At 34.9% G+C, this 144,179-nt stretch overlaps 5 protein-coding genes and 1 long non-coding RNA gene across 9 annotated transcripts; 1 reads left to right on the forward strand and 5 right to left on the reverse strand.

The window, feature by feature from the left end:
* Positions 1-1,231: 1,231 nt before the first annotated feature.
* On the reverse strand, positions 1,232-12,247 carry LOC123544724 (dynein regulatory complex subunit 5-like). The gene is made up of 5 exons (XM_045330790.2): positions 12,122-12,247; positions 7,741-8,077; positions 5,059-5,965; positions 3,110-3,227; positions 1,232-2,377 (listed from the first exon to the last, which is right to left on the reverse strand). The coding sequence occupies exons 2-5, from the start codon at positions 8,075-8,077 to the stop codon at positions 2,147-2,149; spliced, it is 1,593 nt and encodes a 530-aa protein (XP_045186725.1). The 5' UTR covers positions 12,122-12,247; the 3' UTR covers positions 1,232-2,146.
* Positions 12,109-62,537, forward strand: LOC123544708 (RNA polymerase II-associated protein 1-like). 3 transcript variants are annotated; one of them, XM_045330776.2, is made up of 32 exons: positions 12,109-12,210; positions 20,116-20,322; positions 20,863-20,994; positions 23,732-23,772; positions 25,282-25,374; positions 26,109-26,238; positions 26,415-26,570; positions 28,075-28,206; positions 28,895-29,013; positions 29,633-29,734; positions 31,755-31,856; positions 32,473-32,640; positions 33,899-34,054; positions 34,710-34,847; positions 35,502-35,571; positions 37,363-37,466; positions 37,923-37,978; positions 39,124-39,225; positions 39,950-40,108; positions 41,721-41,868; positions 43,032-43,103; positions 45,162-45,271; positions 45,937-46,141; positions 46,603-46,767; positions 47,433-47,569; positions 48,311-48,511; positions 49,373-49,498; positions 53,147-53,304; positions 55,916-56,048; positions 56,284-56,449; positions 60,521-60,745; positions 62,183-62,537. In XM_045330776.2, exons 2-32 carry the CDS (start codon positions 20,145-20,147, stop codon positions 62,303-62,305), a joined length of 4,107 nt encoding a protein of 1,368 aa, XP_045186711.2. In that variant the 5' UTR covers positions 12,109-12,210; positions 20,116-20,144; the 3' UTR covers positions 62,306-62,537. The 3 variants fall into 3 exon arrangements, with proteins under 3 accessions (XP_045186711.2, XP_045186716.2, XP_053397374.1); XM_045330781.2 differs by having other exon boundaries at positions 12,186-12,279; XM_053541399.1 differs by lacking the exon at positions 12,109-12,210 and adding an exon at positions 12,220-12,476.
* Positions 14,861-18,441, reverse strand: LOC123523833 (uncharacterized). Its single transcript, XR_006681177.2, has 3 exons — positions 16,581-18,441; positions 16,167-16,285; positions 14,861-15,575 (listed from the first exon to the last, which is right to left on the reverse strand). It is a non-coding gene; the product is annotated as an uncharacterized LOC123523833 (long non-coding RNA).
* A 9,571-nt stretch (positions 62,538-72,108) lies between the features above and the next one.
* Positions 72,109-81,394, reverse strand: LOC123544700 (cysteine-rich PDZ-binding protein-like). Its single transcript, XM_053541418.1, has 5 exons — positions 81,295-81,394; positions 78,627-78,692; positions 78,179-78,233; positions 75,652-75,734; positions 72,109-73,582 (listed from the first exon to the last, which is right to left on the reverse strand). Exons 1-5 carry the CDS (start codon positions 81,308-81,310, stop codon positions 73,500-73,502), a joined length of 303 nt encoding a protein of 100 aa, XP_053397393.1. The 5' UTR covers positions 81,311-81,394; the 3' UTR covers positions 72,109-73,499.
* A 1,999-nt stretch (positions 81,395-83,393) lies between these two features.
* On the reverse strand, positions 83,394-89,787 carry LOC123545754 (solute carrier family 46 member 3-like). The gene is made up of 5 exons (XM_045332062.2): positions 89,619-89,787; positions 87,933-89,243; positions 86,894-86,977; positions 85,064-85,220; positions 83,394-84,111 (listed from the first exon to the last, which is right to left on the reverse strand). Exons 2-5 carry the CDS (start codon positions 89,218-89,220, stop codon positions 84,057-84,059), a joined length of 1,584 nt encoding a protein of 527 aa, XP_045187997.2. The 5' UTR covers positions 89,221-89,243; positions 89,619-89,787; the 3' UTR covers positions 83,394-84,056.
* Positions 89,788-93,868: 4,081 nt separating this feature from the next.
* On the reverse strand, positions 93,869-100,113 carry LOC123544639 (solute carrier family 46 member 3-like). 2 transcript variants are annotated; one of them, XM_045330711.2, is made up of 5 exons: positions 99,979-100,113; positions 97,985-99,324; positions 97,597-97,680; positions 96,951-97,107; positions 93,869-94,413 (listed from the first exon to the last, which is right to left on the reverse strand). In XM_045330711.2, exons 2-5 carry the CDS (start codon positions 99,300-99,302, stop codon positions 94,356-94,358), a joined length of 1,617 nt encoding a protein of 538 aa, XP_045186646.2. In that variant the 5' UTR covers positions 99,303-99,324; positions 99,979-100,113; the 3' UTR covers positions 93,869-94,355. The 2 variants fall into 2 exon arrangements, with proteins under 2 accessions (XP_045186646.2, XP_045186641.2); XM_045330706.2 differs by lacking the exon at positions 99,979-100,113 and adding an exon at positions 99,830-99,968.
* Between the last annotated feature and the right edge of the window lie 44,066 nt (positions 100,114-144,179).

Genomic DNA, 144,179 nt, shown 5'->3' on the forward strand with positions numbered 1-144,179 from the left:
GTAGGTCTTGCTACAAGGGTTGTTGAGTGTATGAATTAAATCGGGCCATTTATGTGGGCTGTAGGACCAAAAATGTAGTTTATTAAAGTTTTAAGTTTGATGTAAGTATGAATTAAATCACATCATTTATGTAGGCTACAGGACCAAAAAAGTAGTTTATTAAGGTTTGAAGGTGAAGATCATATGAGAGTCAATGTCATTTACATATAAGTCAGTTTGTAGGTCTTACCACAAGGATTGTTGAGTATGAATATGAACTGCAGGCAACCTGGTTCATATGGACGGACAGACTAAAGGACAAACAGTTCAATCGCTATATGCCTTGGAGAGCATCATTTATGAAAAAGCAACTTGTAGGTGAGATTATCACAGTGAACAAGTGTGTGAAGTTTCAGACAATTTGAGCCGTGCCATGAGAAAAACAACATAGTGGGATTGCGACCAGCACGGATCCAGACCAGCCTGTGCATCCGCGCAGTCTGGTCAGGATCTATGCTGTTCGCTTTTAAAGCTTACTGCAATTAGAGAAACCGTTAGCAAACAGCATGGATCCTGACCAGACTGTGCGGATGCGCAGGCTGGTCTGGATCCATGCTGGTCGCAAAGCCACTATGTTGGTTTTCCCATGGCACAGCTCATTTCTACTCATTTTTTCTGAGACATGAGCATGCATAACAAACAGACACGGATGCCAACATAGACAGAAGGGCAAACACAATTTTTGAAAAGTTGAGCTAAAATGAAACAGTCAGTTGATGGTTGTTTGTTATCATTGCTTTCCACTGATTTTGATGGTCTTCTGGCATTTTTTGTTCACATAAGTAATCCTTTTTAAGATTCTATATCCTTTAGTAAGCAAATGTTTTTACTGAATTTCTTTATTAACCTTTAGCCTGCTGGTGGCGAGTTATTCTGCCTTTGCGACCAGTGCAGACCAAGATTAGCCTGCACATCCATGCAGGCTAATCATAGTCTGCACTGTTCGCTATTCAGTCAGTAAATTTTCAGTGAACACCCCTTCAAATAATAAATAGTATTGTCCGAATTGAGTAATGGACCAATCCATTTTAGAAATTTAGCAGAGTAAGGGTTAAAACTTAATGTAGTGAAGGTCTATGTTTGAAAATAAGCTATACATTTAACATGTATTACTTTGAATAATTTCTGCAGGGACTATTAATCAATGTTAATCCCTTACTACATTAAGGATATATGAAATATCAAGTAAATATTACAATGAAACATGCTTTATTTGGTAACAGTGTTTTTGTAAATAAAGACACATCACATCTGCATATATGCAAGGACAAAATTTAGCTTCTCCTTACATAATAAAGTTATAAATATTTCTTCAAAGCATTGATATATGTAACTCTTGCATTACTTTGCACAGTAAATCTCTATTATTGCAAGTGTCATGAAATGTTTCATTTGGGACATACACAATGTCAAGAATCCTTAGATTTTACACATATTAATCAGTTTTTCCACAACTAGATTCCTATGAAATTAGTTTTTATTCATGCCACAGTGAGAATGCCTAAGAGAAATGTTGTTTCCACAATGATTTAAAAGATTTTATTTTTTTTGTCCACAATTTTACCTGTAAATCCCTATAAGACACACAATTCAGAACACATGATATTTTCTAACTGAATGAAAATCTTAAAAATTCTACATAGTTTCTATCAACAAAGAAAAACATAATGTTGTTGGTGGCCTGTTCTTGCACAACACTAGAAATCCGAATATCAAGCAACTGGACAAAGTTTGAAAGCAAAAAGCCACTGGTCAGAGAGCATAATGTTCTTGTAAATGATAGTTTATATGATATTACATCTTCTGAGTAGTTGAAAAAACAAATGTGCAGCAGGAATCAATCACAGTCTTTGCAGATTCCAAGAATCAAGCACAGTTTAACATGATTTTATCACAAAATGCTTAACAAACACTTAACAATTGAACAAACTAATGGGTCTATAAGTTTATAAGACAATTGTTTACTTTGGCTTTGAACATCAGAATAATGCCATAGTAAGCACAATATTATCTATAATGCATAAAATTGTTCATGTTTATAAAATTATTTCAAATAAAAATCAATATTTCAATTTTCTTCAGGAATCAGTCAGTGTGAAATGCAAGTCTATGCCTTCTGTGACGGTTTAGGCTTAAATCTGTGTGCAGCTTGTGGCTGAATCTTCTTTGATACAATGGGTTGATCTTTCATCTGGCTCTCACGTTCCTTTTCCTGGTTGGAGTGTAAGCGCTGGTTGATACAGTACTCAGATTCCTGACCGCACTCTGTGAGGCGAAGGTCCATGGTGGTGATGGTCGAGTTCTCCTCCATGCCTTCCTGTAACTGTTTACCTCCATCCTAAAATATAAGTTCAAACGTTAATAATTTATCAGCAGAGAAAAAGCAATAAAAATAAAATACAATAAAGCAGTATTTATGATATTTCTAAAGCATGAACGGTCTCAATTTAATCGTTAATGTTCATTCATAACAGATTTAAAAACTGATAGATAAAATCTACATGCAACAAGATAGACAGTTCTAAAATCATTTATAAATAATATATTACAACCTTTATCTTTTAAAATAATACCATGGCATAAACAAAATGTGCATTTTCACATGCAACTCTGCGGTGGATTTATTATGCAGCACATAAGATATGGCAAAAGGTGTATATTAAAAACAAGTCAGTTACCCGATTACAGTGAAACAATACTCTGTCAAGTAATCAATGGTTTGAGCACCAAGGTTACCTTGCACAATTAATATGATCTCTCGCCAGTTTCCTTATATATATGTTTAGCTGCTTGGAATTGGATGACTCAAGCATTTTGCCTATCCCCACACCACCTTGAGTGATATAATTATGTGTTTAAATACTGTACTTTTAGTGTTGCCCCTAGGGTTCTGTGCTTTACTGAATTTCAGATACTTAGTTAATCACCATAGTTCAATCCAGGCATCAGTGCGAGTGGTTCTCACCATAGTTCAACCGGCAGTGTGCATTTGTCATAGGCCATATTAAAATCCCATGTGGAAGTTTCAATGTCTCAAATCATGTACCAAATACTGAGTAGTAATACTTACAGGTCCAAGTCTGTTACAGCATAGATCTATAGACTTTATAGTCATGTTCTGAATCACCACCTGGGACAGTATGGCTGCGGTGGGTTCTGCCAGCTCGTTACTGCCAAGATTGATCTCTCTGAAAACAAAAAGTAAAATTGTTAAAACGCTTCAATATTTCTAGTTTTAAAATATGAAATAGTCAAGAAGACTTCAAGACTTTACTAAAGATAATAATCACTGATTACTTTTAAATTCAGAAGGTGAAAGTCACAATTTCTAAACCACCAGATATATTTTCCAACCAATATCAAAAATCCAGTGTGGCCAAGTTATTTGAAGTGTTGGTCTATATATGTAGTAACATACTTATTATCTACGAATACTGAATGCTGGCAGATGGGTAGTTGTTCAAATCCGGGTTAAGACTTTATTGCCTTTTAGCATTTGAGATGACATGATTGTGGATCAATGGGGCGTTGCAGTTATTAAAACAAAAAAGCAAATTTATATATAAGGAATTAGTTTGGGATCACATCAGAGGCAACTACTGTCAGTGTCAGTGTCAGGGTCACTTTGACTTATAATAAAACAATGATTTTCACTCAGTAACTCTCGTTAGAAATGAAATATTGTGATGAAACTTTGTATAGAGGTAGGTTACCTATAGAAAAGGTTAGGGTGGCATTTGGAGCCACTAGGGTCATGGTCAGTGTTAATAAAGCCAGAAAAGCAGTTTCCTGCTATAAACTTAAGTTTCAATTAAAATACTGTCACAAAACATGATGTATAGCAAAATTATATGAAACCTAGCCTGGAATTAAATTTGGGGATGCTGGGTGAAGGTTATTAAAAATAGACTAAGAATTATTTTGACAGTAACAGTCACTGTGACATTGACCTTTGACTCACTGACCTCAAAATCAATACTAGAGATGCTTTTGAGGAAAGCGCATGTCTCCCACAACTGCAACATTGAAAAATGTCTAGTTTCTCTCGATGGCTGTGATGAATGGATCCAATCAGTAATTCAAGGGCCGTAATTCGAAAGTGCCTGGGCGGATTTGGCAAGTTATCGAACTTGGCCGAGGTCTCATGGTCAAAAACATTTTGTTCAAGTTGGTGAATATCAGATGAGAAATGTTCAACTTAGAGTGCGGACAAGCTTTGTGACAGACAGACAGACACACACACACACACACACACACACAGACTGGAGTAAATCAATATGTCTCCCACACCACTGTGTGGTGGGAGACATAACAGTTCATTTACTGCCAACTGGCGATGTTTCTGCTAAGTTTGAAGGTTGTAGGTCAAATCACTCAAAATAGAAAAGAAACAGGTTTGTACTAACAGTGTGACCTTGGCCTTAAACACTATGCCCTCAAAATTAATCTAGGCATTATAGGCAATGTGCCTGATAAGTAAGAGGATTGTAGGTCAAGGGGTGATTCAAGAGATGCTGAGTCAAAAATGTTTTTGTAATGTACAAATGTACAGTAACTTTGACCTTGACCTCTAACTCACAGATCTTAAAATGTATAGGTGCCATGCTTTACCCATCAATAATGTGCCTTCCGATTTTGAATACTATAGGTTAAGACACTCTCAAGATATTGGGCGGAAATTGTTTTTATAGTAACTTGAACTTTGACTAACTAATCTCAAATCAATGTTTGTCATGCAATGCCCATGAGCAATGTCAATATCATGTTTGAGGCTCATACCTCAAAGCATTCGTAAGTGATTGAGTAGAAACAAATTTTATAACAGTGAGATCTTGACCTTTGACCACTAACCTAAAAGTTCATAAGGGTCATGCACTGCCCATAAGCAAAGTGCATTTAAAGTCTGAGGGTCATAGGTCAAAATATTCTTAAGTTACTGAAGGTAAAGACAGACAACCTTTCCGACTTTTATATATCATTTTAAGATGCATGATAAATCATTTTGCTGAAATTTGTTACCTCAATGTAGAGTTCTTCAACAAGGCTCTGCCGATAGCCTGACCACCTTCATCACCAAGCCGGTTCAATCTCAGATTCAAATGAAGAAGCGTGGTATTCTTTGTCAGGGCATGAGCAATAGCTTGTGCACCTGTTGACCTGATCTGGTTGTCACACAAGTTCAGTTTCACAAGCTGGCTGTGGTTATTGAGGAACTTGCCCACTGCACGAGCTCCACGGTCGGCTATACAATTGTGGGACAGGTCGAGCTCTATTAGACCTGGATGGTCTAGTATGTGACTTATTAATACTCTAACTTTATCATCATCTACCTTACTTCTGTGAAGTCTAAACACTTTGAGAGTTTTGCATGCAGCCACACACTGGGCTAGTTGTAAACAGTCCCTGGCTGTGAATTGAAAAAGTGTCCACTCAAAATTCATACCACAGTCTTTCACACCATAGGTTAGATGCAATTCTTCCAGATTAGGAAGCTGTTTCAAAACAGGGCCAAAGTTGAAATGATCACATTCTGGTTCATCCCCAGCATCACTGCCAGCATCTGAGGCATCATCAAAGTCTGGGCCCTTAGGGGCTTCCCTTACTGGAGGCAGTAACTGACGGATGTCTATTTTCTTAACATAATTAGCTGAAAGTGGTAAGGTCTCATTGAGACATGTTGGATCTGTTGTTTCTGGTACAAACTGTTCAATAATTTCTTGAAGATTTCTCTCAAAGTACATTCGCTTCCAACTAGCACCAAATGCAGCAACATCACAGATATCCCAGCGTGCCTTGCAGCAACGTTTCCAGTATCCCTCATCCTCCACCAAGTTGGCAGTGATTTTCAGTGGGATGTTTGTAGATATTTTCTCTAGCACTCTGGTTTTATGTTTTGCAAGCAGGCTGTTCAAGATTGAAGAATTATCTAAAATGAAAATATAAAACACAAAGTAAAACAAGAGCACCGCCTTGCGGGTGCTGACGCTCATCTGATTTTTTTTGTATAATAGAAATATTGTCCTACCCATGATTTTCTAAGTCTAAAAAGGGCCATCATTCTTGCAAAAAGCAGGATAGAGTTATGTTTCTTGATGTACAGTGTCCACTTATGATGGTGAAAAACTGTTGCAAGTATTAAAGCAATAGCTTTGATAGTTTATGAGAAAAGTTGACTTAAACATAATATTCAACCAAGAAAATGATTTTTCTAAGTCCAAAAGGGGCAATAATTATTGCAAAAAGCAGGATGGAGTTATGTTGCTTGCTTTACAGGGTCAGCTTATGATGGTGAACAACAGTTGCAAGTTTTAAAGCAATAGCTTTGATGGTTCAAGAGAAAAAGTTGACCTAAACATAAAACTTAACCAAGAAATCTGATATTTTCTAAGTCCAAAAGGGGCCATCATTCTTGCAAAAAGCAGGATGGAGTTATGTTTCTTGCTGTACAGGGTCCACTTATGATGGTGAAAAACTGTTGCAAGTTTTAAAGCAATAGCTTTGATAGTTTAGGATAAAAGTTGACCTAAACATAAAATTTAACCAAGAAAACTGATTTTCTAAGTCCAAAAGGGGCAATAATTCTTGCAAAAAGCAAGATGGAGTTATGTTTCTTGATGTACAGGGTCTGCTTATGATGGTGAACAAGTATTCCAAGTTTCAAAGCAATAGCTTTGATAGTTTAGGAGAAAAGTTGACCTAAACATAAAACTTAACCAAGAAATCTGATATTTTTCTAAGTACAAAAGGGGCCATAAATCTTGCAAAATGCAGATGGAGTTATGTTTCTTGCTATACAGGGTCAGCTTATGATGGTGAACAAGTATTCCAAGTTTCAAAGCAATAGCTTTGATAGTTTAGGAGAAAAGCTGACCTAAACATAAAACTTAACCAAGCAACGCCGACGCAGACGCCGACGCCGACGCCGACGCCGACGCCGACGCCGACAACCGCTCAAGTGATGACAATAACTCATCATTTTTTTTCAAAAAATCAGATGAGCTAATAAAAATGCAAAGAACTCAGGTGAGCTATACAATATTCCTGAGAAAGATTGCTTTTGTGAGTATTGTTTTTTTCCTACACACCATTGGGTTGCTGATACTAGCTATTGATAACTTTTTGACATTAACTGTATGATACCTTAGACTACTTCTAAAGTTGGCAAAATAACATATACATTGTATAGCAAAATCATTTCTAAGTAACTGAATTTCTGTGTGGTCAAGTACACCAATTCATAGTAACATCATAATGAAAATGTTTTGTTATATTTTCCAGCTATAGAAAATTTTATCTGCAAGTAGCCTTTACACAGTAAAATTTAATCAAAATGAATATGTAAAAAAGAAGAAAATACAGATGATATCTACCGCTTGATCCACTTATAATGTTGTTGGTTTTTTTTGCGAATGGCTAAAATTTACAACAGAAATTGGCAGGACTACAATAAAAATTGGTTTCTGACAATAACTTCAAAAAGATATTTTTGAAATATGAAAATTCTATAACAATCCTTGGTCTTATTTAGAATGACATATATAAACATGAATGGTAATGTATTACATTTAAAGAGGAACAGGGATTATGCTTGTTTTGGAAAAGGTGGATCAAACAGCAGCAGTATATCTTGTACAATTAACTGATGTATTTAATAAATTATCATGTCATATGTATTATAAATAAATTGTTCTATTTACTCACTTTCAAAATCTTCAATGATATTTTTTAGTGTAATTTCTACGAGTAGTGGAACTGTAGCCAATGACCATTCTGGATCTTCAGCTATGATCCGACGCATGTTTCTCCAATCTGCTGCTGGATTGTCTTTAGCAGAGCCAGTCGGTGATGGCGGACCACTCGCCTTCTTATCTCCACCAACACTTTTGCCACTCTTCTTTGACTGGGCAGACCCTGCTCTAGAGACTGGTTTAGACCCTGTCTGACTTTTTGGTCCACTTTTCTGACTTTTAGCATCGTCAGCTGAACCATCATCTCCCTCTCTTGGAGTATCCTCAGAAACTGTTGTTGGCTCTGCCATCTGAAAAAATTTATTGAAAACAAGATTTGATTTATAAAAATGTACAGGTTTTTGAAATCTGAGGCCTTATTATAAATGCCAGGTGAACAAACTTCTTCTAAACATTTAAGAATAATATACTGAGTTAAGCAAATTTTCTGCCATATTCTAGCATGACCTTTTTTCATAAAAATAACAGCTGAAAGATTATGAAGGTATTAAACAAAATTCTAACATGGCTCGATTTGATTTCCAGTTAAACAAAGAAGGAAATCAAGTTCTGAATATTCTGCGATGAACGGTTGACACGCGGACCAGTATGAGAGCATTATGACATCAAATTGCCGCATGACGTCCAATACATTATACTCCTCAGTTAAATGAAGTCCAGCATAATATTTATTAAAATATGTCAATGAGCTTGTCAGAATGAAAACAATCAAAGCCTTCTTGTGATTTATAGTTTAGAATACCACGGTTCACCGTTCAGATGCTTCAGTATTTAATCACTCGAGCTGGCACCCTAATGGTTTAATTGATTAATTCCTATGCATCTGAACTCTAAGCCATATGGTATATTAGACGATAAACCACTCGAAGGCCTTAGTTATTTGTTAAATCAACAACTTCAAGTAAACGTAACAAATGTCAAGCTTAAAAATGTTTTGGTACTCAGAAGTTATAAATACCACTTCAGACCTTGAGATCCACTCATAACAGCTTTTATCTAGTATCTTTCAATTTTTTAAAGTTTAAATTAAAGCAGATTTAGAATTTATTTTTCTCCTGTAACTTTTGGTATGAAGTGTTGCCTCTATATGATGTCATCATAAAAAGTTTCAAATGAATAAATTCATTTAATATACATGAAATGGGCATTGTAATGGATTCTATTATGTTCAAAAGATTTATAAAACAACAACAACAAAGTGACACGATTTCAACAGCATTGTGGCAATATTTTACTATAAACCATTTTGTTCTACTTAAATTGGTCATTAATTGTTTCTAAATATTTTTAATTGCGGAAGTAAGACATTGCTTTTTGATTTGATTCATTCATGTATTATATATGCCACACAATAAGTTACAAATAAAAAATTATCATTAAGTTTCATTTTTACACAAAAAAAACATAGTATCCAGTTTACATTAATTTGATATCACAGTTCATTGCAATCTCTATGATTTAATATTATAACAGACTACATCACAGACTACAAACAATACTGCTATAAATATTATGATATTGATAACAAAAATTTGCAAATTATGTGATATATGTATAACAAGATGACAAATAAAGTTTTACAACTTATTTCCAATGGTGTACTTTTGACACAGTGTCAAGGATCTAAAATAGGTGTTATTGGTAAGCAAATTACTAGTTGTATTCCACTAATCAATTGTCATCAGTTAAGATTAAACTTAAACGTATCACAGAACTATGATCATATTAACTGACATCAAAAATATCACGGAACGAATCATATTAACCAAACAAATATATTGTTTAAAACTATTATTCTAACATGGCTCGATTTGATTTCCAGTTAAACAAAGAAGGAAATCAAGCTCTGTATATTCTGCGATAAACAACGGTTGACTAGCGGACCGGTAAGAGACATTCATGACATCAAATTGCCGCATGATATCCGATAAATTACACCTCGGTTAAATGAAGTCCAGCGTAATATTTATCAAAATATGTCAGTGAGCATGTCAGAATGAAAACAATCAAGGCCTTCTTGTGATTTATGGTCTAAGTTACAATGGTTCATCATTCAGATGCTTCTGTATTTAACCACTCGGGCTGATGCCCTCATGATTCAATTCCTACGCATCTTAACTCTGAACTGCGGTAAATTAGACTCAAAGGCCTTGGTTATTTGCTAAGTAAAATATAAAATCGGATACTGGTACTTCTTTCTGTTTCATAGAATTTATCAGATAAGATTGTTTCCTTTCTAAAAGCATACCTTTTACCATTGTTTCTAATCTTATGTGGCAAACTGTTCCAGTCTGAAATTGCATTATAAAAAGTAGAAGAGACACAACCATCAACTGGAGGTACATAAAATTTAGCACTACTCCAAGTTCTGTGAGTTTCTGTTGAACTCAAAATGATCTCAAAAAATATTAAATAGTAACTTAAGGTGGTCATTTATTGTTAAACTTTTTGTACACATGATTAAGCCTGAACTGTTTAACTCTATACTGAGAGATCGTGTTTGTTTACAAATCTGTTGTATTATCTATTTTTAAAACCAATAAGACAGTGATCGGGTGGGCAGACGCTGAAACGTCCATGTTTTTTTGTAAACAGTGATGTTTTTCTAACGACCTAAACTTTCTTAAAACACAAATTATATCAATATTTTTTTATCAATGGAAAGGTCATAAAACAAGCAATTTATTAATTGCTTTTAATCATTATTTCGAAATAAAATGGATTAATTATGAATGCTTAACTTACAGTGTTTTTCTAAAAGTTTTGAACATCACTATGACGCTTTTAAAATCATATCCATTTAAAATGGTTACTCATTTAAAAAAGATATCTGAATGTGAAAATATGAAAATCGTAAGTATTTCAAAACTTCTTGATTTTTGAAAATCCATTAATGAGTGAAAAAGTTATTAAAAATTAAATATTCTGATGCCATACACAAACAATCTCTCCTATTTTCCATATTAAACCAACAAATGTTATTTTAGTCATCTGAATGACTCTAGAGAGGTTCTAAATTGTAGGCATGAACTAGAGTCAGTGTACCCGGTTTCGCACTGTACGCGGTTTCGCACACCATTTAAATTCATATACTTTGTGAGAATAAAGCAGAAAATTCAACAATTCTTTGTTATTATTTCACGAAACTGAGTTATTCCCTACATAATTTGACACAAAGGGTCCTTCCCCACTGGAGCCTCGTTCTGGTAAGTGCAGACGAAAACAATAACAATATCAATGGAGACCAGTAGGTCAGCTGAAAAATATTAAGTTTCATGAAAATAATGACTATGCAAACAACAACAAGGTGCAAAATAAATTGAAAAATCACTATTCCATCATACAGGTAAGTATTTACCTACTACTTTACCTAAATGAAAAATATTTCAACAGTTATTGAAGTTCTCCCAACCTGCAAAATGCCTTCAACTTGATTGTTTGCTTTACGTTTTTATTAAAACAGAGAACTTAATCGAATAATTTGAACTGTGGGGGTCTTTTGTGATTCAACAGCTTCTATTGTTTTATGTTTGTTTCATGTATTCAGTTGTTTTAGCCTTTTCTGCTTTTAGAAGTAAAAACAGGGTTTGGTACCTAGCTTTCACTTTCATAACTGCTTTTAAATTTCACTTTCAGATGTTTTATTGGAAAATACATGTCTAAATTGAAATATATAAATGGTTAAAAAGTTAATTAATATTTTCCTGTTGAGTAATTGCATTGTTATCACTGAGATCTATAAATAGTAGGGTGTGCGAAACCGGGTACACTTAAATGCAACAACTGGTCAAAATATGTTATCCGAATCAAGTACACTAAGAGGTATGACGTCATTGTAGTGAGAAGTGAAAGTAGCGTGTTTCAAACCGAAATAAGTGTGTTTATTAAAACATATAGAGGTAAATTCAAATTTAATCATTTTTAGCTTGATAGGAAGGTATTCTTAGGTAATGTGTGCGAAACCGGATACACTGACTCTAGTCTCACATTCACAATTTTGTGCTGTGCTTCTTGCAATCTGTTTATATGCCTGTCAAAAATTCTTAGTGTTCTTCTTTATATCAGACTTTTACTCCTCGCTCTTCCCACTAGCAGTCTGATATGCAATCCCATATGTAACACTTGTAAGAGTGGTTGGCAGATAATAGAGAGAGAGTGAAAGCTGCCAGTGCCAGCTCTGTGCAAAACCTGTACTGTATTCTTAAATTACGGTGAAAATTAGAATAAGCTGATAAAATGCATAAATACTATCATAACAGTAAAATCATAAATGGAAAAAACTAAACAAAAAGGGGATAATGACACTGAATAAAATGTAAGAAAAACAAATTCACCTTTCCCCACTGCTGTGTGTAAACGTTGCTATGGCAAACCGGAACCGGAAATCTCGTCTTTAAATATGGCTGCGCCCATGTCTCAAAAAGTACTCGGGTTTTCACACAATTTTTATATCATTTTCAAGGAGTTGGTTGGATTGTATTTTTTATTTTATGTAAACAAAAGTTAAATTTCGATAAAATACGTTTGATTTTCGTTAATAATATTTTTAGATTAAACGCCAGGGTGTTTGTAATTAGTTTTCGCGAGGCGTGAACGGTAGTTGACTTGATTGTATTTGTAATTTGTATAATGTATACCCGATTTTGCAAGGTACACCGATTAGGCTCGATCTGCTCTCGTTTGAATAGGGCAAGTTTATGTTTTTCGCTACCTTAAATAAATAGTTCTTTCTATATTTTAGTAAGCATGACATTTTTGGTCTTGTTTCGTTGTGATCTAAAAATTCACAGTGACTTTGTACATGTCAGCCGTGCAAATAATTTCATAGGGACATGGCAGCCATGCAAATAATTTCTTAGGGAGACGGCAATCGTAGTTCCTTATCGCCTTGCCATAGATCGTACTGTAGAATTATCTGTTGTATACGGAGAATGGCAGGCCTCGATCTTGACGGTAGCCCGAGGCTACCAGTTTTTCAGACGGACTACCGAATTTCCCAAGCTGGGTAGTCCATCGGGTTACTAAGTTTTCAAACATGTTAATAATAAAAGCGTGAAATTTCACCGATTTATCTGATGTTTCCTTTTAAATGACAATGATATTTTCGGTCCGCATATAACACCGGTCGGCCATTTTTCCGAAATTTAAATCCCTTAATTTTCACAATAATTACAAAAAGAACTTCATTAATCTGAAATGTACATCCTAAATACTAGGTTTCGTATATTTATGCATGAATTGATGACTTCAGATTTGCAATATATAAAGTAAGTTTACAAAATTCCGAAATTACATCCCTAAAAATTACCTGGATTGACTGGAATTTACCCGCGAATCGTAAAGATATCAAAACGTCATGCCAGTAATTTTCCATTCCACGAGCACGTGCGACCTATCGTATAGCCGTTTCTTAAATGTTTATCGACACGTCCACAAAAAACGCTTGTAGTGCATTCATTTTTTAATATAATCGCTTCAAATTTTCAGCACCGCTTTAGAAATAATACAGTTTGAATTCTATAATGATTTTAATAAATGTCGACAGAAATGTAGGCAAAATTCTATAAAAACGATCAAAGTTTCATACAATTATTTGTAAAATTTCAAACAGCACGATCTTAATTGTTTATTTATTTCTAAAAGTAAATAAATAATACATACTATGGTCATAAAATTCAGACTTTTGACAAGAAAGTACAAAAAACAGAATTAAAAAATCTTAAATAATGGAAAAGCGGCAGCAATTTAAATACATCGAGTAAAACGATTTTTGGCAAACAGATTTCTGCAAGTGCGGATGAATAGGTTACGGGACCTCGTGAACGTAAATAAAAACAACGATTGTTTTAAAATAAAGCAATATGATGTCGCTGTGGTTTTTAATAAGTTTAATAAGTAAATGAATCTTTGTACATGTCTTTTTTGACTCGACACTATGTCAGATATTCTTTTCAAACAATAATGTAAATTCCTTGAGGGCAAATAGGTCACAGAGGTAGGATATCTACTATTATCGTTTGACACATTTACCTGTCAGTTTATACGGGATATTGTGCATTCGCTTTTAAAAAAAATAAAGAAGATACTTTTTTACTGATTTCTTCTCAGCAATTTAAAGAACCGAGGCCGTACGATCAGACAGTGATGAGTCACATGGCGCGAAAAGATGACGTAATGCCATGACAATCACTTTAGATGCCATGATACCGACACACTTCTTTTAGCTCTTTGAGGGGGTTTTAATTGATGATGAAAACAAGGCCAATTACTTGTTTATCAACAGAATAATTACCGATAATTGTTAATGTTTTTCTTTTCGCTTTAAACATGGGTGGGCTGATGATGATTATTGTGTCCACGTCGCCCCAGACTGTGATAATAGGCTACATTTACTTGATCATAATGCAAATAAAAACAACAAATACCGACCTACCGACCCTACTTTTTTTTGGCCATGCCACCAGAAACACAACATTTTTTGGGGGTTGGGTGCAGGGGGTGGGGGGGGGGGGCTTACCAGGCTGATCCATTATTGCAGTTAAATTTGAACAGCTACACTATATTTTACAGGCCCTGGCTAAAAAATTAAGTTTTAGAAGGGTAGTGCAAATTTGAACCCCACGCCTGGCATATAACTAGATACTGGTATAGGTCTTACTTTTTTTCTACAGTTTTCTCCCATAATTTCTGTCTGCTAGTTACTTGAATATTGTAAAATGGTAATCCACTTACGTTGGCTTAGCCTGCCCATGGATAGTGTGGGTAGGTTTGTTGCCTACCATTTAAATAACTGAATGTTGAATCAAGCATAAACTAAAATACATCATATTTATAAACAAAATGATTTCGGGCAATTAAAAATGTTTTCTGGCAAATGGTTTTCTTAACTTACTTGCCCGAAAGGACAATTGCTGAAAAAAAATTAAGGTGAAGACTGTAATATATTTTTCTCTTTTCCAAAACGGGACTACCAGAAACCTGGTCGGGCTACTTGATTTCACAAGTTGGTAGCCCTGCTGGCTACCAGCAAAAGTAGGTTAAGATCGAGGCCTGAATAGTAGCCTTATCCCGTCCCTAGATTTGCCACTATAATGCCACCCTTTTCAATGGTGGAGTATTTAGACAATTTTCCACCAAAATGCCACCTAAAATGCCACCAAAATGTTGAAAAAATGAACAGGACAGTGGCAAACCTGTTTTCCACTAAATTCCACCTTTTTCCACTTGTGTACACCTTTAGGTGGCAATAAGTGGAGTATTTAGACAGTTTTACACCATTATGGTGGAAAATTTGTTTGCCACTTAATTCCACCAATAGCCACCTTCATGGTGGCAGTAAGTGGAGTATTTAGACAAAATACCACTAAAATGCCACCATTATGGTGTAAAATCTATTTTCCACCTAATGCCACTTATTTCCACCAATCCCCAATAGGTGGCAGTAAGTGGACAAAATTTCACCAAAACGCCACTATGGTGGCAGTCCTATTTTCCACTAAATGCCACCAAATAGCTGGCAATAGGTGGCAACTAGTGTAAATCGGCTGCACCTGCTGAATCTGAAAAAAAAATCAGTAGTAAGCAAAAATCAAATTATATTAATATATTTTTTATTTTTATGCAAAAATCAAAGACCCTTCACAAGAAATCACAAAAGATCTGAACACAGGATCAGGATGCTGTCAATGCAGTCTTATTTTTTCATATTCCAGGATGGCTTAAGTAGATGGTGAATGACTCTCCAAATTTCACTCCTTTGAATGTAAGGCCATTTTTCCAGCACACAATCTGTAACAGCAAACCATATATCTATTAATAAATATATTTTTCTAACATTCTGAATAATTTTGCAGAAAATTGTAAATTTCCTCTAGGAAATATGAAATCAAAAGACTGAACTAACTTACTGACATAACAACAAACTCTGCAAACTTAATCTATGTCAAATAATATGCCACATCTTTATTAAAACTGTGAGAAGTTTCATCAAAATCTACATTGTAGAAAAATTTCTATTCAATTAATACAGGAAAAATCCCTATTTTTTACCAAATCAAGGTAAATAATTGAGCAGTGTTAATAAGCTTATAATAATTACGTGAGGTTTAGTGATTCTATAGACAAAGCTGCTATAATATTTTTCCAATTACAAGCATTTTCAATTAATCCGATGGACAGATGAAACAGAATGGACAACGCCAAAAATAATATCCCTCTACCTTTGGCAATAGATAATAATGGCACCTGGGTTTTTCATCACATTTATAATTAATATTTATCATATAATATGCCAGGAAATTCTATTAATTGGTGTATTTCTTTAAAAATTAAGGATTATTTAAACATTACCGGCAGCTTTTGTAAAAACAAAATATTTACCTGATTCAGAATTATCTTGATATGTTTCTTTTATGCAGTAATAAGCTGTATGCTGCTCAGGTATATACAGCCAGGCAGGCAGATCATGTCACAAAGTTGCATTTTTTCACAGAAGGTTCCTGGTATGAAAAGTTTTAAGTGCATATTGTATCCTAAGTGCTAATCAACAATGTAAATAATTACAATGCTACAATTTTACCGGCAGTGTTATAAACATAATTGACCTATATTCCAGAAAATATATCTTGGATTAATAATCCATCTGCCAAACTTCCTAAAAGGAGATTGGTTGATTTTAATTTCAAGCAGTTTTGTAAATGTTGTTTCAAATTCAAGTATTTGTTAAGAGTAAGTAAATAAGACAATGTTAAAGACAGTAATAATTAAAAAAAATAAACAGTATAATATTGTTACCTCTCACAATGTGTTTCCATTTTCTCCCTGACTGACTCATCAAATGCCAGATTTCAAATTTTGGTATTACTACACAGATAAATTGATTCCACACATACACTTTTTTGGTCAGCTAAAGAAGGTGTCAAATACTTAAGTTGAAAACTATTGTAAAAACATCCTTTTTATATACACTTCTTTTTTTTTTTCAATCAATGAAGAGAAAAGGCAAGAACTATTTCTTTGCATCTGACCTGATGTTTGCCTGCATATATAAATCTTAACTGACCCAAATTCTACCTGGGGTTGTTTCTATACATTAGTGTGGGAGCTTGTAACTTGATCTATCATTAATCTTATCTCTAACCAACTTTCACTCATGCAGAAATAATACACAGCGACACATTCAAAAATGATCTTTTCAGATTCAGCCAGTACAGCCAATTTCCACTAGTTGCCACCTATTTTCCACCATTTTCTGTATTTCAGAATTGTTGATTGAAAAAGTGACTTATTTATATTTACATTGAATATAATACAATGATATAATAATAAATAAATATTCTGTCTCACAAAATAACCAAAATTCAAATTTTCAGAATACACCACTCTGAATATTATTTTTGTCCAGCTGGAGTCAGCGTACTTATTCTCATTTTAACAAAACCCTTTGAAGGAGCCTGAGTACGTGATACTGTTTTGCTGATGTCGGTCAATCTGTCTGTCAGTCTGTTGGTTGTTTGGTATGTAGAACAATCGGTTTCCGGATGGTAACTCAAGAACACTTGGGCCTAAGATCATGAAACTTTATATGGAGGTTGGTCATGACCAGCAGTGACCCCTATTGACTTGGAGGCCAGTAGGTCAAAGGTCAAGATCTCAGTGACCTGGAACAGTTAAACAGTTTTCAGATGATAATTCTAGTGCTCTTGGGCCTAGGATCATGAAAGTGAATGGGAAGGTTGGTCAAAACTAGCAGATAACCCCTATAGATTATGAGTTCAGTAGGTCAAAGCTCAAGGTCACAGTGAGCTGAAACAGTTAAGCTGTTTCCATATGTTTATTTGAGAACTCTTAGACCTATGATCATGAAACTAAATAGGGACGTTGATCATGACCAGCAGATGAGCCCTATTGATTTTGAGGTCAGTTGATCAAAGGTCTAGGTCACATTGACCCAGAACACTAGAACTGTTTTTGCCCAATAACTAGAGAATGCTTTGGTCTAAGATTACATTTGATACAGAAGTCACTTATGACTGGTAAATGACCCATAATTATTGATTTGAGGTCAGTACATCAGACGTCCAGTGCACAGTGACCAAATGATTTTTGTATCGTGTACAGTTACTGAATGCATCAAGGGGGGCATTTTTATATTCTACGAGCTGTTGTCAATGTGGAGTTTTAGCAAAGTCAGGGTCCATGTCAGTTAGGCCTGAAGTTTGACATTTAGTGTCCATTACACCTTGATTCCAACCCGAGTCCATGTGAAGATTTTTGTAAAGGGTAATCCAAAGTCCTACAGTTCGCTTCTAAATCAAAAAATTTCTAAGTTTTTTTTTTTTCCACCTATTCGCCACCAAAAAAATTTTCTAAGTCCCTATTTTCCACTAAACGCCACACAGTTTACACCATGAAAAAAAACTATGTTCTACTTTCCACCAGTTTCCACCTTTCTGCCACCATAAAGAAAAACTATGTTCAAATTTACACCTAATGCCACCTAAATGCCACCAAAATAAAGTGGCTTTTGGTGGCAAATTTACCACTTATTGGAAAAAAGAGTTGAATTACACCAAACGCCAGCTATTTCCACCAATTGCCACCCTTTTACCATGGAAATAAGTGGCAAATAGTGGCATTAGGCGGCAAATCTAGGGACGGGATTCATTCAGCTTATCGGGATGATTTATTCTATGCTCTGATATTTTATAGTCTTATCCATACCTGCATTTTACTGTTAGGAAAACATAAATGTTGAAAAATTACAAAAAAGTCATAAAATACTATTCTGACAGACCAAAATTGTATAAAATACACAGAATGGCAACAGGAGATTATCTTGTGTAAGCTCGTGTCACAATGTTATGTTATTGAAGCATATTACAGTTTTACACTGGCAATTTGGCCAGCACGTACTAAACCTAATCGGATCCGATTTTCAAATGACAGCTGTTGATTTCTCAGACTTCCATTCATATATGCAAACCTTCACCGTGTAGAAAATACTAATAAAATTTAAAAAACACCATTATCATTATAAACAAATGATCTGATAGAAAGTTCTTCACAACACAAATTTTTATCCATCAGCTGTTTGTTTCATACACAGGTAAAATGAGATCTCATTCAGTTCCCACGTGATGTTGGCGAGATTTGCTTTGCCTTTCAAGATGATCTATTTATTTTTATAGCTCTTTGGTCAGACTAACTTGCTCTGGACAATAAATTAAACATTAATATTCATGTAGAAACTTCAAATGGGTTGAATATAGCTCATAATTTTAAAAAAGAGACTTAAATCTTCGGAAATCTACCCAGACACCTGTTTAAATATACTGCGGACTGCCGGTGACACTAAATTGCAGAAACAAAACACAAAGTATACATTAAAAAATGTCAGCGAGACAATTTTACGATTGAATTTCATCATTAATTAATTATATGAGATGTAATCATTACAAATACATTTGGCATGTACCAGAAAATGTTCCCAATGGGTTTCATTGGGGATTTCCTAACAGAAATAATTATCCAGAATAAGTTTGGATGAGACGGAGACAGCGACAGTCAAAAGTTATCACGCTGTAACGAAACATCCTATTATTTTGACTAGGAGAATTGGGGAAAGTACGGATTTCGCAGTCTATTTTTAGATAAATTGTCGTTTGGCTGTTGAGAATCTTGTTATTGTTGTTTAACTTGTTGTTTCCACTAAATTAGTTTAAATATAAGTTTTTCTTTCGCACCATCAAAAGGTAATCAGGATTAATTCAAGTGAACAGATGGTGGCCGGAAATTAGTTTGTGTATATTAAGTTTGTGAAAGTAGTGTACTTTGAATAAAATGTATATTATGTAAATGTGTATTTTCATACACATCATTCTGTCTATCTATATAACACATTCCGGAAATAGTTCTGCAGTGCAAATAAGTTGAATAGATATGGTGATAAATAGAAATAAATAAATGACCAAGAATGTTCAGGGTATTCTGATTCATTAATAAAACATGGCCACCAGAGCTAAATAATAGAAAAATCTTCAAATACCGTCTCGTCCAAAACCACAAGTCAGATTTGAAATAATGTTTAAAAAAATAACTCTTCAGTGATCCTCTACTAAAATTGTTAAAAGCCATCTTGATCTGTAATAAAAAAAAACAACATTGCTGCCAGAAATGGATCTAGTTTTCCCTGTATGGACCTATGCAACATTTTTAAAATCTGCTCTGACACTGTAGGCCAGTTTTCGAAATGTTTCTTTTTATACCTGTTTGAGCTATAAAACTCTGGTGAGCAATATAGCATCATCATATCCTTCTTATTATTTAGGGATTTTAAAACAAAGTAAAACTGAGACAATGCAGAGACGTCCAAAGCCAGGTGAAACGGAGGAAGATTTACTGGAGTTTCAGAAACAGTTTCTTGCCCAGAAAACGACACCATCGGTTAGTGTGATTAGCAAGAAACCAGGGGAGAAGAGAACTATTGAGAAACAAGATGATCATACAGAACCAAGAGATGTTGTTCAGATGGATGGTAAGGATTTCATTTATCAAAAAAGAAAAGAAAACAACATTTTTTGCAGTTGTTGCATAGTATTTTCAACTTCAAAAGAAATTTCATTCGGTTTGTGCCCAAGCCTGTAATAAAAGAAAACAAATGAATATAATATGGTCCTCCAGCATCTTTTAATGTTCATAAAATGTGTGGGAATGTCAGTGTTGTTTGATCATATTTACATCATTTAGTTTTGAATTATAGATCCCTAATACTTTATGCTTTGTCATGGAATAAACATATGTAAAAAAGTGTGTTAACAGCATGTGAGCATGAGAATCTTTGCTAATACATGTTAACTCTCCTGTTAAAGCACTGTCAGAAAGTGACAAAAACAACAATTAATGCTAGAATTAAAGTACCAGACTTTTGTAATGCTAAGAAATTATATCTTATTGCATTTATAGTATTGAAAATGACATGAAAAGGCAGTGAAGCTAAATATGCAAAAAAATCTTTATTTACATTGAAATAATTGACTTTTCATTCATTGATTAAAGCTTACTGTTCATTTTTTAGCTCTGCCAACAACATTACCAGCATCTGACCATGTACCACCAACAAAGAAGTCAAGATTTAAAGCTGCACAGGAACAAAAAGCAAAACTAAAGCAGGCTCGTACACAGCCGCCTGCTAGTCATGATATTGATAGTAAAGTTGAATTTCTTTATCATAAAAACTGTGTTGACTTGATAGCTTATCTTGCCTCATTTATATACATGCAAGGAGTATTAAAGATACTAAATAATAAATTGCAATAAACTCTTATGAAGTGTGTATGCTATAATCTTACATTAAACTGTAGTTTATCTCTGCAAGTACCTGAGAATTGTTTTTATGCCCCCGAAGGGAGGCATATAGTTTTTGAACCGTCTGTCTGTCAGTCTGTCGGTCTGTCCGCAATTTTCGTGTCCGGTCCATATCTTTGTCATCCATGGATGAATTTTCAAATAACTTGGCATGAATGTGTACCACAGTTAGACGACATGTCGCGCGCAAGACCCAGGTCCGTAGCTCAAAGGTCAAGGTCACACTTAGACGTTAAAGGTCATATTTCATGATAGTGCATTGATGGGCGTGTCTGGTCCATATCTTTGTCATTCATGCATGGATTTTAAAATTATTGGGCATGAATGTGTACCACAGTTAGACGACATGTCGCGCGCAAGACCCAGGTCCGTAGCTCAAAGGTCAAGGTCACACTTAGACGTTAAAGGTCATTTTTCATGATAGTGCATTGACGGCGTGTCCAGTCCATAACTTTGTCATCCATGGATGGATTTTCAAATAACTTGACATGAATGTGTACCACAGTAAGACGACATGTCGCGCGCAAGACCCAGGTCCGTAGCTCAAAGGTCAAGGTCACACTCATTTTTCATGATAGTGCATTGATGGCCGTGTCCGGTCCATATCTTTGTCATTCATGCATGGATTTTAAAATAACTACGCATGAATGTGTGGCACAGTTAGATGACGTGTCGCGCGCAAGACCAAGGTCCGTAGGTCAGAGGTCCTAAACTCTTAACATCGGCCATAAGTATTCATTCGAAGTGCCATTGGGGGCATATGCCATCCTATGGAGACAGCTCTTGTTCACTGTTGTTAGCTCACCTGTCACGAAGTGACAAGGTGAGCTTTTGTGATCGCGCAGTGTCCGTGCGTCCGTCCGTGCATCCGTGCGTAAACTTTTCCTTGTGACATCTCTAGAGGTCACATTTTTCATGGGATCTTTATGAAAATGGGTCAGAATGTTCATCTTGGTAAATTCTAGGTCAAGTTCGAAACTGGGTCACGTGCCATCAAAAAGTAGGTCAGTAGGTCTAAAAATAGAAAAACCTTGTGACCTCTCTAGAGGCCATATATTTCAAAGATCTTCATGAAAGTTGGTCAGAACGTTCACCTTGATGATATCTAGGTCAAGTTCGAAACTGGGTCACATGCCGTCAAAAACTAGGTCAGTAGATCAAATAATAGAAAAACCTTGTGACCTCTCTAAAGGCCATATTTTTCATAGGATCTGTATGAAAGTTGGTCTGAATGTTCATCTTGATGATATCTAGGTCAAGTTCGGAACTGGGTCGCGTGCAGTCAAAAACTAGGTCAGTAGGTCTAAAAATAGAAAAACCTTGTGACCTTTCTAGAGGCCATATATTTCATAAGATCTTCATGAAAATTGGCCAGAACGTTCACCTTGATGATATCTAGGTCAAGTTCGAAACTGGGTCACGTGCCATCAAAAACTAGGTCAGTAGGTCAAATTATAGAAAAACCTTGTGGCCTCTCTAAAGGCCATATTTTTCATGGGATCTGTATGACAGTTGGTCTGAATGTTCATCTTGATGATATCTAGGTCAAGTTCGAAACTGGATCACGTGCAGTCAAAAACTAGGTCAGTAGGTCTAAAAATAGAAAATCGTTGTGACCTCTCTAGAGGCCATATATTTCATGAAATCTACATGAAAATTGGTCAGAGTATTCACCTTGATGATATCTAAGTCAAGTTCGAAAGTGGGTCACGTGCCATCAAAAACTAGGTCAGTAGGTCAAATAATAGAAAAACCTTGTGACCTCTCTAGAGGCCATATTTTCCATGGGATCTGTATGAAAGTTGGTCTGAATGTTCATCTTGATGATATCTAGGTCATGTTTGAAAGTGGGTCACGTGCCGTCAAATAATAGGTCAGTAGGTCAAATGATAGAAAAACCTTGTGACCTCTCTAAAGGCCATATTTTTCAATGGATCTGTATGAAAATTGGTCTGAATGTTTATCTTGATGATATCTAGGTCAAGTTTGAAACTGGGTCAACTGCGATCAAAAACTAGGCCAGTAGGTCTTGAAATAGAAAAACCTTGTGACCTCTCTAGAGGCCATACCCTTGAATGGATCTTCATGAAAATTGGTCAGAATGTTCACCTTGATGATATCTAGGTCAAGTTTGAAACTGGGTCACGTGCCTTAAAAAACTAGGTCAATAGGTCAAATAATAGAAAAACCTTGTGACCTCTCTAGAGACCATATTTTTCATACAGATCTTCATGAAAATTGGTCAGAATTTTTATCTTGATAATATCTAGGTCAAGTTCAAAACTGGGTCACATGAGCTCAAAAACTAGGTCACTATGTCAAATAATAGAAAAAACGACATCATACTCAAAACTGGATCATGTGGGAAGAGGTGAGTGATTCAGGACCATCATGGTCCTCTTGTTTTTTAAATAGGATCATGTACATTTCTGTTAAAAACTTCACTTCAGCTTTCATTTTAAAATTTGTTGCTTGTGGAATGTTTTATGGATATTGTGAACTTAAATAGAAAATTTTACCTATTTCTGAAAAGTGTGTAGAATTGCATATTGATGTGTACAATACTTTTTTTTATACAGAACATGATAGAAGCACAGGCACAGTACTGGCCAAAATAATTGTAAGTATGATATTACCTCAGCTTAAATAGAAAATGAAAAAGTTGAAATCTTGTAGGAGTGCAATAGATCTCGGGTGCAGTAGATGTGGCCATGTGTTAGAATATTGATTCTAACACGATCTGCAGCAATTGCTATATAAACATATAGCGAAATCGCCTATACTTGAATCTACGATAAAATATGGTTGGCTGTTACATTTCCCCCCCTATGATTGTGGCATAGGAGATTCTACTTCAGTTCCATTACATACGAATTATTTAAGGGCCAAACGGTTGAAAACAGCATTTCAGAAACACAAATATGATAAAAAGTCATACTGCCTTATGTGTAGGACCGTAAAACACGTTTTGATCTCTACTAGCGAATTCAATTAGCTTAATTAAGATTCAGCGGTGACGTCATAAATGTATGACATAAAGTATGACGTCATATAAAGTTAAACTCGTAACTTGTAACACAGGGTCAACTCGCCTAATTTGATGATTTTCTTCATAATTATCGATAGTTTGCGAGCTGTTAGATTACTAATTCATAATCAAAATTCTGATAAAAAGAAACAAATATCTGTACGTTCCATTGGCTATGCAACTCTTTCTAACCATAGGGGGTAAATTGTAACAGCATATGACCCAAATGACGTATTACCCTGAAAATGTAGTACTGTAAAATGCGAAGTATTTGCGTTGTTAGAATCGAAATAATAAATATGTTACAATAATTTTATCAATTAATAAAACATGGGCAATCGTTTGGATGCGAATAATTAAATCACTCGTGCTACGCACTCGTGATGTAATTATTACGCATCCAAACTCCTGCCCATATTTTATTAACTGATAAAATATAGGAACAGATTTATTATTTCATAAATCAAAAATCTTGGTTTGATAATATTCAGCAACTCTACTATTGATTTATGCTGCTTGCATCTGACTCTGGATATCCTGTTATGTGAGACAATCAAGTAAGTTCAGCTGATGTGTAACTATCAACAATGAGAAATAACTGTATCCTATATATGGTTAGCAAGTTAACCTTTAGCCTGCAGTGGCAAGTGATTTTGCCTTTGCGACCAGTGCAGAAGGTCCATGCAGGCTGATCATGGTCTGCACTACTCGCTATTCAGTCAGTAAAACAACCCTTTGAATAATATTGTAAGTGATACTGCCCAAATTGAATGATGGGCCAGTCCATTTTAAAAATTAGGTGACTTAGTGTTGCTAAATAATTCTTTTCTCAGGAGATAATGGAGGCAATTCAGGACTTAATGTATTGTAGGGTTCTTGTTAGGGAACATTTCCCCTCAGAAAATGTCTTTCAGATTATGCAGTTTTCCTCTGAAATTAATTTTGTTTCAGCATTTTTCCTCCATTTTGCATAGATCAATTTTAGAAATTACTTTGTGTTCTCTTAGAACCAGTGAACCTTCTTTATCTTAAAGAATCTTTCTGTAACTTTATACATACCGGTACAGATTTAGGGAAGTTATATGTGTCCCTGTGTTTCAGGAGAGAGATACCCACAATGCTCGGTACAGTTTGCCAGGCCATGTGACCTTACCATTCCCTGCACTTTCACAAGTTGACAATACAAGTGTACAAGTAAGTTAATGTTTCCAGGCATACATGTCTATGTCTAAAACTTGCAGCAGGATAGTTTCCTGTTCTGAGATTTATGTTAATATTTTAATTTTTTAATTTTGATTCATGCATTGCATCAAAAATTCTATTTTTTTTGCAAGTTTCATTTTAGATTTCATCAAGGTAATAATAGGCAAAAGAAATCTGTATGACCATTTCATGAAATAAAACATCACACTAATTAATTTATTAGTCTACTTCTACATTCCCCTGAGCATTTGATCAATCTTTTTAAATATATTTTTAGATTTTTATTATGTTAAGTCCTAAGAAAGCATATTCACTCATTAGTTGTCATGAGTTTTACTGAGGTTTTGCCCAGTGTTTTAATGAGGGTTTCAGATCTTATTTGAAATACATGTATATCTTTGATTTACTTCTGATTTGACAAAGGCCATTTCTTTTGTCAAGATGGTGCGTGTGGATGCAGTTTCACATTTAAACCTTTATTTCACAAAACAACACCAGCTGCTGAGTTGTTGAAAGAGGCGTTTACAGGGTGGAATGATATAAAATTTGAGTTCAGAGACCAGTCTCAAAACTCTAGCATGCGATTGGTTGATTCTGAGCTCAGTTTTGAAATTGACCAATGACAAGCTTGCATTAGTGAGACTGGACACTGCACACACAGTCTAGCACAGTATATATTTTTGTTACACATTCTAAACTGTGAATAACCAGATAGTGTATTGTAGGCTGATGCATCAACAAAGAAGAAAAAGAGTTTGTTTGCACAGCAGGTGGCTTCAGCACCAGAAAAGTTTGGCATTGTGTCAGATGAACCTCCCTCTGTCTTGCAAATGGATACTAAAGAGTCAAACACAGGTGCAGTACTAAACATATTTATATCAAGCTTTCAGTATTGATCAAAACTAACATATCAACACTATTGCCATATAAGTTTAATTGTTTAATTTAAATCTCATTTGAGATGAATGTATAGTTTTACAAGAGGCTCGTGGAGGGTGGTAGGAAGTATAAATGATGGTATTTTTTTGCAGATGAAGAAATGCCCAGTATCATAGATGGTAGTGGTCTTAGTGCTACATTTGGTAAAACTGAAGCACACAAGATACATGAAGAAAACCTAAATTGTCTTTCACAAATGTCTGAAGAGGAAGTTCTAGAAGAGCAGAGAAAACTGATGCAGACTCTTGGTATGTTATTTACTGTTTTGTTATCATTTTAATTTTATACTTTGCTCTGATTTAAATTGTTTCTTAAGCAGCTTAAGGACACTTGACCTTTGTATAAAGTTTTGATGTGGCATATAGCTAAAGCTCATCATATTTTTTGTGGAATGTGCAGTTGTCCAATCATATCAGCTTTCTGACAGAATTTTCCAGTTTCTGTGTGTTCAACTGTCATGCAAAAATTTGCCTGTTATATAGTAAGAAATTTCTGCTTTGTTTGGCAATGTTTGCAGAAGTTTCTAATAATTTAATCTTTTAAACAGTCCACATCTGTGCTACAGCTTTTTCACCAATACACTGTAGATATTATATTTGAGGTGCTTATGTACTGTGGTACAGGAAAATAAGGATAAAACTACACCCACTGGAGACAGGTTTATGAAGCTGTAGAAAAGAGGTCACCATGTCTGCGTTGTTTATAGTCAGTCAAATGGCTGCTAAAAGAAAATGTCATCTTGTTTACAAAAAGGGTGTGGATTATAAAAATTTAGTGGAATAAGATTTACCTTTGCTGCATCTGTATAATTCATAGAAAATAACAGCGACAGTGATAGTAGTAGAACATACTAAATAATATGGTCTGTAAATTCAGTATACATGTACTCTAGAGTTCAGGCTAAGGTTATGGTAGCTTTAAGTCAGGATATATTTGTAATTAATTTCAATAGGGGCCCATAGAAATTGAAAATCACCTATTGATTTTAGGGATCAAAGAGCATTTTGCCCGTTATGAAAATCCTTCCCAATCACTGCAGATTAAAGTTTCTACCTGGAATGGATTGAATAACTTATTTCCAACTGAGCACAGTGTCCTATATACCGGTACCTTCTCAGTATCCATTCTATGCTGATACTGCTTGAGACAGTATTCAACAAGCATTGAACTCCAGTTGGGATATTGGTTGCAACTGGGAATCAAAAATTGATTGCTAGCACTGAGGGCCAAGCTGCTAACTACTGTACCACTGACTTCTTTCTGTTGCATACACAAAACTAAACAATCAAGTTTTAAAGCCTTATAAGACACAAAACCATATTTTCCATTGAAGAGCTCCTGAATATGCATAACTATACCCTGCTACTTCATGTTTTTAGCAAGAGTAAATATCACTTCTCCCATTCCTCCCCCACTGCCCTCTCAGTTTTAGAGAGAAAAAACATTTTGATCCCGATAAGCAGAACAGCTTTCTTTCATGTCATTTGGAGTTGGAGGTCAAGGTCGTACAGTGCAAAATGCAAGTTACAGTCATATTTGTTCAAGGTCAAGGTTGAAAGGTTTAATCAAAGTATTTGTAGTTTTGTCTCATTTGAAAGGATTTTCAGATAACTATTGCTATTATGAGATGAAGGGTAGATCTTAAGTCAGTCATATTGGTTCAAGGTCAACAAATCATTTTGGGCTGTCAATTAATATTGCATATCGTTTCACCTTTCTGTATCTTTCAAATGCCAACTGCATCTTTTTCAGACCCTAAACTTGTTGCTTTCCTGAAGGCTAAAAAGGTAGCAAGTGATGGACAAACTGAACATAAACATGAGCCTGAAAGAGACAGTGTCTGGAAACCAGATAATAAACAAACTCCAGGCAAATCAAGTCAAGGTATGAGATGTAATACAGTATTTAAATGTGTTATCAATGTGCACAGTTATTAGTTAATTGTTTCCCTGAATTTCTTACAAGTAAAGAACTTTCTTATAACTCAAATGGAGGACACTGAAAGCACTCAACTCATTTTTTTGGAATTAAGCTTTGTAAAGTTACTTGTTCTTTAATATATTGTTTAATGTGAATATTAGCCTGCCTGACTAGCTCAGTAGGTAGACTGCAAGACTTACTGTAATGTTGTAAGTTTTATCCCCGAGCACAGTGCTTCTTTTCTATACCCCCATCGATAACATAGTGGCAGAGTATCTGCTTTGAGTATGGAAGGTTGTGGATAGATATTTCGAAAGTTGTAGAACTTACTTCACCATTAACCTAAAATAAATAAGTATAATCTTTTCTGTGACAAGCGGACTGAAGACATTGTGACTGGAGTCAAATGTCTTCAACAGTAACTGCAATACTGTTGAAAATGGTGTTAAACCAGTAACAATGGGAATCTCTTCTTTCATGTGATAGTGTAAATTGTACTTGATTGTTGTTGTTGTTTAGAAGGCCACATTTAAAATTAAGATATATCATTTGTACTTTGTACTGATCTATATCTTCACGTGCTACCTTCTATAAATTAAGATCTTATTATTATTATTACTATTATAATTATTATTATTATTCCTTTCTGTAGATACAGAAGTACCAGTGCCAGTTGAAGTTAAAAAGGATTGGGTTCATATGGATGATGTAGAATATGACAAACTAGAGTGGATGAAAGATTTACCTGCACCATCAGCTGATAGTACAAAGGTAAAAAGTGTGGTGGCCAATCTATGGGACAGGGATTTTAATCTAACCTTAAAGATGATTTGTATTTCATTAGGCTAAAAATCAGTTATCATTACAGTGTTATATTAAACAAGATGATTACTTTCTATATGACATGGAAATGTGTAATGCATTCAGTATTTATTCTTTGGAGATGTCTATTACTGTATTTCCTTGACTTAAAGGTGGATCACTTACAAAAATGGCTTTTTAAGAATCTAATATTCTGTTACACAGTTCTTTAAAATTTACACCAAAAATAGATAAGTGGTGGAAAGAGACTAAGAATGGTAATAGTAATAAGTGTGGTAGTAGTGGAAAAAAACCTGATGAATTACTCCAGATTTCTTAAATGGCACACATTTGGTCAAAGACTTATAATATTGGGATATAATTTGTAGGCTTTAAACTTCAATGAATGGGACTTGTATTAATGTGTTTATTGTGATATCATTTTATCTATTTTCACACTTAAAATCCTCAAACTTACTTTTCAGGAAATAATGATAATTTCATATTATTCTTACAAATGTTTTTTCAGCCATCATTGCCCTGGCTCATGACATTTACCAGTAAAGAGTATTGTATTATTGTGTTTCAGACAGGTCAGCAAGCCAGATTTGATTTCCATGGTAACCTGGTACATGATGATGCTGATATACCAGTCAATGTTGGTCTACATCACCATGGAGATGAACCAGAGGTCAGTTCCTAGTCTATATCTGCATTGAAAATAATACAATTATTGGACTTAAATGATGTCTTTTTAGCTTGTTTGATTTTTGAAAATCTTCAGAGCTAGAGCTTTGAAATTTTGTCTTTTAATATTATCATTAGATGAGCAAATATGCCAAGTACTGTATAAACTCTCACTTGCATTTTGTCAGAATTATAGACATTTTTATTCTTAGAAATTTGAATTTCTTGGTTAGAAGTTTTGTTAAGGTCAATTTTTCCCCAAAAATTACAAGAGCTAAAGCTTTGAAACTTTGCACACTTGTTTATCATCTTTAGTTGAGTAAGTGGATCAAGAAGGATAACTCTTGCTTGCATTTTGTCAGAATTATGGACCTTTATTTACTAAGAAAATTGGAATTTCTTGGTTGAAGTTTTTGTTTAGGTCCACTTTACTGGAAACAGAAAATTTGAATTTCTTGGTTTAAAATTTTGTTTTTGCCCACTTTACTTGAATACTGTAAAAGTAAAAGCTTTGAAACTTTAAAGACTTGTTTATCACTATTAGATGAATTAGTTGATTATAAGATGAATTAGTTGATTATAAGATGATTTAGTTGGCAAAGAACCATAACTCTGGTGCCCATTTTGTAAGAATTATGGCCCTTTGTGTACTAAGAAATTGGAAATTCTTGGTTAAACCGTTTAGATCCAATTAACTCAAATATTATGAGAACAACAGCTTTAATCTTTGCTGACTTGTTTATGATCATGAGTTAAGTACTTAAGCCAAGAACAATAACTCTGATATGCATTTAATTAGAAATATCACCTTTGGTGTACTTAGACAATTACAATTTTTAGCTTGACTATTCGAAGAATATGGAGAGCAGTAACACTACTAATCCCGGTGTCGGCATTGGTTTAAGTTTTTTATAATGTCGAATATCTTGAATACTTTCAAAGATACTCAATTGAGACTTGGAATACTTGCATATAGTGACAGTGTGAACATGTATGGCAAGGGGCATTACAGAGTATTGTCAAGAGTTATGCCCATTTTTAACTTAGAAATTTGATTTAAACTATTCATAATGATAACTATCTCTGCAATGCATTGATATATTGGATTCAAACTTTACACATGGTTAGTAAATATAGTCACAGGTCCTAGAAGTCTAACTTGTATTTTAACAAAATTGCCTTTTTATACTCAGAAATTTCATGTGTTAATTTTAAATTTTAAAATGTACAATTTTCTGCTGTTGTAAGTACTTAGGGACTATTGTATTGAAACTTCACACATGTCTTGGAGTCATTGTATACAGTCATTCTATTTCATAAACAAGCTTTTTTGAATAGTCGAGCGCACTGTCTTCAGACAGCTCTTGTTTGGTTAAAACTTGTGTTAGGCCCACTTTCCATGAATACTTTAAGACCAATAACTTTGAAACTTTGTACGCTTCTTTTGTATTACAAGATAAGAAAGCAGGTCAAGAGCCATAAGTCGCTTTTGCATTTTGTCAGAATTATGGCCTTTTTTAACCTAAAAACTGGTATTTCTGGCTTATTTTTTGTTTACGTTCACTTTTCTTCAATACTGTAGCTTTAAGACTCTGCATTTCTTTTAGTCGTCAAAAGATGAGTAAGAAATTCAAGAACCATAAATCTATTCCTTCATATTGCTTAATGACAAAGACTTACTGACGAGGGTTGGCACCCGCAAGCGGCGCTTTTCTTTAGATAAATTTGCTATTTGGGTCTAATAGTATTACAGTATTCTTTGACTGTTTTTACCAGTATTATTTTATCTAAATATCGCATGAACTTGAGGGTGATTTTAACACTGCTGTTATGTCTTGTATTGAAATGGAGACGAGATATGATGATACAGCTTAAACAAATCTTTTTTTTTTAAAAACATCAAAACACTTTTCAATAGATAGGATCAAACAATGGATGGTGGAAAGGTATAAACATAAAACATATTTTCTTCCTCTTGAGTGGTAGTATTTTAATGTTTGAAAATATATTTTTATTTATCCTAGAGAGCAGGCTATACACTGGAGGAACTATTTACACTAGCTAGAAGTACCAACAACCAGCAAAGAGTTCTTGCCTTGAACACTCTCAGTAAAGTCATCAAGCAGGTAATTTTCAGTTAAACACAAAATTTCTCTAACATGGCTATAAAAACAATACAGAGATCAAAGCATTAGGGACCTTGATACCTGTGGTATTCCTTCGCTTTTTTGCTGCTTATGACAAAAAGATCTTTTAGCATCCAAAATTACCACAACACTTTGATAAATTAATGTCTGTGTAACTATTATTGATTTATATGTTTTTCAATATTTTTGAATTGTGAGTACTTTTTTTAATGTGTTTAACCTGATAGTCTGGTGGTAGAGTGTCATCTTGGAGTGCGGGAGTTCGAGGGTTTGATCCCTGGCCGTGTCATACTAAAGACATGAAAAATGATACCAGTCACTCCTTTGTTTGATGCTCAGAATTAAATGGGAATTAGCTTCTCTTCTCTCATACCCTTATACGGATGGTTTCCATCAAGAATGTTGTGTAAAGAGTGATTAATTTAAGTTGTAGAATGTGCTTCACAATCGACCAAAAATAAATTAGTATAAACCAACCTGATTTTGCAGATGTTAATTTGCTGGAAAAAAAACTAAAAATAGGTTTTATTTTGAATAAAAGTACTTCAGGTATTTTGGAGAAGTGCAGTTTGAAAATCTGCTGACTATTTTTCAGGCAAAAGAAGGTAATCTGGAGAAAATGGTGCAGACGCCTATTTTACCTGGTATTATTGATGCCGGTGTAATATTTCTATTACGCTGGTCTCTAGATGATAGTGTAGAATCTGTTGTGGCAGCAGCAGTGGTAGCACTCAATTCTCTACTGGTCAACCATGCTGATGAGGTTTGTATTTAACTGCTAACTACTCACATAATGTACAGAAATGAGAATGTATAAGTTAAAGCAGATATTTAAAAATACTTGAAGACAAAATGTTGGAATGATGTAGGAGCAGAAATCAGAAGGTGGTGATTGAACACTAACTACCAAGGATATATGCATACTGGATCAAGCTTGTAAACATGGACAGTAATAATGCAAAAAAACAAAAATGATTGGTTTTGTTTCGTAGACAAATACGTTAAACCTTATTTAAAAAAAATCTAGGTTGTAAATATTTATATTCTGAATGTCTGGTCATAAAGTTGGTTTGCTTGAACATGATACAAACCCAAGCCTTCCAGTGGTGTGACTTAACTGACAAGTTCTATTGAAAAATCGTATACTCTCCTGCATACACCAGTTGATGCAGGAATCAATCAAGATTATATCCCACCATAAATTTTCTAAATTAAGAAAACAATTACATACAGGCTTAATTTTTAGCTCACCTGAGCACAAAGTGCTCATGGTGAGCTATTGTGATCACGCTGTGACTGGCGTCTGTCGTGCGTGCGTGCGTTCGTCCATCACGTCATCCTTCCGTCGTCAACAATTGTGTTTAAATGACATCTCTAAAACCACTGAATGGATTTTGATGAAACTTCGCCTGGATGTTCCTTGGGTGGTCCTCTACCAAAGTTGTTCAAATAGTTCTGCTTGGTTGCACATAGGGGCCACCAGAGCTATAAATAGAAAAATCTTCAAACGACATCTCCTCCTAAACCACTTGTCCGATTTGATCATTTTGAAGTAATTTCACACAAATGGTCCTTATGTCACCCTCTACATATATAGTGGAAACGTTAAAAATCTTCTTGTGTGAAACTGCTGCCCTGATTTTAAAATAATTTATCACAAATGGTCCTTGTGATACCCTCTACCAAGATTGTTCAAATTATTTTGATTCGTCAAAAAACATGGCCGCCAGAGGGCATGGTCACTTTTCTCTATATATATATATGGTGGAAATTTAAAAAATCTTCTTTTGTAAAACTGCTGCCTTGATTTTAAAATAATTTATCACAAAATTTAATGGTCCTTCTGTGACCCCCTAATTATTTTGATTTGTCAAAAAGCATGGCCGCCAGAGAGCGTGGTTACTTTTCCCTATATGTATATAGTGGAAACTTTAAAAATTGTGAGACATGTATATAATATAGGCTAACATAGAAGAAAAGGTTTACTTGTAAAACCAGTACTTCTATTTCCTTAAAAACAGCTTGCACAGGGAAAAGTGTTTCACTGGTATCAAGGTCACAGAGTGGCTTGCCAAGCTCCTGCTAAACCAGAAGATGTTGGAATCAAGCTGCCAGGAGAATCAGAGGAAAAACCTGAGGAGACAGATGCTGACCTTGCCAAACAGGATCTCATCCTGGTAAATAACATATATTATCTATCTAAAAGGGTTATTATAACAGTACAATCATCTATTCAGCTTGATTAGATTTTGCTAGGCCTAGATCCCATAAAGCACTTGCACAGAGTATGTTACACCCTGGCAAAATCCATGAGTGTGGAATACATCATTGCATATAAAGGTACAGCTTTATCAACCCTTTTAATTTATACAAACATACCTATTACTTGTGTCATATTAGCCGAAATTGACTATAATTTTAGGCACAAAAAACTGAAAACTAGTTTGAAACTTTTTGACGCATCATTACCTCATTTCTGTCTTCATATTTGATGTCACAACTGATGCAAGCAGTCCCACTATTGAATATTTTTCCATATCCGATGGGAGTTGAATACAGGTTTTTGAATTCATTTGTTGTGCTTTCAATCTTACTCATAAACTAGGAACTTATATGAAAATGATTTAAAATTTCTGATAATTTATAGACAATGCTGTCTAATTTACAAGGTTTTATACTTAATGCAAAACTAGAGACCGTTTTTAAAGAATGGTATGTTTATAGCTCTGAATAAATTTGACTTCTATGTAGTAGAGGTAATTGAATAGCTAATACAAAAGAGTTGTGGGCCATGTATTAACAGTTTTACTATAAAAATTTGACTGTTTTCAGGCATTAGGAAGTAGGATGAATCTGATACAGCGACTCACTTACATTCTGAGGAGTGTAAGACCACAGGCTCCTGTAGTGATTGCAGTCCTGCAGCTTCTCGCAAGGCTTTGTAGACACTCTAAACAACTTGCATACCAGGTGAACAACTGAACATTTATATTTTACTGCAGTTGCTTGTATATTGAAATCCAAACTGAAATTAATATTATGTGTGTCATTGTAATGAGTTAACTAAAAAGGAATATAAAACAAAATTAAGGATAAATGTTAACTGGTCTCATTCTTAGGTCTCTATATTTAGTTGCAGGAAAAGTTAACCTTTATCCTGCTAAATTTCTAAAATGGACAGATCTATCATTCAATTTGGGCAGTACCATTTATTATTCAAAGGAATATTCACTAAAAATTTACTGACTGAATAGTGAACACTGCAGACCATGATCAGCCTAAGCATCTGTTCAGACTGATCTTGGTCTGCATTGGTCTGATTGCAAAGACAAAATCAATTGCTGCTAGCAGGCTAAAGGTTAAGTAGAAGAAAATTCAGCTTCTTGTTACGCAGTTGGGACAAGAAAATTTGTGTTTACATGTTACTAGGATTTCATGCTCAGATGTCTCTGTCTGTTGAGACTAGTTTGTAATTCAATCTGTCTTGTTGGAAAGACGCACTATGTGCACACAAAATGGGATTCCTCTTAATGTTTTTGATGACCGTATTTTATAAAATTCTGCATAATATTATGAAAGAGCAGTGATTTTAAATAGAGTAAAGGATTTCTGTTTTAATTCCAGGTTTTCAATTACAAAGGACTGTTAGAACTAGTTATTAAAGAGTTTCTGCCAATCACATGGGACATGAAAGGTACATTTGCCCTTGGTTCCTGCTGATTAATTTAGTTAAATGCTTAGCTTGATATTAAATACTTAAACTTCTTTTTCCAATTTCTTTTTATGCCCCCGAAGGGAGGCATATTAGTTTTCAACTATCTGTCCGTTAGTTTGTTCGTTAGTTCGTTTGTTCGTCACAGCGTTAACTTTTTGCATGAAGGCACTTTACTCGCGAACCACTGCACTCAGGACCTTCAAACTTTACCTGCTGATAGTACTTATTGAGTAAACGATCCCTACTGACTTTGGGGTCACCACGTCAAAGGTCAAGGTCACGGGGGCCAGTGTTAACTTTTTGCATGAAGGCACTTTACTTGCGAACCACTGCACCCAGGACCTTCAAACTTCACATGCTGATAGTACTTATTGAGTACACGACCCTTACTGACTTTTGGATCACCACGTCAAAGGTCAAGGTCACAGGGGCCAATGTTAACTTTTTGCATGAAGGCACTTTACTCACGAACCACTGCACCCAGGACCTTCAAACTTCACATGCTGATATAGTACTTATTGAGTACACGACCCCTATTGACTTTGGGGTCACCAGGTCAAGGTCACCAGGTCAAAGGTCAAGGCGCTGCGGGGGCATTTGTCACCATTAGTGACAGCTCTTGTTGAACATAAGACAATACTATTTATATTGTGCATAACTATATAGACCTCCAAGGGGATTATAGGAACTTTTGAATATTTGATTAGTTTTTAATCCATCTTCAAAACAAGATTTTGAAAAGAGTAATGTCCATATCCTTAGGACGGCCAACACATATTTATGCAATCTCGCAAGGCATATATATGTTTTTGACAACAGAGAAAATGACGTCACTCGTCCTTCAGCTATTCCCAGAAGTAAATAAAATGAAAGTAGAAATGCTAAAGTTGAAAACAAAAGCCGCATTTCGATTCGTAGATAGTCAGGGGTCACCCCGTCTAAATGTATGTGCGTGGACTTCTTTTTTTTTTTTTTTTTTTTTTTTTTTTTTTTGCTATTGGGGAGCCAATTTTCAGCACTTTATTACGAATCGAAATTACCTGGGCTTTAGTACAGCATGTCAGCTTTTAATCTATGAAAAAATATTTGAGCTCTGGATAAACAGAAATCCCACAGGGGTCCGTAACGGACCAAGGGTACATTGATAATTTTGGAACTTCATCAAATCGCTCAAAATGTCATTTTTGATGTTGTCTGAGAGTGTCAGTATATGCCTCAGATGTAAGATATAACCGTATTTGAGAGCTGCAGACCTAGACATTTCAGAAATATTTTCAAAATAAGTTTCGTGTAATAAATGTTGTTTCTACGGAAGCGTGAAAGGGCCATCAGACGCTAATACGTTTTAGTGCGTTAAGGCTGCGGAAAGGATATTAAAGTTTGGAACCATAAATTAGTTAGGATTAAAACAGCATACATATGTAAAATCGTTACCAAATTCAGTAAAGAAGTTTTTGAAGTTTACTTTTCCAAACTTTATTTTGATTGTGAAATTTACAGTTTTTCCCATATAATTAAAATGGTTCAAGCTATAGCTCAACATTGCTTGCATGAGCAATGATGATGCAAGTAAGTTCCTATTACCTCCCCTGAAGTGTGGAGGATATACTTTTACATATAATAAAAACATTGTCCTCGAAAAAAGTAGTGCACAAAGATTTCAGCAATGATACCTATAATAGGTTGTAGGCTTATTCATGCTAATAGTGCATATAATTACAATAAATGAAAAACCAACACTTCAACAACAATTGTGTGTATTTTACACAGGTGTACAAGAACCAGTGAGCAATGTGTATGGGGTACCACTGAAGGAGGCAATGAGGCTGATCTGTACACTGTGTCAGGCAGGGAAAAATATGGCAACTGTGCTGGTAACACCTGCTTTTACATTGTCCTCATCACCATTTGGATATTGAGTCTTAGCTTTGCTGCAATATAACTCTGTCATTATGTCTTTTGCGTTTAGCAAAAACTGCATCTCATACAAGCTTATTTAACGTTGGTAGGCGGCAAAAATCCCTGTCTCGAATGAATGGAACGAGTCATTTCCAGTCTAGCCTGGGGAAAGTGTCATATTTAAATCTTAAGCATCTTATCTAGACTGATACTGCTGTCAACAGTACCAGTTCAAGTGGTCACCTAGTACTGAACATTAGTCAGGATGTACATCACAGCTGTGACTCTAATTTAGGTCACTTGCATTGTAGTCTAACCTTCTGTACACTGCGCCGTTGACTCTGAAATGACTATGTTCAAATACTCAGTGCTTGTATTATGATTTTTCTGTATATTTTACCCTAAAGTTTTCATCATTCTGTATTTTGCAGTTGTCAAGATTCCAGATAGAAGAGAGGCTGCAGAGGTTTCTGTTGACAGATACAAAGTAAGTAAAAGTCAGCACTGCTTATATCAATTCTGTATTAAGCAGGTATTTGTTTACAGCTAATAATCTGACATACCAGTAAATAACAGCATTAGGTGGCAGCAAGTACTGTTCCATCCTTCCATGGAGCATTCAAATAGCTCTAGTTTTTTAGCTCGACTATTCGAAGAATAAGTAGAGCTATCCTACTCACCATGGTGTCGGCGTCCGCGTCGGCATCCGCGTCCGTGTCACACCCTGGTTAAGTTTTTCGTACCAGTCCACATTTTGACAAAGTCTTTTGAGATAAAGCTATGAAACTTTCAACACTTGTTTACCATCACCATGCCCAGTTGTAGGCAAGAGTACATAACTCCATTAAGCATTTTGGCTGAATTATGGCCCCTTCTGACTTAGAAATCTTGGTTAAGTTTTTCGTACCAGTTTATATTTTGTGTAAAGTGTTTGACATATGGCTTTGAAACTTTTATATCTTGTTCAGTATTATAGTCTCTATCAATAGGCAAGAGTACATAACTCTGTCATCTTTTTTGGCTGAATTATGGCCCGTTTTGAACTTGGAAATTGGTTTTGTTTTCATATATGTCCATGTTTTGTCAAGACTATTTGACATACGGCTTTTAAACTTTAAACACTTGTTTATCATTATGATTTCCATCTGTAGGCAAGAGTACATAACTCTGACAACTATTTTGGCTGAATTATGGCCCTTTTTGGACTTTGAAATTTTTGTCAAAACTATTTGAACTGTGGCTTTGAAACTTTTAACACTAGTTTATCAACATGATTTCCATCTGTAGGCAAGTGTACATAACTCTGTCAACTATTTTGACTGAATTATGACCCTTTTTGGACTTGGAAATTAGTTAAATTTTTCATACAAGTCCATATTTTGCCTAACATATAACTTAACGTATTTGCCATCATGGTCACACATTGCCATTTAGTGCAAGACTAATCGAAATCCACAAATACAGGAACATTTTTTGTTTAATCCATTTTTTTCTTTTGTCTGAAAATCTATGGAAATATTTTGACCCCATTCTTCAATCAATTCTTTGAATAGTCGAGCGCGCTGTCATCCGACAGCTCTTATTTTTAAACACTACTGCATACATTTTTTTAATGTACATGTTTTATTACAGAAGTTCAGGATTACCAGGACCAGAAGCCCATGGTCTACAGATGGAATGTCTAAATACATGGAAGGTTTGTCTGACATATGGACTGGCTGATGGTATTTACATGTAAGATCTCTGTTGTTCTATCTATATAGATATTTAAGGGAATTGCTCTTTGTGTTCAGTTGATAAACCATCAAAGTCTTGTTTTGTTGTTGGTTTTACAATAGACTGTGACTATTTCATTTAAACCTCTAGGTGTCCAAATTGTTAAGGATGTTGCCAGTCACCTTTTCAGGATTCATAACCCTGTCTGGGATTGGAAATTATTTCATGTGAAGGGGCTATGAAGCTAGCTTTGAAAGGCTGGTGTCTTAACAGATGTCTCACTGTGCCCGAAACATTGTCAAGAGGGGCCCCATTGGTCTTCCATCACCTTTAAAACTTGAACATCACCACATGATGTAAACTATGTGGGTGTCTTAAAACCTACATTAACATATAAACATATAGTCTAGTAGCCTTATGCTCAACCTTAGCTTATTAAGCCAGTTTAGATATGCTGACTTTACTAGCCTTTTACCATTCAGAGACAGTGTAATGCATGTATATTTACTTTCAACGTTACTGATATTTTCAGTTCAGTACATGTATATGTGCAACTTTTTATCATGTGAAAGGTGTATGCTAGAGTTTCTGTATCCCAATAACAGAATTTCTTCAAACTTTGGATATTAAGGATATTCATCTAACAAACAAAAATATGCAATAAAAGTCATAGGTCACTGCTATTGAAAAAGAGTTATCTGCTGTTATCATTTTGATTGTAGACATGTTTACTTTCTTTCAGTGAGTACTATTCTCTGATAATAGAACAGTTTAGGCATTATGATGGTGTCTTAGATCGACCTAGAGAAGATCAAGACAGAGTTGCTGCTCTTGTATCCTGTCTAGAGACAGCGGTATGTGTCGCTACTTCCCAGAGAAAAACACAAACTTTTAAACACAGGTAAGAGGGTTTTAAATTTTGGCATTGTTAACAAATGTTACCTTTGTTTACATTGAAAGATAACTGAATTCACACCAGATCAGGATATTTCTCTGAATATGGTGTAACTGACTGAGACGTATTAAGATAACCATTTGCAGCTGAAATAAAGTTTATCTTGAAGTGACTTTGAAATTAGGAGTATGCATATATATTTTCCTCATCACATATGTGTGACATTCAATTTTGTGTCTCATTATAAGGTAGAATTTGTTCAGAATTCATATTATGATCACTTATGGTGAGAATATTATACATGTACATAAAACATCTAGTTTTGAAAAGGCTATGGCGCTTTGCTATTTGTTAAAAATGTTAATGGAGTTTTCTTTTTGGGAGCACCCCTGTCCAGACTTAGTTTAGATAGGAATGAAAGAAACGCAAAAATATATAAAGATAAAAGATGTATTAAGAAAGTGACATTTTTAGCTCAACTATTCGAAGAATTAGTAGAGCTGTCCTACTCACCAAGGCGTTGGCGTCAGCGTCTAAGTTTTTCATACCAGTCCACATTTTGACAAAGTCGTTTGAGATAAAGCTTTGAAACTTTCAACATTTGTGTACTATCACCGTGTCCAGTTTTAGGCAAGAGTACGTAACTCCATCAAGGATTTTGGCTGAGTTATGGCCCCTTTAATTAGAAATCTTGGTTAAGTTTTTCGTACCAGTTAACATTTTGTGTAAAGTGTTAGACATATGGCTTTGAAACTTTTATCACTTGTTTATTATAACATTCTCTATCTGTAGGCAAGAGTACATAGCTCTGTCAACTATTTTGGCTGAATTATGGCCCATTTTGGACATGGAAATTGGTACAATTTTTGTATAAGTCCATGTTTTGTCAAAATGATTTGACATATGGCTTTGAAAGTTTGAACAATTGTTTATCATCATGATTTCTATCTGTAGGCAAGAGTACATAACTCTGTCAAGGATTTTGGCAGAATTATGGCCCTTTTTGGACTTGGTAATTGATTCAGTTTTCATACAAGTCAACATTTTGTCGAAACTATTTGACATGTGGCTTTGAAACTTTTAACACTTGTTTATAACCATTATTCCCATCTGTAGGCAAGAGTACATAACTCTTTCAACTATTTCAACTGAATTATGGCCCTTTTTGGACTTGGAAATCAATTAAGTTCTTCATACCAGTTCATATTTTGCCTTACCTGTTTGTCATATGGCTTTGAAACTTTGACCACTTGTTTACCATTATAGTCTACATACCTAGGACAAGGACTTTAGCTCAGTTATGGCCCTTTTTTGACATAGAAATGAGTTAAGTTTTGCATACCATTCGATATTTTGTCTTTAAACTGTTTGATATATGAGTTTGAAACTTTGAACACTTGCTTACCATCATGGTCACACATTTCCATATAGTGCAAGACTTATCCAAATCCACAAATGCAAGTACATTGTCTTTTGTCTTTTATCTGAAAATCTCTGGTAATATTTTGACCCTATAATTCTATCAATGCTTTGAAGTCTAGCGTGCTGTCAACAGACAGCTCTTGTTTTAGTTTAAATATCAGCTTAACATTGCATTACTAGAAACTTCCTTTTGTAGTCAAGATGGAGATAGTAGAGAAGTTGAAATGTCAGAGGATGTTGCCATGGCAACTATAAATTGGACACATGTTGCAGATCTCATCCAGCCTATCAGAATCATGCTACGATCTATGCTCAGTGACCTGGCAAACAGTTTTCAGATTAAGGTAACACAATTTCTGAAATGTTTTACTGCAAAATGGTGACTATTTCAGCAGTGTTATTTCACAATTTGAATGACCAAAACCATATCCATGTTCTTAAGAATTCAAGATTGTAGCTGGTTATACTGTTGAGGTGATGCTGTTTAGTTATGTCTCCTCCCCACTGGGTTTTTGCCCTGTCTGTTCGCCAAACTTCATTTCGGATCAACAACAGTTACTGGAGATTCATTTGACCTAGAACCTTCAAACTTCATAGGGTGATAGGGCTCGCGGAGTAAATGACCTCTATTATACTTGTGGTCACTCAGTCAAAGGTGAAGGTCACATGGACCCGAACATGGAAAACTGTTTCCGATCCATAACTTGAGAACCACTTGACCCAGAACGTTGAAACTTTATGGGATGATTTGACATGCCAAGTAGATGATCTCTATTGAATTTCAGTCACTAAGCCAACCATCAGTGTGTCTTTGACTTTTGCTCCTGTCCCCTATTGACTTTTTGCCTATTACTACTATGCTTTTGGGGAGACATGTGAGACATGTGCTTTTCTACAAAATCATCTTCTAGTTCTCATTCAAGTGTTTCTTTGAATGAAGAATGTTACACAATATTCACTACTTCAAAGGTCTTTCTTTAATTTTTTCCATTGATTTACAAGAGCAACTTATTTCCAGTGGAGCCGTTAGCAGACCTTATTACCTCTTTAGTACCTTGTCTTAGGAGAAACTGCTTGAAAGAGTACAACTTTAAGTGAATCCCCCAGCAGTGAACTCTAGTCAGGATACCAGTGTGACTGAGAATAGTCCAACCTGCTGACCACTGTGTCACTGTATCCCTTTTTAAATTAAAATTATAGTTATACATACACAGCTGAAACTCAGTATCTTGATTCTAAGAAATTGAGCTTTTTTTTTTACTTCGAGATAACCAAAGTTTGACTTTAAATGATATTCTGTACACAATGTTTCAGGATGGGACTTAAAAATATCTACAAGATAGCCGGAATTTTGAGATAAGCAAGTTCGAGATACCAAGTTTTAGCTGTACTAAATGTAATACTACTTTTGCTCAAATGTAGTTCTTGTTACTTTTTATGAAAAGAATCAATGGGTATTACATGTATACATGTTTGTTTGAATGGTGCTGAATGGTTCTCATTACAGAAACAAAGTCTACAGGTACCAATAGCCTGCCTGAATTTCATCACAACATACTATGTACACTGTCAAACACAGGTAACATGTACTGTTCTATAACTGTTTTTTTTTCTAACGAATGGTTTGCATTTGTAAAACTTAGTGAAACAATACATTTTCATATTGAATGCAAGTTAAGACACAGATAAAAACTGTTAACCAGTAAAAAAATCTTGAAAAATATTCGAAATCATCAAAATTTGAATGCTGTATGCACTTACTTTGTATACATTTTAGTTACCAGTCATTTTTTACACCAGGATGTAATAAAAAGGTATGGAGTCCTAGAATTGTTTTATTTCTTACACCAAGAAAAGTGAGGACAGAATGAGAGAATATAGATAGTATGGAATATGTTTAGACTTCAATTCTGGTGAAAAGGACCATGGTTGCTCTGTCTGCACCCAATATTTTTTTTCCATCTGAGCACATGACCGAATGTATCTCTGTATAGTACAAATAAGCTATTAGTACTGGACATTTAAAAAGGGATTGTTAGGTAGACAGCTAATGTCAGCTGAACTTGGTAATGCAGCTGCCTATGATTTTTAGCTTGACTATTCAAAGAATAGTAGAGCTATTGGACTCACCCATGTGTCGGCGTCAGCGTCTGCGTCCGCGTTCGCGTTCCGATTTGGTTAAGGTTTTGTATGTAAGCTGATATCTCAGTAACCACTTGTGGGAATGGATTGAAACTTCACACACTTATTCACTGTGATAAACTGACCTACATTGCAAAGGTTCCATAACTCTGTTTTGCTTTTTTACAAAATTATGCCCCTTTTTCGACTTAGAAATTCTTGGTTAAGGTTTTGTATGTAAGCTGGTATCTCAGTAACCACTTGTGGGAATGGATTGAAACTTCACACACTTATTCACTGTGATAAACTGACCTACATTGCAAAGGTTCCATAACTCTATTTTGCTTTTTTACAAAATTATGCCCCTTTTTGTCTTGGAAATTGTTGGTTATGGTTTTGTATGTAAGCTTGTATCTCAGTTACCACTTGTGGGAATGGATTGAAACTTCACACACTTATTCACTGTGATAAACTGACCTACATTGCAAAGGTTCCATAACTCTATTTTGCCTTTTTTATAAAATTATGCCCCTTTTTCGACTTAGAAATTCTTGGTTAAGGTTTTGTATGTAAGCTGGTATCTCAGTACCCACTAATGGGAATGGATTGAAACTTCACACACTTGTTCACTGTCATGATCTGACATGCACTGTGTAGGTCCCATAACTCTACTTTGCATTTTTTTCAAAATTATGCCCCTTTTTCGACTTAGCAGTTTTTGGTTAAGTTTTTGTATGTGAGCTGGTATTTCAGTATTCACCTATGGGAAAGGATTGAACTTCACGCACTTGTTCACTTTATGAGCTGATAAGCACTGTGAAGGTTCCATAACCCTTTTTCCCATTTTTACAAAATTATGCCCCTTTTTCGACTTCCATATTAATTCAGTTGACAAGGCTGTTGAATAGTCGAGCGTTGCTGTCCTCCGACAGCTCTTGTTAATTTTAGAACATGCTTTAACCTAGGTGCAATGAAAGAAATTTGACATTTGGAGTTCAGCTGAAACAAACATGTTTACCATCAGGATCTTTATGTTTCTTAGTTAGTACATGGTCTCATGCTGCTCCAGGCATAGCTTGTGAATTGCTTACTTGTTTGTGCAATTAAGTACCCAAAACAACACATAGTAAAATGAAAATAAAGTGCATTAGTGGAAACAATTATTTAAGTCTCATTCCCCCTTTACATGCAAAAAGAGCAACTTCGATGAAATAACCACCAGCTTGTGAAAGCACAATAAAAAAGTTTTTGCAAAATTCACACCTGTAGGTGTTTATAAGACTTGTTAATTTATGGTCCTCCAGTCACAGTCTACTTGATTTTTTTTTTCTATTTTCTATCTATTATCATTACTTTTATTCATTAGCTCGACCATACAAAGTGTATTGAGAGCTATCCTACTCAACCTGATGTCAGCGTTGGTGTCGCATCCACACTCTGGTTAAAGTTTTGATTTTACAGTATGCATGCAGTATTCCTAAATATGAGTAACAGTATCATTATTTTATTTCTGTAGTTACATGGAGCAGATATAGTGAACAGTTTACAAGAAATGGAGCAGATTTACACAGATTGTATCCAGCACTGGAACTCTATAGGATTTTCTTCAATATTATCTCTACTGAGGTACATTGGATATTCTCACAATATTGTATAGGGAACAGACACTGGACCATGAGTCTCATATCTGTCATAGTACAATGCTTTAGTTTATTGATCATATTTTTATGCATTTTATTTATCTTCTTGAGTTTTACTTAGCATAAAAGATGTGCATTTAAAAATGGAAAAGATTTTATCGATAAATAACTGCCTGGCATAATTTTGTATATGCTACAGGGTGTACTAAAATCAGTATGTCTAGCTGTGCAAGTAATCCATAGACACATGAACAAGTCTCGGACATTTAAATAATTTTTAGTATCAAGAATCAAACATACATAAGATATTTTTAAAGATTATGTTTTAAGTCTGTAGTTAAATATCTGTCTGTCTATCAATCCATCTATCCATTTTGCTCAGCCCTCAGGTATTATAAGTAGCTGCCTGTTAGTGCGAGAAAAAGTTAAAAATAGTTGACAAGAGTAAGCTAGAAGTCAGGCTGCATAACAACATAAGGCTATTCCATATCATCACCATATAAGAAGAAAGAAGACTTAATTTGAAGAGTTTTTATCTAAACTTGTTATACTGTTGATGAGATTATGGATAATGTTGTTGTCCTATATTTAAATTCTTTATCAATCCCTCTTTGCTTATCCTGAAGGAGGTATTTGTATATGATTCTTCAGCATGAAGTCCAACTTCCTACAATGCAAGGAAAAATGTTTTGAAGAGTGCAGTTGTCTACCTGAATGTGGTAACTCTTCAATGCAGGAAGATCAGTTTGTGCCAGTTGTGAGTTCTCAGTCACCATGTGGATTTTTGACAGCTTGGTATAGAATGGTTTACAGTTTCTCAAAGGTACATAGAGGGCTACAGTCTGCAAAACAGCAGGTAAGGAAGAGATAAACATTGTATTAACCTTTCTGAAAAAGTTATGACTTTTTCATTTACATGTTCTCACCTTAGTGGAAAAAGTGAATACAAAGCTTGACCTTCAGAGATTTTACCAAAAAAAAAAAAAATATAAAAAATACATGGATACAGGAAAATGATCTAGTTTTTCATTTTTATGGCTCTTTGAAAAAAAATGAAATTCTTCTCCACTGAATCTGCAGGCTAGGCTGGTTTTCAAAATATTTTTGATTAAAAGTTTCTTAATATACCTATTTAAACTGTGAACTCTGGTGAATGATATATCATGTCCCTCTAGTTTGAAACTGATATCTATAACTCAACAATATATAACTATATATTCAACAATACATAAATTTCCTCCATGAAATAGGTAAATTTTAAGCTTGTCCTTTTTAAATAAAGAAAAACAAGAAAATAAAATATTCACATGTTTACAGTCTGCAGGCGAAGCTTCCCTTGTATCACCGCTGGTTGTGTTACAGTCTCCTGATTTATGGTCATATCTACGCAAGGTTGCCAAGGGAACATCACATCATCAGAACTGTTTCACAAGATTGGAAACACTCCTCCTTTACTTTGTTGTAAAGTTGGCAACTATAATGGTATACTTTTACTTAATTAACATTAGATGTTTAATTAGATTGTGTTTTTTTTCAATTGCAGTGAAAAGTTTTAATTTCTTGTACATGTATATGGCGATAGATTCACTTTTCACATGTTTGTTTGTATTTATGTCTCTATTAAACATTGTATGCAAGTAGCTTGCAGAGTGTGCAAAAAGGTTAATTTGAAGAATAAAAGCTTAGGATACAAAATGAATGAATTTTAGTGCCACAGGAAAACAGTGTTATGTAGAAACTCAGTGGATAGTTTGGAAGTATTTTGTGTAGAAGTTATGTTTGAGAGGTTGCTTCATTCAGTGGTAAACTAGAAATGCAAATATCTACCTCTGAACGGAGTTGTTTGTCCTTTAGAGATCATGACTGTGTTTACTAAAATCCTATATGGTCTTTTAGAGGTCATCACTATGTTTACCAACCTTCTTTATGGTCTTTTAGAAGACTGTGTTTACCAAATTTCTGTATGGTCTGCAAGAGGTCTTGAGTGTTTTTACTAAACTCCTGTTTTGTTTTTAGGTAAACAAAAACAGTTTATTTCTATGTTTGTTGACTTTCATTAAATCTCCTGCTGTTAAACTTGATCTCAATGACAAAATCATTTCATGTTTGTTAACTTCAAATAGATCTGCATTATTTTGTTTTAACAGTCATCAGCAGACAATGGTGTGGACATGACAGTGGTTCATCAAGTATCTCTGAGGTTACTTACATCTATACAGTATGGAGATGAATATCTTATACATGACCTACTTTCTACACTCATTTTCAGTCCAGTATACTTCAGGTGAGCTTTCAATACTCAGTTATCAAATCAGTTTAGCATATAGTGATTGAACTGTCAGTTTGTCCATCCTTATGAACCAGACTGCCTCCAGCCCACATTATTGACAAGATTTAGTTCATACTCACACTCAACAATCCTTGTGGCAATACCTACAAAATCTATGTATAAATAACCTTGACCTTCTGAAAAGAAAATCTGATTGATGTGTATTCGGTTTGTTTATTTGTCAGGATTTAGTGCAATTTTTTCAACATGACAGTTATTTGATGGTGGTCAGTTAACATAACCAGTGTTCCTGAATACTGTACTGGAAAAGGCAGTTGTTCAACTGAAGAAAATTGCCTGAAATAATTCATTCCCTGCCTCAGATACTTGTCAGTTACTTGTGAATAAGTAAGTTACTGTACACTGGTTAGGTTGAATGACAATTGATTTTATACCCATACCAAACAAGTCACATCCTTGTAGTACAGTAAAAGTAATATCTAATAAAGTATTGCAATTTTTATGCTCCCTTTGAAAAAAAGGTATATTGTTTTGTTCATTGTCTGTAGGTCTATTTGTCTGTACGGTCCATCCTCTGTTCATCCGCTGTCTGACTGTCTAATGCTTGGACCTACAGTGGTTTAACTAAATAGGATGACTGATTGTCACAGCATTCAAAATTACATACAGTGTTATGGGAAACTAGTTATCATGGGGAGCATATGTGTTTTACAAACAGCTCTTGTTTTCCTCTAGGTTGGAGTCTACTGAAGCAACGACAGTCAAACTAGGGGAGATGACTCTGTCTGCGCCTATACATCTCCATACAGCTACTGCTGAACAGATTGCAGTTGTGTCAGAGCAGTTACTGAATGAGGCACAACAAAATCTCAACAGTATTAGGGCCTGTTATCTAGCAGCATTCAGCCATAGTGAGCAACAGGTCATGGCTTCAAGGTAATTATATGGGATATAAGAAATAGAATCACTTTTATTACCGGAATTGTTCACTGTGAAATTAAGGACCAGTTAAAAAAGTAATCTAAACTAACATTATGAATATAAAAATCTTGAAAAGTTCTCTTATTGTCATTAAAACCTCAAAACCTCCATCTGACTGAATGGATTTTGAAAAAGATGTCTGTTTTTTTCAGACTTCATAATTATTGTAATTCTTTTTAGTCGTATTTAGTTACAAAAGTATTTATGTCTATCTTTATGGAGATTACAAGTAAACTAGAGGGAAACACCTTGAAACATATTTAATACTTTAATAAAGACCTGACATTGTTCAGAAAAGTTCTACTGAACATCTGGATAGCACAATATTGTGCAATATTATTGAACATGTTATTTTATTTAACTTACTGAAGAATTTATTAAAGACAGCCAAGCCAGTATAAAATGCAACCTGTGAGCAGAGAATGAATGGCTCTAAAGACCACATGCTTATTTTTTATTTAAAAATTTTCATTGCATTTCCATCTCTGAAAAAAGTTTGCCTATATCATGTATATGTAAATACCACTTTTTGTTGCTGAAAGGTGGTCTTTACAAACAAGTGTGACTCCATTTGACAAATGACCTTTAATTGTTTATATGATGATAGAAGAGATAGTGACACTTATTTTCTGAGCTGAAGTGCATGTTGTGATTTCTGGTCCTTTTAGTGTCAATTCAATGATAATGTTTGATAATAGATTTCTTCTGAAGTCAGTGCTAGGAGGAGTAAAGGTAGTCGCACATTTCATTACCTCTTATGAACAGACTTGTTCAACCTGATGTTATTGACAATCACCGTATGCTTTGACCTTGCAGGAGTCATTATGTAGGTGACACAGTGGCTACAGATGGTTGTTTCACCTCTAACATAGGAGAGTCAGTGATGCCAAAGGACTGGATGTTTCTTCCTCTTATAGAACTCTATAATAAATACAGCACAGTGTAAGTATACATCTCAGTTGAATTTCATATTCCAAACATTCAGTCTTTGCTCAGCATATAGTTACCTAAGAGCTTGAAAAATGAGCTGATGCTTTTGCTTTTCAATTTTTGGTTTTATATGAAACTAAATACATGTTGTAAACTAGTTCCAGTTTCATCATCATTGGTTAGAAGTCAAGGTCATGATATCTACCAGATCATAAAGAGGTTGAGATTTCAACACCTAAAATGGGAGCATACAAATATCTAAAAGTTATATGTGATTTAATTCTCCAGATAAGTGCTGGGTATGCACTTCTGGCTGAGCTGGCTGTGTTTATATCTTATTACGGAAAGATTGTGCATACTCATATTCTCATAATCTGATTCCATATTTATTTATACTTTACTTTTATGGTAAAATATCTTTTCTTCAGTTCAATTTTTATAGGTAGATTGTATTAAGAGTGTATCTGTAAATCGGATTTGTTTCCAAACCAAACACAAAATTAAAATTGCCAGAAGCATTTTTTTACTTATTATAACACAATTATATCTCCCACCACACAGTGGTGTGAGAGACATATTGATTTACTCCTGTCTGTGTGTCTGTCACAAAGCTTGTCTGCACTCTCATGTCAAACATTTTTCATCCGATCTTCAGCAAACTTGAACAAAATGTGTTTGACCAAGTTTGATGGCTAGCCAAATCTGCTTAGGCTTTTTTGAATTATGGCCCTTGAATTACTGATTGAAACCACTCATCTAAACCATCCAGACCTCCAAGACATTACTGATAGGAACCACTCATCGAAACCATCCAGACCTCCAAGACATTACTGATAGGAACCATTCACCCAAACCATCCAGACCTCCAAGACATTACTGATAGGAACCATTCACCCAAACCATCCAGACCTCCAAGACATTACTGATAGGAACCATTCACCCAAACCATCCAGACCTCCAAGACATTACTGATAGGAACCATTCACCCAAACCATCCAGACCTCCAAGACATTACTGATAGGAACCATTCACCCAAACCATTCAGACCTCCAAGACATTACTGATAGGAACCACTCATTCATACCATCCAGACCTCAAAGACATTACTGATAGGAACCACTCATCCAAACCATCCAGACCTCCAAGACATTACTGATAGGAACCACTCATCCAAACCATCCAGACCTCCAAGACATTACTGATAGGAACCACTCATTCATACCATCCAGACCTCCAAGACATTACTGATAGGAACCACTCATCCAAACCATCCAGACCTCCAAGACATTACTGATAGGAACCACTCATCCAAACCATCCAGACCTCCAAGACATTACTGATAGGAACCACTCATCCAAACCATCCAGACCTCCAAGACATTACTGATAGGAACCACTCATTCATACCATCCAGACCTCCAAGACATTACTGATAGGAACCACTCATTCATACCATCCAGACCTCAAAGACATTACTGATAGGAACCACTCATCCAAACCATCCAGACCTCCAAGACATTACTGATAGGAACCACTCACCCAAACCATTCAGACCTCCAAGACATTACTGATAGGAACCATTCACCCAAACCATCCAGACCTCCAAGACATTACTGATAGGAACCATTCACCCAAACCATTCAGACCTCCAAGACATTACTGATAGGAACCATTCACCCAAACCACCCAAACCACTTGGATTGGGAAGTTGTGGGAGACATGCACTTTTCTCAAAGTTCTAGTTTGCTATCTGTTTGCATTGCATGTAGAGTTATAATGATGATAATAATAATAATCATTATAATAATAATTATAATAATAATAATAATAATAACGACTTTATTTATAGTGGATAACATATTTGGTAGTGATGGGCAAATCGGTTAGATTTGCCAACCGATTAATCGGCATAATCGGACAACCCAACCGATTCGATTAATCGGATATAATCGGATAATCGGTTACTCTAGTTGCATATCTGTAAGTTCACCTCACAGTGTATGTTTTATGTCAATACTTCAGAAATGAACCTCACAGATATCAAATACCCTATTTCTTTTGTACCCTTTCATAAATGTGAGTAAGTTAACAGCATAAAAGTAAAATATTTGTAACGATAGTAAACTTCAAATCAGGTACTCGTCTTAATTTCACCAAGGACTTATCCAGTGACATTATGCTATTAAATTAAAATTATACAAAATCAAAAATTGAAAATACTTTTGGTAATATGCTTGCGTAAGTCGTACGTCATGCTATGCATACTGCCATACTAATGTCAAGAGATTAGGTTGATGGTTTTCCCAGCTTGATATTGTAAAAGCCACATATCTTCCAAAATCTGGGTGATCACTGATGACATCAATTTCTTTCGACACTTTGAGGAAGCCATTTTTACGTAGAGTAGTTTCCCTTGGCGTAATTGCCCCAAAGAACCGTAAATACCAGAAAGAAAAAAGTCAGAAACAGCTTAATTATCCGTTTATGGTGCCAAGTAATTAATCGGTCAGGGAAAAGTGAAATCGGCGATCGCGCGCATGAATGCTACGCCGACGATTATCGAATTGTCGCCGATTGTCGGCACATCACTAATATTTGGTTAACCCAATTTTCAATAGGGTCCACATGACCCTTGACTTAGTTTAAAATATGTACAAAGGACCTAAATGTTTGTGTCACACATACATTTGTATTTCAAAAAGTATCATAGGAATATTATTCAGCACATGAAGTAAGATATCCTGAACAGTTTATTAACAAATAATGTCAAAATGGATCTTTGTAATATTTGGATGTCAAAACTGGCTGGATCTACCATCAGAAAATTTGTTAAGGATAAATTTAAAACTAATTGAGATATGAACTTCCCATTATAACCCTCAATGTTACCATGATCTATAATATCAACTGTATTGTCTTATGTTAGAAGAGAAAACAAGGAAAAAACTTTGTTACGGGAAAGGTGGATTAAACAATAGGGATATCTGTAAGTTCAATCTGTAAAATTAAACAAAGAAACAAACAGCCACATCATGTATGCTAATTCTTCAAATGCTATAAATCAAAGGATTACCCAGTTTCTAAGTTTAAGGTATCAAGGGGAGCAACTCTGTATATTGGTAAGCTCCATATATGTAAATATGCAGAAAATCAGTTTCTGCTAAACTGTCTTTTTATCATCAAAAATGGAATCAGTAAGTGCTTTTATACAGATATGACTGAAGATTTCAGAAGTTTGAATTTTGATACCTCAGGAGCTGATTAAACAAAATGTACTAAATGAGAAATACCCACACACTTCACAATCTGAACCTCTGATGGCATAACAGGTGTTGCCTATCATTAACTGGTGTTGTAATCTATGTTTGTTTTGATAAGTTTTCAGGGTTAATAAAAATATCTTTTCCAGGGCAAATGAAGTGAAGGATTCAGACTGTTTCTTGCAAAAATGTTAAGATGAAATAGCATTATTGATTAGGTTTTTTTTACACACCCCAGGTTTCTAGTTTCTTCAGAATTGCACATGTACAGTAGTTCAGTCTTACATTTATAGTTAGAAATACATGTTAAGATATGCCTGTTTTGAGTAAAAAAAATAGAAGCAGTGTCATTTTACAAGTTTGTTTGAGCCGCTTATCTGTAGATAAAATTTGTATTGCAGTGGTGCAGAAGTCCAGAACATTTTGTCAAGCTCTCAGTTGGACTCTGTCCGTAATGTTTTACGCTGGATATACCTGATGGAGTCCTGTCGGACATATTTGTTAGAGGGTGTTTCAGTCACACTGAAGCTGTCTAGAATCATGTGTGCATTTCTTACAGGTCTGTTCACAACTTTGTTTGTTTCACTCATGTTTGAGGCAATTTTTCAGAAGTACTCTGGTTATTCAAATCTATATTCACATTAATTGTTTGTATATTGTGTTTGAAAGGGAAAATTGAGCAAGTTTAAGTGTGCCTTCCTTTTTAGCTCATCTGATTTTTGGAAAAAAAAATGATGAGTTATTGTCATCACTTGATCGGTGTCGGCATCGGTGTCGGCGTTGCCTGGTTAAGTTTTATGTTTAGGTCAGCTTTTCTCCTAAACTATCAAAGGTATTGCTTTGAAACTTGGAACACATGTTCGCCATCAATAGCTGACCCTGTACAGCAAGAAACATTACTGTGTCCTGCTTTTTGCAAGAATTATGGCCCCTTTTGGACTTAGAAAATATCAGATTTCTTGGTTAAGTTTTATGTTTAGGTCAACTTTTCTCCTAAACTATTCACAAGCTATTGCTTTGAAACTTGCAACAGTTGTTCACCATCATAAGCTGACTCTGTACATCAAGAAACTTAACTCCATCCTGCTTTTGCAAGAATTATGGCCCTTTTTGGACTTAGAAAATCATGGGTAGGACAATTTTTCTATTATACAAAAAAAAAATCAGATGAGCGTCAGCACCCGCAAGGCGGTGCTCTTGTTAAATTATATAATATTATTCTATGTTCTTTCATTCGATACCAGTACTCACTCATTCTCCATAAGGTAACTTACATGAAATAGAGGTGGTGGCAGACTGTCTGCTTATTCCTATAATTTCCCATTCCTACATTTCTAAAAACATTTTAGATTTCCTCTGTTTGGAGCAATTTTCCTACATATTTGGATATTTAAGGTTATCATCATGTGGACATGGCATATAATCTTGATTTTTAGCTCACCAGTCACAAAGTGACAAGGTGAGCTTTTGTGATCTCGCGTCGTCTGTCCGTCCGTGCTTGCATCCGTAAACTTTTGCTTGTGACCACTCTAGAGGTCACATTTTTCATGGGATCTTTATGAAAATTGGTCAGAATGTTCACCTTGATGATATCTAGGTCAAGTTCGAAACTGGGTCATGTGCCGTCAAAAACTAGGTCAGTAGGTCTAAAAATAGAAAAACCTTGTTACCTCCCAAGAGGCCATTTTTTTCAATGGATCTTCATGAAAATTGGTCAGAATGTTTTGAGCTCGAAACTGGGTCATGTGCCGTCCAAAACTAGGTCAGTAGGTCTAAGAATAGAAAATCCTTGTGACTTCTCTAGCCATATTTTTCATGGGATCAGTATGAAAGTTGGTCTGAATCTTCATCTTGATGATATCTAGGTCAAGTTCGAAACTGGGTCACATGCAGTCAAAAACTAGGCCAGTAGGTATAAAAATAGAAAATCCTTGTGACCTCCCTAGAGGCCATACTTTTCATGAGATCTTCATGAAAATTGGTTAGAATGTTCATCTTGTTGATGTCTAGGTCAAGTTCGAAACTGGGTCACATGCCTTCAAAAACTAGGTCATTAGGTCAAATAATAGAAAAACCTTGTGACCTCTCTAGATGCCATATTTTTCAATGGATCTTCATGAAAATTGGTAAGAATTTTTATCTTGATGATATCTAGGTCAAGTTCAAAACTGGGTCACATGAGCTCAAAAACTAGGACACTATGTCAAATAATAGAAAAAATGGCATCATACTCAGTTCAAAACTTGGTCATGTGGGGACAGGTGAGCGATTCAGGACCATCATGGTCCTCTTGTTTCTGGCTGTCTTGAGACATGCAGATTTTTCAATTTCTAAAACAGTGTTTCTTTTCAAATACCTGTAAAATTATGTCTTGTGTTACCTTTAAATGTGAAAGCAATTTGAATGCACTTCGAAGTTGAAATGTGTTTACTTGAAGTGATAAATATATTCTTAACAAAAAGTGAGCTATGGTCTCCAACAAAATTTCTATAAAGATACACTGGTAATCCTCCTGTATTTTGAGAGAGAAAAAAAACACACACACCTATACTTTCTATATTTTGTGTGAAGTTTCTGTCAAGTTTTTATGGAGAACAATTTGCCTTTTATCAGTGTCAAAAGTTTTTATTTTTTAATTTGAATGATAGCCACTCAAGTGCTTTGAAAAAGGATTGATGTATTAGTATTTATTGAAACATATGTTTTGATTTGTACATATCAAGTTTATATTCTACATTATTATATTGAACACGATACAAAAATGCCAGTGACTTTCATGTATTATGGTACACAAAAATTGGATATGAAGCTTAACACGATATATGATAGCACATAATACATGCGCACACAGAAAGCACATGTTGCTCAAACAATGTACCCAAAATTAAACTACTGCTATAATGATCTAACAACTGTAACTCTTAATAGTTCACAAAAGCAATAAGGAAATGTGAAGACAAACTAGAGTATAATTTATTAATATGCGGACATAATACTGCCACCTGTATTGTCAGCAGTAATCATAAAGAAAACATCATATATCATTGTTTTATTATCTTAAAAAGAACAGAACTTAAACATGGATGTGAATTAATCTCTTCAATTAATTGAAAATTTCTTCTTGATTTAAACAATTTAACTGAACTGTTATCTTGTGAAATTATTTACAGGCAATGACATGTTCCTGGATCGTACAGTACACTGTTTTCTAGCTGGGCTACTGAGGGTGTACACCAAACCAGCTATCTTGAACAAAATGGACTTCTCAGAGCATATCCCAGGGTTACCATCTTTCTATGACTTGTAAGTACTATTATTCATTTAGTCATACTTTTGACAAAAAAAAACCCTACTATTTTAAATGCTTATAAAACGTGAGTGTATCAAAATAATGAAAATGATCACCAGAATATAAGTGAAATATTTTATTAGCAGTATTTGAATATACAATAGAAGCATGCTTCAATATTGACAGTATTGCCCTAATGTAAATAAATCTCAATAGTCGTCTTTCTATTTGAATGTGTATGATTTTCAGATACGTATCATTACTGCTGCAGTACGAGGCTGTATCATTTGGTGATTCTTTGTTTGCCTGTTATATCCTGATAGCCCTGCAACAGAGACATAGTGTGCTATATAGGAAGGCTATCTGGACAGAATATGCTGGAATATTGAGGACATTGGCTCTCCCACTCAATGAGGTAAATTAATTCTTATTTATCCCCCCGCCAAAGGCGAAGGGGATATTAGAAATGCTCTCCGTCCGTGCGTGCGTGCGTGCATCCGCAACGATCTTTGTCCGGAGCATAACTCCAAAAGTACTGGAGGGATTTTCTTCAAACTTCATACACTGATAGAACACATTGGGAGGAAGTGCAGTGTGCAAGAACAATAACTCTACCTTGCCTATTTTTTGAGTTATTCCCCTTTATCTAATTTTCTTAAACAATTTTGTCCGGAGCATAACTCCAAAAGTACTGGAGGGATTTTCTTCAAACTTCATACGCTGATAGAACACATTGGGAGGAAGTGCAGTGTGCAAGAACAATAACTCTACCTTGCCTATTTTTTGAGTTATTCCCCTTTATCTTTTTTCTTAAAAAATTTTGTCCGGAGCATAACTCCAAAAGTACTGGAGGGATTTTCTTCAAACTTCATACACTGATAGAACACATTGGGAGGAAGTGCAGTGTGCAAGAACAATAACTCTACCTTGCCTATTTTTTGAGTTATTCCCCTTTATCATATTTTTAGCCCACCATCATCAGATGGTGGGCTATTCAAATCACTCTGCGTCCGTGGTCCGTCGTCCTTCCGTCCGTTCTTCCGTCCGTTAACAATTTCTCGTTATCGCATCTCCTCAGAAACTACCAGTGGGATTTTGACCAAACTTTGTCAGAATGATGTATTGGTACCCTAGTTGTGTCCCCCTGAAAATCAGACTGGTTCAACAACATTTTAGTAAGTTATGGCCCTTTGTTTATTTCTATAATTTACATAGATTTATATAGGGAAAAACTTTGAAAATCTTCTTGTCCAAAACCAAAGAGCCTAGGGCTTTGATATTTGGTATGAAGCATCATCTAGTGGTCCTCTACCAAGATGATTCAAATTATTTCCCTGGGGTCTAATATGGCCCCGCTCCGGGGGTCACATGGTTTATATAGACTTATATAGGGAAAAACTTTGAAAAACCTCTTGTCCAAAACCACAGGGCTTAGGGCTTTGATATTTTGTATGTGGCATCATCTAGTTGTTTTCTACTTAGATTGTTCAAATTATCCCCCTAGGGTCAAAAATGGCCCCGCCCCGGGGGTCACATGGTTTACATAGACTTATATAGGGAAAAACTTTGAAAATCTTCTTGTCCAAACCACAAAGCCTAGAGCTTTGATATTTGTAATGTAGCATCATCTAGTGGTTCTCTACCAAGTTTGTTAAAATTATCCCCCTAGGGTCAAATATGGCCCCGCCCTGGGGGTCACATGGTTCATATAGACTTATATAGGGAAAAGCTTTTAAAAACTTCTTGTCAATAACCAACAATATTCAAATTTGGACCACATGTATGGTTTTGAAAGGCAAGATGAACCTTGACATAAGTTGACCTTGATTTTGACATAGTGACCTACTTTCACATTTCTGTAGCTACAACCTTCAAATTTGGACCACTTGCATAGTTTTGTGCACTGAAAAAACTTTGACCTTGACATTGACCTAGTGACCTACTTTCACATTTTTGAAGATACAGGCTTCAAATTTGGACCACATGCATAGTTTCGTGTTCCGAAATGAAATTTGACCTTGATTTTGACCCAGTGACCTACTTTCACATTTCTCAAGCTACAGCCTTCAAATTTGGACCAATGCATGATTTTATGTACCGAAACAAACTTTGACCTTTACATTGACCAAGTGACCTACTTTCACATTTTTGAAGGTACAGGCTTCAAATTTGGACCACATGCATAGTTCTGTACTGCGAAATAAAATTTGACCTTGATTTTGACCTAGTGACCTACTTCCACATTTCTCAAGCTACAGCCTTCAAATTTGGACCACATGCATGGTTTTGTGTACGGAAACAAACTTTGATCATTACATTGACCTATTGACCTACTTTCACATTTTTGAATATACAGGCTTCAAATTTGGACCACATGCATAGTTTTGTATTCCGAAATAAAATTGACCTTGATTTTGACCTACTTTCACATTTCTCAAGCTACAGCTTTCGAATGTGGACCACATGCACAGTGTTGTGTACGGAAATGAAATTTGACCTTGAGCTAGTCAATAAGACTTGAAATTAGGAACACTCAAAAATGGCACATTGGTGGGCGCCAAGATCACTCTGTGATCTCGTTTTAAAAAAAAAATTGTCCGGAGCATTTCTTCTTCATGCATAGAGGGATTTTGATATAACTTGGCACAAATGTTCACCACCCAAGACAGAATGTCATGCGCAAGATCCAGGTCCCTAGGTCTAAGGTCAAGGTCACACTGAGAGGCCAAAGGTCAGATACAAGAATGACATTGTCCGAAGCATTTTTTCTTCATGCATGGAGGAATTTTGATGTAACTTGGCACAATTATACACCATCATGAGACGAAGTGTCATGCGCAGTTCCCTTCTTTAGAATTACCTCCCTTTGTTGTTACTTTAAATAGCTTTTATTGTAACTTTTTCATTACTAGTCGTAGGGAAAAATCAAGACAACTTTTCTGTAGTACAACATGCATGCTACATCCAATTTTGAGGTGTATTTTGACCAATCTCTACCTGGTAAAGATTTTTTTTGTGGACTTGCAATTTTTTTTTTTTTTTTTTTTTTAAGATTAACTCCCCTTAGTTGTTACTATAAATAACTTATATTGTAACATTTTTATAATTGACCGTAGGGAAAAAACAAGACCACTTTTCTGTGGTACAACATGGATGTTACTTTCCAATTTTACGTGTATTTTAAGATATCTCTACCTGGTAAGGAGTTTTTTGTGGACTTAGAAAAACAAAAGACTTACAATGATTACTAAACAACCACAAAATAAAAATTCCATTTGCAAATACAGCTGCTAGAGTAAAGAAATTTGCTGTGACGGGCATATATTGTGACATTCTGGCACTCGTGTTCCCTGTTAGCTTTCCATTCCTTCTTTTTACAGTAGCCGTATAGAAAAACATCATAGCTATACTGTTCATGAAAATTAATATTTAGCAGTAAACCACCTCACCACTGACTTATTCTTTCTTTCACATCTTTAAAACCCCTGATGCGGACCACAACTAAATGGTTCTTCAAAGCTTTCCCCAAAACATACTTTCAGACACTAACTTGCCAGGAACATTAGCCTTCAATTATAATATGCCTGGCGGGGGGATTGGCCATGTCTAACATGGCTCTTGTTATCATTTGAGCCGCGCCATGAGAAAATCAACATAGTGCATTTGCGACCAGCATGGATCCAGACCAGCCTGCACATCCGTGCAGCCTGGTCAGGATTCATACTGTTCGCTTTTTCAAAAGCCTAACTGTTAGCGAAAGCATGAATCCTGACCAGCCTGTGCAGATGCGCAGGCTGGTCTGGATCCATGCTGGTCGCAAACGCACTATGTTGGTTTTTTCATGGTGCAGCTCATTTGATTTTAGGGTAGTTGTAGTTATACATCAGCATTTGGCTGCTATGGTGGTTTAGGTTGCTTACATAGAATAACTTGCCCGCCAACATTGTGGGTTTTGAATCTGCATGGGATATAGAATTCTTTTGTGTGAGGAAGCAATACAGTTGGCTTTTGGAAGGTGGTTCTACCCAGGTGCCCTGAACTGATGCCTGAAAACTCAACAAAACAATGATTTCATACATTTAAGTAGAAAACAGATTGAATGACAGGTGAAAATCTCTATTGTATGCAGAAGTTTTAAACTGTTGCACTTCCCGTCCAGAGAAAACTTTCAAGAGTTCAGTAATACACCTGGAAATTGTATTGCTTTCACCTTACAATAAGAGGCCTTACTTGATACAATGAGTGAAACAATTGGAAATGTTATTGATCTGTGGCATGCATGGCTGATATATTATAAAGTAATCATACTTACATAAGCAAAGTATCTGTAATGTTACAGTAGTCAATTACAGTAACCAACATGATTTGTTGTAATGTAATGAATTATTGTAATTGATTACAAAAATCAGATCTGATTTTGACTCCTACAAAGGAAATGTGGATATGATATCTTAATCTTGAATTTAATGTAATGAGTCTTTTCCAGTTGTTATTACCAGTACAGCTGTACTTAGAGCCAGAGGAGACAAATGTAGAGCTAATACGACTGTACTACCAGAGTCTGTATGGCGGTACCCTGCGACCATGCTGGTGCCCAGTACTGTACCTTGTTGCTGTACACCATGTTAACAGATTCATGTATACTCAAGACAGAACACATACTAAACTCAAGTGCTCCATGATGTCACAGATTCTTAAATCAAATAATGAGGTGAGGTTTCCAGTCACAAATTTTACATTTTAGTGTGCATAATCTGTATTTATGGAAGTACTAATATCTGATTATTAATCATTTGCTATAGAGGACTCAGGTTATCATATACTGAAATTTTATACTGGTTCTCTAATTTTTAAAGTTAAAACGTTACCCATATCTGAAGTACTGGCTTCCCAGGTTATATATTTATAGAATATCTGTAACAACTGATTTATATGGGGACAAGTCTGTTCTTATTCTAGAATTGTTTTAACACTTCAAGGAAGTATTGTAACCAATATTAAAGGTTACATATTTTGAATTTGATTACGAAGAAGACATCGTATTTAGCTCATCAGATTTTTGAAGAAAAAAAATGAGTTATTGTCAACACTTGATCGGCGTCGGCATTTCCTGGTTAAGTTTTATGTTTAGGTTAGCTTTTCTCCAAAACTATCAAAGCTGTTGCTTTGAAACTTGCAACACTTGTTCACCATCAATAGCTGACCCTGTACAGCAAGAAACATAACTCCATCCAGCTTTTTGCAAGAATTATGGCCCCTTTTGGACTTATAAATTTTCTGATTTCTTGGTTAAGTTTTATGTTAAGGTAAACTTTTCTCCTAAACTATCAAAGCTATTGCTTTGAAACTTGCAGCACTTGTTCACCATCATAAGCTAACCCTGTACAGCAAGAAACACAACTCCATCCAGCTTTTTACAAGAATTATGGCCCCTTTTGGACTTAGAAAATCAAATTTCTTGGTTAAGTTTTGTGTTTAGGTCAGCTTTTCTCCTAAACTATCAAAGCTATTGCTTTAAAACTTGCCATTCTTGTTCACCATCAGAAGGTGACCCTGTAAAGCAAGAAACATAACTCCATCCTGCTTTTTGCAAGAATTGTTGCCCCTTTTGGACTTAGAAAATCAGATTTCTTGGTTAAGTTTCATGTTTAGGTCAGCTTTTCTCTTAAACTATCAAAGCTATTGCTTTGAAACTTGTTCACCATCATAAGCTGAGCTTGTACAACAATAAACATAACTCCATCCTGCTTTTTGCAAGAATTATGGCCCCTTTTGGACTTAGAAAATATCAGATTTCTTGGTTAAGTTTTATGTTAAGGTGAACGTTTCTCCTAAACTATCAAAGCTATTGCTTTGAAACTTGCAACAGTTGTTCACCATCATAAGCTGACTCTGTATAGCAAGAAACATAACTCCATCCTGCTTTTTGCAAGAATTATGGCCTTTTTTGACTTAGAAAATCATGAGTAGGACAATATTTCTATTATACAGAGACAATAAAATCAGACGAGCGTCTGCAACCGCACAGCGGTGCTCTTGTTCAACTGTACTATACATTTGCTTTGTGGGACATTTATGCACAAGTTCAACACATTGTAACGTAAAAAATAGTTGCATATTTATTCAATTTTACAACAAATTTTTGCAGGTCTTGGAAAAGCATTTAAAAATGTACAAGCAGGCTGATGTAACAAAAGATTTTGGAATGGAACTTTATGAGACATTGCCAGCAATAAGACGGACATTTATTGATTCATTAAAAATATCATAAAATTCTTTGAAATGTAACTATGCAACACTGAATAAACATGTTTTAAATATAATCAAGGATCAAGAAAGATGTTTGAATATGGAATGAAGTTATTCTAGTGCCATTGGACTATTTACAGACCATCTTCTAGCAGTTGATCATACTATTGCAGAATTGTTGTAAACTTTGTTTGTTATAAACATATTTTTAGTTTGACTTCTTGGAGAATCTAAGAATAAAACTAACAGGAGTGTTCTGTTCTTGTGTCAAGTCCTTAAATATTTTGAACATTCAAGCTGTTTGATATTGCACATTGCCCTGGAATTTCTGTCAATAGTTTTTGAGTCCTTGTCTGAAAGAATAACAGCTATAGCAACTTTTCATGATGACAAAGCACCAATTTAGGACCCATGTTGTTTTTGGGGTCAAAGGTCAAGGTCACAGTAACCCTGAAACGTATTATTCTTTTTCTTGTCTAAGAAAGTAGAATAGCTAAAGCTTTCAAACAATGACCAAGTATGACTTAAGGAAAATTCCTATTGACTGGAGTCAGTACCATACAGGTAAAGGGTCACAGAGACAAAAATTACTTTTCTTTTTATGCTCCCCCTTCAAAGGAGGGGTATATTGTTCTGCAGATGTCGGTCGGCCGGTCGATATGTGAACAGTCTGTTTCCGGATGATAAGTGAATGCTTGGTCCTAGGATCATGAAAGTTGATAGGGAGGTTGTTCATAATTAGCAGATGACCCCTATTGATTTTGAGGTCAGTAGGTCAAACTCATTGGGACCCGGAACAGTTGAACGGTTTCCAGATGATAACTCAGAACGCTTTGGCCTAGTATCATGAAAGGTGATAGGAAGGTTGGTCATGACCAGCAGATGAACCCCTAATGATTTTGAGGTCAAAAGTCAAGGTCACAGTGAAACGGTTTCCGGATGATAACTCAAGAGCGCTTAGGCCTAGGATCATGAAAGCTAATAGGGAGGTTAGTCATGACGAGCAGATGACCCCTTTTGATTTTGAGGTCAGTAGATCAAAGGTCAAGGTCATAGTGACCCGAAACAGTTCAACCATTTCCGGATGATAACTTGAGAATGCTTGGATCTAGGATCACGAAACTTGAAAGGGAGGTTGATATAGATCAGCAGATGACCCCTATTGATTTTGAGGTCAGTAGGCCAAAGATCAAGGTCACAGTGACCCAGAACAGTTAAATGGTTTCCGGATGATAACTCGAGAACAATTTGGCCTAGGATCATAAAAGTTGATAGGGAGGTTGGTCATGACCAGCAGATGACCCCTTTCGGTTTTGAGGTCAGAAGGCCAAAGGTCAAGGTCACATTGACCCAGAACAGTTAAACCGTCTCTGGACGATAACTTGAGGCTTGGGCCTAGGATCACGAACCTTAATAGGGAGGTTGTTCATGACGAGCAGATTACCCCTATTGATTTTGAGAGCAATAGGTCAAAGGTCAAAGTAACATTGACCTGTAACAGTAGAACTTTTCTGTAGTGGCCAAATAATTTTTGGTACTTGTGCAATTACTGAATGCATCAAGAGGGGCATTTCATGTTCTACGAGCTCTTGTTCTATTTTGATCCGACTTGCCTCCCTTTATGTCCCTGATCATGAGCTACTGTACTCAGCCGGCATTACATCAAGTATATCATTTAAAGGCCTATAGCTTTGAAACTTGTTTTCTTTTTATAGGTCATTTATCAACCTCTCTGGGGTCAAGTCACATAACTTTGACATGTATTTTGAATTGAAACTTCACAAGTCTTTGGGGCTCCAAAACTAGCTGATAACATCAAGTCCCATAACTCTATGCATTTTGGCCAAACGATGCCCCCTTTTGGACTAAAGTCTTACAAAGTCCTTGTTAAAGTTTTGCATGCAAGTACATATAGCTATTATTTAAAGGCATATAGCTTTGAAACTTATTTTTTCTTTTTATCAATAACCGACCTTCAAATTACAGGATGAAGCCCTATAACTATGACATGTATTTTGGGCAAATAATGCCCCCTTTTGGACTTAGAAAATCCAGTTCAAGTTTTGCATGCAAGTTACTTTCTTAGTACTATCTCCAAAACTACTGCAGATGATTTTAAACTTCACCCGTGTCTTCTAGGTGATAGCATCAAGTTCAATAACTCTGACATGTATTTTGGCCAAATTATGCTCCCTATTAGACTTACAATATCCTGGTTAAAGTTTTGCATGCAAGTTACTATCGCCAAAACTAATGCAGATACTGGATTAAAACTCTATGGATAAATCAACATTTAGGGTAATACTGTTTCTGGGACAATAATTCCCATAGTCGAGCATTGGCTGTCTTTGGCACAGCTCTTGTTTCTTGGTATTATTTCTTAGTATGCCCCTTTTTTATTTATTTTAAAGTCAATTTCTTGGTATAAACCACGCGTACACACACTTTTCCTTGTTTCTAGTACTTAGTTCCCCATCCCATGCTCTAAAGTAATTGCTGATGACTTGTTTTAATGCCCTGGCACATCCTGCTTGCAAGCTGGTGAATTATACCCTGTGAGGCAGGGAAGCTGTTCTTAAGGTAGTTCTGCACGTTTGAAAAACCGGAAGTGATGGCGTAACATCATTTATCCGGAAAACGTAGAATAACGCCTGGATTCGGCGTACGGAAATTAAAATCAATTTATGAATAAATCGAAAACTGTGAGTAAATTTGTTATAATGGCACTGTTGCTATATTTCTAAAGTCAAAATATAATATTAAAACATATGGCACGTTAAAAAATCAAAATAATGTCTTTAAATTAACGTAAAATGCCCGGTTCCCTTTAATCATGGTAAAATATCTCAAAAATAAGCACACGGACCTATACATTTTATTTCACCAAATTATAGGCCATTAGTTTGTTTACAACTGTGAGAAGTTTCATCAAAATCTACATTGTAGAAATAATTCTGTCCGCGAAAGTGTTATGAAAGTTACGATTTTCCCATAGACTCCCATTATGAAATATTGCGTGAGGTTCAAATTTTTCAAATCAGCCTAGCAAAAAATCAAGCACACAACCCTATCTTTTTTATTTGCTGAATTTTCTAGGTATATTCTGAAGTTTTGAAAAATAGAAGTTTAATCAAATTCTACATTGTAGAAAAAAAATCGAACCAAACGTGCAGAACTACCTTAACAATGTAGGGGCTAATAAGTCGGGTCCTACGGAAATGACTTTTAAAATATTTGCAGGGTTGCAGCCATGATTGATACACTCACACTACATGTTAACTCTGTGTGATAAGTTAACTAGATATCGCTGCAGGATACACAGGCAAAGCTAAAACTGTATCTCTTCATTTTTGGGGGAGATAAAAATGGATACAAGCCGGACAAAATGGAAGCCAAAGTCGTATTACCCTGCCCTTTGAGGGTTTTTCTCATGATGCCAAAGATTTGTCGAGGTTGAAAGCGTGTGGTCAAGCAGTTCTGAGAAATCTGCCTGCTGGCACAGCTTCTGAGATGAATGTGCTAGCCAACACCAGTGAAAGGGTTCCAGCTTGAAACATCTGAAAAATGAGTGAATAAAAGGAGCTCATACAGTCAGCTATACATGCCTTGATGAACTGTTACACAAATATGGAAAGAACTGGAAGACCGGTCATTTATACCAATAGATATTCACCTTGTCTCTTCAAGATGAGCAAAGGATATGAAAATGATAAAATAGTGACAGGCTTATACATTTATTTACAAGTACATTTCCAAACAATCAAATATTTTGTACATAATTACAATCAAATAACAAGAGGGCCAAGATGGCCCTAGGTCGCTCACCTAAGAAACACTCCATAACAGTGTAAAACATGTTTGACCTAGTGATTTCATGGAAACAAATATTCTGACCAATTTTCATTAAGATTGGACCAAAAAATTGATCTCTTGCGATAAAACAAGCATTTTCTTAGATATGACCTAGTTTTTGACCCTAGATGACCCATGTTCAAACTCGACCTAGATTTTATCAAGGCAATCATTCTGACCAAAATTCATGAAGATCACCTCTTGATTTGACCAAGTGACCTAGTTTTTGACCTTAGATGACCCATATTCAAATTCGACCTAGATTTCATTAAGGCATTCAACCTGACCAAATTTCATAAAAATCAATTGAAAAAAACGGTATCACATACACAAGATTTTTCTTTAATTTGACCTAGTGACCTAGTTTTTGACCTCAGATAACCCATATTCAAAATCGACCTAGATTTCATCAAGGCAATCACTCTGACCAAATTTCATGAAGATCAATTGAAAAATACATCCTCTATTGCATACACAATGTTTTTCATCGATTTGACCTAGTGACCTAGTTTTTGACCCCAGATGACCCATTTTCCAACTCAGCCTAGATTTTATCAAGGTAATCATTCTGGCTAAATTTCATGAAGATCAATTGAAAAATACAGCCTCTATTGCATACACAAGGTTTTTCTTTGATTTGACCTAGTGACCTAGTTTTTAACCCCAGATGACCCATTTTCGAATTTGGTCTAAATTTTATCAAGGTAATCATTCTGACCAAAATTCATGAAGATCAATTGAAAAATACAGCCTCTATCGCATACACAAGGTTTTTACGTGATATGACCTAGTGACCTAGTTTTTGACCCGAGATGACCCATTTTCGAACTCGGCTTAGATTTCATCAAGGTTATCATTCTGACCAATATTCATGAAGAAGAATTGAAAAATACAGCCTCTATCGCATACCCAAGGTTTTTCTTTGATTTGACCTAGTGAACTAGTTTTTGACCCGAGATGACCCATTTTCGAACTCGGCTTAGATTTCATCAAGGTTATCATTCTGACCAACATTCATGAAGATTAATTGAAAAATACCGCCTCTATCGCATACACAAGGTTTTTCTTTGATTTGACCTAGTGACCTAGTTTTTGACCAGAGATGACCCATTTTCGAACTCGGCCTACATTTCATCAAAGTTATCATTCTGACCAATATTCATGAAGATTAAATGAAAAATACAGCCTTAATCGCATACACAAGGTTTTTCTTTGATTTGACCTAGTGACCTAGTTCTTGACCCGAGATGACCCATTTTCGAACTCGGCCTAGATTTCATCAAGGTTATCATTCTGACCAATATTCATGAAGATTAATTGAAAAATACAGCCTCTATCACATACACAAGCTAAATGTTGACAGAGGACAGACGACGGACGCCGGACATCGAGCGATCAGAAAAACTCACCTGAGCATTGCTCAGGTGAGCTAAAAAGTTCACAGTACATAAATTACAATACTCAAAAGTAAAAGCAGACAGCATATAATTACTAACAATTTGGAAATTTAGTCCTTCCTAAAAAATTATGACAATGCAGAAACTTTCCTACTTGACTTGTGTTATAGCAAGCAGAACTGGCCGCATTAAAACACAGTCATATTACAATAACACTGTCTCCCCAGAAAACATAAAATCATTCCCATTTTTAACATATAATCCAGTTCATTGCAATGAATTTCAATATTCAGTCCTTATAGATTTTTAAAGGTATTAAACAAAACAAGAGGGTCATGATAACCCTGAATCGCTCACCTGAGTAATATAAGCCACATGTTTAAAACTGTAAACTGATGCTAAAATATTTGAAAGTAGGTCAGAAGGTCATATTCATGGTCAATGAAAGTCAGTTTTACGATCAGAGTACAAAACTGTACATGTAATCCAAATTTCAAGGCTGTATCTTAGATAACAAGAAAGTAGGTCAGTAGGTCAAGGTCACAGTCAGGTGACCCCTAATCACTAGGGGTCATCAGGTAATTATAATTAAACAGTCTAGGAAATATGATCTGAGAATCTTTTAGGTATTTATTCCTATATAACTCGTTAAACAAATGACCCACGCTCTTTTCACCAAAGGGGAATAATTTGAACAATCTTGTTGGAAATCCACTAGGCAATGCTACATACCAAATATCAAAGGCCTAGGCCTTAAACTTTCAGACAAGATTTTTTTCCCCTATGTAAGTCTTTGTTAAATTTCGGACCCCCAGGACAGGGCCTCTTTTCAACCCAGGGGCATAATTTTAACAATTTTGGTAGAGAAACACTAGGAAAGGCAACCTACTTGATATCAAAAGCCTAGGCCTTGCAGTTTCATGCAAGAAGATTTTTTTTCCTATATAAGTCCATGTAAAACATGAGACCCTCTAGGGCAGGGCCTCTTTTCATACAGGGGCATAATTTGAACAGTTTTGGTAGAGGACTACAAGGCAATGCTACATACAAAATATCAAAGGCCTAGCTCATGTGGTTTCAGACAAGAAGATTTTTAAAGTTTTTTACTATAAAGGTCTATGTTAAACTTGTGACCCCCGGGGCGGGGCCTCTTTTCACCTCAGGGGCACTATTTGAACAATCTTGATAGAGGACCGTAAGATGATGTCACATGCTAAATATTAAGGCTCTTGCCTTGAGGTTAGGGGGACAAAAAATTTTTTTTAATTTTTTTTCCTTTGGGTTTTGCCAGGGGAAACCCAGAATTCAAAGGGAAAAAAAATTTCTTTGAAAAATTTTTTAAAGGGGGGACCACCCAAAGGGAAACTTTCCCTTTTAAATTTTGGTGAAATTTCCCGGGGGTTTTTCAAGATTTTTTGACACTGAGGGGCCACAAAAGCTCACCATGACCCTTTTGGCCCTCAGGAAGCAAAAAACCCCTTTTTTCATCTATCAACATTGTTTAATATCCCTTTCCCCGGGGTTGAATGGAATAAGGCGAGCCCCTTTTGAAAAAATTTTGGCAACCCAAAATTTTTAAAAACAACGGGGCACTTTCTTGTTGTTTTTTTAAAAATTTTGGTGATTTTTAACCTTTAGGGCCCTTTTTTTTACAAGAAAAAAAACAAAAATTAAAACCCCCCCAAAGGGGGATTTCTGCTCACATTTACATGCCCCAGGGGAAATTTAAAACAGTCAAAGGGCCAAACCTTTTATTTTTAAAAATAACGTTCATTTAATGATAAAAAAGGGGATGGGTTTTCTTATTATTGTTTTACCCTAATCGCGGGCTTATTTAATTTTGGTTTTTTCCAAAAAAAATTTAAACTGAGCTTATTTTTGACTAAAATAAAAAAAAAACCAAAATTTTTTAAATTTACAAAAATTTATCACCCATGTCCCCTTTTTAATCAAACCTTTTCAAGCGCCCAAAACCAGTCCCCAACAGGGCCCGGAAAGAAAAGCCAAATACAACTTTTTTTTCTGGAAATTTAATGTAAAAGGAAGTTCGGGTTGTTATACTTTCTCCATGATCAAGGGGAATTTATTTCAAAATGTATCATTTTAAAATTATATCACCTTTTTGGTTTTCAGGTGGAAAAACGACGAACAAGGAAACCCTTTTTAAATAAAAAACTTTTAAAAAAAAATTTTTAAAAAAATACTTTATTTTTGATCCTCGACTATTTTGGGGTTTGGTTCGAAAGAAAAGGGATATCCCCCCCTTAAAAGGGCCCCTTTTAACACTATTTTTTAACCCCACTCATTTGACACTTTTACTTTTTAAAATTTACTGACAGCGAAAAAAGGGGAAAAAAAAACCTAATTTTTGTTTTTGATAAAAACCGAACTCATTTTACTTAAAATGGAAAAAAACCTAACTTACATGAAATTGTTTTGAGGGTTTTAAACCCCCCTAACTAAACAAATTTTTCTATAGAAAGGGAAGATTTACATGACAGGTCTGATTGGGGGAAACTTATTTTTAAAATTTTGGGTTTTGTCTTCAAATTTTTGTCAAAATTTTTAAAGATTTTTTTATTTTTCCCCCAAACAAAAGGGAAAAATATTTTTTCATAATTTTAATTTAAATCCCAAATAGAAATTTTTTTGGAATAAACCCTAAAAAAAAACCAGTAAAAATAAAAATTTATTATTTTTACTTTAAAAAAATTTTTTTAATACCCCCGGATTTTCGAAGTTCTTACCCCCCAACCCCCTCCCTCCCCCCCCCCCCTCTCTCTCTCCCCACAACACCAACACACACACCAACACAGAGTTTTGGAAGAATTTTTTTGTTTCAAATCTTTAATCGAAATATGAAAGGATTTTTATAGAGGTGTAAGGGAAATATTTTTGATATTTTTTTAAAGGGTTTTAAAATTTATTTTTATTATTAAAATATGATATTTTTCGAAAGGGGAAAAAGGGGGAAAAAAGGGGTTGTGTGTGTGGGGGTTGGGGTGTGTGTTTGTTGTTGTTTGGTGGGGGGGGGTGGGGGATGATGAAAGGACTGAGGGGAAGGGGGTTTGGGAAACCCTTTACTTTTTTCCCACTTTTTCCAGGGACATTTAAAAACCATTTGTCCATTTTAAAAATTAAACTTGCTCGGGGTTTGTTTTTTTTAAACCTTCAGGAAAGCGCAAAAAACGGGAATCGATTCCCTTTTTTTGGGAAACAATGAAAAAAAAGCAACACAGAAACGGTGGTAAAAATAAGCGGTTAAAAAATTTGGGTCTTTTAACTTTATAAAAGTCAAAAAAATCGCGAAAGCAGGTTCTGATTTTTTAGGTCTTCCCCGAAACCTCCCCCACGCAAGGGGTGCAAAGCCAAAAAATTTCAGAGAAAAACTTTTTAAAACTTCCCCGGACTTCTTTTAGTCAAAACTTGCGATCTCTGTGTCCCTTTTTAAATTTAAATTTGGGCTGCAAAACGGGGTTAAAATTTTTTTTAAATTTTTCCTGATTTCTTTAAATGCCTTTCATTTTCTCTGTGTGTAACCCTTATTTTCCCTTTTTTAAATTTTTTGGGTTCAGAATCTTACTTAAATCCCAAATTTTTTTCTTCGCTACTTAAGTATTTTTTTTCCCCCCCACCCTTTAAAGCATTTATAGGGTTTCTTCTTTTATTTTTTTTTTTTTTAAATTTTGGGCCAATTTTTTTTTTTAAAAATGGACCCCAACTTTTTGGGGGAGTGTAAAGCAAATTTTTTTTTATTTTTTGTTTTAATTTTTCCCTAAATCTGTATGGGAAATTACTTTTTCGTTTTTTTTGCTATTACAATGGTCTTTTTTGGGTTTTAAAATGCGCTGTAACAGTAGGGAAAATTTTTGTGTTTGGGGTTTTTTTTATCTACTTAAGCCAATGCTTTTTTTGGGTTTTTAATATTTTTTAACCCATTTTTGCTTTTTATTACAGCTTTTTTCTTATGTTGACTTATTTACAGGGGTTTTTTTTGTGGGAAAAATTTTAGCTTTAAAAATAGTGTTAAAAAGTTTATACTTTCCCGGGATTTAAAATTAAATCTTTTTGGGACTAAAATCTCTCTGATTTTTTATCATATCCCCCCGGTTACATTTTGCGCAAACATGTCAAAAAACCCATTTCTTTATCACCCCCCCATACCCCTGAAGCAACACACAACCCTAAATTATTTTTTTTTTTTTCCCCTCATTTTAAACCTGAAAAAGTATGCTTGTCCGCGGACCACAGAAGGGAAAAAGCACTTTTTTCCCCCGGGCAAAAAATCCCCGGGGCGGTTTATTTTGGAATGGGAATCCCCCCTCAAAGAATTTGGGAATCAGCATTCCAAAAAAAAAAGCACAAACGAACAGCTTTTCCCCGTTTTTTAAAGGTGTTTTTTTTTCCCCTTCCCTAAGTTCTTTTTTTTATCCAGCACTTTTTCCCAGTACCGTTGGGAAATTTTCCCCAAAAATTTTAAAAAAACCCCCTCTTAATAAATTTAAAATTTTTTTAAAGCTATAAAAATCGATTTAAAACTCTGATACGGGTTCAAATTGTCAAAGAGATATTTACGGAACTAATACATTTAATAAGTAAGGTCTTGCTGCAATTTCTGGTACTTTAAAACAGTTAGAAACATAAAACATATTCATTTTGAAGACTTTTTGAGTACATTTTAATGATTTCCAGCCACATAATGTGACATTTCGATTGAAATATTTAGTACACAAAACATGTTATCAATACAGGATATTATGACTATCAAAAGTTTTACGCTAACATTGCATACTCACACAAAAACACGAAAAAAGACAAGGAAATTAACTACATACATCGTCTTTCTGTCAGCCATGTTGGCACTGAGTTAGGGTCGCTGAACAGAGTTAGGATTATCCGGGTACATGGCGTGTTTATAAATAATTAGATGTGATTTTTAGCTCGACTATTCGAAGAATAGGGGAGCTATCCTACTCACCCCAAATATTTTCAAAGTCCATTGAGATATTGCTTTCATATTTTGCATACTTGTTTACCATCATGACCCCAGTCTGTAAAAAGTAGGAGGCAACTCTATCAAGCATTTTGACTGAATTATGGCCCCTTTTCGACTTAGAATAAATGTTAAAGTTTGCATACCACCCCAAACATTTTCAAAGTCCATTGAGATATTGCTTTCATATTTTGCATACTTGTTTACCATCATGACCCCAGTCTGTAAAAAGGAGGAGGCAACTCTATCAAGCATTTTGACTGAATTATGGCCCTTTTCAACTTAGAATAAATGTTAAAGTTTGCGTACCACCCCAAATATTTTCAAAGTCCATTGAGATATTGCTTTCATATTCTGCATACTTGTTTACCATCATGACCCCAGTCTGTAAAAAGGAGGAGGCAACTCTATCAAGCATTTTGACTGAATTATGGCCCTTTTCAACTTAGAATAAATGTTAAAGTTTGCGTACCACCCCAAATATTTTCAAAGTCCACTGAGATATTGCTTTCATATTTTGCATACTTGTTTACCATCATGACCCCAGTCTGTAAAAAGGAGGAGGCAACTCTATCAAGCATTTTGACTGAATTATGACCCCTTTTCGACTTAGAATATGCTTATTGTAATGTTAAAGTTTTACTCATTGCTTATATTATACTATCAAGCACTGAGAATAGTCGAGCGCGCTGTCCACTGACAGCTCTTGTTGATATTGAAATAAGATGCTCTGAATGTATTTCCATTATGCATTTTATAACACATTTAACATATATCAAAGTCACATGAAATTAAGTCAGTTTTCAGACAAAACATAAAATGCATGATAAAATGTGTCACTGTGGAGCTTCTTGGCCATTACGAATTGTGATGATATGTTATGACACATTTTTTTCCAAACTGAAACCTTTGAATCCTTCACAAATATTCTTTCAAATTAAAAACAGTTCATTATGCCATTCAACATTGAGATCTCAAGTAGACGACTGTCTATAATTTGTTGTGTTGATGATTTTCTTGCCACACATTGCACAGATTCCTTTCTTGTATGCACAGCCTGCAATAAATACACTGTATCAAACTAATGTTTGACTGGCTTACTGACTCACAGTCTGACATACAAGCAATTTTGTTTCCAGTTCAATCATCTCAGACAGCATTTTGCTGTGCCTGTAACTCATATGTGCAGTCTCTATACTGGTGGTTATTACCTCAATATAATTCTTATCCAGCTATGTAAAAAAAAATCCTTAAATGCTAAAGTTATAAATTCCTTCAAAAAAAATTCAAAAGCCTTCAGTTTTTCTCCATTATGCAAATACTCTCTGAAACTTTTTCTACTGAATGTGTTAAATGTAATTTTGACACTGCTCAATCATTTCCCTAGAAAATACTGAAGGTACTGGGCCAAGGGGCTGCTGCTGCTGGACAGGAGAGGGAATATACTACCTTCCCATCACTAACAGGAGCTTCTATGGTAATGGTAAGTACACAAGGAAAGGAAATATAATTTTCAATTTATATATTTTACATTATAATTATATCTGCAGTATCACATCAAGCATCCTTCTATAACAAAACAAGGCAGCCGAGTACATTATTAGTTTCTCCCAGAGTATGTTTAAAGGGGATCTGGACATTTGCCCCCAAACAAAAAAGTGGACTGCTGGACAATTCCCCCAAAGATGAAATGGTAGAAAGGACATTTACCCACTCCAGTGCTTATTTCTGAAACCTCGACCCCCCCCCCCCCCCGCCAGCAAATATCAAACTTCAATGTTTTAAATGGTACAATGTACAATCTTTGATCAAGACTTAGGGGGATCTGTGAAAAGATTTCTTGCATAAACTAGCAAATGCTTTTTTTAGCTCACCTGAGCACGAAGTACTCAAAGGTGAGCTTTAGTGATCGCCCTGTGTCCGTCGTCCGTCCGTCATCAACAAATTGTCTGTTTACACTCTAGAGGTCACATTTTTGGCCCAATCTTAATGAAACTTGGTCAGAATGTTACTCTCAATAAAATCTTGAATGAGTTCAATATTGGGTCATCTGGGGTCAAAAACTAGGTCACCAGGTCAAATCAGAGGAAAAGCTTGTTAACACTCTAGAGGTCACAATTTTGGCCCAATCTTAATGAAACTTGGTCAGAATGTTACTCTCAATAAAATCTTGGATGAGTTTGATATTGGGTCATCTGGGGTCAAAAACTAGGTCACCAGGTCAAATCAAAGGAAAAGCTTGTTAACACTGTAGATGCCGCATTTATGACTGTATCTTCATGAAACATGGTCAGAATGTTAATATTGATGATCTTAAGGTCCAATTTGAATCTGGGTCATGTCGGGTCAAAAACTAGGTCACCAGGTCAAATCAAAGGAAAAGCTAGTTAAGACTTTAAAGGCCACATTTATGACCATATCTTTGTGAAACTTGGTCAGAATATTAATCTTGATGATCTTTAGGTCAAATTTAAATCTAGGTCAGGTGGGGTCAAAAACTAGGTCACTAGGTCAAATCAAAGGAAAAGCTTGTTAACACTCTAGAGGCCATATTTATGATCATATTGTAATGAAACTTGGTCAAAATGTTAATCTTGATGGTCTATAGCTAACGTTCAAATCTGGGTTAGGTGGGGTCAAAAACTAGGTCACAAGGTCAAATCAAAGGAAAAGCTTGTTAACATTCTAGAGGGAATATTTATGATGTATCTTCATGAAACTTAGTCAGAATGTTAAACTTGATGATCTTTAGGACAAGTTCGAATCTGGGTCATGTTGGTTCAAAAACTAGGTCACCAGGTCAAATCAAAGGAAAAGCTAGTTAACACTTTAGAGGCCACATTTATGATCAAATCTTAATGAAACTTGGTCAGAATGTTAATCTTGATGATCTTTAGGTCAATAGGTCAGGTGAACGATACAGGGCCTTCATGGCCCTCTTGTTTGAACTGTATGCATTGTTTTTCTTAATAAATGAAATCCTTGGGACTGTTGATCAAGAACAAGCGCATGGGTTCTAAATTTCAGAAAACCCTGTCTTTAGAAAGGCAGACATGTAACCCTTATAATCTAACGCCAGGTATGAACAGACATCTACACATTTATAATGTCATTTATAAAATATACCTTGACAGTAATGGGAGCCCTTCTGATGGACCGAAGACTTACAGATTCTACATTTCTCAAATGCTGTACTGTACGGGGAATATCTGAAAATATCAATTAATATGATAAACAGTAGGTGAATGTTTGAAAAGATAAATTCATATGATGCATTGCACAAAAAGTATTCGAAAACATCAATATGATTTACTGTACAAGGAGTATCTGAAAGTGTCAATATGATTTCCTGTAGGGGAGTATCTGAAAATACTAATTTCTCTTATTTATATTGCAAGACAAGCAAGTTCTTCGTTTTTATTTTGTATTATCAAGTAAACATGTATTAATCGCACATTAATGCACAACAGGATCACACCTTTTTTCCTTTAAAATTCCAGTATCTTTTAACTCAGGGAGTCGGTGATACTTCTTACATATGTGCATAACCAATAAGGTAGTTTGGCATGAAAAATAGCCAAAGACTGATCAGGACTTTGTTTTACCAAGATGGAAAGGGACCTAAGTCGATTATTAGGAAGAAATAAGAATGATGTCAACATAATACGACACATGTCCCTTGTAAATGCTTGACAGAACGATAAATGAAGTCCACAACAGGGCTGTAGCTCCAAAAGTCCAAGACAAAGGACTGGAACTGCCGAAAAAAGTAACTGGATATACAAGTCCCAGCAATATGCACATGTCCGCTTCGTGTTGATAATGTACACCAAAATTCATTTCAATTGGATGGAAACTGCAGGAGAAGCCTACACAATGTTCTGATGTATTTGTAATATTTCAAAGTCTAAAAAAGGGCAGTTACACTGAAATAAGTAATTGGACCTGAAAGTCCCAATAAAATGTGCACTGCATGTCCACTTCATGTTGATGATGTATACCAAGTTTCATTTAATTAGATGAAAACTGTAGGAACTGAGAAGACAATGTTCTGATGTAATACTTAAAAGTCTAAAAATGGGCTGTAACTCCAAACAAGAGGGTCATGATGACCCTGGATCGCTCACCTGAGTAATGTGAGCTACATGTTTCAAATGTCAAACTGACGCTAAAATATCAAGAAAGTCAGTAGGTCACATTCATGGTCAATGAAATTCAGTTTTACGATCGGTGTGCAAAACTGTGTATGTCATCCAAATTTAAAGGCCGTATCCTAAAAAACAAGAATGTAGGTCAGCAGGTCAAGGTCACAGTCAAGTGACATCATTTTACTTGGGGTCATCAGGTAATAACAATTGAACAGTCTTGGAAAAAGGATCAGATAATTTTTTAAGTATTTTTTCCTATAAAACTCATATAATAACTAAGTGACCCAAGGGTGGGCCTCTTTTAACCCCAGGGGCATAATTTGAACACTTTTGGTAGAGTACTACTAGGCAATGCATCATACTAAATATCAAAAGCCTAGGTCCTGTGGTTTTAGACAAGAAGATTTGTAAAGCTTTTTTCCTATGTAAGTCTATATAATACTTGGGACCCCCAGGGCAGGGCCTCTTTTCACCCGGGGGGTACATTTTGAACAATTTTGGTTAAGGACTATAAGACAATACTACAAACCAAATATCAAAGGCATAAGTCTTGTGGTTTCAGACAAGAAGATTTTTAAACTTTTTTTTCCAATATAAGTCTATGTAAAACTTGGGACCCCAAGGGCGGGGCCATATATGACCTAGGGGGATAATTTGAACAACCTTGGTAGAGGACCACTAGATGATGCTACAAACTAAATGTTAAAGCCCTAGGCTGTGTGGTTTTGTACAAGAAGATTTTCAAAGTTTTCCCTAAATAAGTCTATATAAACCATGTGTCCCCCAGGGCGGGGCAACATTTGACCCTAGGGGGAAAATTTGAACAATCTTGGTAGAGGACCACTAGATGATGCTACACACCAGATACTAAAGCCCTAGGTCCTGTGGTTTTGGATAAGAAGATTTTTGGCAACCAGAGTTCTGCATGGAATTCAATTCTTTTAACAATTTTGAAAGAGGGCTACTTAAGGATCATTCTTGTGAAGTTTGGTGTAATTCTGCCCAGTGGTTTTCAAGAAGAAGATTTTTTTAGAAAATTTTGACGGACGACGCACGACTGATGACGGACATTGAGCAGTCACAAAATCTCACCATGAGCCTTTGGCTCAGGTGAGTTAAAAAGGACTGCAAGTCCAGAAAACTATTGTACATGAAAGTTCCAAGAACATGCATACAGTTACGTCCACTTCAGGTTGTTGAAATATACCAAGTTTCATTTCAGATGGATGGAAACTTTAGATGATGAGTATAAAATATAGTGTGATGGGTCTTGAACATGGGAAGCTTTGAGGCATAAAATAGCTTGGTAAGGAGAAATAATGTCAATTTTAGGGGAAAATTGCATAATCTGAAAAAATTATGTCTTAGGGAAAGTGGCCTAGTAACAGTTCATAGTACAGAAGAAATAAAGCCCTGCTTAAGGCTGAACCGGATAATACTATTGGCATAATGAAAATGTAGTACATAATTGCAATTGGCACTGGTTTTTAAGAAATTGCACATACCTGTTCTTTTTCATTGTAAGTGCTTTATTTTCATTCACTGACCGGCCACCTCCTTCTGTAAAACAGAAACAAAAATGTGCAACACTAAATTTAGAGTACACAAACAAGGACGTAAATATCTACATCCTTGGTACAAATTTCCAATATCTGTTAAGTACCTGTAAGCAATGGAATAACTATACAATAAAACACAACATGTGAAATAATTTCCAAAATATTTCTGCTAAAACTGGGCTTTATTAAGGTATAAAATCATTTGTAATGGAAATTAAGAGATTAATTTTATCTTGGGATGATGCTGGGCCTCTGATGAGATAGAATGGATGTATAAGATTTATGAGCTGAACCATCAATGCAGCACTGACCAAGCAAACGGAGTAAAACATTATAACTGCTTCTATATTTTTGTTTAAGATATATATATATTAGAAAAAAAAATCAATTTTACCTGTTGTGTTTCTTGCACCAGACTTCCATGGGTCAGGTGTTATCACTTTGCCAAGCTTTTTCTGACCTGAAATAATAACAATCACTGTACTACAAATGTGCAATTGAAAAATCAAGCTCATGGTCTGCCTTGGTATAGGTTTAAAGTTTAGCTCACCCACTGTTTGTGTAAACTTTACAGCATGTTCATTTCCACCAAGTCTGGCATAGAATGTATATATGACACTGAAAAAATGATATTGATAAAAATGTAAGAAAAATGTAAATTTTCTGCATTGCAACAGATTACTACCTTCTACACAACTGCATAATATGTTTGGTTATTTATAAGAAATCTTGCAAAAATCTTTTCAACAGTACATTCATTTTTCAACACTAATAACTTAATAATTGTTCACCTTGCATGAGGATGGAGCATGTGATGCCAATGCTGCTCTGCCAATGGCTAATAAAATGCCACTTATGCTACAATTTTTTCAATTTGGCTACAAATTTGATGGTCCATTTTGCAATTTTAAACATATTTTTGTATGATTTTAATAGCTTTTTCTTTATTTGGCTACAGCCAATCATTGGCCAGGGTGGGCCCTGGACTCTTGTGATTCCTAAACAGATGTTAAGTATGAGCAACACCTTGAGAGAAGCAACAATTTCCAAAACGAGCCTTTCACCAAAATATTTTTCTTTAGAGAATATAATAATCAACTTTTCTAGCACGCCCTTACATTAATTGTATTCACTTTGATTGCTTATGGCTAACTTGTTAATTGGCACCTTCATATGGGCAATATCTCCACTTGCGTCACAGTACACAGTCATGTAAAATTAATGGTTTTAATGCTTGTGCATGATGCTGTGTAGACACGGTAAACGTTAATCGTGTACAGTACATACATCGGTTTAAATCACCAGAAAATTCGTAATTCTGGAAATTATCTGACAATTTTTACATTTATCAATGAGGAATTGAATCCCCTTTTGATACATGTAAGTATTATTTGAATTCATCTCTAATTGGTAACACAATTGGCATTTAAACCTATAGCCTTACTCATTTGGCTTATCAGGATGACTTATTTTTTTGATTTGATATCTTATAGTTGTCATCCCTCCAAGTGAAGGGATGGCGACAGTCAAAAGTTCTCACATGGTCTCAAAACGTCCTATTATTTGGACTATTAAACCTATAGAATGTAAAGCGTCAGCAGCGATGAAAATTTCATAGGAAGTTTCCTCTACTATTTTGGATTTTTGTGTATTTCGCGTGAGTGGAGATATTGCTCATAGGAAAAAATATCTCAATATTTCCTAGTAGGGGTGCGTATCGGTCAAAATGATCGATACGGTATTTGTATCGATACAAAATGATCGATATTCGATATATCATATGATATTTTCTAACGGAATAATAACAGAGTACAAGTCCATTATAGTAATGCAATATGAACTTTATTACTAGTATTGATTTATCACTTTTAAGGTCAGTCTATTCTGAGACAAAATCACAGGACTTGGATACATTTTTCTTTAGGAAACAGAGGCAAGCATGTTAGAATTGTTGTTTTACCATTTTAAATTAACTATTTTGAAGAAATAAATAGCAGTTGATTCAATATTTCGGAATGGTATCTTTCAAAAATGACATGAGCTTCTCAATTCAAACCGAGAACAAAAGGTGTGATAGTCTTTTTGTTACGATCAAATAGCCAGTAATTACCGGCAATTAGTGTGTCACCTCTGTCAGTTTTGTTGTTCACAGTTTGATCTCGGTTAAAGATAATACTCGATCTTTAATTAGTATCATAAATTTTGTGATTTATTGAAATTTTTTTCATCAAAATACTTCTTAGTTTATATGAAATTAATTTTGTTTGAATGAAAATTAAACCATTCAATCTTTTACGGAACGTAACGGCAATCTTAGATTTTAGCGGTGGCAGTTAGCATGGAGAGTAGTTTCCCTTTACCAAAATGGCAAACGTTGGAAACAAAACTTGTCCTGAAGTTGGAAAATCGTCTATACCTGTGTATAATGCACATCCACGATTCCGGGGTGGTCCCGGGGGTAAAAAATCTGCGCATTATTCATGGGTATCTTCGGTAAAGAGGCTATTTACCATGTAGTTAATGATTAGTTTATTTTTTATCGATATTTTGATCGATACAGGAACTTTAGATCCAATGTATCGATCGAACCATGAATACCGGTATTCGATACATATCGAGAACCGGTACGCACCCCTATTTCCTAGGATTGTGTCAAATTAGTCTGGCTAACGTTTATCGCATATACACTCAAGATGCGATAAAACCAGCAATAAAACCAGTAACTTTACACGACTGTGTACTGTGATTTCTCCATTATTTTGTCCTCGTTTAGATTGCTCGTAACAAATATAAACTGGGGGTGCGACACCTTATGTACCAGTCACTTTATGTACCAGACACGTTATGTACCACTTTGACACTTAGTGTACCACCTATATATTATTACTATAAGGTTTATGAGACTTATCTTGTATTGGAACTTGTATTGGTCTTGTAGCATTTATCTGGGACCTGATAAATCAATCTGAAACTGAAAGTCGAATTATTGCAGGATGACAAACAGGGTTTCACTCAGTCAAACATGAAGTAATCTGGAACAAGACAACAGACATTTTACTTACACTTTTCGCACACCATCTTTGATATACGTTCCTTAAAGTATGACAAAATCGGACTGACGTTTGCTTGGTTTGTTTGTGATCTATTTTTTCACAATGTCGTGAGTTTTACTAGCCTTTATACGGAAGATACGGAAATACCCGATGTTTCACGAATGCATGTATCTAAAGTGTGCCTTTACTCGTCACTTATCCGTACATTATTGGTTACCGAGCCATTAAATTTATTTGACTAGTTAACAAAAAAGTAGGAGAGATAAATACTTCACCATAAAGACAAAATTGCCTTCAACAAACACCACTGAGTAATAAACTTCTTTGAAAACACGGTACCACTATTTTTCAACTCTGGTGGTGATACAAGACACAAGTACAACATTATAACATATTAGCTTTAAGCTATTTTCCGACAAACACAAGTGAATAAGCTCAACATATGTAAAACAGCTGTAAGAAACTGCATACATGTTAAAGCATATTTAAAGAAATATAAAATATAAGCAACATAAAACAAAGCTGAAACTAAGCAAATAAGAATAAATCACAATTTAACACACACATATAAAAGCACATTAAAGCAACATAAAAATAGCTAGCACTAAAAACAAAAAAAAAAAAAAGAGACAGAAGAAATCGCATACATGTTAAAGCACAATAAAATAACTTAAAACATAATGGACTCAAGAAAAATAAGAAGACATCGACATTACCAGCATACAACAGGCTTTAACTAAGCTAAAAATGAGACCAAGGATTACACACACAGAAATAAAGATAAATACATTTAAAGGCGGTGGTATTATAAAATGCATGCATTATCACGACAAAGCAAGCAAAGCACAAACAAAACTAAACAAAAACTAAGAAACACAGGGGAAGCAACTAAAGCAGAAACTATAAACACATGGCACATTTACATTTGGGGCCAGTCCAGGTGCGGGCACGTCTATTACATTCTTTGTAATTATCAAAATGCATTAAATACAAAAACTTTATGAGCATAGGATCATTGATGTTAACTAATATTCTACAGCATACAACATATAAGCATACCTACCTACATAAAGATCTACCTAAAAACAAGGTAACAATGGCTGTCGTTTGAACCAGATAAGGCATATACAAAGATGACAATTATATTTACATTCAAATTCAAACGTCATACGGTTAAAAAAAAATATTCATTAAATATGTCGTTTCATCCTTTATCGACCACTCGAATTAAATTCCCCTTGCGGACAGAGCAAGACCTGACCCCATGGTTGTACGCGTATTCTTTCATTTGGTAAAAAGAAAATTATACAGAGGGAGAAAATTCACTATTATTCTTAGAGGTACAAACATACAAATCGTTTTCATTACGAGATCTGTTTGCTGCTTAAGTATTAGCTTAAAGCAATTGCTTCTCACCCAGTTATGACCTGGACTATGGACTCTTTTTCTTAAGATTTAATATCTAAACAGGACTTCTTACACGTAAAATCAAAATAAGGTAATAAAATCATCTTGAAATTAGCTTGTCTCTTTTATCATAGGCAAAGCACGAGGGCCTAGACTTTTTATTGTACCAAAGGTAAGACTATCATACCAGTTTACAAATATAAGAAGTTCATTAAAATCTACATTGCAGAAGAAAATGTCTTGTATGCAAAAAAGTCATCAAAATTATAATTTTCCTACAGACATCCATTATGAAAATGTGATTGCGGATATATACATATTTTTTAAAACAGCATAGCAAAGAAATAAATACCCCACCCTATCAATGCTAATAAATGCTATCAATAAATGCTAAATAACAGTAAAATGCTGCCAGCAATTTAACTTTCACTTAACGGAGATACAGGTAAAGTAGAATTCGAGTTGAACATAAAAGTTTTCATGTTTTCATGTTTATTTCAAATATCCATTATGAAAATGTGATTGCGGATATACACATATTTTTTAAAACAGCATAGCAAAGAAATAAATACCCCACCCTATCAATGCTAATAAATGCTATCAATAAATGCTAAATAACAGTAAAATGCTGCCAGCAATTTAACTTTCACTTAACGGAGATACAGGTAAAGTAGAATTCGAGTTGAACATAAAAGTTTTCATGTTTTCATGTTTATTTCAAATATTCTCAATTTGCATATTTATACAAATACATGAGACAGTAAACTTACAAATAAAATATAAGACAATACCTCACAATTGTGCATTTAAGATATACTGATGAAAAACGTTTTAAACGAATATTATTATTGTTTACATTTTCATCAAGTTGACTTTCAGTAAAACATAAAACATCAATGTCACTCGTTTGCTTTCCATGTAAGTAAATTCATGCCGAAATCTCTGTACCGACTATAAATCGATAGACAGGATCAGTTAGACTCGCTACATGGGCCTGGATTACACTTGAATGTAATAATAAGAAAATAACAGAAAATGTTGTTAGATTTAAAGTTATTTCACAAAAGTGTAATAAAAAGCAAGGGACTGCATATTGAAAGTATTTTATTAAAACAGTCAATGTTTTGCCCCTTTAAATGCGAAACCATGACAATAGGAAGTATACATGTACCTATATATTGTAATGGACAAGAATAAAAAACATTTTGTTTTTAAGAAAGATCCCATGACTGCCCTCCAGAAAGAAAAAGAAAGTTAAGTGTTGTCAGACTGGATTCCTGAATCATTATATTCACAGTCATTTATTTAACACACGCATTTGTGGGGTAGGAAATATGATTCAAAAGTGTAGCCACTATATCGGTTCACTGGATTTCAAGAAAAAGTGGGTTTGCTCGCCGTGATCCAACTCTGTATATCCTGCAAATACGAAAGTAGCAGGTGACATATTAAATCAAATTAGTATCATGTAAAAACTATGGAATCCTGTTAGCGACATCGCGACAATGTCATTTGAGAATGCTGTTTGTCATATCGCATTGTTACGCGTCGTATCACATTGTCGTGTGTCGTATCGCGATGTCGCACGTCGTGCTATTGGCGCAAAAGCGACACGCGACAATGCGACACGACATCGCGACAATGTTGTTTGAGAATGTCATGTGTCGTATCGCATTGTCGCGCGTCGTATGCATTGTCGCGTGTCACGCATTGCTAAAATGCAGGACATGACGCACGACAATGCGATACGACACCGCGACAATGCGATTCGATGCGCGACAATGCGATACGACGGATGACAATGCGACGCGACATCACGACATATCGTGCCAAAATTGCCAACTCGACGCACGACATTGCGAAGCGACATTGCGACATTCTGACGAATATCATACCGCATTGTCGCGCGTCGTATCGCATTGTCGTGTGTCGTATCGCATTGTCGCGCATCGTATCGCATTGTCACGATGTCGTATCGCCATGTCGTGCGTCGCCTTTGAGGGGCATGGCACTAACAGGATTCCGTAAAAAACCTTGTACCCAGCTTTTCCGGGTACAATTATTTACTTTATTTAGACCATAACGATACAAGACCTGCACAGTATAATTGTTTAGAGTACTGGCAGAAACAGAAAAAAATCAAAGTAATACTACACAGTTATTGCACAAAACTGTCTCAAAAACAACAAATTAATCAGTACGTGTACACAGGTGGAAACCGTAGAAAGCAACTGCAGATCAATGAAAGTAATGAAAGTAAGGTTTAATCGTGTCCTGCAACGAAAGTTCAAAGTGAACTATTAAACACTGACAGTAATCGCAAAGATTTATTGTATCTACGTAAAGCATTTTTTGAATAAAACATACTAACCCCATTAACATAAATCCAACCAAGCAGCACCCTGCGAAGACGAAGAACACAAATCCCTTATAGAAACCAACTGTATGAGAGTAAATTTCGTTTGCCGCCACAGAACCACCAAGGTTTATTGCAGTTTCTACAGCAGCTATAGCAGCAAATACAGCCCCTGCAAAATGTTGAAATATTTCGAGTCAACACCCGTGGGCGAAACAGTAGTGTTCTTAAATGATTTTATGGTGATTGGTGCTTCTCAAGCTCATCTGAGCAGAAATAGCTTAGAGTGAGCTATTGTGATACTCCTGTATCCGTCGCCCGTCGTCGTGCGTCCAAGTCGTATGTCGCTTAACACGGTAGAGGTCAGTGTTTGTTACGTAAAGGCAGAATGTATCCCTCAGTAAAATCTCGAAGAGAATGAAACAGGGTCATCTCGGGTAAAAACCTAGGTTACCATGTCAGATTATAGAAGAAAAAAAACATTCTAACTTTAGAGGCCACACTTTTTTATCTTTATGAAACTGACCGTTCTAAACATGATAATCATAAAATTGTCAAAATGTTTGTCCCTGTAGAATGAAGGTCGAGCTTAAAACTGGGTTACCTGAGGTTTTAAACTTGGTCAGTACGTCAAATGATAGAAAAACTTTGTTAACACTCTAAATGCCATATTTTCTATTTGATCAACATAAAACTTTGTCTAAATGTTTGTCTTCAACTCAAAACTGGGTTATCTTATGTCTTGAACTAGGTCACAATGTCAAATAATAGAAAAAACTTTGTTAACATTCTAAAGGCCACATTTTCTGTATGACCATCATAAGTTTTAGTCGGCATGTTTGTGTCTATGAAACCTAGGTCAAGTTAAAACTGGGTTACTTTAGATGAAAAAACTAGGTCATTAGGTTAAATCAATGTTCAGGTTAAAACAATTCAACGTTGTAATATATTGCAAAGTTATCATTTTAAATACCTTAATCCTTTCTCTGTTATTTTATGAAAGCGATAAACATACATGTATTATTTTTGCCATTTTGCCCTGGCTTGTTTGCGCATTTGAAGAATGCCAACACGCCAGAACGACAAACTAGCGTACCGATACGCCAACAGCCGTAATTGTTGTATTGGCGCGCTAGTTTGTCGGTGTCTTGGCGTGTTGACGCGTTTAAAGGGCACACCAGATCGACAGACAAATACCTCACACTTGTCATGTTGCGCCCTTCAAATGGATCAACACGCCAAAGCGACAAATTATGAGAAATACGACTTTTGTATTAAAGGTCCAATACTAAGGAAAGTGAACATTTTAATTTCTTTTAAAAAGCACAGAAACTATTTCATTTTATTGGAAAATGAAAGTTGGTATGTAGAAATTCGAAATAAATCGCAGTATATGTACAATTATTTTTCTATGAAGTATGAAGAAAGTTAAAAAGACCTGGGGGGTCATTCTGTCGATTCATTGAAATTTCAACATAATACACATACATTTCTTTGAGTTCCAAAGACCTTCTGTAAATTTTGACCTGCCAATCTTCATTATTTAGTGTCTTGCAGAAGTCTATGCACTGGCTATGAAAAAAATTGCCAACTCACTTTCCCTTAGTAATGGACCTTTAATGCCCTAGTTTGTCGTTTTGACGTGTTAGCGCCACCATAGATTTTACTAAAAGCATACAGGATTTTTATAGCAGATTTTAGTAAACAGTTTAGTCTATATGCTATAAATTTTAGTTTTACAGAACTTCATAACATAATGCATAAAATCGTACAATATAATAAAACTTTACCACATATTGTCATATAGGCAACGAAAAGGCTAAGCCCGCAGCTTCAATTCATTACCTTGTTGATCAGATCTGGTCAGTTTCGACATAAGTGATCTACACATCGGAACTGTTAACAATCCGACCGATCCAACAACTGGAACTGAAATACAAAAGTGTTGGAATTAAATAAATATAAGTCAGGAAGTTTCGTGAGAATCCTTGACGGTAAAATAACGTTACATCTATTCTAGCATAAAACTGCTGTTTGATAGTTCAAAAGGAAATGACGTCAACGTGAAAAAACAATGCAGACATTCCCGAGCATTTCATGGAAATTTAATGACATTGCGGGATAAAATAGTTGTTTATTTAAGATATAGAAAAACCATGTTTTAACATTACTTATACAAGAAAGAGGTTATAAGTCCGCGGAATAATTTCAAGAGGGCGTAGACCGAGTGATTTATTCTGGCGACGTATAACCGATTTTGAGTTTGTCGATTTAAGTAAAACACGATTATTTCGATTCTAATTAATCTAAAACAGAAGAGAAAGTATAGAAGCGCTCTTTCTTGGTCGCAACAAAACATTGACGTCATCGCCCGTTAACGTGACGTCATTTTAGCGTAAGCGTGTTTTAGCAGAAATAAGCATAATGAGAATAGTTTTGCGCGTTTTATGCTAGAATAGCGTTAGCGCATGTTCATTTCGTGTTATAACATCTTCAGAATCCCTCGGGAATCGTTGGTACCCTCGCCCTACCGGGCTCGAGCATCGGGATTCTGCAGATGTTTTAACACGAAAAAACATGCGTTATCCCTACATAATTATCTCATCTGGGCCCCGCTTTCATATTTATAATGGACTTAGTTTATACTGATTTGTATTAGCTCGATTATGATAAAAGCTTCAAGCTTATTGGAACCACTCTCGAGTCCGCTTCCTGGAAAAACCAGTAGTGGTATCATATGAGAAGTGATGGACATGACCCCAGTGGGGCTCGAACCCACGATCCCTGGATTGAGCGGCCGACACCTTATCCGCTAGATCACCTCTCCCCTCTAATGGACTTATAACATATATTTTAAGACGTTCAAGTAAAACCATGTCCTTACCTAAATACATGAGTATGTCATTCTTTGCAAAGCCTTCCAGTATGTATGCGGCAGAAAAGGACAAACACCCAATCATCGCTATTGCTTCATCAGACATAACCATCTGCATGGCTTTCACCATTCCCATCCCAACAATCGATTGCATGAAATTTCGCAGTGCACCGAAGAAGCCAAGCTTTACTGAAGTCCAACAAAATGGGGCATCTAGCTGATACAGGGGTTCTACACTACCCCGACCAAAAACAGTAAACAGTGCAAGTGCAAAGGTTAATATTAGTGTGTTATACATCCATCTCCGCCCTTTGTTAAACGACCCGAAAAATAAATCATACGCTGTTTTCAGTTTAAGAAAAATTGACTCATTTGAATTCCTCTTTTCTTTAGGAAAACTTTCTGGAATAACTAACACTATGATAACACTTGCTGCGGCCATGACACCAGCGGACATCATTGGATAAAAGAAACCATACGCTTGTATGAAATATCCAGTAGTAAAACTGAATATTGCCATAGCCATGCCGATAGACAGTTCTATCAAAGTTATTCCAAGTGACCTATTTTTCCCACTTGCTGAAGTTATATCAGCCACATACGTAAAACTTACAAGTAACATTGTAAACATCTGTCCCGTCAGTCCCTCTATAAAATAACCAATCAGGTGGAGTTTTAAATCCATGTCAAGATAAATCCCCAGAACAGATATTGACATCCGAATGAACGTTCCTATGCAGGGTAAGAAGAATAAAAACTTCCTCCCGTACTTGTCCGTAGATGATCCAAATACTATGTTAGATAAAATGGCGGGAATTCCAGCAGCTAAACTATAATACATACTCCACGTGGCAGCTCTCTGTTGTACAACAGTCTGTTTTTTATAATCTGCTGAGCTTGAATTGGCATAACACACTCCTGACATATTGAAAGAGGTTATATCTGGAAATAAATCCTTTTGAATTTTTGCGTACACATACTGTATAAATGTGAAATACGATGTAATATATGCTGCCATATACAAGAAGCAGTAGGGACCAACAAACCATTTCCTGGAAGACAGAGATGGCTCGTACTTTATCAGATACACGGTGTCAGAGTTAGTAGACCCTACAATATTTGGCAGGGAAGACTCGAAATAAGAACCACCAACAGGAGTGTCGGTGGGCCTACGATTCTGCCGGATTGTTGTCTTTTGTTCCAGTAACGAGCCGGATATACTGACCGTGTCGTAGTCGCACTCGACAGTTTTTGGTGAATTCGAGGGAAAATTCTCATGGTAGTCTGAAACTGACATGCCTGCAGTTGAATTAAATATATCTGAAACAAAAAGGAGACAACTAATGCTTAATTGCTTCCGGCGAACGAACTTTCATTTATGGACTGCTAACACCGGAAATATCCGAATCAGTTTCGTCTATTTTGTAGGGACCTTACAAAACTGTAATTATTTTTAATCGTCATTACTGATGGGAATACGGTAGGATATTAGAAAGATCCTTAGTTAATGTTACAAAAAGTTATAACTGGATCATCAAATCACGAAGCCATATAACTCAAAACAATATATTGAAACAAATTGCAACTTTTAAATAATTTATTATTCATTGTAAACTTGTTACCGATATGCTGTATATCTTTCCTATGCAATTTTAAATCTTACAAACGGGAAAACTTTAACACTAGTTAACATACCTTCAGCATATATTTTATTTCAATTTCACACGTCTTATTTCTCCTTTAGAAAACCACGACTCCCATGGCAAGCTAAAGAATTTCTACAAGTAAAGCTGTTTGATATTATCCATCTTATTAATTACATGTATAATAGATTTACAATGTATCGCTTATATAGTTACATACCATTATCTTTGTTTATCGTAATGACAGAGATTAGTTTTTGTGAAAATAATGCGGACAATCATATGACCTGACCATCAGCCTACTTTAAATTTATATGCACATATGCGTGTGGAGGTTTAGAGACATTTAGGGAGCTCATATTAACAAGAACAAAATGCCTCCAATTTCACACGATTGAGCTTTATTGGTCAGCAAATGGTCTACAATTCACTGCAACCAGAAAAATTCGTGCTCCTCGTGAGTTATGTGGTTTGTGCGATCTCCTGGATCCCAGCTTCTGAGCAAGATTCCAGTTTCTGAGCAAGGTTGTGGTGTACGGACGGTATTACGGTATCTTATTTTAGTTCGCGTACAATGTAGCAGCGAAGGATACTGCCATAACCTTTATGTGCGAATGTCGTCATATCTAAAACCATATCTCATCTGTGTGTGTATATTGCAAGATATAGAAGACGCCCCTATTCCAGAAGCTTCCCTGATTCTTTAGCGTTTCAGTAGCCTGGGAATCCAGTCTGACAATTTCTAACTTTTTTAATACCTGCAAATTGACGTTGATAATATCAGAAACGATGAATGCCAATTAACACTAATTAGCGCAAATTAAGTGATCTTTAATGCATTGGTATTAGGTATTATTTCTTCTGACAAAGCACAAATATTATCAACGGCTTCCCAGGCTAGCGTTTCAGATGTGAATCACCTATACACAGGACGACTCTTATCGGGTCAGGAGGCGTGACTATACCTTACAATCCCTTGTTTAATAGTCTGGCGTCTTGCAACCACTCATGTTTCGTCGTTTTCAACATAACAGCGCACCTTGTGAAAATTAACACCTAGGTGTTGGACTATAACGCATGTGATAACGCATGTGATAAATATCATACTCAGCAGAGATGGCGACATATATGAAACATGATAGCATAGATAAAAATGATACTTAACAAGAAAAATACTATTCAATAATGTAGACTACACTTTTGATAAAAATGTAAGACAACGAAACAAGATAGCCATTATGGCCCTGTGTTGCTTCCCTGGCTCAAATGGCTACATGTTGTTTAGAGGCCAGTCTTTGTTTTTAAAATAGGCTACCTTTTGACTCCTAAAATATTTCAGCGAACAAACTCGGTAAAGTACTGCAGTAATTGTATGCATAAAAACGTTCGAACGGTTTAAACTTTCATGATATTCGCCTTGATTTCTGTCTGTAAATTTATTATGTTAAGCACAAACTTTTCTATACATATGTATTAGAATTAGATAAATCACAGGACTCCGTACATAAACCGACGGCAAGTCATTAGGTAAGTGTACAAATGTCATCAAACATGAAAGTCCTTTCTTCAAATTTATCGTACTATTTCTCAACATTTCTCAACAGGCTATATCATAAACAAACTAACAGACATGACATCGGGTAACGTAACATAAGGACAGCGGCAGCAAAAACCACCAAATGCAACAATCTTCAATATTACTGAGCAAAATATTATCAATGCATGAGGGATATTTCAATGTACACGAGTTCCGATAATCTATAAATAAAAAGAGTATTATAAAATATATAAAAATTATGCATTGTTACGAGGGTCATCCAATAAGTTCTGATAATGGTCTTACAGTGAACAAATTATAATGAATAGTGTCATACCTGTACTATATTCCTTCAAAGTATTGACCCCTGCTTCGGATTACCGCATTCCATCTCTTCGGAAGATCCGTGATTACCGTTGCTAGGCAACCATCCGAGATGCTTCGCAGTTCCTTGGCCACGGCAACTTTCAAGTCTTCTAGATCATCGAAACGAACTCCCCGTAGCGGCATTTTTAAATTGGGGAACAGGTCATAGTCACATGGACTTAAATCTGGAGAATACGGCGGATGCGATAATATTTCCCATTCATATTCCCTAATTAGTGACGTCACCGGGTCTGATTTATGCGGCGTCGCGTTGTCATGAATCAAATGTAACCCCGCATTTAAGAGTGCGGGTCGCTTTTTACGTATAGCTGGCCTCAATTTCTCTTACAAAAAATTTGCATAATACGTTTCGTTAACTGTCTGTCTAAGGAGAACATAGTCTGTGGCCAATACACCACCATTATAATATGTCATAATTGCCAGCTGTTTCAGATTTCCCTGTTTTCGTCGGAATTTTGCAGGCCTTGGTGACCCAGGAGTGTGCCATTCGGAAGATTGCGATTTCAGTTCAGGTTCATAGCTTCGTAACCACGTCTCATCTATTGCAACAATACGATTTAGGAACTTATCACCTTCATCTTCATACCGCTTTAAGTGTTTTTCTGCAATACTACCCTGTTCGTCATTTGGTCCCGATTCAAGTGATAAGGGATCCACCTCGCGGAAACCCGCCGCATTTTCAAATGCCTCGTTAATATCGTATGAACTGATCCATGAGCAATTCCAACACCCTCAGCTAACTCTTCACATGTATAACGTCTATCTTCATCCAAAAGTTTCTTTACTTTTTCAACATGAAACTTGTCTGTAGTGTTTTCCCTCTCAAAAACTCAATTTTTATATACGCACGCTGTTCAGCTTGACTAACCGCGGCATTGACGCTTAAGCGACGTCTAATTGACGTCACAGCGTGATGACGTCATATGACGCACACGCACGTATTCGGCGTCAATTAATAGCGTAATAGTTAATGGCCATGTGTGCCATGTTTTATTACTTTGCGATATAAGATGAAAAAGATATGGGACCATTATCAAAACTTATTGGATGACCCTCATATTATTGCAGTTATATTGAGGTATTCGTGTATTGTGAATACCTTTCGAATTTACAACGTTTGAAGTCTATGGATTCAATATATCATTGCAAAGTATTTTCATATTTTCATGTGTGACATTAATAGGCATGACTGAAATATCAGCGTCCAGTGGTAAAATGCGCAGCAATATTTTAGCGTAGTCATATGGTTTTGCTATGTTTATTTTCTTCTTAACTTGAGTCGTTTCTTTCAAAATACAATAATGTCCACAAAACAATTCTAGCTGTTATTTGCTGTCTTTCTTCTTCCATCTCTACATCTCCGATTATCAGAGACTCTCTCTCTTTCTTTGCCTATCCATGTCTTCGTCTAACTCTATCATTTTTATCCATTCCATTACCAAAACCCCTTCCATCTAACATCTCTCTCGCACCCATTAAATAGCATAACCCAAAAATAAGATCTGTATAGGGATTCCGAAATACACTAATGTCTTTCAACATATTAGGGAAATTGTACCATTATAACCAGAAACACTGCTAACAACTCTCATTCTCAATATACATGTATTTTATAACATTTGAGTGATGTCTACTTAAAACTACAGTCATTTGGGTTTAAAATAAACAACTTTTATTTAGGACAGTCAAACGTGGTCTGACCAGTACGTAAAACATTTAATGATGCAAGAATTCAGAAGCTGTGGCATTGCTGTAAAAACAAAAGTTTTAGCTGGTTTAATCTCGATATATATTTTAGTCAGCATTAATGTTGGTAAGTTGGTAAGGTATAACACACCTGTTGGTAAGTTGGTAAGGTAAAACACACCTATAAATAGTTTGTTTTATGATTAACAGAGCAATAAACGACAAAGTAAATCTAATATACACATGCTACACACGCATTAACCTAGACTAATATATCTTGACGTTCATTATATTCTACGGATATACCACAAAAATTGTCCAGTAAATGTTATATAGATAATAACATAACTAAATCAATTAACGAAAAATACTGTAAACAAAGTTGACGTTATGAAGACATCACAATGGCGTGGGCCACCATATGTACTTAAACAAATGACCAAAGCTTGGTAACAATTTCAGATTTGGTATATTTGTGGCAGAAACATATTTTTTAATGAAAGTGATACAAATATCAGACGTTTTTTCTGACTAATTTCGGGGTTATGTCATTAGTCTTTGTATTTGTGAACGACCATCGTAGTTGTCACGATAATATTTGCTTTCAACCACAATATGTCATGTGAAACTGAACTTTATCAATCTTAAGGTACATAGAGGGTTACTGTAAGACACGAGTACAGATTTAGATGTACCAAGTGCTAAAGGGTTTACTTGAATACGTCTGAAGTTTAACATGAAATAAAACGTGTTCGGTTAAATATTTCAAACTATTCAAGCAGTAATCATTTAGTCATTTTAATGAGTTCTGTGTCAAGTTGTAATTTTCAATTTTGCTGTTTGTGTCATGTGAAACGCAAATATTTGCAAATAGGCATTTCTTCATAATTTTTTGTCAAATTGAAGAAAGTTTTGCATGTAATAAATAAAAATTAAGGCCTAATAGGAGTTATTTAGAAAAATCTAGTATTGCGTTTTAGTGGCATTGTGTTATTATAAATCACTGCAACTTAAACTGTATCGACCAATCTCAGTTATATGCTATCTAATGTCAACCACACCGTTGTCTATCCATCGCGGGTGAATTGTTCTATGTAAGCCGACGAAAGCGTCCACCAACAGTCATTATTACGTTGTATATCAATCGTTTCTTGGTATATATCTGCCGCAAGTCATTTGTTATCGTCGTATGTCCAACGGTGTTGGAAAGGTACGCCTTGAGCCAAACCGATAAATGCTGAAATGACAGAAAATAGAAGCTAGTAAGAAAGCCCCACTGGGGTCACGACCATGACTTCTCATATGACACCAGTACTTTTTTTTTTCTCAGAAAAGCGAACTCGAGAGTGATTACAATTAACTTCGAGCAAAAACAAATTAGTATAAACTAAACTTATATGCAACATATCATATTGAGTGGTCACCTGTATTACTATCCGGCGACTATATTTGATGAAGTGTAGCATTTACCTCAGGATAGAATCATTTCTAAACAAGGTATATATAAACCTTTGCAGACAACATTTTTCATGGTTATATCTCAAGTACAATTCTTTCTAATTCGAGCTAATAATAATAAAATATTTTATGTGGCAATTTTATAAAAGTAAGTCCTTTCCCCCCATTTTTTTCCGTAACAAGTTGTTTCCTTGATTTCTCTTTGAATATCAGACACAGCCATTGATATTACACATCACACTATAGAACTCCAGTATAATTATAGATACATTTTAACTTCAAGAAGTGTCTTCTTTCATCTAGATATACCTTCTGGATGAGTGCAAACTATAGTCGGAACATTCACGAAAAACTCTGTTACGGATTTTTGTGGATGAAACTGTAGTGGTTTCAGAACGAGGCCGGGCGTGATACTAATTAATTTCCTTCCTTATTTCACATATACGATTTTATCCACAGGCACAATTTTCAGTACCTTAGTTTAGTTTATTCTTGATTGTGTTTAGAGGGCCAAGCTTATCTAAACCACTCGCTTTCTAGAAAAACCTGTACTGGTGTCATAAAAGGTGTCGTCGTGATCCCAGTGGGGCTTGAACCCACGATACCCGGGTTGAGCGGCCGACACCTTAATCACTAGACCACCACTGCAGTACTTTAGAGCATATAAGTGATAGAAAAACCTTATACCCAGTTAGTATAACTTTTCTATTTTCTATTTACTATCTTATTATCGTATGTTGAGATATTATGCTTATTTAGCTAACAGTATTTCACGAATGAGAATACGATTGCTGAAACATCTGAAAAGTATTTAGACTAGTTTAATTTCTTATGAATGCAATTTTCCCTTTAATTTCATTGTACAAGAAATTATGTAAAATATTTGTAAGAAGTCTTTGATGTGTCCAGGGGAAAAGCTTAAGTGCGTGTAGTACCTATAATGAAAAAAAAAACTTCTTTGATTCTAAATCAACTTGTTTCCAGCGACTTTGATGCATAGCATCAACATTTTTCTTGTTTAAATTTTAACAAGATAGGATTTTATTTACTGCAGCGAACACCGAATACACCAGAGAAACCCAAAATATTTGAGACAAATTCACACGGTACGATAGACATAATTCGCAAAAACCAACATAGTGTCATTGATTTGTATTTCAGATTAAAGTACAGAATCATTACAAGACCAGGTTTTTGTTACGTTCACATTTAAATGAGTTTGTGATTTTAAAGAAATCATTTGATGTAATGCTTCAAGCGTAAATGAGATACTGTTGACTGTACAGAACTGTAATTTATTTTCCGAAACTTTGAAATTTGATTTCTTTTTCGATAGCGCCACTCTGCCCCGTTTTCTTAAAGAGTCAAAATCAAAACTTTCTTTCGCGAAAAAAGTAAACGAAATCAAGTAACATCATTCTATACTTTCAAATTTTGACTTGCAGATCCAGTTTCCATTCGTTTTTCATCATGCATAGAAGGGGGACAACTCTAGAAAGCAAACTATCACAGACCTACATTACTACCAATATACAGTAGACAGTCTTTTTTTTCAAAGTTAAAGACTAAATCACATCTATAAGAAGATCATATGAGCCGCGCCATGAGAAAACCAACATAGTGGCTTTGCGACCAGCATGGATCCAGACCAGCCTGCGCATCGGCGCAGTCTGGTCAGGCTCCATGCTGTTCGCTAACAGTTTCTCTAATTGCAATAGGCTTTGAAAGCGAACAGCATGGATCCTGACCAGACTGCGCGGATGCGCAGGCTTGTCTGGATCCATGCTGGTCGCAAAGCCACTATGTTGATTTTCTCATGGTACGACTCATATAATTATTATAGGACTTCGTATATAAACCGCCGGCCAATCATTTGTGCTATATATGACCGCCTTATATTTAACACAAATTTACTGGACTAATGTCAAAGCAAAGAAAATATTTCTTGAATTTTATTTATTTAATATCATGCCACGTAGTAAAACATTGACTGGTTTGCTAATGAGGGCAAATTTCTAGATAACAAACATTTGTATAATACTGAGTCACTAAAGAACATTTTATTCTTCAAATACACGTGTACAATATTTGATAAAATTTAAACCATACATTACATGTATATATTAAATAATTTTTCTAAATGCCCTTAATCTAAAACTGCAGATAAATTACTGAAGCGCTCTTTCTTGGTCGCAACAAAACCTTTGACGTCACCGTACGTTAACGTGACGTCATTCTAGCGTAAGAGTGTTTTAACTGAGACAAGCATATTAGAATATATCTTAAGCTAGCATTTCAAAATGCAAATGTACTTACGCCATAGCGATCAAGCAGATGAAATTGCACCCAGTAAATACGAAGAAGACAAACCCTCTGTAAAAGTTAAGGGTATGCGAGTAAATCTCATTGGCTGCCACTGAACCCCCGATGTTGATAGCCGTCTCCATGGTGGCAATTGTAGAAAATATAGCTCCTGGTAAAAAACAACAACATGTAAATAGATTATTTTCTCATATATGAGCCGTGCCATGAGAAAACCAACATAATGGGTTTGCGACCAGCATGGATCCAGACCAGTCTGCGCATCCGCGCAGTCTGGTCAGGATCCATGCTGTTCGCTAACAGTTTCTCCAATTCCAATAGGCTTTAAAAGCGAACAGCATGGATCCTGACCAGACTGCGCGGATGCGCAGGCTGGTCTGGATCCATGCTGGTCGCAAACCCACTATGTTGGTTTTCTCATGGCACGGCTCATATATTGAATTTTAAAACGTTGGTTTCTTTGATCCCAAAGTAGAAATGATTGCTTCAAAAGTTACAGTGCTTGTTAAAGGATTCAGACAGTCAAATTGATGCAGACATTGCACACTTTCAGAAATATAGAACACATTATTGACAATGATTATTGTATCTGTTTTAGAATGCATATTAAACCGTATATAGATACCTTGGCTTGACTTACCTTGGTGTTCAGGATACGTAAGTTTGGAGAGAAGTGATCTTGTTATAGGTATAGTTAGTAGACCACAAACACCTAATGCAGGAACTGAAAATACATGTACTAGATCGTGAAAGACCTTATATACCTAGTAACTAGTGCGCTTAACCAAATGTTTACTACATAAATAGACAGACTGTACACATATTTTGCATCCAAGTGTCTGACTAATTGTTAACATTTTAAATTATTAAGGAAATACTATAGATGAAAAATGATTTGGTATGATTTTTTTACACCAAAGTCGCTCATTAGAAAAAAAAGACAACTACTTTAAAACAGTATATATCAGGTATGGTATCAAAGATAGCACAACTAAATAAGCAATGAATTGAACCCTATAACAACCTACCAATATACATGAGAATATCGGTTTGTGCGAATCCTTCAAGAACAAAACTTGCACCAAACGATACACATCCTAGCATTGCTATGGCCTCGTCAGACATGGCTTGTTGGAAGAGCTTTATAACACCCATTCCAAATATTTGCTGTAGAAGATTTTTCAGCGCGCTGAAATATCCCAGTTTTTCTGGACTCCAGCAGAAAGGTGTATCAAGCTGATACAATGGTTCGACACTTTGACGCCCGAATGAAGTAAACATTGTAAGTAGAAAAACAAACATTAGCGTGTTATACATCCAACGACGACCTCTGTTACTTTCACCCAAAAACAAATTATAAATCGTTTTAATCTTTTCAAAGGTAGATTCTCTTAAATTTCTTTTGTCTTTTGGAAATGATTCCGGAATAAAAATAGTTATAAATAAACAAAGAAATACCAAAGCTCCGGAGGTAAGCATAGGATAGAAATAACCCATATCTTGAATAAAGTACCCTGTTGCAAAACTAAACACTGTCATAGCGATTCCGTTTATGAGTTCGATCATTGTTATTCCAAAAGATCTTTGTTTCCCTTTCGGCGGAGTAATATCTGCGACGTAAGTGAATGTCACAAGAAGCATTGTGGCCATGTAACCTGTAAGTCCTTCCACAAAAAATCCAATTAAAAAGTATAAACGATTAAAGTTAAAATGAATGCCAGCTGTGCAGACAGACAGCCGAACCAGTGCGCCAAGACACGGTAAATAGAAGAGAAACTTGCGCCCAAACCTGTCTGTTGAGGCGCCCATTATAATACTAGCAAACATGGCGGGAATTCCTGCCGCCAAGCTGTAATACATGTTCCAATTAGATGCTTTCTCTTGGACAGAAATCTGCTTTTTATAATGTGGGTCGCTGGTGTTTGAATAGCAGTTCACAGATATATTATACTTGTCTTTGTCAGGAAACATTTCTGTTTGTATTCGTTTGTAGATGTATTGTACAAATGTAGCAGACGACATCACATATGCCGCCATATACAGGAAGCAGTATAAAACTACCAGCCATTTCAAAGGGGAAACTTTAGTATTTGGACGAATTAGGTATACTGAATCAGACGGTGAAGTCCCAACGAGTTGTGGCACTGGCGAGTCAGCGTGGCTAATGGTTGGTAAACCAGCCGACATTCTTCTGTCTAGAATGGATTTAGGCACGTGCATTGTACTGTAGTCGTCAGAGTCGTAGTCGTCGTAGGTAATTATAGATCCATGTCTGGAGCCGTATGTGTTTATTGAGTTACTCCGTGAAGGAATATTAAACGAACTTTTCCTGTCGATATAAGACATTCTTTCCAGTTAAAGATGATTACTGAAAGGGGAAAAACAATATCGAATGCATGATATTCGAATATACATTAATATATATTTCCAGTATAATTATACAGTTTGTATGTGTACGGTTGCAATGCTTACGTGTAATGATTAGCATATTTAGAGTGATAAGTCCACGTGACTTTTTGTATCGTACACACGTGGAAAATCGTTCGATTCTGGTTACATTTTTGCTCATAATTTCCCTATTACATGGCTGTTTTACGTATAAAAAAGCGTCGAAGACAGAAAAAACGTGTGCTTGTCGCAACACAAAAGGTCTGCCACACATTCTCAATACTTTCTCAATACTTTCCTCAAATACTTCGCCCAAATGTTTTTTACGTACCAAATGTGTAGGAAACGTGCACGCTGGGATTTGGACGAAGGGTTCGAAGAAAGTTTAGCAGGCGTGTTGTGCCGAGGAAAGCACTTGCTTCACTGTTTTTGATGCTTTTTATCTTTAAGTTTCTAAAATCCTTCAAGTAATACAAAAATTATACCTGAATCATGCAACTGTTCCCTTGTGTACGCTACCGAAAAGTCATGTGAGTTTGCCATCCCGATAATCCTGTACTCGAATATCAATAAAATGTCATTTGGTCTAAGCCTCTCTGGCAGACTCTCATTTTAAACATAAGTAGCTACTTACCGGGTCATTAAAATCCCGAACATTTACATACATCTGTTTTAAAGAAGACCTCATGATAAAAATATGAAATCATCTACATAAATGAGTACATGTGTATTTAGGCACACAGGCATACGAACAAACAAGGAAATCACATGATAACAATATAGCTATATTCAGTGTATTGGGTGCAGTGTAGATAGGTACACAATTCAGTACATGATAAATACCAATTGCTGATAAAGAACTGATTTTGTTCTCCATTTATTACACAATTGATTTCAGTTAACATGGTTATTACAACCATAGATAATTAAATATTCATATGGGAAAATTTAAATCCATCGTGTTGTCATTTGTATCTCGCGCAAAGGAGTCCTTTACTTTATCTGAATTTATGAAAAGGCTTTTTATGGATATTAATTTTTTTCAAAAGACATGATAATATTCAATGTATTGTCTTTTTTATGAATACTGATTTTTTAGAAGGAATGGAAAAGAAAAATGGTATCAATTTTTACAGCCTTCAGTATCCAGGCTTTTGTATCGTGTTCACAACTGAATCATTATTTTGCACATATTTATTTGTTGGCCCTGCATTCGTAATCCTTTGAAATGTACAATTTTTAAACGTCGCACTTGATTACAAATGTAACACTTCAATCCAACCCCTAATGTTTTCCCTAAAACCATTTTTTTCTAAACATAATTCGACCGAGAAAACAATGATACATTCTTGACATTCTTTATCCGTATAATCAAATAGATCTTGAATGAATCTATTTGCTTCGTTAATGTTTCTCCGATTTTGGTATATATAAATTATTCCCGGCAATAGTGGTTTCAGCCTGTCTGCGTGCATTACTCGTGACACAGTTTTGCGATCAGTCGAGATTTGTAGTCGCAGGCGATAATCAGCGGTTTATCAAGTTTTGAAAGATGTGTATTGAGACATCTAAACATGTTTTTCGTTCACTGTAGATGAAGACTTTCTGATATTTGAAAAGCTACTTATAGAAAGTGATCATCATTATTTAATCGATTAACATTTTTTGCTGTGATAAGCAAATCATTTCTAACTTAAATGGTGACACCCTAAAAGCTTTATTGCCGTGACTAAAAGAACAGGATCCTCCTCTTTTTTTTTTCAAAATCGTTTACACAGTGGATTTCTTGAATCAGTGTGATATCGATCTTTCTTTTTTTTGTTACTTTGTAGCCCATTCAAACTAATCGAGTGTTCCTTACCGTGGTCGTTTAAACATAGGCATCAGGGGCAAACTAAATATACTAGAATTTCAAAAAATACATGTTCATACTTGTAACCTAATATCAATTGGATTTATCTGATCCATAATCCAAAAAAAACACTAACGGCAGTTTAAAATGATACATACGTTACTGACGCCATGTGCAAGATTTACTTAAAAATTAACAACGCTCGATCTCTTTTAGAGCTAATGACGGATTTTTTAGTAAATGCAAAAAATACATATTCCCTTATTACTAATAACTGCTTCATAATGTGTATGTTGGTGATATAACTATTCCTAAACAATAAAACAGATATGACGCCGATGATGGGATACTTACGTTATGCATCTATTCTACTATGAATATATAAGCTTGACGTATGAAAAATAGCGTTTTATGTGCTTTTTAAGGTTATTTCTAGTCTCATTACAACTACAGGCTATAATATTTGACACAAGATATACTTAATAGTGATATATTTTTCACTTAAATTTTCCTTATGTAAAGATTCCACTTTCCATGATACAAACGTTACCTTTATTCTAAGACATTAAAATCACAGCAATTCATGTTGAACTAAGTGTAGTTTTTTCATGCCAAAACAGTGCATGCATTTTCAATAAATCTATTATAAAGCAGAGGTCCTTCTTATTCAAGTGGCTTTAGAAATGGCAAAATGATACAAGCGTGATCGATACAAACGTGACCAGCCTAATTTAAAATAACATAAGCAGGAAAGTGTCACTCAGTTTTAATTGATAATGTCATCACTTTGTATCGTCTACGTCATAAGATGCAGATTTCACACATGTTAAGTCGCACATTTGTCCTTGAAGACGTGTTGTCTTTTTCTGAAAATGTCCAACGGGCTCCCCTGATAACGCACGGTATAAATAGTAAGTAAATTTGATATATCTTAAAGTAAAACCAGTTTGTGATTACATGACAATCATATTGTTTGTTTGAATTTAATTTGTGTTGTTATACATACTGAGTACGCCATAAACACTGTACAAACTATGGATACATACGTTACGTATGGTAACGTAAGTATCTTAGATACTTGATATTTTATTGACTCTCCATTTTATACAACATAAGGCTTCTTTTATTTTTTCTTTAAGTGAAGGTTCCAAGATAAAACACTCGGGTGTTTAAATTTGCTGAAATGTTTTGTTTTTAACACTATTTTTGTTCAATACATGTCATGCAAATTCTATTTTTAAAATATGATAAAACATGCGTTGATATTTATTTCTTATTATAAGGTTTCGTTTACAAAATTGGTCGTATGTCATTGAATCTTTATTATAAAGAAACATATTCGACATTTTATTAAAAACAAAATGAATGGAAACAGTATACCCGTGGCACAATATAGGACAGTGATCGGTAACGTATGTATCAATACATTCGTTATTGGTGTATGTGTGCGTATATCAGTAATAATTACTCGTATATCAGTAATAATTACTCATTGTTGACTTGTGGTGGGTTGCACATCAGGTAAATATGGGCTGAAGTTCAAAAGAAGTATCGTAAACGTGAGAAAGCTAAAGGCAGTGCGCTCCTTGAAAAGGAGAGTATCAGACAGTGAAAATATTACCTCCCTGCTAAATCCTTGGACAAATAATGAAGGGAGGAGAGAAATTAAGAAAAAAAAAAAAACAAACAAATAAACAGACTGTCCAGATTCCGAAAGAAACCCATTCCTTTTTACAAGGAATGTATAATGTCATAATATGACATTAAACATTCCTTGTGAAAATGTACCAGGTTTCTTTCGTAGTCTGGACATTTTGTCTGTTTATTTGTTTGATGAATAGGCTTTGGTTGTTCCAGCACGGGCCTTTAACCGAAATGATAATGTCTGTAGTGCTGACTTAGAATGTACGCCGCTCTTAATTATTAACTTACTTCTGATTAGTTTTGGTTTTTTCATTTTCTGTAAAAATTGATACCTCAAAACGAATCTCTGCCGTAAAAATAAAACAGCTACCTTTAATTACTGTTAAGGTAAAAATCTTCCAGTAAAAGGGCATTAACTTTTGTCCCAAGCACGATACACCTTTAAATCATTTTTCAAGAATGTAAATAGATTTTGAAAAAGTCTTTACAGTAAATACAGACTTAATAAAACTGTTCATTATGAAAGAAATTTTATATGTAGAACTTTCGGATTGTGGTGATGCTTGGTGCATGAATGCAGTGGTGCTCAACTTATATAAAATCATCTGTTCTTTATTTTTGGGAAATATTTCGGACACGGTGACTTGTGGTTGCATTTATTTTTTGAATATTTGAATAAGCATTGTTTGGCGTGCATATCATTATATACAGCTTGGTTGTGTGACTCATGGATACAGCGACAAAAGCACTTGCTATAAGGACTGCCACCTTACAAATATACAAGAGGACGAGATAATCAAAGCCGGCTTTGAAAATACGAATCATTAATTTGACAGTCGTAAGAAATAATTAATAAATATTTGTTCTTTTGATTTACAATGAACGGCCTTAATTTGATGGCAATATTGAACACGATATTTGGTGCCCGCAAATGAATTGATTCGTTATACTTAAGTTGGGATACATACGTTACCATCAGCATATTTCTAATCAGATGGTAAACCAAGACTTTATTGTCATATTGTGCATAATATTATGCTGATTATATGTCAACGGTTTCATTACAAAAGTATAACCACAACAGAAACATTTGTTGTCAAGAAGTATTCTGGTAAAGTTGTATGTTTTATGATTTGACAAGTTTAATACGCGTTATGGTAGATTTTCATAAATGTTTCCAAGAAAAGCTTTATTAAATTAACTTAAATTCGTGTTATCAGACACATAATGTTGGTAAATAACAATCATATTTGTCACATAATACATCTAACTTGAATGTATTTTTCTCTCATACCCATGTCATTCAATCTAATGATACTTACGTTACTTTTAGTGTATCTTAACTTACAAGCAGGACGCATAAAATATTCAAATTGCTCTAACAAATGTATATGCTTATGGTATCGTAAGAGTGTATCTATGATTTTATAAGCCAATTATGTTTGCAATTTACCTTTTGTTAATGTATTTAGATATGTTTTGTAACAGTTAAATGTTCGTTCAATAAAATTTACTAGCGAACTTGCGAGGTTATCTTCTTTTATAACTCGAAGCCAACGTTAACTTATAATGTAAGAGGTAATCATGATTATCAAAAGTCGTATACATTGTTATAGCTTCAATCACGAATAATTTCTTGTTTGTATGTATCCATAAAATCGTGAATAAGTGCACCTAAATGTTGCATAACGTATGTATCTTAAAGCAAAAATACGAACAAGAGCAGTATATTTCAACAAGGCATAACGCCTAAACAAGTGAAGTGGTGTTTCTGATTTTTCACTATCTTTTGTAGAAAACATAGTATTTTAGTAGGTTTAACTTTTAATGGTTTCTTAAGACAAAAATATTTCAATATTTTTGTAAGGCAATTGCTTGTTATTAACGACTTTGGGCGAGTAGACATAATTGTCTTTATAATTACACATAACTATAAATCAGCATTAATTCTAACCTATTTGCCGACTGCAGAGTGATCGTCAGTCAATTCGTTTGGTTCGCCTCCGTAGAGGAAAGCGAGGAAGTTGTACATTTCGCCCGCTCCCTCACCGGAGACATGTATACCTGTTTTATCTCGAACATCATACCCGAGACTTCTAAATATTCCGTTTTCAAAAATGCTTTCACCATAATCTAAAAATGACAGTTACTTGTGCTTTTACAAAATTCAAGCACGTTTTTCTTTTTTAAAATACCAAAGTTTCATCATTTATTGCCTTGGTGACTTGACTTTTTGACCAGACCTTGGTATGATGCACGAGAAGGATACTGTTGTTTTTGCTGGGTTTAACGTCGCACCGTCACAATTAAGGTCATATGGCGACATTCCGGCTTTGGTGGTAGAGGTAGACCCCATGTGCCCCTCCGTGCATTATTTCATCACGAGCGGGCACCTGGGTAGAACCACCGACCTTCCGTAAGCCAGCTGGTAACTGTTGTCGTTGCATATATAGTTGATATAGCTTCACTTTTTTTAAAAAGTGACTGCCATTTTGATGACGTCATAAACTGGTCCATTCTAAGAATTCAGACTAGCGACATTGCTTAAAATGAACATATGACATCACTGAGCACATAGTTTATGTCGCCATGAACCTTTTTTTTCCAGTCGCACGGGACCAAACATATGGCTCTGAGAAAACACGCTAAACAGTTGTTCAGCGCTGAAATCACTGTTAGAGTGACGCATAAAAGCAGCTGCTTATCAACTTTTTGCTTGTCAATTTATTAAACTGTTCAGACTTTTGTTCATTCTTTGCAAAAACATACTATTTGTCATCAACATTTTGGATCTAACTTCAACCCAAAATTGAACACAAAAACATTGTTTCCTGTAACATGTCTAACCTCTTTCGATTCTTTAACAAACTAGAATGTGCCTGTAGGACACAGGGTGTGACCCCACTGGTACATTTGTCACAAATAAGGGACAATAATTCAGATGTTTGCAGTGTTAAGGGATATAGCCTCAACAAACATTTTATATAAAGGATTCATTGTTCTAGGCCATATACTTCTTGAGCTATGAGCATCTATTTTGGCTATTTCAATTACCGTAACTCTGTAATTAGCGCTACAATCTCAAGAAGAATGCAAAGTGTGCAAGGTCAAATCATGATAAAGACTCATGAACGGTTTCATGAATTTACATCAAATACGTTTTGAGCTAGGCACGTCATTAGGTGAATATGTGCATTTTTGGCTATTTCAGGGGCCATAACTTTGGAAATAGGGAGTGGAGCCAGACGAAGAATAGAAAGAAGAATAGAAAGTGCCAAAGTTCATATCATGATAAAGACTCACGCAGGTTTTCATCAATTTGTATGAAATACTTTTTGAGCTAGGCGCGTCACAATGTGAAAATGTGCAGTTTTTTATTATTTCAGGGGCCATAACTCTGGAAAAGGAAGTGCGCAAGTTCATACCATGATAAAGACTCATGCAAGGTTTCATCAATTTATATGAAATGCTTTTTAAGCTAGGCGCGTCACAAGGCGAAAATGTGCACTTTTGGCTATTTCAGAGGCCATAATTCTGAAAATAGGGGCGGAGCCAGGGGAGAAATAGGAGGTACGCAAGTTCATGTCATGATAAAGACTCAAGCAAGGCAAGGTTTTATCAATTTATATCAAATATCTTTTCAGCTAGGCGCGTCACAAAGTGAAAATGGGCATTTTTTGACTATTTCAGGTGCAACAACTCTGGAAATTGGGGGCGCAGCCAGAGGAAAAATAGAAGGTGCGCAAGTTCGTATCATGATAAAGACTCATGCAAGATTTCATCAATTTAAAATTGCCAGTTTCCATTTAAGACTCAAAATTCCATGCCAGCTCTCTCAATATTCCGTCATCTTGTAAACTTTCGAAGTTCAGTTTCTTTAAATAGTGCTATCTTAAAGTGCAGTCCGAGACCGAAATGTAGATGTTTCAAAATCTGAATTTCATTCATTGCGGCCATAACAAAATTTAACTTTTCCAGATTTCGTTCAGTCGTTTTAATCATGTTTTTCTTATAAAATGCACATAGAATTTCGTTACAGTTGTGTTTCCACCGCAAGTGTCTTGTACGCCGTCGAGATTGTCCACCAACTATCATCAATATGCTGTATGTCCTTCATTTCTTGGTATGTCTGCCGTAAGTCGTTTGATATCGTCTTATGCCCTCCATTGTTGGAAATGTTCTCCGAGAGCCAAACCGATAGATCCTGAAATCATAAAATAGTATGTAATAAGGCAAGGCACAGAAATATCTACCTTAAAATCTCAGGGGGGGGGGGGGGGGGGCCGACTTTATGTTCTTATTTTTGCGAACCCGCACTCTGCATGTCGCTCACTGTCGTTCAACTAATGATGTTTATAACTACAACTAGAAAACTCTAACTACAGTGATTACAATATAATATATAATCGCTACAAAACCAAAAGTTTGAAACTGAACAATCCAGAATTAGCTTTCACAGACTATTATTGTTCTTTATTTTTTTGCGAACCCGCAACTCTGCATGTCGCTCACTGTCGTTCAACTAAATGATCGTTTATAACTAACTAAACATGTTTTATTTACCATGATAGTGAACACGGAAACGGCCAAAGAAAGCAAAAGAAGAAATGTAAAACAGTTTGTTAGAGGGCGGCACCGTTTCAATGCTTTCTATTTTAGATAATTTTTAAGAGCAAAATCAAAGGCACGGGTCCTGCATGATTGCACCTTCGAAACATTTAAAGCCTTCCATAAGTACTAAATTGACCCCATAAATTGCTTTGAAAAACACAGTACAAGTCTCTACGAGCGAAAGATTTCAGTTATCCCCGGTGATTTCATTCCGGATAGCGGACGTGTTCCTGGTTTTTATCACTTCGTTTGGCAGCTGAAATCGCCGAGGATATTTTCTGATTCTTAAGATCTCCTTTGCTATAATGCTCAAAGCGTAAATCATTTAAATGAGCCACTGTTGGTTAGAGATAGAACTGTTATTACAATTCCGAAATTTGATTTTCTCAGCAGCCACAGCTCAGTTTCCAAATTAATCATAATGAAAGGCTTTATCTTTCACAAAAAAATAATAACAACATGAAAACCTAACACTATCCAGTCTTTTTATAATTTAGATATTGCTGATTCTCAGCATCTGTAAAGTGACAACTCCGAAACTACCCATGTACCCACACTCAGTACTCCGCTGTTGTTTTGGCGTAATATTCAATTTACAAGTCATATCTATAAGAAGATCCCATAGTTATTAACCTATTTCTATTGAATATATATTAGTATACTATTTAATAAATCTAAAACCTAGTTAAATCTTTCAACTGCATCTAACCAACCAATACCTATGTATCTGTTACATTATGAAGCAAACATTCTATGTCGTGGTAGTATCTAAACATGAATGATAAAATTCCAACATGTGTGTTCTACCCCATAACAATCAGGAAGATGACACAACACCAAGTTAAGAGTCACAAGAGGAACAAAGAAAGATATCTACATCAGATCTTGAAATAAAGCATGTATGCAATAGTATACAACTGACAGAAAATTGATACGTCTATTTAGAACAGGAAGGCAGTAATTAATATATATTCTAATAATCTTGTCTCTTTTAAAACACGCTTGCACTAGAATGACGTCATGTTAACGTGCGGTGACGTCAAAGTTTTTGTTGCGACCAAGAAAGAGCGCTACTATATTTTATCTACTGTTTTAGGTTAAAGGCATATTAGAATTGAATTAATTTATAGCAAAACCGTGTTTTAACACTATTTATATACTCGGGCGGTAATACGTCGTACAAATAATTTCACTCGGGCTGCGCCCTCATGAAATTACTACGCCCGACGTATAACCGCCCATCGTGCATAAATATAGTGTTAAAGCACTCTTGCTATAAATTATTTCTTAACTAATGCAGGTATTGCTCATTTTCAGAACCATAGACAACATGAAGGACAGTGGTTTCGAAAATATGTTAAAAGAATACAATAGGAGTTGGCTTGTTTTACCTTGATCTTCAGGATTCGTGAGTTTCTACAGAAGTGACTTTATTACTGATAAGTTACCAGGTCGGTAACACCTAATACAAGAACTGAAGCAAAGTTACTGGAGCGTTTAAGCGAATATCGACATATACAGATTGTTATATCTAAGTCAATGACTAATAAGTAATATTGTAACTTATTTAGGAAATAATATGAAATTAGCGTTATCTAAATGGTAAACCTCCTGAAAATTAGAAACTGTTTCAGAAAATGCTTACTGTTTACGATATAATTAGTGTTATTGTGCCGCAGTTTATTATATTACTTTTTTATTTACCAATTTGTAACAAGATACTTCGTGACTTTTAGATTTATTGCACAAGATTAATATATTATGACCCACATAGTCTCCAAGGGTGACGTGTGAACTTTTTTCTTAAAGTTTTGCAGTATTTTAGAAAAAAATAATTTAAAGGCAAAAATGTAAAATTTGGAGATTTTTCGAATCTCCTGAAATCGTTCTCGAGGCTCTGTTTGATGTTTTCTTTGATGTAATACACGCCACACTCTCTACCCCCCCCCCCCCCCACCCCACAAAACCACAAACGAGTGATTTTCACTGCATTAAATTCTTAAATGGTGCTGTCTCCTATAAAAAACGTTGGATAAACAAAAAATGTAATGTATTGTAATTTGCTAATGGTGAAAGGAAGAATAGCGCGAAAGCATTCTTGTTTTTGACAGAGTGTCCTTGCCCATATCACAGTTAAACGAATCAATTTATAAGAATCGTACTGTATGCATTGTCTCAATATTATATATAATAATTTTGTATGCATAAAGTACTAAGACGTCTGTTCCTCTCTATGTGTATACATGTATCTCATTTTACACGTGAAAGAATAACATTCAGTTATAGTTGTTTCATCTTCAATCCAATGGCCTCATAATCTGAAATATATCTAGTAAGAATAACATCTGGAGAGGACGAACTGAATGGATATCAATTTAATTGTGCTGATTTAGGACTAAAACATTGAAACGAAATGTTATGCGAAAAGATCAAAGCTGTTCCGTTTTCATACTATTGTTACAATGAGATCAGAGTCAATTCAATATATATGTAATATAATTCAACTTTAACCGGTGCTAATAGTCTAAAATCTTTTTGCGAGAGCTATTAACGACTCATTTAGATAAAAGCCAAATCTGTGTGCCTTCAAGATCAATGACGCACAGAGAAAATCGAACTATATTCATACTTACGCGGCAAAATCAAAATCATTGGGTAACATGTATCGTAGGAAATATTGTTCAATAAGCCTCTGTGGGAAATGGTGTCAAGAACAACTTCGAAAATGAGTACTAATGTTTGTTTACTTAATTGCATCTGAAATAAGCATTCCAATATAATTTGATACAATTATACTAAATTTAAAGTTTGTTTTAGATTTTATAAGTGTGAACGACTGCATTGTTGTAGTACAAGGAAGGTTACAGAAAACTCTGGTAACATAAATGCTAGTCTGGCATCAGTCGTTAGAATGTTTTGAAAATGTAACAATCTGTAGGCCGTGCATTCTGAAAACATTTTCACCAACCTATTTCCATTAAAGAGCATATTATGTTAGACACTATAAATAAACTAATAAACAATGATGTATTAATTCTAATATGCTATAAATCTACAGGAAAGTTCTAACTTTAGAATCATGTTATAGGAGATATAGCTCAAATCTAAGACACCGAAAATCGAAGAAAATCAGTTAAAGCTTCGTGGTATATTGACATGGTATGTCTCTTCTTCGAATAGTTCAATAACGTGTGCATTATAAAACTGTGGTACACATTAGAAGCCATCCGTAAATACAGATTGTCAAGTTTTATGTGTAATGTAATACCTAGGTTTATAATTTTCTATTTTGGTATTTCTTTCGGATAATTAAGATTTAAACTGTACATTTCAAAAGTCAGACAAAACTTGTCAACTCTACAGTAGCTTCAGGGTGTAAAACATCCGTGAATTAATTACTAAGTTTACGGAAGTGAAATAATTTGTCTGCTGTGTTTTCCTGTATAATCCTTTATAAACTCAATATACTCTGTGATCAGCAGAGAGGTGCCCAGGTGCGGGCTAAGGGACTTGTTCCCGCTCTCATGAGCTGAAACTTAATAAGCATTGTTAAGAGCTAGGCTGAAGTACATTTATAATTAAGAATTTATGTTTATAGAGTTGTTAACAGAACTGTTTTAAAAGCCTCATTGAACCTTGATAATATCTGTGAAATTAGACTGAACATTCATAACTAACTGTGCATCGCTGTCTTAAGAAATTAAACTGTTAGAACTGTCATAATGTGTTGTGTTTCAAGACAAGCTTCAGGTACAACGTGCTACGTTACATATGAAATTTCTGTCACCAATAATGGAACTGAATCAATTGAAATATTTCACAAAGTCTTTATTTTTAGCGAAGAAGTTAAACGTATTGTCTGTATTCATTAGAAACTGGACTGTCTTAAATCGTTCTTCTTTTCACCGCAATCATGTACAGAAATTCATTATATTAAATGATATCGTTACTTCAGCATATTCCTTACATGCATATTGCTTCTTTTATCAAATGAAAACGAACAGAACTCTGTGGTTCCATAGAGAAAGTGAAATAATAATGCAGGCGGGTGTATACTGCTCTGTAATTCGGCATATCTTCATTGATTACAAAGATTATGTTTACAGTCCAAATGAAACCGTATTTAACGTTTGCACCGCTCGATACACGCGTCACGTTACCATGCGTGTTTTACCAAACGTGGAAATCCCTAAACGTGGCCTATTGTCGTGACATTGTTGAGTTTGCTGTTAGAGATTTAGTACTTCTAACTTAAAGACGCGCCACGGAATAACTGTATTTTTTTTGTATTTCCCTGATGGTAATTATATATGATTTGCATGAAAAAAGTGAGAAATACAAGTATCTACTAACAAATTTGGAGTTTCATATATTAGGCCAAGGTCCAAACATTTTATTGAACGAATGTCGCAATATGCGCAGTATTTGATGTGTTAAGTAGAGTTTAGACTTTACACTTTTTTCTACAGGGTAAGGTAATTATTTATCAATATTTTCAAACCTACATTGAAAGGAGTTTGGCAGAATACGTTTGCAGATGAAGTTGTGAAAAGACATTTATTCAGGGAGGGCCTAAGTTGTCCACCTGTCATCATGCAATATAGCTGTATTATATCAGTATTATCAGAATTATTTCACAAAGTTTATGTGGGAGGAAAAAGTAGGTCACTAGCTTGTGGTTGATTTTCATTGATGCAAATTTCTTTAGAGGACAGAGTCCATGTTCAAAGTGGGAACTTGTTTCTATCCCTTTGTCTCATAAATTATTTCTCATATTCTACATCAGCAAAGGGGCATTGTGAAATATTTAAAACTTAAGCAAAAGGAAGTAACAAACCAAAATTGTAATAAAAATGTTTTATTCTTAATAAAAGTAATTAACATATATGATCGACCCCTGTCTAACGTGTTCTTTGACCAATTTTGTTTGCCAGAACTATACATGTATTTCATTTGATTTCATATGTTCAGTGCAGTTGAATTATTGCTTGAACTAACCTTTATTACTAAGCGAATGAATTAAATGTTAAATCATCTGACATTTCAAACTAAAGAGACTGCAAAATCAAATCACATTATGTGAATACAATGCTCAAAAACAAATTGTTATTTGACAAAATCATATCATTTAAAGAGGAATTGGCCATTGGTCATACTGACTTACGGCACGAAAGTAAGAAAGCAATGATTTGAAACATGATCTAACTTAAAACAGTAAGAGTGTTTAAACTGAATAAGAGCTTTGGGGAAATTCAGTATCAAGAAAACTTACTATTTATTTATTTGGGTTTTACGGCGCACCAACACAGTATATGTTATATGGCGCCAAGCAGAAAAATTACTAAGTTATCCAATATATTTTTATTTTTGCTTTGCTTGGCTTATAATATATGTAATTGTGAGGAACAGAACGGTCACAAAAGTGCCAGAATAATTGAATTCCAAGATTTAGTTGATCAGGCATTGAATAATCTAGTAATACAATGTAAGCGGGGAAGTGAAGTCAATTATTGTCTACATGTGGAATTGTAAATAACCTAATTGACAGTAGGATCAATTAGCTACAAAATAATTGAGTGTCATCCTGACAACCTAGCTACGACATTTTATGATTCCGCTGGAACAATAATGTTTATAATTAACATTGTTGGAACAATAGAGGCAACTGAAGACAACTGGTGATCGATATATTGAAGAAGCATTTCATTCGAGCTCAAGCGGTTTTACAATCATTGTATACATTGTATAAATATAAGCACTCATATGATTGTGATAAAAATACATTATAGATGGTGTACCATTCATTTACTATATGCCGGTATAACAAGTGTATCAAGTAGTTTAATTATTAGGGAGCTTACATACAAAATAATCAGTGACTGAAAATAGGCCGAACTTTCTTAGAACACAAGAAACTGGCCGAAAAGTATGGAAGAAAATCAAGCTAGACATTTCAATAAAACGTGTTGTATTGTTTATGAGCAGTGTCTAGCCACTTTACAAACAATTTGTGTTTTCTCTCAATATAATACTAGGTAATTAACGATGTTTTATACAAGGTAACTGGAATGCAGCAAGATTATATAGTAAAAGGTTTGGATATTGCTAGTGTCATCTGATAAAGTCAATGATAGACAAGTCTCACAAATAGAAGTAAGTAAAATTGTGGTTTCAAATGTGTCAGATTCCGTGCAGATCATGTATCGTACTTGATGTTAACTATTTTGTAAAAAAAAACGCCAGATCGGTTTACTGCTGCCAGAAGAAATTACTGCTATGCTAACATTCGATCTTCATTATCATCTCTTTATCTCTTCATCACAAATTAACATAGAATATGTTACACAAATCAATGTGTATAAAGATGTCTTGTCTTTTTCTGTATCGGATGTATTGTTGTTTTATTGTACATGATAATCTGATAGTCCCAGTTTTATTTTATTATGTCGTCAAGAAATGATGAAAAGATATCTCCATTTAGACACCAAGATGAAGAGATAAAATGTGATAGGTTACCTGATATGATACAATTCTATGGCAGCTGCTGACTGCTCAACCGCGCAAAATCAAACAGTAAAACGCTCATCAAAGTGTAATACACACAGGATAATTTTTTTATTTTCTTTTGTAAGATGTAATCGTATTTCATCTCGTGATTTCGAAAATAGTATTCTTGCAAGTGGCGAAGCCACGAGTGAGAATACTATTTTCCGAAGCTCACCAGAAGAAGCAATATTCAGCTTACACCATACAAAAAAATCCTTTTTTTTATTCTCTTCTGCGACAAAAAATAAAAAAGCAAAAAAGAGAGAAAATACTGGCACTATTAAATTTGTCTTACTTAATGTTCCCTGCCGATTGCCCAAAAAGTACCAATGCGCAAAAACAAAGTGCGCCAAAATATGTCTGCAACAAATATTTGTCAGGAATACTTGCTACCAAAAAATCGGGATTAAATCGTCATTATGTTTAATATGACAGTTATTGGAGCTGTAAAATTTGAACCAACCGCAACGTACGTTAAAACATATACAACGGATTGATATCCATACATGTTTGTCAACAAAGTATTGATACGGCCGCCATATTGACATTCGACGGGGCGACGTTTGTCGGGACGACGTTCGACTAGGCGACGTTTGGCGGGGCCACGTTCGGCGAGGTGGTGTTTGGAGGAGCGACGTTTGGCGCGGGGCCGTCGTTGTGTCGCTGCAAAAGAACGAAATAGCAAAATGTTACAAAACAGCCATCATAGTCTTAAGCTATGAAATAACAATATTCATGAACCAAACTTTTCACAAGAATTTCCTTGAAATTATATATTATAAGATTTAGCTTACCAAAAGGTCCCTTCTAGCGCACATTAAATATTCTTTTTAAGGGATCTTTAATAAAATAATTATTAACTATGTTTTTTGCTAGTTTACATGCATTCTTATCTATTTATTTTAAGAATACTTAAAGTTATTTCACGCAAACATTTATTTAATTTAAGATAATAATCAAACACCTTTAGATGAGCGATCCTACCTAAATATTATTATTAGCGGACAATAAATACCATCACTCTGTCAAAATTTGGGGAACCAATGTCTACACTTGTCCTAGTGGCACAGATCAGAATTTGGTCGTATGTTTGCCTAATTTTAATTAGCAATACACTGGAAGAAAAGTTCTGCCATATGCCAGTAATTGCATTGCATGAATGGATACTTACAGCTCCAGAACGACTAAACCAGGAGAAAAGGGGCTTTTATATAAGTCGGCACCAACAAACTGATGGATTTGCAAAAAGTGCGTACAAAAAGTTCACAACTTGACAATTACAAAACAATTAATCAAAAGGTATGAAATTACAAAGTTCGAAATATTTATAGCTCAGTAAAGTGAAGAAATGCATTATACAGTTCTAGATAAAAACAAGGGAAGTAATTGAAATGTTGTTATCCGGTGACGGTACGTATGCAATAGCATTCACAGACAAGTAAAAAATCTTGAATAACTTAATTAGTACAGTATATTTTGATGGTTATACTTAAAATGTTAAAATATTAAAGTTGGTATGAAATAAAATCGTAAAAACAACCTCTGGAAGAAGCAACAAAGAATGAAACAGAGAAGAATAATAGTAGACGATATTTTTAGATGATGAATATTCATTTTGTTAATCTCGATTCTACAATATGACATGCAAGATTTAGGAGTTAGATAGTTTAAACTAAATTATTGTTTTTGTAGGTCTGTTTATTACGTAGTTGTACTTCACTAAAGATTGACTTAAAGATGCGTAAAACACATTGGCAAAGAGGCTATTTGTAATGAATAGGCATGAGTACAAAATGGCGGCGCCTACTGGAATTCGGATGCCTTTGATGATACCCTTGTATCCATTAACTGCTCAGTCAAGTGTGACATGTTCACCATAAGTGTTCCTTCTCATGAGAAGGAACAATCATAAGACTAAAAAAACTTCACTGTTGCTGTAGATTCTTGAAAAGAAATCATTAAAAGGTAAACCGATGTGAAGCCGTTTGGTATAACTCGTATCTGATACATGGAATCAAGCATATAAAACGGAATGAGGAAATTAGACAGCTGGAAGGTCACAGTGCTTTTAGATGCATGTACTGTTGTTACCTCTTTCCATGTAGCAGATATTAGCCTTCATTTTGTCCTTTGGTTATATCTCCATTTCATTTGTGGGTCAGTATGAAATCTGAGATACGTATACGACTCTATACGGCTCTATGTCGAATACTTCTGGTGTTTCAGTGTCAAACCTTTAACATTAGAATTTCATCATCGTCATACGCAGCTTTTTCCAACACAAAAGATCTTTTACTTATATAAAGTGGATATAATTTAACCTGCGACACAGATACATGAAATGTATCTCCTATGATATGTGACTGCATACCTTTAAGTCATTGTTCGATCAGGAGTATACAGAACATGTACTATTACAACAACATTATAGTATGTCTTACTGACATAAGACATTAACCCAAATTCTTCCTTCACTATCATGTAAGGTAGCAGTTGGTAGTTTCCTGCCTTAGATGCGAACTCGCCGGGGTAAAAATCTTAAAATAAAGGTAAGTGTCAAAACTGAAGGCCCTGTTTTCATTCAAAATGATATTCAATGCGAATTTTGTGCTTTTGTGCTGTGTAATGAACATTTAAAAGGACTTCTGGCAAGCATTCAGCTGACCTTTACGGAATTAGTGTCCTGAAGTTGGTCAAATGCAAAACTGCGAATGTTAATTGCTGGCTGAATGTGCAATTGTCAAATCAACAGAGGCCTAATTCAATAAGGAGTACTGAAAAAAGTAATCGGTTGACAGATAGTTTTGTTATGCAGAATAGGTACAGGAGAGGTTTATGTTCAAGGCACTGTGCATTGTTGGACTCCTGCTTTTCTCCTAACTTTTTCCCACAAGGCCAAATATGGTTACATTTTGGAAAATTGGCCCATATTTCCGCGAACCTATGTTTCACTATTAGCTATGTATGGACTACAGAGTCTTATAAATGGCAAACATTTCTATCGGATTTTAAGAAAGCATAAAAATACATGACAAATATATGCTTTATTTCTTTCAAATCTCTTTGTTTAGTTGATTTCTGCTGAATCTAAGATAGACGGTCTCTGGCCGGCTTGCGAAAAGTCTAGAAACTGGCATCTGCTACCTAACAATTCAATTGTTTATATATTTGTGCCATGCAGAGGTATTTTAGTTGTTTTGCATACGTAAAACGTTACGCCTAATAAAGTTGCCAGCACAGTGTTTGTGTAGCGAGTCATTTTACATTGACGATGTTTTTTTTCAGATTTATAATACACGAATGGCCAGGTAATATCTTGAAGACCTGGTCATATATCAATTACAAACGAAGATATAAACATGATCAATTATAATAAAACGGTAGTACAGAAAAGCATATGATTATTAAACAAATCATAGCTTACCTCTACTTAGACGTGTTTACCATAGTTTATTATTCTATACATTAAAACATTTTCTCTTTGATACCGTATGTTTACTGTATTGTTCATGGATTTGTTATAAGGTTTAATATAAATCAATTAAGAAAGATGGACTGATTATCCTATAAAGTAAGCAATCATTCTCTGTCTATTAAACTATGTTTATTATATTATTATCTTAACAAACAAAAAACATTTCGAAGGCGAATGGATTGCTTTTGTGTATCTGGAGATCTCATCTCGAGGAAAAAAATATATCAGACCAGCCCAACCACAAACCAAACGAACCAGAGTGCATTTATAAACATCCCCACATCCGAAAAATATGGTGGCTGATTTCTGCAATTTCGTTCATCAAGCCGAAACGATAAATAAACGAGCCAAAATACAAGTTCAATTCGTTTATTCACTCAATTTCATGATATAACGACATAATGAGGTATTATACTTTACACTATGACAAAACTAATGCACTGACTAAATAGCAAGTTTAAGATTAGCATTAAATTCCGAAACATGTATCGAATATATACGACATTTTTGATCTTTATGTTAGTACACAATTGTCAAGCAAAGTCCAATTAACCTTAAAATCATGAATCTTCAATAAGACAGAAATATGTCAATAATTTTCAACATCATATATAATTAAGCATTGTCAACATAATCTAATCTACTTAAACTTCTGAATGATACTTTTAACAAACTTACATGATTTCATATCTTTGAAAATTATCAAACAAAGTTTATATTTCACAAGGAAATACGAAGAGGCAGAAATAAACCCGTATTTTATGTTGCCAGACTTCTTTCATTTAATATACATATCCTGACCTATAAACAGCGCACGCAAAAAACTACACTGTTCTATTTGTTCTATTTATAACATCGATAAACATTCAACATTTTGTTCGATTACAAAATAGAGGTATATAATAAAAGGGTCATTATAACAGTAGCTAGATCTGGGATTTGTATCCGCCTCGTGTGATCCGCAAAATCCACGAGAGCAGAATACAGCATCCTAGGTCAAGCTATTATCTTAATCCCTCTGTTATATTTACAGTTTTGCAGATCATATTTATAACATATTCGTGAAATTCTGTGAAGTTTAATTTGATTACCTCGTTCTGTCATTCAAGTGTTGACATTCTAACAGGTTAGTGGAGTTTTCGTACTTACTTGAAATTAATTATGCAAGTTCTAAAAGTTTAGTGTTAGGGTATTACAATTATCGTTTCAACAGTTATTATGTTTTTTGTTTTGTTTTAAATTTGACTGTTCTTTTAGAGTCTGTTCGTTTATATGTTAACCAAATTCCTAAAGGTTATACTTTACAGTTGCTGGAGTGCGCTGTTGTTGATCTTGACGCTCGGTGCCGCCAGAATGAAATGGCAAAGTTCAGCCGCCATTGTTAAGATGTGTTATTTCCATATAAAATCCGGCTATAAAAGATTATACATATTAAATAAAAAGTATGATAAAGATAAATATAAATTTTCAAATCATTAAAGATTAGAAATTGACGATTTCAAATGCCAAAATTGCCATAATATTTTCAGTTTCTAAAATATGTTAACAATCTGAAGGCAAGATAATAGATCTAAATAAATCAGTGTTATGTCAAAGTAGGAACTCTTATTGTAATGTTGATTTTAATATTAATACATTTTAATACTGTAACAAATGCAGTCCTTTTTAACATGTTTGCTTTTTTTACAGAAATTCCGCGGAGATCCTAATTATTTCGTGAAATAATCATCGCAAGTAAGTGGTGAAACAATTGGTAATAAAGTGGTTTCATCAAAATATGATATGTGAATTAAACAACAACATGCGACCACAAAACCATAATGACGATAGAAATATATTATATAAAAATACAAATAAGCTGCAAATGTCGTCTACCTAATCTGTCTGTGGTTCATTTCATTATTTCCGTTCGGTTCATTATAACTGCAGAAATGTCATTTACTTGCGGCAGGAAATTGGATAATATAATAGAAATTCCAGACACAATGACCGATTCAACGAGAGTGTCGTCTTCACACTTTTAGTACAAATCCCCAACGTTTTGAAATCAGCACATTTCGATAAAAAACGAAGGATACTTAATTTTAGAACTGAAACCAAGTAAAGTCATATACTCAACGCTTTCAAAATACCAGTATGGTATGGTATTGTGATTTCGCGCTTATTCGTATTACATTTAATTAAAATAAAACATTTCCAAATTAATCTTTAACCTTTACCCTGCTTATTTTCTTAAATTGACTAATCTATCATTAAAGTTGGGCAGTGCCACTTATTACTCAAAGGGGTAAATGAGGTAAAGTAAGTTCTTGTAGGGATTTGACACGTTGTTTTGTGTGGTAACGTCTGCAGAAGCCCGTGCGAGACCGAAGAAAATTGTAATTGAGTTAGCTAACAAAATCATCTTCTACCACACTTTGAAAACAAATGTTATTTGTGTTGTTTTGACAACGGAAAATCCAAAACACACATGCACCATCAGAAGACAGATATGTATCGGGAAAATGCCCATTATGAAGCCAAATGTAGACAGTTAAAGTACTTTTTCAGTGGAATATATTCAAAATTGTCTTTTAAAAATTTAAATGTATGGTGCCAAGTTAGTGATATATATGTAATTTGTCGCATAAATGACATGTACGGCGATGTCATACTACTTTCACGACGTTGAAAACATCAGGCGACTCTCAATGCGTTCAGTGGCTTACTTAAAAGCATTTGTTGTTAACTTCTAACAGCGCAAATAGTTTCTTGTTTTTTTTTCATATTTAAAAAATTAGAGAATATTCTTTATGAACATTTTGTTATCTCAGGTTTGCGTTCTTGTCATTGATGCAAGTTATGAAATGGAACTTCCCATACTGAATTCACTGGAGTTTTTGCAGTGTCAGAGACCTTATATTGTCGATTAACGAGGTTCTCTGACAACACAGGGCTAGACAGGCATTTGTTTCGAAAATAAACTTCTCTCTGGCATCCTAGAGCTGGACAGACCTTCTCAGATACCATATATCAACGGAAAGAAAAACATAAAACATCCAAACATTTTGAAAATTTATATCTTAGGAATTAAGTTATATTAGTTCATAGAAATTAAACATTGTATATAAGGACAAAAAAAACAACAACAACAAATAACGCCTTCTGATGAATAATCCTCATATCGATAAAGCTGAAAGGCAACACTTATTTAATTATCAAACCAACGTTAATTGTGAATTCATATTTGAACTTTGCAAAATTCGCTCTTGACAATTTGGTACAAGTCAATATGAGCTTTTGGTTCCGCCATCAAGCCATTTTCATTTTTTGTTGTTAATCATGTTACTGTGTTTAGAAAAATAAATCTCGATATCGCGAACTCGCTCATCTCAAAATTGTGGCTATCTCGAAGATATTTTCAAGTTCTGTCCCAGAGATATGTACATAAAATATCATTTTAAGTCAAATTTCGGTTGTCTCAAAGTAAAACACTCGATCCCTCGAAATTGTTCGAGAAACACGGAAGACGGTAAAGCTATAGATAGTTTAATACATAAGCGAACAGTGATTTTCCACAGTCGCCTTAATTCGATGATGAACTTTTACACAGTTTGCAGTGTTTTTCAGTAACATATACAACTTCTTATGAGTTTACTGAAAGAAACAAATATCTGTTAACCTTAAGATGTTTCCGATAACGAGAAACCTTTAAAGTATGAAGCGTCATGAGGTGACTGATATTATACAATTATTACCTTTTGGTTACCTGATAAAAGCGATATCGACCGAGGGCGCAGCCGATAAATCCACATATCGGCCGAACTTAAAAGAAGGCTACAATTGTTTTACTTTATAATCAAGTCTACTCATAAGTATAAACATTAAATATAAGTATCTGTAGCCTTTGGTCATTTTTCGTGGTAAATTCTGTACGATGTCGCATTGTTTTGACGTCAAGCCGTGATGACGTCACAGCTGGAGGTCAATACGTGTTTTTGGCTTCGCTTTCGAGTCAATACGACTTTTTTATCATTGATCATGTGACTACATCTAGACCAATGGAAAGGACTATAAATACAGATTTTTAATTACCTCGCCCGTTGGACACATGTCTTGTTTGTTGATATTCTTCCTTTCAATTAGATAAAAAAAATAGCATTGGTATCTTTGACGACAAAGCTAATATATTTTGAAATGCAATGCTAATATTAAACTTTTTATAGGTTTTAACTACAACATATGGTTTTGAATTATCTCGTTCTTTTTCCATTTTCCTCGGGTACACGTGAACATTGATACTCTGACATTAGAAATGTCTTTTTCAAGAACATTTCGCCTCACTAGGAAGAAGGAAACATTCAAGCAAACACAGACTAATAGAGGTTTTTACGTATCAGAATAGTTTTTCAGTATAAAATTCAGAATTATGCTTTTTGGATGACATAGCTGAAATACAGATGCGTTCTGTAACACTTAGCTTATTTTCGTCAAAGAAATTAGAAGAGGGGTGTTTATTCCAAACAAGGGAATAATGAATATTCACAAGCTTTTCCAGACTAGTTCTGTTGTTCACATCAAGAGACTCGCAGATTGTATATTACTTCCAATAGACTCGTTCTATTGTTAATCAAACAAATAAAAATAATAAAATAAATGTAAAAAGTTTGCAGTCGCTATCCTTTCATAGAATTCTCTGCAAACGTTCACATAAAACCTTTATAAGTGGTATTGTAATTGTATGCAGATTTTCCAAATATATATAATCATCTTTTATCAATACGAGCAGAAACTATTTACATGTGTAAAACAAACATGGCGAACATTTTGTATAATACAGTACTTCGATCTTCCAAAATTCAAAGATATTATCTAAGTCCAATGCAAAACTTTACACCACTTTTGCTTTCCGATATTGATCACAGAGGTGCAGAAACGCGTGGTTGATATTTCATTTCGTTATACAAGACACCTTTCAGACAATTAGAAGGCAATGCGCGATATTTGGCCACACTGACGTCATTCGTTCACACATGGCGGACTGCAGGTAAACAGCGGTACGAAGAAAAAATTAATTCGCATTAAGGGTACATGGACATAATAATCTCTGCATAAGCGGAAAAGTACTTCACACATGACTATAATTATGGAAAAAGCGGCTGCTCAATGTTGCTCAATCCCCTTTAAGGATAGATATCTAGAAAGCACAGAGAACCCAAGCAGTTCTAATGTATACAACACTAAGCCAAACTGAAAGAGAAATATTGTTAATACAATAATATATCTATAGCGGCTTGAATGATTTCTGATTGGGAACGAAATGCGTGGTTGTAGTTAAAGTACGCGTTACGGCCATCAGGCGCTTCACAGGTTAAACTGACCCATGCTTTTTTCACAAGCGGAAACTACAAAACCTCATTTATATCATGAATAACTTCCATTACGATGCAATAACGCAACAATGAATAGTCTTGGAAACCAGAAAATTGCCAAGAGAATTGTTGTCAATGCTACATTGTGCTGCCTTTATTCGTTTTATTTATATATAAGTATCAGACTAATATCAAGCTAATGAGTTTGTTGTATGTCGTCGAAATGTTAATACCGTTGGTAATGACAAGTGAATAACGACTCGTTACCATGCTGAGAACCACTTACCAGTTCAAAGACTAGATTTACAAAACAATTTTTATCGCAATAGAACCAAAAAACATCTTCGAAAGTCAATACACATGACAGCTGATTATTTTCATTTTCCTAATACACAAGAGCTGCAAAACTATATACACAAAAAAGAAATTAAAAAAGCAAATTCGCATATTGCTATAACTATCTTAAGGTATTTTAATAATGTAAGGTAATGTTAATTAATCCTTAGACAGGATTATGTTGATGCACATCATACACTTTAAAATCAATTGTAAGCCGTTTCAATACGTATTCTGCTACGAGCTTCCTGTAAAATAGCACTTTTAAACGGAGTACTCACCCAAATTTTGAAATAGATACGAAAGTTATAGTAGTACTGTAGTTACACGTCTGATACCAGAGGGATTTATATGAATTAAACAAGCTGGTAGTAAAACAAGAGCTGTCGGAGAACAGCAAAGCTCAGCTATTCAACAGCTTTGTCAATTGAATGAATATAAAAGTCGATAAAAGGGCATAATTTGTAAAACATTGCAAAACTGGGTAATGAAACCTGTACAATGCATATCAGCTCATGACAATGAGTGTGTGAAGTTTCAATCCATTCCCATTAGCGGGTACTGAGATACCAGCATACATACAAAAACTTAACCAAAAACTGCTAAGTCCAAGAAGGGGCATAATTTTGTAAAACTACAAAGTTTAGTTATGGAACCCGTGCACTGCATGTTATAACATGACAGTGAACATGAAGTGGCATAATTTTGTAAAATGCAAAGTATAGTTATGAAATCCATGCCATTTAAGTCAGTTTATCACGGTGAAGAAGTGTGTAAAATTTCAATCTACTCCCACAAGCAGCTGCTGAGATATCAGCTTACATACAAATAATTAACTAAATCGGGCTGCCGACACAGACGCCGGCGCGAACGCGGACGCCGACACATGGGTAAGTCCAACAGCTCTTCCTATTCTTTGAATTGTCGAGCTAAACACGTGTCAGATTTCCACTTAACCTTACAGGAGCTATCAGTGCCAAGCCTTATTATACATATCGTCGGTATGCCCTTTTCTGTGATTTTCAGCAGAGTTATGGCCCTTGATTTGACACATTTTAAAGTGTTTACACAAATTATGTCTTCCCCACATAGTTTTTACCCTGTCCGTCCATCAATCCGTCCGTCACACTTCATTTCCGATCAAAACCCCGAGAACCATTTCAGCTAGAACCTCCACTCTTCAACGGGTGATAGGGCTTACGGTGTAGATTACCCCTATTGATTTTGGTATAACCTCATCAAAGGTCAATGCCACAGAGGCGAAAACAATGTCCGGTCAAGAACTTCAGAACCACCTAACCCAAAACGTTGGATTGGACATGCCAAGTAAATGACTCATATAGATTTTGGGGTCACTCGGTTGAAGGGTCGAGCTAACAGAGGCAAGAACATGGAAAAATATTTCCGATCGTAACTTGAGAAAACGACCAAGAAAGCTGAAGGATGATTGGACATGCAGAGTAGATGACCCCTTGCTCTCAAATGTCAGGGGCCAGAACATGGAAAATCGTTTCTGATCAATAACTTGACAACCTCTTGATTCGGAACTTTGAAACTTCATAGGATGTTTGGACAGGCCAGGCAAATGATCTATAATGAATTTGGGTTCAGTAAGTCAAAGATCAAGCTCACAGGGCCCTGAAATATGAAAACGGTTCCCAATCCATAACTTGAGAACCACTTTACCCAGAACCTTTAAACTTCACCGGCGAGTAGATGCCACCTGTTTGTTTTAAGATTTGTTGATCAAAGGTCAAGCTCACTGGACCTTGAGGCATGAGAACTGTTTCCGATCTATAACTTGAGAACCACTTGACCAAGAACATACACACTTTCTAGGTTGATTGGGCTTAATGAGAAATATGTCTCCCCCTCTCTCCTACACAAGACCACAGGGATCTGAATATTGAAAATCGTTTCCATATTGATGACCTAACTGATCGCTATTGCATTTCAATCGCTTAGCCAACCATCAGGGTCACTTTGACTTTGGCTCCTGTCCCTATTGAATTCTTGCCTATTTTACTACATATTAAAGCATCTTCAAGTTCCTGTATAAAATAGCCTGAATTTTACCAAACCTCACGAATGATTAGTGTGAAACGTAGTTGTGAATATTATCGTCATGTTCTAATTTTCATCGGAGTCATGACACTTGATTTGTCAAATTCTTGGATTTTTGTTATTTCTTTTACACCCTAGTATTATTTCAATCCAATTATCATGCATAACTTCCATTTCGATGCAATTAAGCAACAATGGACTGCGAATCTGGAAAGGAATTGTCATCAGTGCGACATTGTGTTGACAATATTCGTTTTATTTGTATAAAAATACCAGACTACAACGCTAATTAGTTTGTTGCGTGTGTATCTTTAATAATGACAAATAAGTAATGGCACGTAACCATGCAGAGAACAGAGCAGTTTGTGATACACTTTTGAACGTCCCGGTTTGACAATGACGCGCTGTAATGTGTTAATAGGTTTCAATAATTTGTGTCCATAAAATCATAATCTACATCAGTTATATAAATATTTTCTTAACTCTCGAATAACGGATGTAACGTTTTGTAGAAAACGAAGATAACTTCAGTTGAAAGAAATTATTCCAGGTGAATGGTCAAGTAAGATAGAGATAGACCCTAAAATTTTCAATGATAGTATTACATTAAATAAAGTCTAGAAATTGATTTCCAAGTCCTTGAAATAACCAAAAAAGATTTCACAAATGTGAAGTTTATGATAGTTTTGTTAACATCAATAACAGAAGTTTTAATTTTTAATATAAAGTTGTGATCCACCAAGAATGACAACTCTTGCCTTGGACTAGTACTTATAAGTAGAGATCTATTAGTTTACTTCCCTTGCAATTACACAATTGTGTGGAAAATGAAAACTGTTTTAGACACAATATCATACTTTTTGCACAACAAAATCATTTAGGATTTATTCATTTGTGTTTGATGTACCCCTCAAGACATGGTATCTATGATTCTGTCAACTTACATATGGTAAAAAATCAACTTTTAACAAGCCAATAATAAAAAGAAGTACCAGTAGGTAAATATTAGTGCAGTTAATACAGTTTTGCTTGCATCAATATGTCACAATAGAACAACTTTTGTAATACAGAACACCTGGTAGGATTAGTAAAGGTGCAATTATATTGATCTCTATTTCCTATGCTTACTGTAAGACTATGTGGGATTTCTAATTACATGACACTTTATGGTGATGGTAGACAGATACTTTAGCAAACCAAAAATGTAACATTTTTGACATATTTATAAATGAAAAGACTTAACATACAATATGACGGACTATTATCTAATGAATGACAGGATGAATAATTATTTTCAAGATTATTTCATTTGTAAGTAAGCTGATATCTGTAAGTTTATGCTAATTTGTTTTATCTCGATTATGATGAAAGCTACGAGCTTATTGGAACCACTCTCGAGTCCGCTTCTAGTACTGATGTCATATGAGAAGTCATGGTCGTGACCCCAGTGGGGCTCGAACTCACGACCCCTGGATTGCTATATCAATGCTATAACGTTATTTTGAACTTATACTTTTTGAACGAATCTTCTTGCAGTATTTTACTTTGAAAGTATATGTTACATTTCAATGTTATCATCAGGTTAAATATCTTAAACATGTAAACATTCTCAAAATTAATTCTGTGTAAAGGGATTGATACCATTTAATTGAACGAAACCATTGTAGATGTCTAAATATGCTGCGTAAGATCTAACATTAATGATAAAAATGGTAATTATATTGATAACTGGCTACGGTTAATAAAAATTATTATACCGTACCTAGTACAAGAAGTAACTAAAATAAGTGTAGAAATGAGTGTAAACATCGATAAGAGTTTTGGCGAGATTCAATTTCTCTTTGAAACGTTCACTAATATGTTTATAATTTTATGTGTTTTTTTTTTTGTTCGTTTTGTTTTGTTTGGCATGATGTCCACTGAAACGATTTAAGAGATTCCGCCACATTTGCTTAAGAATATTTGAAGTAGAATATCTTATAACAGGAAACATTTATACCAGTCAAGCACTCTTTCTAATACTCGATTTTTAAGTGATTCATCTGTGAAAATGAAAAGGGTGATTTAGCGAACACGTCATGCTTTCAAGTGAAAAAAACTAGTTTGTATGTTATCTTAAATTTTTTCTTTAACAACTTCATGCTAGAAAAGCATTTACTTCAATATATACATATATTTGAAATGTCGATATTCTTTTTAATCTAGGCATGACGTTCAAACACAATCTGAAACTTGAGGATTGCAATGGATTATGGACACATTTTGTCATGTTGAAACTGAAATAACATAGCATTCCAGCTAACTTAAACCCTATTCTCAAAAATGGGATAAGAAACCAACCTTAAGTAGAGGTTTTTTGTTAACAACTAGGCTTTTAGGTAATCCCTAAAATCTAAAGTTACATGTATATAGGAAGTATAGATTTTAATTTTTTTAAATGCGCATCAAGGTAAGAAGTTTGGTCTACCGTTGTTAACTTATCAGGTAAACGAACTTACATCTGCAGAAACCCGAGGGAGCGCTGTCAGCCGATCGATGTCACCAATATTGCCTCATAGTAATATACACAATTGATTGTTTTGTCGTTATTTTCCCTCGCAAATAAACTATTTTTTTCGATTTTCATATATGGATGACGATTTCCATATTTCCATTATTTTTAAATGTAGTAATGGGTATTGTCTACGATAACTGTATAATTAGTTTATACTTATCGTCGAAAGAATAAGCAGTCACACCAGCTGATAGAGAAAACTCAAACCCGGCGTTGCCACGCTTTTGAGACAGCAGTAAATGCAGTGCTGGTTTTGCAACTTAAAAACATCAAAATGAAAACGTTTATGCAACTTGTTCCCGTTTTCGCGAAGAAATGTGTTTCGACCCGTCTCGCTCGCTTTGAAACAAAAAGCACGTAAATTGCCTTGTTTACTTCCTTAATAGTCATTTTATGCAAGAATACATATAACATTCTCAAGTTTGGCGAGAGATGACATTGTTTCCGATACATTTTATTGATTAAAATTTTAAGCACGAGACATCATTCCACTCACTGATATTCAAGTGAAAATGAAAGACATGTGGCTTGGGTGTAACGATCATTGAGTACAATTAACTGAAACCATATACGATGTACGTATATATTTATATTAGACAATATGGGCTATGGTTAGTTCTCTATATGGTAATTATTGGAGATATACAGTATAAAACCTAACAGTTTCATTATAAGATAGCATATATATAACTGCATTATATTGAAAGTCAGTGCACAAATGATTTTACTAGTAGACGTACCTGTATGCCTGCAATTGCGTTTGATAGATAGGTAATCGATTCATTTGGTAATGCTTGGAGGACTATTTGGAATAACACTGAACACTAAGGGGAATATAAAAGACCGTCGGGAAAACTATAATATATAGTATCTGTTTAATGTTTGGAGGCTTACGAACTGTTTGAACCATGGTACTTTTACACAATTGTTATGTCTGGCAGTGAAGTTGGAACTTGCAAGAAGTTTACATCTTGTCATATAATAGGCCATGATATTTACAATTGAAAGTTAACGATATATAGTAAAATTCATTTAGCAAATGGATGTATGTTTCAACAGTTTCATTTATATTTTGGACTATAATAGGCAAAACTTACTCAGTTAAACTGGAAATCAAATATTAAAAACATTTTCTAAATATATCATGGGTTGCCTTCAATCAATCAAACGTAATGTATATTCGGACTATAGGAAACAAGCTTCAGTGAACACCGAGCAGGAACACGTAGCTGTAAACAGACCTCAAATCACAGAAGAACAGAAACAAATTGTCCGGCAAACATGGAATATAATCAAGCTGGATATCTCTCGAATAGGCGTGGTACTGTTCATGAGGTCAGTTTTATTAAAAAGCAATTAGTTTTTTTATCTGATGAGTTTGAAACAAAGCAATATTCTGGTTACTAACAAAAATCTATCCAGATTACATTGAAAGAGATCTTGTTACCGCTAGTTTTATTTAAACAAATGTTAGAGAATTCTAACAATTGATACGGTAAAGTGAATTTGTGATACAAATGTATCAAATTCCGAAAATGTAATTAATTTGATATCCGCAGTCAGTGGGAACACTGTCACTAAGTAATCTGCTATGTAAAAGCCCTAGCACTTAAAGCGGCAAACCTTACCATAAAATCTTTGAAAATGGTATTTTAATTATGAGCATATTTCTCATTGATAAACGCGAATAGAAAGTATTTACGATAACAAAGGCCAACGCGTTATACTTACAAAAACACATGCTGTATAATACAGCATTTTGGCCTTTTCTGCATGTTTGTCTGGATTTTAAAGATGCTGTCTAAGTATTTTACTATTGCATTTCAATATTGATCACAAAGGCGTAATATTGCAAAGGCAGTAAGACTTCATGATGTTTTATGGAATTCCCTTCAGAGAAACGAGTGCTTGGGGTTAAAATAAGCACCAGGGCTAACATACACCCTTGTATTATTCAGGGGCGGAAACTTAATATAAATCTTTCATTTTGATGCAGTTAAGCAACAAACATAGGAATGTGAAAATCCTACTTTATGTTGTCTATATTGGTTTCATTTATATAACAAGTAGGGCGTTTTGGCCGGGTTTTCCGAATTCGGTGATAATGATTTAAAGTTCTAATAAAGGCATACAATAAATAACCCCCAAACTAATAAGCACTATTGAAGGAAAAAGGGGAAAGAGAAATGGACAGGTAGAAAAAGAAATTAAAGAAATAAACTGGTGTAAAAATTCAAAGTATTTACTAAAAAACACCCTTTTCAATGATTATATCCCTGTGACCTTGACCTTTGACCCGGAAATCAATAGGGATCATGTACACATCAAGACCAACATACGTTTCAAGGTCCTAGGTGAAATACTTGTCCATATATTGAGTGAAACAATGTTCAATGTTTTGATCCCTGTGACCTTGAACTTTGACCCAGTGACCCCGTAATCAGTAGGGGTCATATACACATCAAAACAAACAAACATATGAAGTTTCAAGGTCCTAACTGAAAGACTTGTCCAGATATTGAGCGGAAACCATTTTCAATGTTCAGGTCCCTGTGAACTTGACCTTTGATCCAGTGCCGCCATTCTCACTTTGAACCAACTAGGGTAATAGGGGATCATTCTTATCAAATTTCTTGAAGTTTCGATAAGTAATTGTTGAGAAAAATAAATGAACAGAAAGGTGAGAGACTCAATTATTCCATCCATCCGCCCATCCAGACCTAATCTACAAGCTGAATGTTTCTTCGAAAACCGGCCAAAAACATCAATCTACGAGTTTGTTGTGTGTCGTCTTAATGTTACTTACTTTGTAGTAAAAAACGACATATTGCCATGCTAGGAACAGAATAGTTTTTGATGCACAATTAAACTTCCTGGTATGACAATGTCTGTCTAAAATGTGCTAATGTGTAGCTTCATAAAATCTTTATCATATTTTACATAAGTTTAAAAATATTTCAATAACTTTTGATTTACTGACGTAATAAATGAAAACTTCAGCTGAAAGAAATAGTTCAATGTGAATTGTCGAGGGACTTCCCAAGTACAGAAAAGTTGCTTGAGCTGGCGAAAATGTATAAAAACTTAGTTAAGGAAAAATACAAGTAATATTTCAGACACCTATCTGATGAATGGCATGATGAATATTTATTTTCAAGAATTATATTTCATTTCTACATTAGCTGATATCTGTTACTACTACCAATGCAATAATGTTAATTTGAACAACGAACGGTTGTTTGAACGATCACTCACATGTTAACTCTTTTTGCTTGTTTTTTTTTATTATATCTACTAAAATGCTTATAAGATGTTCAGTAACAAGATGGTTTTAGATCAGTTGTTTTAAAATGATTCATCTGTGAAAATTAGTTAATGATCTGGCGAAAAACTACTATTTTTGATTTTGGGACGAATTAGTTTGGATGTCATTTTAAGTCTCTCTTCTCTTACATCTGCTGGACAAGAAAAATACTTTTCATGGAACATGTACGGATATATCCTATGTCGAAGTTCTTCCCAATCTATAGCTAGGCACAATCGGAAAAAAAAGTCTTTTAAAAACGGATTATATATTTTTTATATTTTCACTGCAATATTTTAATACTACGGCAATTGTACCCATATTAAAAAAAACACAAAAAACAACCAAAAAAAAAAAAAAAAAAATCAACATCAACAAAAAACAACAAAAGAACGAGTAGAGGTATTGGTTAACATTTAAAATCAAAAGTAAGTGAGCCGTAGATTTTAATTCTATTGAATAGGTGTTTACGTATCGGCTGACAACCATTATATTAAAGAATTGACATCTGCAGAGACTCATGAGAGCGTTGTTGACCGAGATCATAGGTCGTGGTCATCATCATTGCCCGAGTTTTTCTGCTCATAGTAACATGCACATAGAAAATATAGCAAAATACTTACTTTATCGACTTTTCACATATATGTTAATTTCAGGCTTATTCACTGTGGTTAAAGGTGCTTCTCGTAGGTATCCATATAGCCGGTTTACATTTGGAAATGTTTAGGCTTCTTTTTTGCCCGAATGCAGTACACATTAAAGCCTTTTCACGTTAAAAAATACATATTACAATCACAGATTTGGCAGATATGACATAGTTTCGGATACATTTTATCGCTTAAAGTGTTTAGCACGAAGCACATCTCACTAGTATTGTAGTGATAATAACGACAAGGCTTGCATGTAAAGACCATTGTATGTAATTAATTGAAATCATACGATGAAAGCATATACTTACATTAGACATTATGATCTATAATTAACTCTATATATGGTAATTATTGTAGAGATACAGTATAACATCCAGCAGTTTCCTTGTAAAATAGCGTATATAACTATATTTTATTGAAAGCCAATGCACACATCATTTTACTCTTACATCTATATTTATACTTATGGTTTCTTTCATTGGATACTAGAAGGTAATTGGTTTATTTTATAATGTTTAGAGCACTACGTTTTGAAAAATATCGAGCTTCAAGTGAAATATATGAGACCATTGGAAAATTGTAAAGTATATTATCTACTAAATGAAATAGAAAAAGTGGAAAACCACAGGTCGCATCAAACGACATAAATGAAAATGTTGCAGACTCAGCTTTATTGAGCCTGTTCATGGACGGTAGTTGAAATGCAAGCTACCGTCCACGCCCTCTAGCCCCGGGTAGAGCAGAACACAAGTATATAAATACAAGTTAGAGACATTCCATTCGCAAGTGTATTTTTACGGGAAACGGCGGTTTGAACATATAATGTAACAAAGTACAATTCCGTGAAAGCGGGATATGGACCCAAATTAAAATGATGGATTAGTCCTAAACGAGAATTTTAGTGATCAGAACTAAACACAATTAAATTTAGAGAGGAGATCTGAGTTTATGAACATTCATTTCACAGAACAGAAACTGTTAAAAGGAAACAAATTAAAAAGCAGGCACCATATCCAAGGGGTGATTAAACAATATCAAATGCTATTAAAGCGGGAATATTGGAACCGCCAAGCCGATATATTCAAGCTGAAACAAATAAACAGTACGTTAACACAACATAATTATATAACACAACATATATATCCTGCTTAACGTTCTGACACTATCATTATATAAAAGCTCTTTCTGAAAATACGGGGGAAAATACTTGAAAGTAAACGTACTTTGTCGTTATCAATGAAAAAGGCATCAACCAAAATTCACTTCTGCACCACTGTACTTTGCTATGATATAACAATATTCATGGATGATACATATAACACAAGAATTGTCCTAAAAATTACACCCTATGAAATTACAGTGACATATTTTCATATTTTACTCCGAAGTATAAAAGTGTTATAAATCAGGTTATTTACCATTGATCATCGAAAAAACGTCCTATAGTTGTAAGGTTCAAATGTGTCTCGAGTCAAACGCCTTATAAATCATGCAATCATCATCTTTTGTATAACCTTATTTGCACGGCGACTGGATGTGCGCATATGAGGTTTCTTTTCAAGGATCATGTACATGTATATGAAACCAACCTAACCGCAACAGAACCATAATAAATATTTAAAATGTCTTCGAAGTTCGAAGCACTAGACGTTTCGTTTGATAAATGTCATGTTTATAAATATTCAAGAGCTACAAAAGTTTTAAAGTTCATATATGGTAAAGGGTTAGGTAATTATTCATATTTCAAAATCAATGGAAATCAGACACAGAATATTTCAAATGCACTTGTCAGAATTTTTTGAGATCGTCGATTACATTTCCCAAATATGTAATACATTAACTATCTTAATGCAAGTAAACAAAAACATCACTGCAATGTGATGCTTATTTCATCTAGGTTTTCATAGAAGAATCCGCTACATTTTTGCTCGTTTTTATAGTTCTTTAACATAGTTATTTACTCATATGTTGAAATAGCTAAAACTAATATGAAATAAGGTTATGCCTCAATCGGGAATCGTTACAGTCCATGAAATATTGCCCAGAAATATTCGTTGGTATCCATTTAAAGGTAGAGTTTGGAATAAACAAGAAATATCGTTAAAAATGATGGTCGGCGAATTGTAATAAGGAAAGAAGTTTATGAATTTTTCATCTAACATTCATCTTCATCTAACATTTTTCAAACTGCAAAACTAAACACCGCACTTTAACAATTTAAATAGTTCTCTTTTAATTTTTCGCAAAGGTTTCGTAGGTTGCAATTTTGTTTCGTTTATCCTTAGACGAATAATTACAGCAGTAGTTTGATGAAGATTCATGAAGCGGTTCATGAGAAGAGGTCATTAAACGTGTTTATATTTTTAGCTAAATTGGTCCCTATCCCCATTTGTAACAAAATAGCAGGAGACCTTACGATATTGTTACACATCGAGTTTGATAAAAATCCATTACATTTTAGTGGTTAATGCAAAGAAAGGCATATCTACTTTTAGCTATAGTGGTCCCTAATAGGGCCCAAGTTCCTATATAAATAAATTTGGAAGAGGACCTTATAATGATGCTCCAGACCAAGTATGACAAAGATCCACCAAGCTGTTCATGAGACACTGTATAAAAGCATTTCTAGTTTTAGCTCTAGCAGACCCTAAAAGGGGTCAATGTCCCAGCAGAACAAAGTTGGCTGCGGGCTTACTAAAGAAGCTACAAATCAAGTTTGATTAGAATACATGAGAAAAAATCAGTTAAAGGATTTTTTTATTTATTATTTTTATTTATTTCTAAAATAGGCCAACTGATCTCGCTTTAACAAATGCATATTCGCTATTCATTAATCTTTGGACAATGACGTCACACCTATAAAAAAAAATGCAGGTCAAGCAAAACATACAAATGTAATTATTTCAATATTTCTGTTTCATAAGCAAAATTTGACCGTAGTCATATCACATAGATAAACTGTATGCAGCGTACCCTCATTTCAGTGTAATGAGATTCAGTCATTATATAGCATTTATATAAAGAAACAGATTTCAACTGAGTTCAATATTTGCATACCATACTAAAGACTAAAGAAAAATATTCATATATAATAAATCAGTTAAATAATTTATAACAAATATACCAAAGCAAACAAGCGCTCCTTTTAATATGCAATCTGAATAAGTCAAAAAGCAAGAATCCTTTTCATATACAGACGACAATTGTAACAAGAAAAATCTTTTAAAAAGCACTTCTCTACATAAAACACTCTTATCACACCCTTATTCATAGGATACGCAGACCGTATTCAGCTCATTCTTTAATTTGGTATATTTTGGTATTTGAACAGGTTTTTATCATATTTATTAAACTTACTTATCATTTTGAGATATATCAATATTCTTGCTAAATATACTGAGCCAAAGTTAGCTTTAAAACAGTGAACAGCGTCGTTTAAGATAAACGCTTTGTCTACATTTCACTCAGCGTAGCACAATCAACAGAGTGAAAGAAATTGACAGTCTCGTCCAGTCAGGCAGAGTGTTGCATAAATCTTCCATTTTGATAAATTGTCTTTAATGCGTTATCAAGTAGTTTGATTTGCAAACTGAAGTCACGTGGCATAGGTAACGAAAACGAATTTAGACGTCGTCGCCGAAAAACAATACTGCGGTTCGGACAAGTTATGTGGACGCTTATTACGCACAAGGAAAAGCGTATTCTTCCAAAAAAATCCTTAAGTCAGACGCTCTGTGCACCAGCCGGAAGACCACATTTTTTAAGTCGATAGTATATCTCATTCGGAATTATCGCATGTTACCGTAGAGGGATCGATCCCGATTTTCGACGAAAAATCGGTATGATCGATTTCCTATTAAAAGAACACAGTAATTGAACGACTGATACCACAGCAGACTATGTGAACCTGTTAGTCAAAGACTGATAAACGACGAGAAAAATATATCAACCCAAAAAACCTGTTATTGTCTCAATTACCAGTTATTCTCAATCTATCCATCAGTGGTTCATCATTTCCTTCTGGTCGGTTATACGTCTGTCATACGCAGAACTTTACTTGCGGAAATGTAGCAATTGTAGACCCAGTGACGTATTTGATGACGGTGTTTAAACAGATGTTAAATAAAGTGCCATGAGAAAACCAACATAGTGGGTTTGCGACCAGCATGGATCCAGACCAGCCTGCGCATCCGCGCAGTCTGGTCAGGATCCATGCTGTTCGCTTTCAAACCCTATTGCAATTAGAGAAACCGTTAGCGAACAGCATGGATCCTGACCAGACTGCGCGGATGCGCAGGCTGATCTGGATCCATGTTGGTCGCAAACCCACTATGTTGGTTTTCTCATGGCGGGGCTCATATCATCTTTGTTGTATAACCCTATAGAGGTATGCCTCTTGAACTGAACTGTTGATATAACGTTTGAACGCAGAGTTTGATACAAAATATACTTTTTATTATCTTTTTTCTTGCAGAACACATCTAATCTTTTTCTCATCCTACTTTGTATACAATAAAAACTCAGCACATTACGCAACAACAACAGTTCTATTTGATTGCACTGAATTATAATCGCCCCTTTGTCTTTTGTTATAAGTCATAGACAATATAAAGAATGATTAAAATAAAGTAAAAAAACAACAACTTAATTATCAGAGAAGTATATTTAGAGAAATGCAAACAGAAAATGTCACAAAGTTACTCGAGGACCCAAAACCATGTCCATAATGCTGATAATAGATATTTATATGCCTATTTAATCCCGTTATCTGGAACACACAAAAAAATTGCAACTCTCATTTATACTTTTAAAGTGACAATCGGTCTTTCAAGCGAAATAAAACATTGTTAAATCCCAATAAATCTGTTTGCCAAAAATGAAACTATCTGAAATGAATAGAAATTGTGAAAATCCAATAATCTAGACGATGGTGTCTTAAAACAGAATAATTGACTGAAGTATTTTTCGGCGAACGCCGTCTAAATTCGTTTTGGTTACCTATGCCACGTGACTTCAGTTTGCAAATCAAACTACTTGATAACGCATTATAGATAATTTATCAAAATGGAAGATTTATGCAACACTCTGCCTTATTGGACGAGAGTGTCAATTTCTTTCACTCTGTTGATTGTGCTACGCTGAGTGAAATGTAGACAAAGCGTTTATCCTAAACGACGCTGTTCACTGTTTTAAAGCTAACTTTGGCTCAGTATATTTAGCAAGAATATTGATATATCTCAAAATGATAAGTAAGTTTAATAAATATGATAAAAACCTGTTCAAATACCAACATATATCAAATTAAAGAAAGAGCTGAATACGGTCTGCGTATCACATGAATAAGGGTGTGATAAGAGTGTTTTATGTAGAGAGCTGCTTTTTAAAAGATTTTCCTTGTTACAATTGTCGTCTGTATATGAAAAGGTTTCTTGCTTTTGTGACTTATTCAGATTGCATATTAAAATGAGTACTTGTTTGCTTTGGTATATTTGTTATAAATTATTTAACTGATTTATTATATATGAATATTTTTCTTTAGTATGGTATGCAAATATTGAACTCAGTTGAAATCTGTTTCTTTATATAAATGCTATATAATGACCGAATCTCATTACACTGAAATGAGGGTACGCTGCATACAGTTTATCTATGTGATATGACTACGGTCAAACTTTGCTTATGAAACAGAAATATTGAAATAATTACAATTGTATGTTTTGCTTGACCTTCACTTTTTTATAGGTGTGACGTCATTGTCCAAAGATTCATGAATAGCGAATATGCATTTGTTAAAGCAGGATCAGTTAGCCTATTTTAGAAATAGATAAAAATAATAAATAAAAAAATCCTTTAATTGATTTTTTCTTATGTATTCTAATCAAACTTGATTTGTAGCTTCTTTATTAGGCCCGTAGCCAACTTTGTTCAGCTGGGACATTTGACCCCTTTTAGGGGCTGCTAGACCTAAAACTAGAAATGCCTTTATACAGCGTCTCATGAACAGCTTGGTGGATCTTTGTCATACTTTGTCTGGAGCATCATTATAAGGTCGTCTTTCAAATTTATTTATATAGGATCTTGGGCCCTATTAGGGACCACTATAGCTAAAAGTAGATATGCCTTTCTTCGCATTAACCACTAAAATGTAATGGATTTTTATCAAACTCGATGTGTAACAATATCGTAAGGTCTCCTGCTATTTTGTTACAAATGGGGATAGGGACCAATTTAGCTAAAAATATAAACACGTTTAATGACCTCTTCTCATGAACCGCTTCATGAATCTTCATCAAACTACTGCTGTAATTATTCGTCTAAGGAAAAACGAAACAAAATTGCAACCCTACGAAACCTTTGCGAAAAATTAAAAGAGAACCATTTTAAATTGTTAAAGTGCGGTGTTTAGTTTCGCAATTTGAAAAATGTTAGATGAAAGATGAATGTTAGATGAAAGATTCATAAACTTCTTTCCTTATTACAATTCGCCGACCATCATTTTTAAAGATATTTCTTGTTAATTTTGTTTTAGCTTTCAAACGCAAAATAAATGTAAAAATCTGAAGTCTCATTAATATCAGACCGAAATCTAAGCCAGTGTGGGATGTTGCATCTGGCAACAAAACCTGAGACGGTCCCAATTTAAAAATGTAAACTGTTACAAAATAGACATTATTTTTCTTTAACGTGTTGCAATGACAGTAGAGATGTGTCAGCATCAATCTAATGACCTCATTATCTCTGTAATCTTACTTGATCTTACTCTGATTACAAGTGTTAAAAACACACTATAACTGGAATCAAAGCAGTTTCACTCTATGGTTTTAAGCATGCACATTGAAAAAAGATTTTTAACGGGCTAATTGCATAATAGTGAAAGCGGGAACTCCAAAGGTTGTCCAACAAGACAAAAAATGAAAATGTTACAGCCTCGGTTTGACTGAGCCTGTTCATTGACGATAGTGAAAATGCATGCTACCGCTCAAGCCCTCTAGGCCCGGGTTGAGCAGAACTCAACATTTATACATGCTACATAAAAAGGCAAACCACAGACGTATATCAGCCTCTTAGAAATAGACAAGACATGCTTTTGATAACAAACATTTTAAGACGTCACTAAGGCTTTAAGACAACAAATTAAAAGTGATTGTCCACATAATAGTCACGCACCAAAACAGTTGACGTCCTAAAATTTGTCAGGAAAACAAGAAACAAAAACTCGACAAGAAAAATACAAATTATTTCAATAAAGTGGCCATTTTACAAAACAAGTTGGAAACAGAAGAAGAGAATAATGATAAGGTTTAAATTCCTTACTGTAACGGATATGTTCATTCACACAACAACTTTATGTGTTTAAATAGAAAGAACATCTATAATCACAATATGTAAATTAAGAAAATACATGGTTTGATACGGTGTCATTGCGGAAACAATACTAAGATAATGATGTACTATTAAACTCTCCGGGAGAATAATGTTGCTCTTCAACGTATTAATGAACTCTTTAAAAGGTTTCTCTCTTGTATTTTAGCAAGTAAGCTTTTAATTAAGACGAGATTTACTGTGTACTTTACAGAGCAAAATTGAGAAAACCTCCGTAAAACGATAAATTCCATGAAAATTGTCAAAGCAAAACCTTGTGGAATTTCTATTAATAAAGACCGAGACCTCTTAAACTATGATGGCAAAAAGATACATGAGCAAATCAAAGTTCACAGAAAAGATATTTGTCTTCTTTATAAATAAAAATATTAGACATATAATAGGACAGATACATATCTGATGCATGACATAATACATACTTATCATCACTTACCTATTTTCAAACACTGTATTTCATTTTAATTAACACATTCCATTGTTACTAATGCACGCAAGTTGATTTAATGTATCTGGTATACTTTATAACAACGCTGAGAAATAATTCTGTATAAAACAAATAAATGCTTCTGTTTTGAGTTTAAAATCTGGCCTCGACTCAAACTACAGAAATATAATAAATGATTGAAAACAGTCAAAATGTGGACAAATATTCAGACTCAAAGGTTCAGCTAAAGAAGACACGACTGAGATTATGGTGAGATTTTGGTTCCCGAACTATTAAGCCAGAAAGTAATGGCTATGGCTTGAAATTTGTTTTTACAATGACCAGATACCACTTTAGGAAGATCATTATTGATTTTGCAATCAGTGATGACATTCATGGACATTTCTTGATGCCACCGAACTTGTAATAAAAGTTACCAAATTTTAAATTTGCGAAACGGCAAAATGTACGCAATGGAACGGAAAACATAATATAAACATAAATCAATCAAACACGCGCCATATTTATATCCAGACAACATGAAACATCTTAAAGTGGACACTGAGTCAATACTTGTGGCTGAAAAAAGACCTGTACTTGCGGAAGAACATAAAATAGTTGTTCAAGAAGCATGGTACGTACTCTTTGTAACTGTACAATTTTTAAAACATTTTGATGAGAATTGAAAAAAACAGCATTTAGGTATGGTAATTTTGTCCTAGCTAATACATATTAAAAACAACCCTTAAAACTTAGATTAGATTATTTCTTAAGTAAATGTATCAAGTTCCGTCAAGGTAATGTCCATTACTTAATACCTACTGATCTGCAAAATCAATTTACTACAATATCCATTGTATTGACCTTTTAGAAACAAAACACCCACATGATAATGCCTTTTTATTAGTTTTTAAGAGTAAAATGTTATACAAATCAATGTAAAGGAAGCTTTTGCCAGTGGCAAGTTATGGCAGTTCGCTTGTGGATATTTAGATTGCACCAGCTGGTTTGTCATTAATGTATTCAGTTTACTCCAGCTGCTCATTTCAAATAATGATGAAAGGATAGTTCCTTTAAGATTCACAAATGTCACGAACTATCACATATGGTTACAGACAGGAACAGTTATAGAACTCTTTACAATCATAAAGATATTAAGTACGGAAACATTATCTTTATGAAATATTATATGACGTGAAAACGTTCCTTATATTATTGTTTCAAACAACACACTCAAAGCTCTAAATGACTATAGTACTACTTTTCCTCTGCTCACCTCCGTTTTCACCACAATATATTTGCACACATAGCTTTAGAAAATGCCTAGGTAAACACCTAAGCAAAATATCCATCTCTTGGTTTTGGCGAAATTAACGAAAAAGATATGGCCATTTGGCTTATTGAAAGATATAGTGCAAGAAAGGTCTAAGTCACATTTTGATCAAAATTTAGATACTCAAGCCACTTTATACTACGGAGAATTCCCTACCTTCTGAGTAGTAACATAACAAGAAGCACTAATGACATCACAAATGACGTCCTAAGCTTTTATAAAGTACGAAGTCCAGAGCAGGACTCGTTCCTTAATCGGAATAAAGCCACGAAAACATGCATGGACAGCAATTCGTGAAATATATGGAAAGTTTTGAAAGAAGTAATGTCTTTCTAGACATATTTATCTAATCAAAAAACAAACTCAGACATCAGGTCAAATATGTATATTTTTTTTGACTGATCCCACATCTTTGCCAGAACTAACCCCATTCTTGCATGCACATGATTCTGTAATGGGTGTCTCTTGTAAATATTATTCATATTTTAGAGAAGTTCTTAACATTTTTCATTTGAAATCAGCATTTTACTCCGCATATTTTGATATGGTCATTACCAACGATTAGGAAAAATGAAAAGGTAGTCTAGTGGTAACATGCCTGGCAGTCAATCCAGAGGTCCGGGTTTAGAATCCCGGTCCAAGCACTGGACATTTCTGAGATGCTCTAGAGTGTCTGCCATCTAACTAGAGGCAGTACCGGTTCTTCCGAGGAAAGACGGTGGCTTCGCGTGTATCGGTAATATACACCGGGCACGTCAAAGAACGAGACAGTCTATTCGCAAAGAGCGGCGGGCCCGTATTGACTGGAGTTCTCTATCTGTTTGCCGGGCTTCCTCTGGTCAAACTGGTCTATGACTGAACTAGTAGAGGATAAGTTGGCGTCCTTACTGGCTGCCTTTGAAATATTTTTGAAATTGGTTAGCTTGAAAAGCGCGTTATATAAATCTATTATGAAATAAACGACAGCCATTGTGCTTTTGGTTTATATAGTGCAACAACTTATTATTTGATCTAAGTTATAAATTGAGCCGCGCCATGAGAAAACCAACATAATGGCTTTGCGACCATTATGGATCCAGACCAGCCTGCGCATCCGCGCAGTCTGGTCAGGATCCATGCTGTTCGCTTTCAAAGCCTATTGTAATTAGAGAAATTGTTAGCGAACAGCATGGATCCTGACCAGACTGCGTGGATGCGCAGGCTGGTCTGGATCCATGCTGGTCGCAAAGCCACTATGTTGGTTTTCTCATGGCGCGGCTCAATTCTATTAATACATTGGACAGATTTTATTAGTAAGTAAAATGGCTTTTCAGTCATATAGATAACACTGTATTCATATTCATGGTCTTTGTTTCAAGACTATGCCTCTCAAATGGATTTCACTGATTAGTCAACATGATTGTATAAACAATGATTTTGTTTATTTTAAATTGTTTTTAAGCATTTTCTGTTCTTCCAATAATCAAATTATATATCATAGGTATGACTTTGATTGCACTGAATAATGTTTAACTTTGGACAGTTGTTTTAAAACGAGAAGGACTACAGCAACAAAAAGCTTTTAGCAAAATCGACAAAGAACAAATAAAATCTGTTCAACTATTCATAACATCATGAGCACTAACCATTAAATATAATATCGACATATAATTATGGATAACCACAAATAGACAAACGTACATCATATAAATTTCTTAACACTATTTTTGAAAAATCGTCATTTCTTTCAGTATATCAAAGATGATCCAAGTACGTATGTCTCTAATTATAAAATATTCAACCATGCATATAACGAACCGGTACGTATTATATCCATATATAGGGAACTGTTCACTCAATGGATACAACGAACTTCGGTTATAAGGAATCATTTTCAAATGTCTCGACGTGTTCGCTATATCCGAGTTTTTTCTGTAACTTGTTTGTGCAAGAACAGCGATATCTCACGTTCGTTAGCTTATAGTTTTGTATTTACTTTTTGTCTCTGCCAGATTCTCAGTTTTACGTTTAATAGCATTAAGAGTCTGGCACTCTTCGATTAACTATAAACCCTGCGATCCAGATACAAGTGTTCGTAGCAATGGGTTTCAATTTAATTGTAACAACATTTGTAACTGAAATGTTCGTTCAGAAATTAAAACCAGCTTCATTCCTGTAGTACTACCTTTGTAGATGGAGAAAGTGGGTTGTTGTTAATGATAAGACAGGTTTTTGAATATCTTTTGGGAAAATATGAGCCGTGCCATGAGAAAACCAACATAGTGGGTGTGCGACCAGCATGGATCCAGACCAGCCTGCGCATCCGCGCAGTCTGGTCAGGCTCCATGCTGTTCGCTTTTAAAGCCTATTGGAATTGGAGAAACTGTTAGCGAACAGCATGGATCCTGACCAGACTGCGCGGATGCGCAGGCTGGTCTGGATCCATGCTGGTCGCACACCCACTATGTTGGTTTTCCAATGGCACGGCTCAATTATGTTAACACATCTTCAGATGCAAATTCAAACATAATTGTCCTGGAAACCAAGGAAATAGTACATAAAGTTAATGTCAATGTTTTACAATGCAGATGAAAAAACGAGAACAATCCACAAACAAAACGAAATAATTGTCCTATTACTGTCCACTTTACCAATCACTGGACAATTTGTTTTATACAGCATCGATCAACATTTAATATCGGAAACGATCAACTTACAAAATGAAGAAAGTAATGAATATTACTGTTTATTCACCTAATTGCTGTCTAAATTTGTATTGCATTATGAAATTGAAAAACAAAGAAAGAAAGAAAGATAGGATCATGATTTGTTGTAGTTTTTTGAAGTTTGAAAATATTCCACATCAGTATGAAGAAACAAACAATTAATCAAACCAACGTTACTAAAGACTTCTAGTCCACAGTAGATTTTTAAACAGAAACTTACATTTCTGAGTATAAAATTCAGAATTTTGCCGATAAAGCTTATATTTCTGAATTAGCCGATATGTATATATAGAGGTACATATATATCCATGTGATACGTTGACTTTCCTAAATATGCCTTAATGTGGAATTTAAATGGCAAGTTCTCTCCGAAGAAATCAGTAAGAACAATTTGCTAACAAAGTAGTGAACCCCTTCAAAATATTGCAGACTTTTTTTATCGTTCGTATCACAATCCTCCATCGTGCACCTGGTTTTGATATTTAATGATTAGCAAATGATATTTGCACAAGCCATTACAGAAAATCTTCAAAAATCGTATTGTTATTCTGAGCATATTTTTAAAGTGAAGAGTTTGTTTAACAGTACGAGCAATAACATTTT

This window comes from Mercenaria mercenaria, chromosome 1 (genome assembly GCF_021730395.1).
Source record: "Mercenaria mercenaria strain notata chromosome 1, MADL_Memer_1, whole genome shotgun sequence".
Classification (NCBI taxonomy): Eukaryota; Metazoa; Mollusca; class Bivalvia; order Venerida; family Veneridae; genus Mercenaria; species Mercenaria mercenaria.

What these genes read in the sequence shown, in the direction of transcription:
- LOC123544639 (XM_045330711.2), bottom strand. Translation starts at nt 99,302, where the DNA reads ATGTCTTATATCGACAGGAAAAGTTCGTTTAATATTCCTTCACGGAGT. An exon ending in CGATATTCTCATGTATATTG is followed by an intron (nt 97,681 to 97,984) that starts GTAGGTTGTTAT and finishes ATGTATTTTCAG; the next exon opens with TTCCTGCATTAGGTGTTTGT. An exon ending in ATCTGCTTGATCGCTATGGC is followed by an intron (nt 94,414 to 96,950) that starts GTAAGTACATTT and finishes CTGTCATTTCAG; the next exon opens with CATTTATCGGTTTGGCTCAA.
- LOC123544700 (XM_053541418.1), bottom strand. An exon ending in TGGTGCAAGAAACACAACAG is followed by an intron (nt 78,234 to 78,626) that starts GTAAAATTGATT and finishes TCTGTTTTACAG; the next exon opens with AAGGAGGTGGCCGGTCAGTG. An exon ending in CTTACAATGAAAAAGAACAG is followed by an intron (nt 75,735 to 78,178) that starts GTATGTGCAATT and finishes TGATATTTTCAG; the next exon opens with ATATTCCCCGTACAGTACAG.
- LOC123544724 (XM_045330790.2), bottom strand. Translation starts at nt 8,077, where the DNA reads ATGGCAGAGCCAACAACAGTTTCTGAGGATACTCCAAGAGAGGGAGAT. An exon ending in TATCATTGAAGATTTTGAAA is followed by an intron (nt 5,966 to 7,740) that starts GTGAGTAAATAG and finishes TTTTCATTTTAG; the next exon opens with ATAATTCTTCAATCTTGAAC. An exon ending in TTGAAGAACTCTACATTGAG is followed by an intron (nt 3,228 to 5,058) that starts GTAACAAATTTC and finishes TTTTGTTTTCAG; the next exon opens with AGAGATCAATCTTGGCAGTA.
- LOC123545754 (XM_045332062.2), bottom strand. Translation starts at nt 89,220, where the DNA reads ATGTCAGTTTCAGACTACCATGAGAATTTTCCCTCGAATTCACCAAAA. An exon ending in GACCAGATCTGATCAACAAG is followed by an intron (nt 85,221 to 86,893) that starts GTAATGAATTGA and finishes AACATTTTGCAG; the next exon opens with GGGCTGTATTTGCTGCTATA. An exon ending in GTTGGATTTATGTTAATGGG is followed by an intron (nt 84,112 to 85,063) that starts GTTAGTATGTTT and finishes TCGTATTTGCAG; the next exon opens with GATATACAGAGTTGGATCAC.
- LOC123544708 (XM_045330776.2), top strand. Translation starts at nt 20,145, where the DNA reads ATGCAGAGACGTCCAAAGCCAGGTGAAACGGAGGAAGATTTACTGGAG. An exon ending in AAAATATGGCAACTGTGCTG is followed by an intron (nt 37,467 to 37,922) that starts GTAACACCTGCT and finishes TGTATTTTGCAG; the next exon opens with TTGTCAAGATTCCAGATAGA. An exon ending in TTCTTAAATCAAATAATGAG is followed by an intron (nt 60,746 to 62,182) that starts GTGAGGTTTCCA and finishes AAATTTTTGCAG; the next exon opens with GTCTTGGAAAAGCATTTAAA.